Source organism: Mustela nivalis, assembly GCF_964662115.1.
Source record: "Mustela nivalis genome assembly, chromosome: 9".
NCBI classification, from domain to species: domain Eukaryota; kingdom Metazoa; phylum Chordata; class Mammalia; order Carnivora; family Mustelidae; genus Mustela; species Mustela nivalis.
Window position 1 is genome coordinate 110,414,976 of NC_139028.1, and position 138,356 is coordinate 110,553,331.

Below are 138,356 nucleotides of genomic sequence, written 5' to 3' on the forward strand. Positions count from 1 at the left end.
CCCCCAGCGGCTTTGCTGACCTTCCTGGAGCCAGCAGGGGTCAGTGAAAGGCCTGCCTCATCTCTCCCGGTAGCAGGCAGTTCAGGGGGCGGTGGATACCTGCCCCACGCTGGCTGGGAAGAGGCTCTCCGGATGCCCATTACCTCCCTGCTGTGTCCTTGTGAAGCAGGCTAGAAGGGCGGCGGTCCCAGCCCGGGGTCCCCAGCACTGTGCCGGGCACACAGCCCCAGCTTCCCCTCCTGCCACGCCCAGGGAGCAGGCCAGGAAGCAGAGGCCACCGAAGTGACAGCGTGACAGCGTTCAGGCCCCAGGCCCTGAGGGTGAGTCCTCTGGGAAAGAAAGTGACACCAAACTCTGGAGTCCTGGGTCAAGCCAGCCAGGTCCCTGCTCTCTTGGAGCCTTTACCTACCCACGTACAAAGCGGGTCCTCTGGTCCTGCCCAGGGGTGAGCAGACAGAAGAAGGCTGATGCTTCTCAGCTGCCTGATGCGGTCACCCCTGTAGTGGGGGCCTGGGCTCCTCTCCCAGGCTTTCCTCATTTCCAGACTGTTGCCTGCAGCTTCCAGGCCCGTCCCCCCCCCAGGCCAGGGGAGAGGCAGGGGCTGCTGTGGTTTCTCCCAGGGAGCCCCGGCATGAAGGAGAAGGTGCAGCAGACAAGACCAGGAGCCCATAGGAATGGGGGCCTAGGCTCCCCCAGCCCTGTCGTGGGCTGATCAAGCAGGGCAAGGGCCCTGAGCTTGCCTAGGGAGGGGCCCCTGAACTGAGGGGGGCCAGCTGGAGGGGAGGAAACCCCTGGACTTGCTCTGTTCCCAGCGGATGAGAGACAGAGTCAGGAGCAGGAAATGGGCTTGTCCGATGGGCAGAGACGGGCGGGGACAGGGGTTGGGGGGGGTGGGGGGGCGGTTGGTGGAGCTTTACAGCCAGTGGTGGCAGCTTTAATCTTATTTAAAGGGCATTTCAGAGCCATAAGATGCTTTTGAGGAGGGGGTTGATTTCATTAAAACTGTTAACTGTAGCTAATGCCAGCAAGCACCTCCTCTGGGACGGCCCCTGCTCTCAGCACTGCCCAGCTGTGTCCTCACAGCAGCCCTGAGGAGGCACTGTGAGCACCGTCCCCGTTCACAAAGGAGGAAGCAGAGGCTTCTGTAGTTGATTTGTCCTGGCAAGTGGTCCCTGAAGGCCACAGCTCAGTGGACATCTGAGTGAGTGGAGGACAAAAGCACGTCTCGCCCTTCCCTCCATCCAGGGGCAGAGGACCTTCTGAGCCCCTGCCCCTTCCTGGAGGCCCCAGAGGTAGCTGGGGCTTGGGTCCAGCTCTGTCATGCCATGGGAGCAGGGAGGGGTGTCTGCCAGGGAGCCAGTCAGCTGCAGGTCCCAGTCAGAGCTCCTGCCGCCGTTTTTCCTGTGACCCCCTTTTGCTCTCAGGGCTCAGGCCAGGCGGACTCTCGTTTGGGCTCCTGCCTGGAGCCCCAAGACCCTCTCCTTGGCGTTCTACATCCCAACCAGGTAGAATTCCAAAAGTCAAGGCCAGAGAGGACCTGAGAGATCATCCTCTCCATTGCCTCTTGAATGTTTTTAAGCACCGAGACTGTTTTGTTCCAATAAAATGTTACGGGGAACCCCCACATGTAAAGCAGCTAACATCAACTCCGACTGACACAGCACGTCAGCCCCAGGAAGCCCCAGCCCTGCCTGTTTGGCCACTTCCCCTTATCTGGGGGTCCCTGAGGGTTTCCAGAGCCCCCCTTGGAATAGTATGGACATCCCTTCATTGGACACAGGAGTGGAGGGCCCCCTAGGGGTGGGCCCAGGCCTGGGCCTCTATGCTGTTGAAAGCCCCCCCACCCTGACCCTGCCATCCAGGTTCTTTGGGGCAGAAGACGTTGGCTCTTGCTGTCACATACGGGAACCCTGCAGATATCCTCCCCCGGGAAGGAGCTAGTATTACGTTGTCACTCGATGCCCGCCTGCTTCCTTGATGCCCAGGGAATGGTAGAAGTGAAACCCAATCACCCAGATGGCTGTCCTGTGCCCTAGATGGCCATGCCGCCCACAGAGGCGGCCCCGCCGTGGACCCATGGCCCGTGCAGACTCTGGGAGGCCTTGCCCCTAGCGCAGCCCCGACCCCAAGACCCAGCCCACAGCCTGAGGAGGCACAACAGGACGGTGCCACTTGGGGTTCGCTGGGCGTGGGGCAAGCTGTCGGGCTGGGTGTGGCCCACTGAGCAGTCTTATTAGCAGCCTCACAGGGGGCCTCTAATGAATTAGAAGGTGCTAATTCCTCTCAGAGGTGTTGCCAGCACCCGGGACAGGGAATCTCCTCTCTGTGAAGCTCTGAGAAGCCAGACCCGGGCATTGTGCTGAACTGTCGGGTAGAGGGTACGGTGGGGGGCGGGGGGCTCCCAGCAAGGGGCTTTCACGCAGGCTCTGTGGGAGACCAGACAGGGAGGGGCAGGGGGTGGCCGAGTGGGATGCTGCACTGAGCAGGGGGCCATGAAGAGTGGGCCTCTGCCCCTTGGGGTGTCCTGAGTTTGAGCAGTGGGACGTCCTGAAACCGCAGAGCTGCAGGGAGTTCTAGCAAGAGCACACAAGCACATCCTTGGCTCAGCCCCGTGGTACAAGCTGATGGGATGGTGAGTCCCACCTCCCAGGCTCGTTTCCGGTTAAAGGAGGCGGGACCAGGGAAGCCTCAGGGGGAGCAGGTGGAGGTCGCAGGAGAGGGAGGCCAGGGCAGCACGGAGGCTGGCAAGGGTGAGGGAGATGTGGGTCAGCCTGGGAGCCAGGGATAGAGCTGGGCCCCCTCTGTTTAGGGGGGTCGTCTTAGATGGCAGAGAAATTAGCACCCCTGCCCCACCTCAAGGGGCAGGGGCTCAGTGCAGGGAGGAAAAGGTCTGAGCACTCAGGAGACATGATGGATAGAGGACACGATGGCAACTGGCGCTGTCTAGGAGCGAGTGCTTTGTGTGTAGTCCGTCACTTCCTCCTTGCGACCCGCTCCCGACGCAGGCCACCTGCACCATCCCGTTCTGCAGATGGGAAGTCTGAGGCTCAGAGAAGTGACAGTCACAGACACCTGGAATTAGGATTCACTGCAGGGCTGGAGGGAAGGCAGCCGTGGGCTCGTTGGGGGACCATCCCCCTCCAGGTCCGAGCACTGGAGGGAGGGAGGGCTCCAGGGAAGCCGGGAAAAGGCCTGTTCCAGCATGCGGGAGGACCACGGGGCAGTCGGGAAAGGCCTCCCACTGGGTGGAAACGAAGCCTGCCAGCCTGAGCCATCCCCCACCCCAGACACCCCAGTTCCCAGGAGGAACTGGCCCGGGGCTTGGAGACAGCCAGGCAGCGCCATCAGAAGGTGCAACCTGGGCCCCTCCAGGGTACCTTTGTGCCAGGCATAAGAATGAGTGTGGAACAAGGGCCCTTTCCTAATTTCAGTAAAATAAATAGCCTGAAGAAGAACTGAGAAACAGAACCTGGCCTAGCCAGAACCTGGAGGACCCCTTTCATTACTGGAAACGGGTCCTTTGGGCCCTGGCTTCACCTCTGGGAAGGAGCAGGGGGAGGGCCGTGGGGTGAGAGGAGGGCCCGGGCCCTCCCTCCTCATTCCTCAGCAGCTAGTTCCCTCCCTGAGCAACTAGCAGGAGACCAAAGGCCCCAATTGATTCCCAGGGAGCCGGCTGGTGTCAGTGACAGGGCCGGTGGCAGATGGCAAGTCCTGTTTGTTGCAGAAGAGCAGAAAATAATTAGCGTCAGGATGAGAGCTGGAGCCTCTGTGATAAATGGAGCCCTGAGGGGGCTCCTCAAGAGGCCTGGGAGCACAGCCTGTGGCTTCCTGGCCTGGCTCGGCCGCTTCCTGAGTGAAGTTGGGCAAGTTGCTTAACTTCTCTGGGCCTGGGCTCCCTCATCCTTAAAATGGGGTAACATGAGCACTTACCTCATGGGCGTGTTAGAAAGATGACTTTAAAGGAGGCAGTATTTGTGAACTCGCTGTCCTATCGGGCACGAATCAAGTGCTATATAAGGTTAAAAAAAAATAAACAGGTGTTGGGGCACATGGGTGACTCAGTCAGTTAAGTGTCCAACTCTTGGTTTCGGCTCAGGTCATGATCTCAGGATCCTCGCTCAGCTGGGCGTCTGCTTCAGAGCCTCTGCTCTCCCTCCTGGCCACCTCCACCACTCACATGCTCTCTCTCTCTCTCTGAAATAAATAAATCTTTAAGACAAACAAGCAAGTGTTAAAATACTTGTCGGGGCCACTTCTGGGCCCAGCCCAGGATGCCTAGCAGTCAAGGCCCCCAGCAGCGAGGGCTCCTCCTCTTCATCCTCCTCTCTGAGCCCTGTGCCCAGCCCCAGACCGCTTCTCCGTGGGAAGGGCTGTGGTCAGCAAGCAGGCGGATGCGGCTCAAAGCCTTACTTGGCCCCCGACTCCATGGATTATGTAATCTTCCTGAGGCTCCGTCTCCCCTCAGGTGACAGAACAGTCGCGCGCACCTGCAGAGCTGTAGTGCGGGGCAGAGGAGGCCATCCTGGTGGGGAGGGACGGGGAGGTGTTTGTTAGTCAAAGACTCTGGGGACAGAAGGGACGGGGCAGGGGCGTGCCCCTCCTGCGCCCCACCACACTAGGCACGCCGTGTTAGTCCCCGGGCCCATCGTGTGCTGAAACCCAGCCCCAGCCCTGGGCAGACTCGGCTCTGCCTTCTGCTCGGGCACAGCTGAGGCGTGAAAAGCAACAGCTTTTGGGCCCCTAACTTGGGTAGCACACACCCGGGCCCAGGCTGGTGGCGCACGCGGCCCCCAGCCCACGCGTGCTTTCTCTCTGTCGCCTCCTTTGGCTTCCTCCCCCTTCCCATGCCTTCCAGAGCCCTGCCTCCATGTGGGGCCGCAGACACGGCCAGGAGAAGGGGCATGGGGGGCATGGAAGGACTGTGCAGGTCTCTGTGTCTGTGCATGGGAATAAGAAGTCGGACAGAAGGAGGAGGAGTTTTTTTTTTTTTTTTTTTTCCTTTCAAGTAACTCAAGGAGACTGCTTGAAATCCCAACTCCTTGTTGTGGGATCTTTGGGCAAATGTTGCACGTCCCCGAACCGTGGTTTCTTCATCTGTGAGGCTGGGGTAACAGCCTGGTGAGGCTGGAATGAGGCCACATTTACAGCGTTCACGCTGTGCTCTCTCCCGGCCCCACAGCCTGCTCACCTCCAGACAGGCCGTGGGGGCCCCCTGGGCTCACGCTGCCACGTCTGCACGGTCGGCCAATACCCACTCTCCCACGCGGTGGTGGGACCGTGAGTCTGCAGCCACACAGGGACCTGGAGACTGCTCTGTGGTTTCCAGGGCCCTGCCACCTCACTCTGTGAGGGGGAGGTTGGAAGCCAGCTTGTGGGTTCAGAAGTGGGCATGTAGTCGAGGCCTGCTCCCCAGAAGCAGCATGGCATGGTTAAGACTGGGCCCTGGAATTAGGCTGTGTGACCCTGGGCAAGTCACTTCACCTCATCCGTAAACCACAGGTAGCAGCAGTACCCGCCTCCCAGAGTTGTTCTGAGGACTGAGTTATGGGTATGAAGGGCTTAGACCAGGCCCAAGACGTGGTAGGCTACTGACAAATGCTAGAGGAAGTGAACCAACTGGTTCCCCACCTTACGGGTAGGCCGTCTCCTCCCCATCAGCCTGATACACGGGAACCGGCCTGCAGATTCAGGAAATCAGAACCAGGTTACTGTGTGTCGACCCCCTGCCTCTGCAGGTGCTCTCGAGGATGCCACATGAGTGAGCAGGAAGGTTAACTAGCTCTCTGACTAGCCACAGAGCTGATAAGGTGGCAGGGTTGGGGTCTGACCACCACCGAAGCCCATGCTCTGGTCACTGCTAAAGAGGGCTTGGGCCATTGTGCCAGCACAGTTTGGCAAGGCGGTGGCCCATTAGTGAGCCCGTCCCAGCCAGTATGGAGCCTCTCGGGGCCTCCAGTCACCTGGCATGGAAGGACCAGGTCAGTCCTCCCCAGGTCAGACACCCTCCCCCACCAAGACTAGAAGAGCTTCAGCCTCCAATTCCGGAACAATCTGAATCGGACCCAGAGAGCCTGGAAGGCAGCAGGTGCCTGTCCCTCTCCCATTTGGAAGCACCTTCCCGTTTCAAAGCCCTTTCAAATGGGGAATCCCATTCATTGTTGGGTAGGGAGGGAGTCCTGGGCCCTCCCCTCAGGGAACCAAGGATCAACACACCCGGCAGAGCTCAAAGAGACCTTACAGACTACCCAGTTTCCTTTTTCTCTTCGGCCACCTGGAAGCATGGCTGGTGTCTAGTACTAGTTTTACACATGATTTCTATGAGACCCTTTATGTCTTCTTAGCTGTGTGCAACCAATTCCCCCCACCTTCTGTTTTAATTGCCTTAGTTTTTGTGCTGAAGTTGGTTTGTTCTTAAGTTCATACCCCACCTCTTCACTGTTCCTGGTTCCTCTAAGGCACACGCAGCCATTTATTGTGAAATCGAGTAAACACCAATCTAAGTACAAAACCACACCCTGCCTATTGATAGCCCAGGCTCCTCATTCTCCAGAAGAGGAAACTGAGGTCTGGGAGGGGGACAGTGACACTCTGGCCTGGAGACAGTGCTCTTGGTCAGAGCCTGGCAGCTCTAAACGTGGCTAGGCCTGGCCCCGTTGCCAGCCTCAGCAGGCAGGGGTAATTGGAGGGGCCCCAGGCAGGTGGGCTTGGGTCTGAGATCTCCTGTCTTTTGACTGTTGATTGGCAAGACTAGTGGGGCCCCTGCCACGGGAGGTGGAGAGGCAGCCATGGACGACTCTGTTTGAAACGGAACATGTGGGTGATGCCTTCTTGGGGACAGATCTCACGTGGACTGGCCAGCTTCCGACAGGGTCACGCGTCAGAGCGTGAAGGAGAGCTCTCTCGTGCGGAGCTGGAGTGGGCTGTACGTGAGGAAGAAGGGTGGGAGCCAGCTCCGGGAACCTGGGACTGTGTGTCCTCGTTGTGACACCATAGGGCAGGATGTATGGGGAAGTCGGGAACCCCAGGCGCCTTTCTGAACCTGCTTCCTCGCCCATGGAAGGGGGCGACAGGGCTGTTTCTGAACTCCTTCTACCTGACGTTGCTGCGCTGGATGTGAGTCGGGTGGCAGCAGGTATGGGCCTGTGCCTCTGGTGACAGGGCTCCTGCTCTTCAGGAGGTGGGGGGGTGGCCTCTGAGCCCAGGGCCTCCTTCTGGAGTAGTGCTGCTGGAGGAGTGCTGGCTGGCCACTTCCTGTGTGACCGCTGCTATCCTCAGCTCATCTAACCCTGTGACAGTTCTGAGATAAGTACTGTTCTTAGCCTGTCTTAGAAAGGAGGAGCCGAGGCACAGAGAGGTAAGTAACTTGTCTAAGGTCACACAGCCCGTCGATCCAGAGCCAGCACTCAGGCACAGTCTGTTTTTAGAGCCTGCGGACTGAGGGCCCTTGTCTTCCTGCCTCCCTGCCTCCCGGCCGTGAGGGTGAAAGGTCATTAGTCCTGAACTCAGGGCACAGGAGGTGCTCACATGATGGTGGGACCCATGGCCCAGACCTGCTGGTTGTCCCTTTCTTCCAGCCCGCACCGTGCATCCTGTCTCCTGTGGGGGCTGGGCTCAGCCTGGCTCCAGTGACCTGGCCCTGCTCCCGTCTCCCAGCAGCCCTGGGCCATCCGCAGGGTAGATACAGCAGCCGTGCCCTCCTCCCTGGGGGCTCTCGGCACCCTGCTGGTTAGTACCCCTGTGAAGGGGCTCTTCTCCCCAAAACATACTCCCAGGGCCACCCCCCCGGGGACCTTAGGATCAGAGGGTGCGGCCCAGCCTGAGGTGCTTTAGCCAACCAACCCCCAAGGCCTGGGGTGAGGGCAGGTGAGCCCGGCCAGGCTTAAACCTGTTCAGTCCAGCCCTTCCCACGAGCTGGAGCCAGCCGTGGGAATCAGCAGCACCTGGCCAGCCCCCAGCCCCCAGCCACAGAGCACCTTGCCAACAAGTCCCCAGAGAGCCCCCAGGAGCTCAACGATGACAGCCCCACGGATAGACTGTGTGACCCCAGGCAGTTCCCACTATGGCCCTCTGAGGGGGTGGTGTCATCCCCGGTTTGCAGACCAAGAAAGCAAAGCCCAGACTGTGAGATGGTGCTCAGGGGAGGCACTGGGGTGGGACATTTCCCCAAAAAGCCAAGCATATGTGGGAAGAGGTCTCTGGCCCTTGTGGCTGGAGGGGAGCTGTTGCAGTGGCTTCGTGGGGATAGAGCGGTGGTTTGGGGCTCGCAGCGGCTCAGGAGGAGAAGGGCTGGTTTGGACTAAGTTGTGTTCAAACCCAGGGGCACTGTCAGACAGCGCTGCAAGACCCAGGCCCATCGGGGCTCTGGTGGAGCCGGAGTGGGGATAGGCATTGAGGAATCAGCAAGGCTACTCTACGGCCCTGTGCCCAGGGCCACCTGGGATGAGCGGTCTGGGGGTCCTATAAGGGGCAGCCTGTTCCGCCTGAGAAGAGTGGGGGTTGGGGGTGGGTGCTGCCAGGGACAGTTTCAAAGAGGCCATGACTTGACTGGCCTGGAAGGATGAGTACGCAAGGCATGGAATCTTCCAGTGAGGGGTTTTCAGGGAGACAACAAGTTCTGGGGGGAGCTGGGAAGGGAAGGTGGGGCAACTGGAGAGGGGGCTAGAGTGCCGCTCTGGCCGGAAGGAGCTGCCTGGAGGCTGTTTCGACGTGCTTGTAGCCAACTGTGTCCTGAATCCCCAGGGGTTGGAGAGTATCTTTCTGGCCCAGGACTCAGAGGGGGCCAGGCGCCGCACACGGTTGCACAGCCTGCCAACCAGAGACTAAGACCCTTAGCCAGTGCCCAAGGGGCTTGGACTTTATCCCACAGGTTTGGGGAGCCATGGGAGGTTTCTAAAGTAGGAGATAGCTTGTGCATTTTTTTTTAAAAAAAGACTTTTGTATCTTTAGAGAGAGGAACTCCCCAAATGGCTAACATTTAACTTAGGGGCCTGAACCAGCAGCAGGGGGCAGAAGGGGACCCCCAAGGGCCACTCAAGTCAAACTATCTACGTGAGGAGGGTCTTGGTACCCCATTCAGACCTGCCTGAGTTGGGGTCTAGCTGGGGGATATGGGGAGCCCCCAGCAGTGTCCCTGTTCCCTTCTGCTAGAGGGGGTACTATGCCTGCCCTGGAGGTGCCCCCGGATGGGGGGAGGCCGTGTGCCCCACAAATGCATTTGTTGGGGGGGTGTCGACCCTGTGCCCCAGGGAGGAGAGCCAAAGGAGGTGCTTTGTGGCAGCCCCAGACCAGGAAGTAGCCTCTGCCTGCCCCCCCAACATTTCCTCCAGATGAAATCACATCCCAGCAGGGGAACAGGCCCCCATTGTGAAGGGCTGGGGTCTCAGAGAAAGGGCGCCTTTCAGGCCCTTAAAAATAGCAGCCCTGAGATGGATGAGTCCGCATGGAATGGAGTGGCCCATCCTCTCCCAGCAGCATGGGCCCTGTCACCCCCATCCCACGCACCCGTGACCTGTCGTTGACCAGCTGGAGCATCTACTGGCCCAGGCGGGGGAGGGGTGGCTGGTCCATGCGGCCGTCCCTGGCGTTATCCAGCACGTCTGGGGCCTCTGCAGACGGTGTCCCCTGCAGTCCGCTCCGGAATTTTAGCAGGCGGGGTCGAGTGACATTTTACAGATGAGGAAACTGAGGCAAAGATCGTAAGTCCCACGGCCAGCGGGTGGTGGGGCCCAGGTTCGAAGCCAGGCAGTGTGGGCACCCAGGCCTGTGCCTAGGATTCTGCAGTGGTGCGCTGGCTGCGGGGCTGGGGTTGGAGGAGCAGGGTGTGGTGCCCAGGCCTGAAGTGGGGCACCTGGTGGGGTCACATGATCTTGGTGGACACCAGCGCTAACTACGGCTGCTGGCCTCAGGCTGGTCGCCCCCCTGAGCCTGGTCAGAGGCTGCCACTGGCTGTAGCTCTCGGGCGTCTTGACCCGCCTCAAGCTGGGTCTGCAGGGCTGGGAGCCAGGCGCTCCCCACCTTCCCGCCAGGGACCAGAGAGGGCGGGGCCGTGTGTGCTTGCAGGTGTGGGCTAAGGAGCATTAGCCAGTCTGGACTCCCAGAAGTGAAGGGGCTGGGGGATGAGGGGGCGGGTGCCCATCCAGGGGATTGTGGACAAGATGTTCCAGGCAGGACCTCCAGCCCCCAGCCCCCAGCCTCTCTCAGGAAGGCACTCCCCTTCAGCCACCACCACCACTGCCACCACCGCAGGGGTCCTTCAGATTAGGGGTTTAGAAGGGATTGGAAGAGCTGCAACTGCTGGGACCTCCCCCACCCCCCCCACCTCTGCTGGCCTGACCTCTGGGTCACGTGAGGGGGCCCCCTGAGCCCAGCATTTTTCAGCAGAGCCACCTGGAGACAGGGAGGGGCTGTAGAGAGACGGGGACTGAAACACCAGCTGTTGGCAGCTCTGGCCTGCCCCAGCCAGGCTGCCACCGCACGGTGTCCTGGCTTTTTCGGTCCGGGGGTCGCTAGCGCTGGTCAGGGACCCTTGTCAGGGTTGCACCCTGCTGGAGCCCCACACCCCCGCCCCTGCCCGGCCACTCTACCACGCGGCTCTGGCTCTGGGCTCTTCATCCTTCTCCCCACTTCCCAGAATCCGCGCTCTGACTCCTCCTTGGAGAGAGTGGGATGACATCACTTCCTGAGGGGGGGAGGAGTAGGCACGACCCCGACAGCCTAGCCCGCCAGCTCGCCCGCCAGGCCGCCAGCTCACAGGGAGCAGCCTGGCAGCGGCTGGCTGAAGTGGCCGCACCAGAGAGAGCACGACAGAGGCGGGCCAGTCTGGACATGCCGGCTGGCCACCCGGCCCAATGGCCCCTCATCCAACCTGAGGGCCGTGCCCACCAGCCGGGGGATACTTGGTCACTTGCTTCCCAAGTGATGCTGGTCTCTGAGGACACTCGCTTTCCCCGGAGCCGTCACCGGGGAGAGGAGGACTTGCCACCCACCTCTGGACCAGGTGTCATGTAAGCCTCTGGGCCTGGGGGCAGCTGCCTAGCAGCGGGGCACACACCCCCACAGCAGGGGTTCCTCAGCACAGTCCAGCACAGGGCAGCCCTGGAGCCCCTCTCCAGGACCACCCCCTCCATCCCATGTGGGGAGCCTCCTGGCCTGCAGTGTTCCCTTTGCTCCTAGGGCTCTGGGGCATGGGGGTCCTAGACTCTTAGGTCCAAGCTCCACCCCGAGCTTGCCTGTGGCTGACTTGAATTCAGCTTTAGAGAGCTCTGAACTGGGCAGCAAAGCGTACGTGGCTCAGGGTAGACACGGGATATGTGGGTCCCAGGAGGATAGGGTACCCTGCAGGACTCACTGCCCTTCCAGCAGAGGGGCTGGGTAGCCCCAGTAGTGCCTCTGACCCTGGGTCCCGGCTGTGTCCCTGCCCACCAAGAGGCATAGCTGTGGCCGGGCATTCTGTCTGGTGAGTGCGAGATCCAGTGCCAGAGCACGGTCCCAGGGCTCCAGCAAAGCAAGAAACTGAAGACCTCATTCAGCACATCTTTCCTGAGCGCCTGCTATGTGCTGGGTGCGCTCTCCTGCCTCTGTACTTGCCAGATCCATGTGTACCCTTCCCCCCACCCTCCCCAAGTTCTTCAGCCCTCAACCTGTCTTGTTCAGTTTGTGCTGAGGGACAGGCTAGTGCTTGGTCTGGAAGGCTTCCCTCACACACCCCCACCCCGCCAAGGCTCCACACACTGGGCTGGATCTCCTGGAGAAGAGACAACAGGGGAGCTGGGGGATCCCCTGACCCCATGGAGGGGGAGGCAGGCGGGTAAGCCCAAGTCATTAATGGAACTAAGTAGTTACTATTGGAGAGCCAATCCCAAAGGGCCGGCACCAGGCTTGGGGGCAAGAGAGCCCTCGGGTGAGGCGGCAGCCCATCTCTGGCTGCTGAGTTCCTTTACAGTGGCTCTGAGCGGCGGATAGGGTTGCAGGTGGGTCCTGCCCAGGGATGGCTCAGCATTTGCAATGGTCTGGAAGCAGCTCGGCTGTGGGGCCTGGGAGAGATGCTTCTGTGCTGGGCACACCTGGCCAGGAGTGCAGTGGCCCCAGGTGCCCCAGCGGCAGCCACAGGGCCCTCCGCTGTCTTTCAGGAGGTGAGCACCAGGCCCGCTGATTCTCTGCAGAGCTGCCAGCCATGCCCGGGATCGTGGTGTTCCGGCGGCGCTGGTCTGTGGGCAGTGATGACCTCGTCCTGCCGGCCATCTTCCTCTTCCTCTTGCACACCACCTGGTGAGTCTTAGGGCCGTGCCACAGGCCTGGAGGAAGGCTTTCTAGCCGTCTGACCTGACCCTGTCGTGCTCCCGGCTCCTAGGAGTTGGTGTCTGGAGTACCCATCGCTTAGGGAAATACCCACGTGGAGCGCAGAGACCCTGCCCGGTCCCCTGCCGGACCGGGCACCATCACCGGGCAGGGCTGCCGCCGCTGTCCCCCCCATGGCCAACAGCTGGGCTCCCTGCCCTCATGTCCCTGTCCCTGGCCACCCATGTCCTCAGAGGCCAGGTGGATGGTGGTCCTGAGCCCGAAGCAGTGCAGCCCTCCACCTGCCGCGTCCTGCTGGCCAGGGTCCATGGAAGGCACCTGGACTCCCTGGCCCCCTGTGACACGTGCATCTCCCCAGGTTTGTGATCCTGTCTGTGGTGCTCTTCGGCCTGGTCTACAACCCGAACGAGGCCTGCTCCCTGAACCTGGTGGACCACGGCCGCGGCTACCTGGGCATCCTGCTGAGCTGCATGATCGCTGAGATGGCCATCATCTGGCTGAGCATGCGCGGGGGCATCCTCTACACAGAGCCCCGCGAGTCCATGCAGTATGTGCTCTACGTGCGCCTGGGTAAGGGCCGCCCCGGGGGGTGGGGGCTGCTCCCCACCCCCTTCCACCCCCCCCTCCTGCTCCATCACTCAGCCGGCCAGCATCTATGGGGCCCACCCGATGGGCCAGGCCCTGGGCCAGCACCAGCGGCCAGCTGAGAGCCAGCAGACTTACGGGGCTTGTGGTCTAGACCGGGGAGGGCAGACTGTAGCCCGAGGGCCACATCCAGCCTGCCGTCTGTTTGTGCAGATAAAGTTTTATTGGCACCCAGCCACACTCATTCATTGACGTACTCACTGGTTCTGCGGCAGAGCTGAGTAGTCAGGACAGAGATGAGGACCCACAAAGTCTAAAATATTTTCTCTGGCCCTTGCAGGGGAAGTTGTTGGCCCCTGTTCTAGGCCAAGTGCCTCTCTTCTGCTGCTTTGAAAGCCTCCACCAAAGAGTGCCCCCCCCTTCCCTGGAAACCCCTCAGGGATCCGGAGCCGCTCCCTAGAGGGCCTGCCTGTGTCCTTTTTCTGGGCTTGGAGTTCAGCTGCTAGTCCCATCTTTCTGAGCGAACATTTCTCTCCTGCTTTCGTGAACTGTGCTAAGCCCTTCCCCTTGTTAGCTGAGGGAGGAGCCATTACTGGTCTCCCTTTACAGATGAGGATTCTGGGCCACCCCCGCCCCAGCCCAGGGAGGTTAATTAGCGCCCTCAGGGTCACATGGCCAGTGTGCGTGTGTGCGTGTGCGTGTGTGCGCGTGTGTGTTTGTGTGTATGTGTGTGTGTGTGTGAGAGAGAGAAAGAGAGAGCGCGCGCGCGAGTTGAGATTAGAACCCAGGTTGTCTGTCTCCAAAGCCTGGACCTCAGCTGCCTCAGGTGCTGCCTGCGAAGCTGGGGCCTCAAAGGCTGCCTGTGCCCCCGGGGGCCCCCCTGGCCTGCTGGGGCTCCTCGCCTCCTGCCCTGAGTGCCGGAGCCTCCTCTGGGAAATAGCAGTCTCCGTGAGATGAACCGTCTCTCATCTCATTCTCCGCGCTCCTGTAACGCAGACGTTGTCACCCCATTTTACAGATGAGGAAGCGGAGGCCCAGGGAGATTAGGTAACTTGCCTAAGATACATCTGATACCAGAGTTCATGGACATAAGTCTAAAATCCCGAAAGAGCAGCGAAATGCCTCTTCATCCTCCGCCTTTCCAGTCCCCTCTCAGGGAGGCGTCGGGGCCTGAGGGTGCTTCAGCTAGAACAGGTGGTGGGTACGCTGTAGAAGGACAGACTGGTGGTGGGACAGCCACGCTCCCTGGGCCCTCTCTGCCCGAGGCCTGTGCTGGGGGGGGCGGGGGTCTGGTGCCCCTGCTGCAGAGGGGTCCTTCCGGGGCAGGCGGACTGGAGCGCCCTCCAGCCTGTTCCCTGCTCTCCCCGCAGCCATCCTGGTGATCGAGTTCATCTACGCCATCGTGGGCATCGTCTGGCTCACTCAGTACTACACCTCGTGCAACGACCTCACTGCCAAGAATGTCACCCTCGGTATGTCAGCCGTCTCTAGGGCCGGGAGGGACGGGGTCAGCTCGGAGAGGGGGAAGCTCAGGCACATCCCAAGGGAAGCGGTTGCCGGACAGACGCCAGGCGGGGTTGTGGCTGAGGCTGTGGGCTTCTTCCCAGGCCCGGCCTGCCCCCTTAGGGGCACCTGGTGTGGAGGAGGGGTGGGCAGCAGGGGAGGGCTCCTCGGCTCCTCACCGGGAGCCCCTAGATCTGCCTGCTCTGTGCTGAGGGTGGTCCTCGGGGTCGTGGCTCAGCATGGGACAATCAGGTGGCCAGAGGCCAGGGTTGGGGGCTGCTGGGCCTCGCTCTTGGGCCCCAGAAGCAGACTGATTGGGAGGCAACAGTGCCCCTGAGCCAGGGAGGCTCCCCCAGCACCCGACCTCTTGCTTCCCACTGCTGCCCCGCAGGGATGGTCGTCTGCAACTGGGTGGTCATCCTCAGTGTCTGCATCACCGTCCTCTGCGTCTTCGACCCCACGGGCCGCACCTTCGTCAAGCTCAGAGCCACCAAGAGGCGGCAGCGCAACCTGCGGACCTACAACCTCCGGTGAGCAGACAGGGTGGGCGGGCAGCCCCGCGGAGGGTCACGGAGGGGCGGCCGGGCTGGCCCTGTGCCTTCCGAACCGCGTGCCCGGCCGCATGCCGGCCTGCGGGAGCCGTGCACATGTGTTACAGTCCTAGCCTCTCCCAGCCTCAGTTTCCTGGTCTGTAGAGTGGGAATCACAACAGCTCCTGCCTCTGACGGCTGCCGTGAGATTTGAATGAGCACAAAGCAGTTGGTGCTGTGCTCACCATTTGGTATGTGCTCGGCCAGTGGGGCCGCTGTGACCATTGGCTCCACCTTCGGTGCTGCTAACGCCAGCGGTCATCATAGCAGGAAGCAGGCCTGAACCAGGCCAAGCAGCACGCACCCTCACTGACAGCAGCTCTGTGAGGGGGCTGTTAGCATCACCCCCTTAACACAGACAGAGGAGGAACACAGAGTTGTGTGACTTGCCCCAGTGACCCAGCTGGGAAATGGCGGTTCTAGGCCCCAGCCCAGGTGGTCTGGCTTTAGGGCCCTTGCTCCTAACCACTGGGCTGGGTGGTCTCTGGGATGAAGGGGGCTGGAGAAGGTTAATCAAGGAAGGCTTCCTGGAGGGGGTAGGTTTTGCACAGTGTTTCGAAGAAAGGGGAATGCTGTGCCATGGTAAAGAAAAAGAGGGAATCCAGGGTCATAGTAATTTCTGTTTAGTCAAAGAAAAAGATGGGTGGGGCACGGAGCTTCTCCTGTGTTGTAGGCCCTGCCCTGAGCCCTTTCCCACCATCAGTCCAATCAGTACTTTTGCAGACCCTAGTGCCCTTAGGAGACGGATTCTATGGACAAGGAGTCTGAGTTCCAGGCAGGGCAGGTCACTTGCCGCAGGTCACGCTGATGGGGAGCAGACAGGCACTCCATCCCCAGGACAGGGGATTTGGGGGACCTCGGTGGGCTGCCCAGGCCCCCAGGCCCAGTGGGAATTCTGCTTTGAGCTCCCCCTAGGCCCTCCACGTCAGCTCAGCGCAGCAGCCAGAGCCACACCCGTGCCTGGGCTGGCCACCTCCCAGCCCAAAATACCAGGTCTCGGAGCCAAGGCCCCAGAGCCCGTTCTCCCAACCAGCATAGCAGGCCATCACCACCCATCCCGTTTTGCTCATTCTGAGCATACGCCCCCACCTGACCTGGTTTCTGGGCTTCTGGGGCCCTGGGAAAAAAAAAATCTCCCCTGCCTGACTCTGGGTAATTGCCTTTGGGGCCAGGGAAGCTAATGCCTTTGCAGCTAGGGGCTGTCGTTTTAATTAGAAAGTTTTCCTGCGGTTTCGGGCCGTGTGGGGCTAAGTAAGAGGCCTCAGAGCTCACGGGCTCTGACCTGTTGCATTTTCTCCAGCTGTCTGCGGGGGCCGGGAGGGCAGCCTAGGCTGCGGCTGGGTTAATGTGGCTACCGCTCAGCCTGGTCTCCACGGGCCCTCCACTGACCCTCTGAAACCAGCAGTATTTCTAACAAGGACATTTTCACACCCGCCCGCCCTTCATCCACTTCCAGGTTTGGGGATGGATGCACGCCCCCACCCATGCTGCACTGACAGATTATTTTAGCATCTGGAAGTCAGGAACCTGTTTAAGTCCTGAGCCTTCTCTCCTTTCCGTGAAATCTGGTAGGGGTGGAGAGATGGGTTCTTCTCAGCACTGCTCACTGGGAGCCTTGACCTTGGATCTTTGCAGGGGTGTCTGCACTCCCACGGGGGTGCTGGGTCCATGAACTTGCTCTTCAGATTCACTCTCTCTCTGCCTAGTGTTCTTCTCTGCAGCCTAACTGATGCATCAGGCCAAACCTGGCCCTGGCTCCATCTTCCTCCTGGTGGGCGAATGGGGGAATGCAGGAAAGCCTACAGTCAGCACTGCCCTCAGCCAGAGGCCCAGCAGGAAATACTCTTTGAATGTTGAAAAGTGCCTTAGATTAATTAGAAAGGGTTAAAGAGTGTGATGCTCTGGGATCCCGGCCTGTGGCCTGTCAGCTCACTCTCCCTTCATCAAGCCCCTGGCAGGGGGATGTCGCTTTATGATAAGACTGCCCAAGTCCCTGAGAACTGGTAGATGCCAGAAGCACCAGTTCCCTTGTACCCTTCGTACCCTGTTCTAACCCCCTCTCTAGCTCTGGAAAGCCCTGTGGCCTTCCATAAGGAAGCAGCCCTTCGCTGCAGAGGGAAGCCAGAAGGCTCAGGAAGGAGGGCCTGGCCTGTCACTCCTGATGGATACTAAGTGCCTTGCAGGCATTTGAGGCCACCCATACCTTCCCCTCTGGACCACCAAGCAGCAGCAGCAGCAGCAGGGACCAGAGGGAGGGAGGGCACATGTCACAAAAGCTTGTTCAGTCTGGAAGCTTCCATATTTGATGTTGGTTCTCCTAAATTTATGCTCAGAACACACTGACTTCAGAGTACCGGGTGGCTCAGTCCATTAAGCGTCTGCCTTCAGCTCAGGTCATGATCTCAAGGTTCTGGGATCAAGCCCCACATCAGGCTCCCTGCTCAGCGGGGAGTCTGCTTCTCCCTCTTCCTCTCCCTCTGCCCCTGCTCATGTATGCGCGCGTTCTCTCTCTCTCTCTCTCAAATAAAAGTAAGTAAAATCTTTAAAAACAAAACAGACGAACACACCAACTTCTGGGCTCCCAGCACTGGAAGGACCTCGGAGGCTAACTGGCCAGCTGCTCCGCCTTCCAGTGCAGTGTCCTGGACACCCCGAACCCCCATCACAGCAGCTAGACACATTGAGGCTGGGGGTGGGAATGGACAGACGTCAGCCACGCAGATGACCGGTGTGGGTCCTTGTCCCCTCTAATGTAACAGATCCAAGGAGTCGGGAGATGCAGAGCCTCACGTGCCCATTAAACTTCCCCCCCAGTACAGAGAAGGTTGTGTATCTGAAATCCCTTCCAAGGGGAAGCAAGTCTGTCTGACAGGTCTGCTCCAGTGACTTGGCCAAGAGGCCCAGCACCCTGCTGCGGGGTCCCAGGGCTTTTAGTTTGAGGCATTGGACACCTGGGCGACAGAGTGGTCCCCAGTTTGGGCTCCTACCTATGAAGCCTCCCTGGGGCATGCTGGTGTTCAGTCAGCCAGAAGCTGGGAGTGTGGCCAACCACATGCCGTCGTAGGCCAGCAGGGGTCCCCCCCAGGGGACCTTGGCCAGGCCCAGGCCCAGTCCCTCCTAGACCCCCTGCTGGATAGCCCTTTGGTGGGATCCTCGAACAGGCTGCCCTGCTCCGGTTGCAGCTGGGTCGTGTCCCTTTTGGCCCCACCCCCTGACCTCACACATACCAGCTCTCTCCCCTTGCAGGCACCGCTTAGAGGAGGGCCAGGCCACCAGCTGGTCGCGCCGGCTCAAAGTGTTCCTCTGTTGCACTCGGACGAAGGACTCGCAGTCAGTAAGTACTGGGGGGATCGCCTCCCACCGGCTCGCGTCCTGCTGTCGGCCACTTAGGAGCCCTGGCTCCTTGGCAGAGCCAGGTGGAGCAGGGCAGCTAGAAGGGCCTGAGCTTGAAGCAGGAGTAGGGGGGGGGGACCTGGCACTCACTGGCCTACCGACTCCCTCCAGCACGGGGAATAGCCACTTCCTGGCTTGGTCAAGGGGATGGAAAGGTTTCAAGACCTTTCATCCACCCCCTTGGAACTTAGTTTAGGAGAGGAGATGCTAAAAAATCAGGGTGACCTGAAAGCAAAGAAAAGCAGTATGAACGTTCCCAGCCGCAGAGGCCTCTGGAAGGCCCGTCGGGGCGGTCAGGTGCTGAGCCCCAGAAGTGCACAGTCAGCCCTCCGTACCTGGTGCTTGGAGGAGGGCACGGAGGGGCCCAGTGCTGCTGGAGAAAAGCCAGCTCAGCGGAGGGTGGCCCCTGGGGGGAGGTAGGGCCCTTGGGGTCCTCGACGCAGACCCCCCATGCACCCTGGCAGGGCCCTTAGAGACCATCTAGTGTCCCCCCCGTCCCCTGCCCCTCATTTTTCAGATCAGACAGCTGAGGCCCAGAGAGGTGGTGTGACTTGCTCAGCGTCCCACAGCTAGTTAGTGGCAGAGCCAGTGAGGTCAGGAGACCACTCCTCCCTGAGCCAGACAGCAAGTGCCCTCCATGGAAGCCACCGGAAGCCTGAGTGGCTCCTTCCCTCCAGCAGCCCCTGGTGAACTGTAGAGTGAGTAATCAGGTATAAGAAAGTCCTCCGCTCCTCCGAGGTTCCCTGGTGGGCGGGGATCACCCCATGGGCCTCTCTGGGGGGTGGTCTAGGGGAACATACCCACCCCCTCCTGGGCACGTGGCAGACTTGGGGCTGATGTCAGAGTGCTGCAGGGTGGGGTGGCCCAGGACCCGGGTCCCATCAAGCGCTGGGGGTCAGGTGCAGTGCAGAGCACGTTTTGATCACTCTGTGCTCTGTGGCTTAAAATCTGAACTGAGTGCCCAAGTGACAAATCAGGCCCTTCGTGTACAGTTCCATATTTGTAGATGCAGCCGTATAGGCCCCTCGCAGGGCGGTCAGCGGAGCCCGGTGGTAGCTAGTGCTGTCTGGCCTCGTCAGGACTTTGAGTTTGCAACCCTGGAGTTTTGTTCTCTTAAAAGTGTCAGGCACTCACAGGTGAAACCCTGAGAGTGGGAATCACTGGCCATGAGTCTGCACCCAGCACAGCCTTTCCCAACAAGCTAGGTAAGAGGTTTCTGAGGCTGGGAGGAGGCCTGGCCCACTGACGGGCATGGTGGCCTCTGCACGCCTCCTGCCTCCTGCCCTCCTGCCCAAGGCCAGAGGGGCAGCCAGCCCAGTGTCACAGCCTTCTCCAGGCCCATCATGAGGGTCCCCGAGCCTAAAGCCGTGGGCAGGTGGGGGAGGGGGACTGCCACCCCAGAGGCTCCGCCCCGTAGGAGGCCTTTCAAGGTCACAGCTGGTGGGAGGTGGGAAGAAACTCAGTGTGGGGAGGCGGCAGCCAGGAGCTCAGTTTTGGCTTCTCTGCTAGAGAGACAGGCGGAGGAGAAACAAGCCGGGCCGAGCAGGCCTTGATTCCTAGTGGCTGGGGAAAGAACAGGAAATGGCTCACGTTGGCATCTGTGCATGGTAGGCGGTGATGGTGAGTGCCATAGGAGCTCTGAGGACAGAAGAGGGCCGGGAGGTGGAGGTTCGGTGGCTGTCGCACACAGCTCACTCTGCCCGGCCCAGAGCCTAGGCTAGGACCCTCGGGGTCACAGTTACAGAGGGCCCGGCTGGATTGGACCCAGCTGGGGCCGAGCAGGTGCCTGGGGCGAGCTGGCACTGAGCCTGGAGCAGAGCCCCAGCCCAGTGGGATTCACGTTGGGTCTCTTGCCCTCTCTCCGCTCCCCTGCCCCCACCTCCCCCCCCCACCCGCCCCCGGACCTCACAGGATGCCTACTCCGAAATCGCCTACCTCTTTGCTGAGTTTTTCCGAGACCTCGACATTGTGCCATCTGACATCATCGCCGGCCTGGTGCTGCTCCGGCAGCGGCAGCGGGCCAAGCGCAACGCCGTGCTGGACGAGGTGAGTGCCATCTCTCCTGCGGGCCTCTCCCTGCTGCCCTGCTGCTGCTATGCCCGCTCCCTGGGGTCCCTCTGGTCACCCCCTGATGCCCCCTCTCCTCCTGGCTCTGGCTTGAGGGTCTTCTCGCTGCTGGGCCAGCCACGGAGGCTTCTGACCACAGGGCCCTCGTGAACGATGCTTGGAGCCTCGGCCCTCCGCACTTGCCTCCGTCTGCCCCCTGACCCCCACTGGGGTCTCCCAGCATCCTCTCCAAAGCGCGGTACCCTCGGCCTGGGCAGGAATGTCCCTGGCGCGGGGTGGTAGGGGGTGTTTGATGCTTTCAGTGGAAAGGGAGCAACTAGACATGTGAGGAGACCTCGGATTTGGGGACAATGGCTGGGTCACGGAAGAGCTAGAAACCACACCCTCCTTTGGGTGTTCAGGCCCTTAGGAAGCAACAGAATCAGAGCCCGGGGGGACCTGGACCCCCTATCTCAGCCGTGCCTCCTGGACCTGGGACAGCCACCTTCACACCCTGGTTTTACAGGCGAATAATGACATTTTGACCTTCCTGTCTGGGATGCCAGTGACTAGAAACACCAAGTATCTCGACCTCAAGAACTCGGTGAGTCAGACCCCCCGCCCCCCCTCCCCACCCTGGCTCCTTTTCCCTCTGCGGGGCGGCCTGAGCAGACCCCCTGCCGGGCGCCCCACAGCATGGGGGGCTCCTGCAGCTCTCCGCCATCGCCTCCCTCCTCACCACCCCTTCGCCTCCCCTTCCTCCTGAGGACCGCCCCCGTCATGCTGGTCCCACGGTCAAAAGCCTGGAATCTGCTTCACCACCCTCCGAATGTCTGGCCCTGGCCTCTTAAGATCGTGAGGTTGGGGGGTGGCGGGGCGAGCTGCTCAGACGGTTGCAGCCGCCGTTGTCCTGGAAGGCAGCACGACACAACACACTAGTTTCGAGCTCTTTTGAGCGGTGGAACCTTTTCTCAGGCATCTGTACTAGAAACCCGCTGTTCACAGGTCAAGGTGGGACCTGCCCTGTGGCCAGGGGAGCTCTTCCCCACCACAAGGGCACTGTGCTGCCCAGGCTGAAACTGCAGCCGGCGTCCTCAGGAGCAAAGCGATTCACCCCTGTCACTGTGACCTTGAGCAAGGCCTCCGTCCCCTCGGAGCATGTTTCTGCATGGGTGATGGTGCTGGGCGCACCTTCCAGCCAGAGCTCCAGTGGGGAGGAAACGAACCATTCCGAGTCTGGCTCCCCAGTCGGGGACCTATCAGAAAGGATTCCTCCCTTGTATCTAAATTGCCTAGAAAACCCTCCAGTCTCCATTTGTCCCCACTGTCCAGAGTGGGTGTGCATGTCCCCTCCAATCACGGTGCCCGAAGCAGGTGCCCAGCCCAGCCTCGCTTACCCCAGGCACCCCGAGCGCTCTCACCATGTGAAGGGGGAGGTGGCACAGGCAGGCCACCGAGCCTTGAGGTGCTGGGCTCCCTGCCTGCCGGCGCCCCACCCTCCAGCTGGAGCCAGAGAGGATAATTACCTTCTCCAGATCATTCCTAAAGAGCAGATAGAGCTGGCCCGGCAATGGTTCCGCCCCTCTGGGCCCTTATTAAGGTGCTCCCTACTTCACTTCAGAAGATGACTAATCACCCACTTTAACTTTTACAAGGTGACTAATTCCCCCTAAGTGCAGGAGCCCTCCAGCGTCTGGCACACCCGGGACACAGGAAGCCGCTTTGCGGGGACACCTGTGCCTCCCACCTCCTTCCAGCCCATTGGGCTGATCACAGTAGCCACTGGCCTCAGACGCCAGGTGTCAGACTGGCGCCTTTCTCTGCAGAGATCCCGGTCTGCTCCAGACATCCCTGGGGAGCCTGTGACTTGGCCCATCAAACAAGAGTCTCCCCATATTTGCAGACAAAGAACTTGTGGGCCGAGAGGCTGTTGATGGCTTGTCAGGTCCCCCAGCATCTACAGCGCTGGCCCTGCTGCTCAAGGCCTGGACACCCCCAGCTGGAGGGCTTAGTGCCTCTCAGGGTTAAACTTTCCTTCCCAGGCCTGTGATGCCCTCTCACACCTCCCTCTCGCTTCCCTTCTCTGGAAATCGATCCAGGGCTCCGAGTGTTTTTCTGTCCCCAAATCATTAATTCTGACGTTGGAGCAGCAGGACGGGTCCCAGGAGGTTCCGTGCCCTGGTTGCATGGAGATAATTAGGGAAATGCAATTATCATCTGAGGGGAGCGGTCCTTCCTCCAAGGCGGGGGCGTGGGGGGCCTGCAGTCCCTGGGGAGGCCAGGAGGGCCGCTCCCTCCTCCATCCAGGGGAGCCTTTGGGCCTGGAGGCTGGAAGGGCAGCAGTGACCGCCTCCGCCTCCTTTCTTCCAGCAAGAGATGCTCCGCTACAAAGAGGTCTGCTACTACATGCTTTTCGCCCTGGCCGCCTACGGGTGGCCCATGTACCTGATGCGGAAGCCTGCCTGTGGGCTCTGCCAGCTGGCGCGGTCCTGCTCGTGAGTACCCCCGTCCCGTGCTTCGGCTGGCCAGCGTGTGCAGACAAGCAGAGGTCCTGAGGGCCAGCGTGTGGGAGACTCTCCCCGGACAGACTGTGCCTGCCCAGCCCCCCAGGGTCTGTGGCTTCCGTGGCTTCTCTTCCATGCCACCTCTGGGCCTCAGCCTCTCTACTGCTGCATTATCCTTAGGTGGGGAAGAGCACAGGCTTTGGAATCACACAGTGTTTGGTTTGAATCGAGATTTCGTCATTTGCAGCCAGAGGCAAGTTGGTCTACCTCTGCGAGACTCAGTTTCTTTGTCTGTAAAGTGGGGATGGCGATACGTATGTCCTTGTTCTGAGAGGATGGGATGCGGACTGGAGAGCGTCTGGCGTGCTAGCTGCCTTCCCCTCCCGTCCTCCACCCCGTCAACCACGCCACGCCCCTTCTACCTGTATCTTTCTCTCCAGCTGGTGTCCTGTGCTCAGCTTGCTGAAATAAGGGACATGCCTAGTACAGGCCCAGTTCATGGAGACCTCTGGAAGGGCATCAAGAAGGCCCTTGAGTGAAAGACTTTGACCCTCTTCCCAGGGATTTGGCAAGGCACCTGTCCCAGACCAGCCCACCCCCACCCCCTCTGGGTGCTGGGAGGACTCTCTGTCTCTCCTAACTGGGCCAGAGAAGGACAAAGCTCTGGAAGGGCCCCTTCCCCGTCCTTGGTGTCTCCACCCTCAGCCCGGCCCAGACAGAAAGAGGACAGCTCCCTGGCTCCCTGGTCTGGAAAGCCTGGCGTTCTGTCTGTGACGCCCCTGCCCTTGGGGCAGCCACACCCCTCCCACGGTGCCCTTCCTTTCTGCAGAGAGCCGTGTGGCTCTCTGGACCTTGTTCTCCCCACCCCCCCGTGATTTGCAGAGCGAGTGGCCGGGCCACCCTGTGCTCCCTCCCACAGCTGGCGTTCCTCGCAGCGTCCTTGGGAGTCACTGCGAGCATGTCAAAATGAGTCCCAGACCAGGAGTCTGGAGACCCGGGCTCTGACGGGCCCTGCTCTATTACTGGCAGGCTGGGGACGCCGTCGGTGCGAGCGGTGCCCTTCCTGCCTGCCTAGCGGGTATTTCAGAAGCCAGGCAATCGTGGGCAGGCAGGGCCCTCGGGGGATCTGCAGACAAGGGGTGGGGGGCCCAACTGCGGTTTGTCAGCTTCTCGAGACTTCGAGGAACAAGAGGACGGGTCCTCGAGCTCAGGTGTCCGTCCCTGAAGGCGGCACGGTGGCGGCCACATGCTGAGAGAGAAGAGGTAGCTGCCTGAGAGCAGGGGTCCGGCCTCCAGCCCCGGTCCGGCCCCCCACTTGGCCCTGCGGTGGTCACCCAGTCCAGGCCCCGTTGCTTCCCAGACTCAGCTGAACCCTGAGTTTTCCCAGAGGGGCCTCTCCTCATTGGGAAGTAGGTAACAGTCCCTTAGGTGCTGCTTAGGTGAGGACAAAGCTCGAGACATCCCTGAAATTCAGGATTCTTCTTAAAAATCTCAGCTGTCCTCTCAAGGTAGCAAGCCCAGCCGGGCCTTGAGTTCTGGCTGGGGGCTCCTCCACCCATCCGTTGGCCACGGGCTCCCTCTGGCGGCCTGAGGAGCAGCTGTTCATTTGGGGGAGGCCTGCTGTGGGCCCGGTGCCCGGACGTGTCTGTACCCCTGGCAGAGTAGACCCTGCCCTGGGACCCACTGCCTGGTGGGGGGGGGGGGTACAGACAGCACACAGACAAGGACACGGGGCCTGTAGGAGCAGAGGGACACTTGGGCGAAATAGAAACAGGTCGTGGTGTCAGGCTGGGAAACACAGGCAGGGGGCTGGTGGTGCTGGACGGGGTGTCCCGGGCGAACCTCCCCGTGACATACGTGTGAGCAGAGGCCTGAGGGAAGTGGGAAGTCCTGCCGTGCAATCTGGCCTGTGCATCCTTGCAAGGAGCCCAGCTCTTACACTGGGCAGGAAGGGCATCACTGCAGGGTTTCCAGTGAAGCGACATGGCTCGGCTTACGTCTTAGAGGGTTGCCCTGGCTGCCCATTGAGAATGTCGAGACCAGGAGTACATGGGGGAGACCGGGGCGGCCACCATGACGCTCCGAGGCAGAGATAATGGCGGAGGGGGTGGGTGGGTGCGGGGAAAGTGGCCGGAGTCTGTTCTGAATTGGAAGACAGAGTGAGCCGATGTGTTGACCGATCCACGGGCTGTGGGACGTGAAGTGGGGCGGGGACCTGAAGCCAGCTCCAAGGACAGGGCTGGACCATGAGCAGCAGGGCGCAGGGAACTCTGGGAGCACGCAGGGGTGGGCCGGTGGGGGGGTGGGTAATGGGCCCCTGAAACGTGGGAAGGGAGCATCTGGAGGTGGGAGCAGATCAGGCGGTTTGGTCACTCAGAGGGCGTAGCTATGACAGGAGGAGCCAGGGAGGCCCGGCAGTGAGGGAGGAGCAATCCAGGGGTGAGGCGGGGGGAGCACTGCAGGGAGAGAGCGAGGCCCACCAGGTCCTGTGCCGCCAGGAGGCCGAGTACCATGAGGGCTGTGGGACTTCTCCAGGGGGGTTCCGGAGAGGCTGACTGGAGCCGTTGCTCTCGGGGTCTCTGAGCCCCCTGCTCCCCTCCCCTTGCCAGGTGCTGCCTGTGCCCCACGCGGCCCCGCTTTGCCCCGGGAGTCACCATCGAGGAGGACAACTGCTGTGGCTGCAACGCCATTGCCATCCGGCGCCACTTCCTAGATGAGAACATGACCGCGGTGGACATCGTGTACACTTCCTGCCACGACGCGGTGAGCGGCCACGCCGGGCCTGTGGGCAGCGCTCCCTTACCCCGGCCTCTGTCCTCGGCGGGTCGCGGGGGTGCAGCTGGACCCCCTCCCCTCCTCACCCCCTCGGGGGCCAGGCAGTGGTCCCCGACCCCAGCCCCAGCCCCGGGGCTTCTCGGCCCAGCCGTCGGGGCAAGGGATGCAGGGACTCAGCAGCGAGGCCCTGGGAAGGGGGCAGCGGTCCCTCCAGACTCCACAGGCAGGACAGCAGCACTCAGGCGGCCTGAGCTGGAGGGAAGCCTAGAGGGAGCCCCAGCAGCCTTGCGGGGGCCCAGAGAGGAGCTGGCTCCTTGGCCAGGAGGCCTGCTTAGGTCACTCTCTGAGTCTAGGCCCATCCCAGGACCCCTTGACTCATGAGCCCCCCTTATCCTAGGTCTATGAGACCCCTTTCTATGTGGCAGTGGACCATGACAAGAAGAAGGTGGTGATCAGTATCCGGGGAACGCTTTCGCCCAAGGTATGCTGCCTGTGGCGCCCAGCCCAGCCCTCACAGCCCCTGAGGCCTGCCCGCCTTCCTCTTCCTGTCCTCACCCCAGCCCTCACCTGTCCTCTCTGTCCACAAGGATGCCCTGACGGACCTGACCGGGGACGCTGAGCGCCTCCCCGTGGAGGGGCACCACGGCACCTGGCTGGGACACAAGGTACTCCCCCTTCCGGGCCCCAGAGGCTCCTTGCCTCCTCTGCTACCCTGCCAGCGCGCACACCTGTCCTGCTGTCGGGGGGTGTCCTCCCTGCTTGCTAGGCCCCCAGGGAGAGGTGGGTCAGAGGAGCCTGCATTCATCTAGAAGGTCCGCTGTGGCCCAGCCACCGGGATCCCCACAGTCCTGCCTGGCTCAGGTCCTGTCCCAGAAGAGCCTAAAGAGGCAGACGGGAAAAGATTGGTTTCTGTGAGATGCACAACTCTCCTGAGCCTCAGTCTTGTCATCTGTGACATGGAAATGATATGATAAAGTGTGCACCAGCCCCCACAGCCAGGTTGTTAGGAGGGCCAAAGAGGAAATGGTTGGGACAGGATTGGTGAGTCTCCAGTCACCGTTTTTGCTGGTCCCTAAAAGGCTTCACTCCTGGGGCGCCTAGGCAGGGTGGTTGGTTAAGCCTCTGATTTTTATTTTTGATCTTTTTTTTTTTAAGATTTTATTTGTTTATTTGACAGGCAGAGATCATAAGGAGGCAGAGAGGCAGGCAGAGAGAGAGGGGGAAGCAGGCTCCCTGCTGAGCAGAGAGCCCGACCCGGGCCTCGATCCCAGGACCCTGAGATCATGACCTGAGCCGAAGGCAGAGCCTTTAACCCACTGAGCCACCCAGGCGCCCCATATAGAATCTTTTTAAAAAATTTATTTGAGAGAGAGAGAGAGAGAGAGAGCGCACACACACGAGCAGGGGGAGGGGCAGAGGGAGAACTGAAGGCAGATGCTTAACTGACTGAGCCACCAAGTGTCCCCAAGCGTCTGATTTTTGTTTTCAGCTCAGGGTTGTGAGACCAAGCCCAATGTCCAGCTCCATGCTCGGCACAGAGTCTGCTTAAAACTCTCTCTCCCTCTCCTTCTGCCCCTACACCCTGCGTGCACACCCTTGCTTCTCTCACACTCAAATAAGTAATAAATCTTTTCCAAAAAAAAAAAAAAGGCCTAAAAGATCTCCCTCTCTGTTCCTCCTTACCCAGGGGATGGTTCTCTCGGCTGAGTACATCAAGAAGAAGCTGGAGCAGGAGATGGTCTTGTCCCAGGCCTTTGGGCGAGACCTGGTGAGGCTTCCTCCCTGCCCCTGAGCCCTGGCTATGCCCACGATGCCGCCTCCAAGGCAACGCTGGGGGCAGGGTGTGTGCGTGGTGGTGCCTCCCCCCGCCACCCACAACGCCCCACAAGCCAGACCCCTACACTGTCCTTGGATGCCTGGCTTCCAGCCCCCTCCTCACCACTCGGTGACCCCTTCCTCTCTCTCGTACCAGCAGTTCTTGGGCTCCCCTGCCCAGCCCCAGCCAGGTATGACCCCCCTGCTCCATGCTGGGCACTGGAGGTACAGAGATGGTTCTGGGCAGGGGCTTCAAAATACAGAGCAGGCAACAAAGATAAGTAATTTCAGAGCCCAAAGGAAGGGTGTTGCTCTGGGTAGAGTGATGTGGATCCTACCACCGACCCAGTCTGCTCCCTGGACAGGCAGCCCCCATGGCAGCCACCCTTCCCAAAGCCAGGCGCTCCCTGGCCTCAGGAGACCCCAGTCTAGTTGTTGGGGCACAGAGATGGGGGCAGGTGAACCAACGATTGCTCTAGAGGATAATCTCCATAGTACGTACCCTATTACAGTAGAGTACAGTCAGCATGTATAAAGGTCTTCCTTGTGTATAGATACAAGCGTCTAGGAGGGAGTGGGCCTCTCCCAGAAAACCAGGAAGGTATCAGGAAGGCTGAGCAAGGTTTTGAAGGATGCATAGGAGTTTATTTGAAGAGTCTCCCCAAGAAGTTGCTCTGAGCGTGTCTAGCTTGGCTCTTCCCCTGCCCCAGGGACCACACAGCACAGATTCCGTGTCAGGACTCTGGGAAGACCCCTCTGTCCGACTGGTAGCAGCTAGTCCAGCGCATCCCTGGGGCTGGGCGCTCACCTGTCTCTCCGTTTCCAGGGCCGAGGAACCAAACATTATGGCCTGATTGTGGTGGGCCACTCCCTGGGTGCGGGCACCGCGGCCATCCTCTCCTTCCTGCTGCGCCCCCAGTACCCTACCCTCAAGTGCTTTGCCTACTCCCCACCAGGGGGCCTGTTGAGGTGAGCCGCCTGGGGTCTGGGAGCTGGCTGGGGTTGATGGGGGCCAAAGACTTGGGAGCTGGCCTGGGCAGTCTGACTTCCGGTGACATGGGGGCCTGGGAATGGCCTGGCAGGTGGAAGGAGGGGTGCTCCGTCAGAGGCCAGGCAGACCCCAGGATCTGTGCCCGGCAAAGCCCCTCACTGGCAGGAAAGGTGTGACTGGGAGCAGGCAGCCCAGCCTGGCCCCTGGGAGCTCCCCAGAGGGCCATGAATCCCAACACTAACCCTAGGAGTGCTAGAGCAGGGCTCCCTCACCGCCCCTGCCTCAGCACCCCCGGCTTCCTTTGCAGCGAGGACGCCATGGAGTACTCCAAGGAGTTCGTGACGGCTGTGGTTCTGGGCAAAGATCTTGTCCCCAGGCGAGTTGCAAGTCACAAGTCACTCCCTTTCACCACTGTCCCGGCTAGCTGTTCTTGCCTCCTCGGGGCCTTTCCCTCAGATGCCCATCTTCCCCAGGAATCCCAGAGCCCCTAGAGCCCCCAGAGGGAGAGGACAGGTGGTCCCACCCTGCCTGACCTCCCTTACCTGGCTAGGCCCTGCTAAACTGCGGACTCACCCCTGCCCACCCCTCCCACCCCATGACCCCAACGGCATGGCCTTTTCCCTTGTGTGGCTGCCGTGTGCCTGCCTATCTGCCCCCATACCCCACACACCTCCCAGTCCCTGGCCCAGCGAGGCTGACACCTGGCTTGCTTCCTTCCCCAGGATCGGCCTCTCCCAGCTGGAAGGCTTCCGCAGACAGCTCCTAGACGTCCTCCAGCGAAGCACCAAGCCCAAAGTGAGCCCCCGCCCCCTGTCCCCCTCCACCCTGCTTGGGCATGCTGGACTGTGGGCACTTGCCTGTCCCTTGGCACAAAGCACAAGAGGGCCCAGCCATGTGAGGCCAGGCCGCGTGTGGCTGGTGTCATGGGAACCCCGGCCCATCAAACTCTCAGCACCTCCAAACCCATCTCGTCTCCCTCACAGCCTATCCTCATACAGAGGGGGGCAGTCGAAGCCCAGAGTGGGTAAGGGACTTGCTTTTGCTCACACAAGCTGTCAGGACTGGGACCCAGGGCTCCTGAGTCCCGACCCCATCACCCAGTGCTGCCTAAGTTAGGAAAAAGCAGGCCCGAGGCTCAGTGCTTCGAGTTCATGACGGGAAGGCCGCTGCTAGGCCTGCTGTGGTTCTCCAGGCTCCACGAGTCCAGGTGCCCCTGCCGGAGGGAGTCTGGGTGCAGTTTGTTCTGAGGCTCTGCTGGGGCTAGAGACACGCCCAGCCCCGCCTCCTCTCCCATCAGGTCTTTGAGGACACTAGGGGTCTTCCTGTGCCGAGACGGCCTCAGTGTCCCAGGCGGGTGTGGGTGCTGTGGGCAGGTACCCTGAGGCAGGCAGGAAGGGGCCGCCCTGGAGCAGCATGTCCTCTCTGACCCCCGACTCCACCCCACCCATCATCTCTGCCCGGTTTGGGCTGTTCCCAGCCTTGGTGCCCATGACCTTCTGGCAGGCAGCGCCCTGGGCCTGACACCTGGTGGCAGGGGTGGGCAGGGCAGCAGAAACGTAGGGGCCCAGGTATGCCTGGAGGAGCCTGGTTCTGGGAGGCAGAGCTGCTCCTATCCGACCCAGGCTTGCACACTCATCAGGGCTGGGGGGTGGGTGGCCAGAGGCCACCCCAGATGCAGCCGGGCCTCGTAGGTGCAGCCGGAATGAACTTGGGGTCTGCTCTGTCTCTGACTCAGTGCATGACCTAGAACGAGCCCCTTCCTTTGCTGGACTGTTTCCCCGTCCTCTAGATGAAGAGGTGACTGGTCTTCCAGCCCCTTTCTAGCCCTGAAGTTCAACACTGTCCCGTCATCTGTCCTTGGCATCTTTCTGGCCATCGTGGCCACTGTATGCCTCGGCCACTGCCTCCGCAGGTGGGCACTGCTCTTCCCTCTGCCCCATGGCCATCCTGGCTCCCCCCAGGGACCTCTGAGCCCCCTTTCGAGGCCCCTCCTGCCGCTGCCCACTAGCCAGCCCTGCTCAACTCTTTCCCTGTCTCCCTCAACCCTGCCCCACACAGTGGCGAATTATCGTGGGGGCCACCAAATGCATCCCCAAGTCAGAGCTGCCTGAGGAGGTCGAGGTGGCCACCCTCGCCAGCACACGGCTCTGGACCCACCCCAGTGACCTGACCATCGCCCTGTCTGCCAGCACCCCTCTCTACCCTCCTGGCCGCATCATCCACGTGGTCCACAACCACCCAGCAGAGCAGTGCTGGTAGGTGCTGCTTCTGACCCTGACCAGGGGCATGGGGGATAGAGCTGGCCTTGCTTAGTGACCCCCCACCCCTCGGGGACTGGGGGCAGAGGCAGGGAGATGATGGCCCAGGATGCTCTGGGCCTGCATTGCGCTATCCTTGGGCTCTGCAGGTGAAACAAAAGACCCATCCAGAGCAGGACCCCACCCTTTGTACTCCGTGCCCTCCACCATCTCCTGGTGTCCCCCAGGGCAGTTCTCCCCACTTATGGCCCATGTGAAAGTGGATGCCCTTGGGGAGGTCACCCTGAGGCCCCAGCCAGCTCCCACCTCAGTTATGTGCCTTCCTCTCTGGGATTAGTCGGCAGCACTCGTGAGCAGGGGTGGGGATGAGAGGGGAGAGGGGAATGGGCCAGCAGTAGCAGGCTTCTCCCTCGTCCTGCTCTTGCAGGGGGCGGGGCTTGACTCCTCCCTCCCAGCCACAGAAGGCTTGTGAGCCAGGCCTTGCCCAGGGCCGGGCAGGTGTGGTCCAGGCCTCCAGCAGGTGGTAGGCTATGTAGGGACTGTGGCTGAGGTCCTGGTGAGGCCGAACAGGGAGCCCGGGGACCTGGGGGCTGGAGCCAGGCTAGGCTGCCACCCACCCTCAGCCTCCCTCCGGCCCCTGTGCCCCCCAGCTGCTGTGAGCAGGAGGAGCCCACGTACTTTGCCATCTGGGGCGACAACAAAGCCTTCAATGAAGTGATCATCTCGCCGGCCATGCTGCACGAGCACCTCCCCTATGTGGTCATGGAGGGGCTCAACAAGGTGAGCCCCCCGGGCAGCCTGGGCAGGGACGCCTCCTCAGAGCCCCACTGTGCTCTGTGGCCCGGAGCACCTGGGCTGTCCCCGAATGACAGGCAAGGATGCGGATGCTCAGAGAAGCGAGCCAGAACTCGTCCTCTGGTCCCTGCACCCCTGCTATCTCCATGGCTGTGTAGGCCCTGTGGTGGGAAGGGGTCGGGGAGACTCCCAGGTACCTGGCCTGACACACGCACAGCTAAGCAGGGGTGCCCTCCGCCATCACCTGGCCACGGAATGGTGACCGTAGTGGAGGAGCATGCCAGCTGTGGTGCCTAGTGTGATGGTGGGCCAGGCCCAGGCCTTCCTGGTGGAGCGCGGACCTAGGCCGGAGGGGGGCAGGCAGGAGCAGGGCCCAGCCGACCCAACGAGGCTCTGGCCTGGGAGGCCTGGCCTGCTGCCCCACCCCCACATGATTGTCACCCCTCCACCACCGCCACCAGCTTGCCCGACCTGTCCCCAGGTGCTGGAGAACTACAACAAGGGGAAGACGGCCCTGCTCTCCGCTGCTAAGGTCATGGTAAGCCCCACTGAGGTGGACTTGACTCCTGAGCTCATCTTCCAGCAGCAGCCGCTGCCAACGGGGCCGCCCATGCCTGCTGGCCTCGCCCTGGAGCTGCCCGCCGCAGACCATCGAAACAGCGTCAGGTGAGTCCTGCCTGCGCCGCCCCAGCCCGCCCCGAGGGTACGCACACCCCAGGGGTGTTCCAGGGCACAAAAGCTTGTGCGCATGTGGATCCCGCACCTGTCCTGGGCCGACAGGTGTCTACAAAGCTCTGCGCACAGGCATGTGAAGGTTGAACTTGACCCTCTGCTCAGGAGCTCTTGGGCTGCTCCCACGGCCCCCTGCTTGCCATCACTGAAGCCCCCAGGGGAGAGTGGTCGCCTGGGGATGCACCGAGCTGGGGCCACAGCCCACAGAAGCACTCACAGCCATCTAGCCCACACAGATGGACACCTGTGGACTTACAAACACGCAGAGAGGTGTGTTCGTGGTGATGCTTACACATGCATACACATACATGTTCAGAAACCGTAGCTCTGAGCATACGGAGCCCCACACACACGTGCTCGTGTAGAGGACATACAAGTCAGAGGCCGAGCTACATAGACCAAAGGGCCGCTAGGGTGGGCAGCCATGCACGTGAGCACAAGACTGCACCTGTGCCCAGACCGAGCCACACGGACACAGACAGACACCTGCACGCTACACACGTAACTCCGGGCCCCATGTGCCTGCTCCTGGACCTGCATGTGCTTTGATGGGGGCTGGCTCTGAGGTTGGGAATCATCCTGGTCCACCCCCTGTGGGGACCTTTCCAGGCCAGGTCACAGATGTGGCTGGGAGGCTGCTCCAAAGGGTGGTTGCCACCTCCAGGCCCTTGGTGGGGACACCTGGACATCTCTCCAGCCATTTGTATATTTCCTGTGGCGGCTTGACCATGTCTGCTCAGAGGTGCGGCATCCCCTTCCCCTGGCCCCGCCCCCTTCACTTCCCTGTCTGTCCAGCAGAGGGCACTAACCCATGGCGGAGGCAGGAAGTGACCTGGGCCACCCGCCCCTGCTCCAAGACACATCAAGGGGCACTGGCCCTAAGGGTGTGAGAACCAGTGGGGGCAGCTCTAGGCAGTGCTTTCTCCCTTTCTCCCTCCCTCTTCCTCTCTCTCCCCTTCCACCAACGCCTGGTAGTGACCTGGGTCAGCCAGTCTGGGCCCCAGGCTCCGGTGAGCGAGCGCAGTCTCGCAGCAGCGCTCCAGAGCTCTAGGCTCTCAGCGGGGCCTTAGACCTTCAGTGCCTCCACCCACAGCATCAGACCTTTTGCCTTCTGTCTTGGGCTCTCGTGAGGTGTTTTTTTAAAACAAGTTTCACACTGTTGAACACACTGTTAACCTCGTCCCTTCCCCAAGCTCCCTGCAGCCTGGGAGTGGGAGGGTCCCCCCAACCCCCGGGGTCTCTGCCCCAACTGAGTGTCACAGCCCTGCCCTGCCCTCCTTAGGAGCAAGTCCCAGTCCGAGATGAGCCTGGAGGGCTTTTCAGAGGGGCGGCTGCTGTCCCCAGTGGCGCCGGCGCCGGCGGCGGCGGCCCGCCAGGACCCCGTGGAGCTGCTACTGCTGTCCACCCAGGAGCGGCTGGCGGCGGAGCTGCAGGCCCGGCGGGCGCCCCTGGCCACCATGGAGAGCCTGTCGGACACTGAGTCCCTGTACAGCTTCGACTCCCGCCGCTCGTCTGGCTTCCGCAGCATCCGCGGCTCGCCCAGCCTCCACGCTGTGCTGGAGCGCGACGAGGGTCACCTCTTCTACATCGACCCCGCCATCCCGGAGGAGAACCCGTCCCTCAGCTCGCGCACCGAGCTGCTGGCGGCCGACAGCCTGTCCAAGCACTCCCAGGACACGCAGCCCCTGGAGGCAGCCCTGGGCAGCGGGGGCGTCACCCCCGAGCGGCCCCCCAGCGCGGCGGCCAATGAGGACGAGGAGGAGGGAGGCTGTGGCAGCCGAGGGGCGGCCCCCGGGGGAGAGCTGGCCCTGCACAACGGGCGCCTAGGGGACTCGCCCAGCCCTCAGGTGCTGGAGTTCGCTGAGTTCATCGACAGCCTCTTCAACCTCGACAGTAAGAGCAGCTCCTTCCAGGACCTCTACTGCATGGTGGTGCCCGAGAGCCCCACCAGCGACTATGCGGAGGGCCCCAAGTCCCCCAGCCAGCAAGAGATCCTGCTCCGCGCCCAGTTTGAGCCCAACCTGGTGCCCAAGCCCCCGAGGCTCTTCGCTGGCTCCGCAGACCCCTCCTCAGGCATCTCACTGTCGCCCTCCTTCCCACTCAGCTCCTCGGGCGAGCTCATGGACCTGACGTCCACGGGGCTCAGCAGCCAGGAGTGCCTGGCCCTGGACAAGGTCCGGACTCCGACCCCCACCAGCCACGGGGCCAGCCCCGCCAAGCGGGACGACCTGGTCATCTCGGCGCGCTAGCACCCCCGGCGTGGCTGCAGGCTGAGACCCTGGGCTGAGCAGGGGGCCCCTTGAGCTCCTGGTGGCTGCCCCCAGGGCCAGGCCGCTTTGAGGAGAGCCCCCCGCCCAGGGGCCAGTTTAGCCTCAGGCACGGGGCGCTGCTGCTGAGCTGGGGGTCTGCAGCCCTACCTCAGCTTAGGACCACCGGAAGGCCGGGATAAGGGTCCTTTAGATGGGGGAGGGATGGGAAGCAGGGAGGAGCCTAGGGCAGCCTGCCGGGTGGGCTGGGCAGCCCTCGGCCCTCTCAGCCTGCCTGTCCCCCACAGGACGGGCAGTGGGCATGCCGACTCCCCATCACTGCCCTCTGGCTGCCCTCCCAGGACCAAGATGGAGAGCAGCTCTCTCCCCACATACTCATATCTGTGGTCCAGGCTGGTGTCTGCCCTGGCCACCCCCCAGATCTGGTGCCTGCTGGCCAGCCCCCTGGGGTGACCCCACGCCAAGGTGGCCCGCAGTGCTGTGTATGTTTACAGATGTTGCTGGGCCGGACTGAAGAGGTTTCCTGGGCTTGCAAGTGCCCCCCCACCCTATGATGGGTTCTGAGCAGGGAGGGGAGGGGGCCTGTCCCCACGGAGCCCAAGGCAGCCACGGGGCCTGGAGGGGCCTGGAGCAGGGTGGGGTCAAGACTACCCCTTTTCTGCTTGGTGCCCCTCATGCTGATCCCTCTGGCACTGGGTCCTGGGCACCCGGGCCTGCCCCACCTGCCCATTACTTCCTGTCTTGCCTTCTACCCCAGGGGTCCTGGCTGCTCAAAGGGCAGAAGGCACAGGTACGACCACCGCTGGCTTCAGAGTTAGTGCCCTGGGCAGAAGGAGGACACCCAAGTCCCCCTTCCTTTGAGGGCCCCATGTAACCGCTCTGTAGCACCTCGCCCCTGCACCTAGGCAGCCTCAGGCCCTGGGGTCTGAAGCCAGACATGTCCCCACTGCCCTTGGGTCCCCCTCCTCACCGGCCTGAGCGCTGCCCCAGTGGAGCTCTCTTCCCCCCAACCCTCCACAACCCTCTACATCCGTCCTGTTGGCAGGAAGTGGAGAGGAGAGGAGGGCATTGCAGGATCTAGCTAAACGGGGAGCAGGAGGGCCAGGGGCTCCGGGGCTTTCCCCCCTTAGCTGGAGGCCTCCTGCTGGGCTGGGCACGCAAGGCGGAGGTGGTGCATGCCGGCGGGGGCCACGTGTGTGTGCATGTGCATGTGAACAGCTCCTGAGGAGGGGGCTGCGGGGGCTCCCACCCCACCTGCTTGCTGCCCCTCCCAGCCCACCAAGAACCTAGACTAGGATGGGGGCCTGGGCGGTGGGGGAGGGGTGCACAGGACGAGCTCAGTTCCATACATTGGCATCCTCCGTGTCCTACTGCTTCTTGGACCCTGGGTTTGGAAAACTGGTGTGTGCCCCAGCGCCGCCTGCTTGTGCCTTCGTCTCCCCGGAGGCAGACTCCCCCATGCTGCCCCACCCCATAGCCTCTCTGGAGCTGCTAGACTCCCCTGACCAAGATCCCCCCCCCCCACACAAATCTCATGATCACTGGTATCGGGGGCCTGTGTCCTGATCTCCATCCCACGAAGCTGGGACTGGCCTGGATGCTGCTCTGGGACCCCCCTGCCCACCGTGACAGATGGAGCCAGAGTCCGGGGAGCTGGGCCTCCCTCCCTCTCTGACACCCCCGTTCACAAGACTCCAGGATGCCCCTGCTGAGGGGCCCGCTGCTGGCAGAGCCTGGGCCCAGCAGAAGCAGGATGGAATCAGTGGCTCTTAGAGTTTAGAAAAAAACAAATCGTAAATCAGAGTAAAGTTCCAACAAGCACCTCAGCCAATGGCAGGGAGAGACTTGGTGTCTGGCCTTTTAATTCCTCCTCTGCCAGGGTGGCCCCCGGGACCTCTAAGGGGGCGTGGTAGCCGCCCATGCCCAGGACTGAGCCATCAGGGACAGACTCCCCACCCCCATGGCTGCAGCCACACATGGTTCCAGACCTGGGGCTGGGGCAGGCTTGGACTCAGCCCTGGAGGCCGCAGGGTCAGCCCACCCGGAACCTGCCCTCTCCCTGCCACACCCCCTGAAAGAATGGGCCTGCTGCGCCCCTCTCCCTTCCTCCCCATGCCACACTTGGGGGCCTCTGAGCCTAGGATGGCTCAGACACCCCCCCCCCCAAAGTCTGCTCCCAGAACGCAGCACAAACTCCCAGCCGTGAGCTGGCCTGTTCTCCCCAGGGTCTGGGTGACCTCCATATGCAATCGGCAGTGAGCAACTGGGCCCAGACACTCAGGCACTGTCCGTGCCATTCTCCCGCAACTTTTTGTACTTACTGTATGAAAGATCCACACTAATATTGCTGTAAAAAGGAGAGACAAATTAATATAGCTTATTCTATAAATATATCTGTATATAAAGGTTTCTGTATATTGTATAGAGCTGTGTATAAACTGCGTGTAGAAGCACGCTGGCTGCCTTGAGTGACCTCTCTTCCCAGCTCGGGGGGCAAGGGTTGGGGGGTCTGCTGCTGAGCTCAGGGGTAGGAGGGGCCCCTGAGACTGGCTCGTGCTGCTGTTGATGCCCTGGTCTAGGACCACACTCTGAGCCACAGTGAGGAACCAGAAGACCCTGAGAGCCCCACACAAATGGGGCAGTCCCTTGTTGAGCCTTGCCCATGTGGAAGGTGTACCGGGAGATCCATGTTCATGACCCCATCAGGGCCTTGAAAGATGGGACTTGTTAGTCCCTTTCTCCTCCCTGAGGGGTCTGGGGCACAGAGAGGGTAAGTAAGCTGCCCAAGACCACAGACCAGCATGTGGGGCGCTGATCTGACAGTTCCCACCCTTCTGCCCAATACCGAGAACCAGAGCAGAGGAGCAAGGACTCCCCTAACACCCCCCGGCAGGGTAGCACTGAAAGGCAGGGGCCACTGGAAACCTTTGCTGAGTGCTTCTTTAGAAGGGTGCAAAAGAGTTGACCGGGCCCACTCAGGGCACCCCAGGGACCCCAGCTCGTGCAGGCTCCAGGACAGTGAGGCCCAGGGGGCTGCTGCAGGCCTTGGGTGGGCGGGGAGCTTTTTGGGCCTCCTGCCCACACCAGGCCAGGCCCGCCCGCCCCCTTCATGCAGCAGGTGGCGCTGTTCCTCCAGCCCAGGGAGATGGCAGCTTGGGCCCAGACCCTGAGCCAGCCAATTTTTGACTTGACCTTGACCTTCCCCTTCCTCACACTGCCCACCCTCTTACCCCCTCGAGAGTCCCGAGGGACCCTACTTGGTGCAGGGGGAAGGCGACAGAGCAGTGCCTGGCCCCCAGTGCCCCCAGCCTCTTTGAACAGAAGAGGCTCAAAGAGGCCAAAGACCTGCTTAAGGTGACTCGGCCTGTGGGGACAGCTGCAGGACTAGAATCCGGGCTGCCTGGCTGAAGACTCTGGCACCCACCCTCACTTGATGGTTTTCCGAGGTTCTTCCTCAGAAACTCAGTCTCACCAAGTTTGCAAACCGTCCTGTCCAATTCGTGGTTCAGAAGCTGAAGAAACCGAGGGCCAGAGAGGTTGTGACTTGCCCAAGGTCACACAGAATGTGTGGGAAAAGGCTCTCACGAGAGCAATTCTGGGAAGGGCTGGAGCAGCGCTGTGCCTCCCAAACCCACGCAGGCCCTGTGGACAGGCCTGTCCACCTCAGCTGGGAGGGAGGTAGGAGGCGGGAGGGGGCTTATCCTGCAGGGCCCCCCCCCCAGCCCTCTCACCCAGGTCCGGGGAAGCAGCACCCCGCGCCCCCCCCCGCCCCCCTCCGCCTCACTGCCGCTGGGTTCCCACTCAGCACCCCATGGGCCTTCCTCCCTTCCTCTGCAAAAGGGGCGGCTGCCAGGGCTATGGGAGCCCATGGGGGGTCAGGGGTCCCACAACAGGGAGGCCTGGCCGTCCGGCTAGCTGATGAACCCCACCCTCTCCTGGCCTGGCCTCCAGGCTGGTACTCTGTGCCTCCAGTTACCCTCTGTCTCTGCCTCCCTCTCCCCAGTGCTGCCACCTGCTGGCCCTGCTGAGCGCCAGGAACGATCCTGGGATAGAAGAGCAGCACTTAGGATCACTGCCCTGCCATTTTACCTTCGCCAAGAAGCGGGATTAATAGGCTGACTTACAGAGGAGCCCTCCGAGGACGGGAGGGCAGGCCCTGGAGGATGGCTGAGATGACCACAGGACAGCTGCCCCTGCTCGGCCAGGAAGGAAGTCTTGGTTGTTCACTCCTTATGGCTTGGTGGGGACAGGGTGCAGATGGGGCTCCTCTCTGTGGATGGCTCCCTCAAAGTCCTGGTTATGCACAGTTCCCTTCGGCTCCCTTACCAGCTCTAGTTGCCGCCCTGTCCCAGACAGGCTTCCTTCTGGACTTTGAGGGTGGCAACCTCAGCTTCTGGCTGAGGCCCAGAGTCTGGGACTTTAGCCACTCCTCTCCCCCAACCCAGAGATGGGAACCCCTGGGGGAGTCCCTCCTTTGCTCAGTGGCCTAGTGGAATCAGGGGAGATGGTAGGGCCAGAACACCCTTAACCAGGCCAGCTCCCACCGGATGAACAGGAAGCTCCGTCCCACCCCATCTAAGCTCAAGGCCACCCCAGAGGCCTAATGATCCAACTTAAGGAGTTGGGGTGTTGGGGACAAAATATGCATGTCCCACTCCACACAGGGGCAATGCTTCGCTCATCACCATGGCCCTCAAATGGTGGGCATTTCGGCAACGTGTGGAACCATGGTGGAAAGACCTGTGGGTAGGTGAAGGCTTATAAAGGAGCTCGTTTTCCAGCTGGTTCTGGGCAACTCCTAAAATAAATTCATTAAAAGAAAAAAAATCACATGGCGTAGGCGGGTGTCTACTTTGTCCACTGGCAGGCCTGACGGGGTGGGGGAGGGGGCAGAGCAGAGAATAACAATTGTCTTAAGGGAGGCTGCGGAGGGCGAAAAAACCTCTGGGGTGTATCAGCAGAAAAAGAATAGGCGTCTCAGTGTGGCCCTCCCCCCCCTCGCGACCCGGCCCCTGCGGGGGGAGCACCGGCAGCACACACAGCTGGGGCCTCCAGCAAAATCCCATTCTATATATGGAGGAGCAACAGCGCGGAGAGCGGCCCCTGGAGGGACAGAACCTCATTGTGAGGCACCCGCCGGCCTGGGCACCCCCTCCCCCAGCCCCAGAACTGTTGTGGCATTGACCCTCCTCAGTGGGCCACCACCGGCCTGCTGACTGGGCCACATCTGGGGCTCAGGCACCGGCTGCCCCTCCCCCAGGGCTGGCCGCTGAGGAAGAGGAGGGCTGCCTGGGTGGGAGCAGCTTCACAGGCTCTCATCCCCGTGCCCACTGAGCAGCCCGGCTCACCCCCCATGCTCCTCTGGGGTGGGGGGGTACTGGCTGGGCAGTGTGGCCCCCTCCTGGCTGCCAGGGCTGCTATCTCGGTCAGCTGGGGGTCCTCCCGCCCCTCTGGGCCTTGCGGTCTCAGTCCCAGTCCTGTCGTCTGTCAAACAGGGGTCGGGTGGGATCAGTTTTCCAGCTCTGACTTGCTTATCCAAGGATCCTGGGAGGCGGTAGCAGCACCACTCCGCAGTGAGATGATTCGCTGGGTCCGAGATTCCAGAATTCTCTGCTTCCAAAGTTTCAGAGATCTAGGATTCTGCGGTGTGAAGACGCCATTGTCCGTTCCTTTCATGTGTATTTACTTAGAATGAACTGCGTTCCAGCTGGTGGTCTTGGTGTTGAAGCCAGGGCAATGACTAAGCCCGAAAACCCTCTTACCTTCCCAGAGCTTCCAATCTAAAGCCAGAAGGATAATCACAAGAACTGACTAAAAATCTTTTATGTGGTGAGGAAAAAGGGCAGGTAGGGGGAATTGCTTCAGAGACGTGATGAGTGAGAAGGAGCCAGTCATGCAGGGACAAGCATTTAGACAGATGGAACAGCATGTGGCAGATGTGCGTCTGGCATGTTTGAGTGAGAGCAGGGAGGCCTTGGGGGCTGTGACTTAGCAATGGAGAGAAAAGGAGGAGCTGAGGCCAGTGGTACGTTAGGGCAGGGGCAGAGCATAAAAGGCCTCAGAAACCAGGACAAGAGGTTTATATATTGTTTTGAACACGACAGGAAATTACTGGTTTTAGCAAAGGAATGACGTGATCTGATTGACATTTTAAAAAGAGTGATTTGAGGGGTGCCCGAGTGACTTAGCTGGTTAAGTATCCACCTTCAGCTCAGGTCATGATCTCAGGGTCTGGGACCGAGCCCCATATTGGGCTCCCTGCTCAGAGGGGAGTCTGCTTCTCTCTTTCCTTCTGTCTCTTTCTTCAGCTCGTGCTCTCTCTCTCAAATAAATAAAATCTTTTTTTTTAAAAAAGAGTGGTTTGGGAGGTTCTAGAGGCCATCACTGAGGACAGAGGCGGTTACAGAAGGGCCAAACAGACATGAGGAGGCGCTCCAGAGGTGGGGACAGACGGACAGGGGATGGTGGTTTTATCCTGGGCACACTAGGATAGGAGGTAGAACCTGTGGGCCTCCCACTACCATACAGGGAAACAGTGACCAAGAGGCTGTCTTTCCAGGTTTGGCCAAGATCTGGTTCCGAATGCACGCTTTGACCCCAATTACCTTGAAAGCCTCAGACCCGTGCCATCCAAGTCCAATACCGTAGCTGCCCATGTCTATTTACTCTTGAGCTACTGAAAATTAAATACAATTGAAAAGCCAGTTCCTCCGTCTTACCAGCCACATTTCAAGTGCTCGATCACCACATGCGGCTAGTGCGGCCCTACTGGATCAGCCGGTCACCCAGAGAAACATTCCCATCATCAGGCAGAGTCCTACCGGACAGCATAGGACTGCTCATTCCTGAGCCCGACCCCGTTTCCTCGTCGGCAAAATGCAGGCAATAGTATGTCCTCGGGGGGAGACCTGCCGACGGTCTGCTCACCAGATGTGTGGGGTCGGGGGCCAGGGGAGGAAATCGCGGGCGTCTTCTGAGAAGCTAAGAGTCAGAAGCCTGCTACCTTCCCGTGCCCAAGGGGAGGGCGAGGACTGCGGGGCGGGGACGAGGCCGCGGACCCCTACTCCGGCCAGGGAGGTCACCCAGCGCCCAGCGCCGCCTGGGGGAGCCGCGCGTGTCCTGCCCTCCCGGGGCCGCGGCGCCGGCCAGGCCGCCAGGGGGCGCTGGGCGCGGCGGGCGGGGCGCGGGGTGTGGAGGGGCGGGGGGCGGGCGGGGGCCGGGCCAGGGCCGCGCGAGGGGCGAGCGCGGCGGCGGGCCGGGCGGGACCGTGGCCGGAGCTGAGCCGGGACTGTCGCGCGGGCCGCGCCGGCGATGCCGCGCCCCCGGGCCGGGCTGTAGCGGGGCCGCGGCCGAGCGCGCGCGGGGCAGGCCGGCCATGGAGGTGGTGGACGAGACCGAGGCGCTGCAGCGCTTCTTCGAAGGTGAGGGACCGCGGGCCGGCCAGGGAGGGGGTGGAGGACGGCGACCCTCCTCGTGCTGGGAACCGCCAGCCGAGCTCCCCGGGGACTGGGAACCCCAACTCTGCTTCGACCACTTTGGGACTCCCCGGAATGCTTCCTCTGGGCTGGGGCGCTCCGGGCCGGCGGCTGCCTGCGGGGCTGGCTCCCAGGGCTGGGAGGTCCCCGGGAGGTTACTGCTCACCTCCGCTAAAGTTGGGCACCCCCTCCCGGTCCCCCCAGCACGCAGCTTCCTAGGATCCGTGTCCCCTCCTATGCTTGGTCCTTCTTCATGCCTTCCAGGACCTGCAGTGCCCCCTAAAACCTGACGCCTCCCACCCCTAGTGCACTTCCCGCGTTTGGGGACCCTCCACTGTGCTTCCCTGAACCTCATACAGACACAGACTCCCAGACCCCCTTTGAGGCTCAGCCCCCAGCATGCCTTCTAGGATCTTCCATGCCTTTTAGGCTGGCCCCGCAGCTCCCAGGCATGCCTTCCAGAGGTCGGGCCCCCTGCCTGAAGACTCAGGCCCCTGTGCCCTTTTGAGGTGGGCAGCCTTTGCCCAGCCTGACTCCTAGGAGCTGAGACCTCCCCACTGTGCTTGCCTGACACTAGGACCCCCTCCAAGCCCATCACCCACCTTCTGTAAGGCTTCTCCCTCCCCCAAGACTGAAATTCCCCTTGGAGCAGCCATCCCTCCCTTACTCTGGGCTTGGAACCCCTCCCCAGCATTCCTCCCTGGGCTGGATTCCCCCCAACCCTGAAATGCTTTCCCTGGGCTAGAACCTTCTCAAAGTCAGCATCCCCGATGCCAGCCCCCTCCACACTCTGAGACCCTCCCAAAGTGGTGAACTGCATCCTGCCAGCCCTCTGAGGCTACTTGGGGCTGTTCTACCCATACCAGTCCCTGGAGCTATGCTTCCTCTGGCTGATACCCCCATCCCAGGAGTGACCTCACCCCCTCACCTCGACCTGGATAGGACCCTCACTAGGACTGGGATCTAAACATCTACACACAATCTACAATGTTTTCTTCTACCCCTGTCCCCCCCATCCTCCAACACACACACACACACACACACTGTGGTTTTGGAGGTCAGCTCTTACATCTACCCAGACTCCTGTCGCCTTTACCTGGGTAGCCTCTGCCCCTCCTCTAGGCCTTTCCTCTTCCTCCGGGGTGCTGGACCCTGGAGGAATGGGACAGAATGTGGGAAGGGGAGGCAGAGAAGCAGGCTGCCGTGTCCCAGCCCACTTGGCTTCTCAGACCCTCCCTGGAACATCTCCGGCCCCTCTTGGGCTCCTCTCCACCAACTTGGGGAGCCAAGCCTCTGACCTCACCCTCTTGCCCCAGTCCCTAAGCCCACAGCCTAGTCCTCAGTGTGCACCTGCCCCCAGGGATGGGGTGGTCCATGGGGACATCGCTGGGCTGGGGCTGTTGGGCTACAGGGCGGTGGATCACAGCCCAAGTTTCCAGCCTAGGACCCAGATACGAGTCCAGGAGGGAGAGAGGAAGGCCTTCCTTTGCCTCAGTGGCTCCCTTTTTGTGCCTTGGGTGGGTCACTTTGTCCACTTCTGGTTGCTGAATAGGTAAGGCCATCTCCTAGCTTCAGGCCTCTTCACTTCAGGAGTCTGGACAGCCCAGAAGACCCAGACCCAAGAAATCAGCCTTGGACTCGATTAAATGGTTGATCCTGGGGTAGTTGGGCCATTTGAGGGTTCTAGGCTGTACCCCCCCATCAGTCCCAAGAGCTCTGGTTCTCCTTAGACACTGTTCATCCTTTATGAATCCTCAAGGGGCCTTGTGGGGGCTGGGGGCCCCTGAGAAGGAGGGAATGGGTGCTGTTTTGGGGGTGTCCTGAGCCCACTAGATTCCCAGGACGGTCCTGGACCAGGCCCCCTTGCTTCCTGCAGCTGTCCCCATGTGGCCTGCCCAGGACCCTGGAACCAGGCAGAGCTCAAGCTCCCCATCTCCTGAGCCAAACTTTCCCTCCTGGCTGTGGGTGGGGGGTGGGCGCTGACGCCACAGCTCAGCCATGCGGCTGGCCTGGTGGGGAGGCTGTGCAGCTCCCTCCAGAGAGATAAGAGGAGACTCAAGAATGTCTGTGGGGAGCAGGGCGGGGGTGTGGGGCTGCCTGCTGAGGCGGGTGGAGGGAGCTGGGGGCTGAAGAAGTGTTCCCAGAGCCCGAGATGAGCTGGAGGGTGCGCTGGTGCTGGGGCTCTAGGAGTCTCTGGGGCCATTTGGGGTGGGGGGCGGCTGGCAGGGAGCAGATCTGCCGTGGTGTGGGGGGGCCTCCGGCCAGACCTTGGTGTCTTCAGGACTGTTAGTGTGAAAGCCAGTGAATGTTGTGAATGTGGGTATGTTGTTCCAGAACTCTCGCCCTTGGGGCTGGGACCTGAGTTCTCATTCTGGTCCTCACTTGACCTTGGTCACTCCCCGTGGACGGTGAGGACAGGGGCAGGGTCTGTGCTTTCAGCTCTGGGCTGGAGATGAAAAAAAGCTTTGCTGAAGGGCAGGGGCCGAACCAGACCCCTTGTCTGCCATGGCGCACTCTCTCGGAACCCCAGGCCTGTGTCCTGGGTCCTGTCCCGTGCAGTGGGCCAGACTGTGCCCGACCCAGGGGTGGTGGGCTGGGGGCTAAGGCGCTTTGGGCCTCGGGTGGGAGGCTGGGACAGGGCGGCCCCCTCGAGGCTGGTACAGCCGGGCCCCCGTGATCGCCCTGCTAATCCCCTAGAAGGAGACTCCTGCCGCCCGGATCTGCGGGCACAGGGCCTGCAGAGAGGGGACCCTCCAGGCGCGATGCACTGGCTCCCGGCAGGTAATAGGGTCATGGTGGCTGGTCTACTCCTCAGCATCCTGACTGGCTGGGGCCTTGGATTCCTGGAGCCCGGTCAGGGACAGGGGCAAGACGGCATCAGAGGAGCCCTGTAGAAGCTTAGAGGTTCTGGTGCGGGCTCGGGCCCTGCCGCTGAGAGCTTTGTGACCCTATGCTGAGCTCCCACCCTCTCTGGACCCCTTTCCCTTACCTGCAAGACAGGAGGGGGTGACAAAGGTCTTGATGATGCCTTTGGATCTGATGAGCCTCGTCTCTCCCAGCCGTGGGAAGGAGGGCCGTGTTAGAACATGGAAGGGGGAGGGAGCTGACCCCTGGTTCCAGGGGCACCTGGGGCCTGGGTGAGCAGTGCCCTGCCCCCCAGAAGGCAGGTGCTGTGGAAGAAGACTTGGAGACCTAGGAGAACGGGGCTCCTAGCAGGTGCTAAAAAGGCCACTGAGAAGTGGGGGACCTCGACTTAGCCTCATGCCCCACCAGGGCATCCACTCCTTCCAGGCCTGATGGTGACTTCCCTACTTTGGCCTCATCTGCCCTCCCGGGGGTAGGCAGGAGGTTGGGACCAGACCAGGGCTTCCAATGAGGTTCTTTTTAGCCACCAAAGAAAGGCAAACTCATGGCCTCCTAATACACAGGGGGTGTGGGCGGCAGGGCTCCCCACAACCCCCAGAGCCCCGGCATCCTGATTTGAAAGCCACTGACGGAGGGGCTGGCACTGACCCGCTTTCCCAGGGGGCCAAGACTCCAAGGGAAGGGAGTTAGCCAGCATTAGCCAGAGCTGCCACCAAGCCCCCAGCTCTCTCTTCCGCCACCAGGGCCTTGGGGGAGGGAGGGTGGCCTTCGGTGGGGGCCAGCCTGTTGCCTCTAGAGAGCAGGAGGAGGCCGCACGGGGAGGGCACCCGATGATTTTGGGGAGAGGATGTCCTACCCTGGACAGGAGTCTGGGGCTGAGTTGGGGTGTGTGATCGCATGGCACTGGGCCCTACATCAGCCTGTCTGTCTGTCTGTGGTGCCCCAAGGAGTAGGTGGATGGGGGAGGCAGCTGGACCCCTGACTGGGGAGAAGATGAGATGGGGTGCCTTCGGGAGGAGTCCTGTCCCCCAGCCCGTCCTCCCTGGGTCCTGAGTCCAGCTGGAGGGGAAATAGTAGTGTGGGGTCTGACTCACCCCCATGTCCTGAACACGCAGCCCAGGGCACAGGGCGGCGTGGGGCTGGGGGGTGTGCAGGAAACGTTTGCAGGGTCAGCAGAGGCAACAGTGGCTCTGTGAACAAAGGCGGGGTGGGGGAGCTAGGGGAGAGGAGCGGGCTGTCTGTCTCCAACCTGCTTGCCGCGAGGCCTCTCCTGAGTCTGGGGGTCTTGGCAGGGTGCCCCTGGCAGGGGTCTTAGGCTGGGCCAAGCAGGGTATTTGGGGGATAGACAGGTGGGTTGCACTTGGCAGTCTGGCCTCCTCCTGGGGACCTGGCCCCCACTCTCTGATTCTCAAGGGCTTACAGGACTGGGGGGGCCCTGGCAGCTGCTGATTGGCTACTGCCCTTGGACTTTGCCCTCTGATAAGAACGGGGAGCAGAAATCATTAACTGGATCATTAACGGGGAGTTGGTCCTGCCCTACCCGCCTGTCTGCCCTTCCTTCCCACCTTCTTCCTCCTCACGGCCCACACCGCCCCCCGCCCCCCGCCTGCTTTTGGGCCTCAGTTTCCCTCACAGCCTGGCTGTGTGTATGGGGGGGTTCCTCTCCCCTGTGAAAGTCTTCAGCCCCTGCTGGGTGTGGGTAGCCCGTGGGCTGGGGATCAGGTAAGTCATGGCCTTATGTACTCCCCGGAGTGCTGCCCACAGTCCCTCTGCTGGGCCGATCTCTGCACTTCTTTGTGCCTCTACTTCCTCATCCTTAAAATGGGAATACAGCTGTAGCCCCTGTACCTGCTTCTCAGGGCTTCTGTGGAGGTTGGGTGAACTGGGTGTTCTGAGGCCTGCTAAGTGCCCGGTGCGGTAATGCCCCAGAAATGTCAGCCTGGACGGTGATTACTGTCCCTGGGGCCTGCCCCCCCACTTTGAGGATGTAGTGATCCGCGGGGTAGGTCAGTGCCCCACCCTGGGCTGGGGCCTGTGGCTGGTGCTGTGTGCTTTAGGAAATTCCCTCACCCTCTCTGGGCTGTTTGGGCCAAGGACTGGGGGGAACCAGCAGCCTTATGGGATGCACTCTGCAGGCAGGGCCCGAGGTTCCTGCAGGTCTGGCCCTGTGGGGCCCTGATGCCGGCTCCTGGTCCCTGATGCCTCCAGCTGGGGCCACCCTGCCCCTCAGCTCCATGGGGAGGCAGCAGGGGGGGGCAGGGCTGACAGTCCTTTGTCTTGTTTGCTGCATACACGGGCCAGAGGTTTTTACATAAGTTGCCTCCTGGGAGTCCCGGGACTCAGTGGAAGGCCAGGTGGTGTCTCATTTCCAGGAGAGAAGTGCTGAGGTCCGAGAAGTGGTGGGGCTCCTGTCACAGTTGGGTGTCCGCCTACAGCGGGAGGGGGCCTCTCCTCAAGTGCTGAGGGGTCCTGATCCACCACGGATGGCTGGGCTGGGTGACTTCCATTCAGTCCCGTGACCTCTCTGGACCTTGGAGCCCTCACTCAGATGGTCAAGGCTGTGTGCTGTGTGATGCCAAGTCCTGAGACCCCTGGAGTGCCAAGGCCTGGAGTGGGAGGGGACAGAAGGGCAAAACCCCGGCTTTGGGGGCGGGGGTTGAGTCCAGAGCCTCCACTGACCTGGCCTGCGGAAGTCCCAGGGCATCCTGTCCTCTGCCTGTCTCCAGGCCACCTCAGTGGGAGAGCACTGTCTGCGTCTGACCTGGGTCCCTCCAGCCCTCATAAGGTACAATGACAGGCTCAGCCCCTCTGAGGAGTTTGGGGACCCTTGCTCTCTTGGGGCCTTCCCTCACTCTCCTCTTGACCATCTCAGCCCCTGGGCTTTCTTCTCCCTCTGTGGTTCTTCCTTGTAGGGTCTGTAGCCTGGAGTAGGGGTAGCTGAAGGTCTGCAACGCTGAGTTGACTCCGATCTGGAGTGCTGTTGGCCTGGGCCTGCCCCTGGGCCAGTGAGCATTTGTGTGCACGATCGTTCGAGTCTGGGAGGTGTGCTGACATGAGAATAAGCTCAGAGACGCTCAAGCCTCAGGGCCTTTGCACTGGCTCCCACTCCCTGTGGGTATCAGGAGACCCTCCCCAACTGTCCTGTTGAAAACTGCAGCTCTTCCCTGCTCTCCTGCCCCACCTGCCTCCGCTCTCTGCTTGATTTTCTCCATAGTATTTGTTACCTTCTGAAATGCTATGGAATTTTACCTGCGGGTCTTGTCATCTGACTCTGCCTCCAGAACATCGGCTCCTCGTGGGCAGGAAGTTTGTTTTCTTCATTACCATAGCTCCAGAGCCAAGCATCATGCCCGACACATAGCATATGCTCAGTAATTGTTTGAATGAATGAATGAATGGGCACACGTGTGTGTCAGTGCGGGAGGGGTATGCCACTGTGTGTGTGGGTGTGTACACGATCATGTGTGTGTCAGGGGGAGTGTGCCCCTGTGTACACACATCTGTGGGGGACATGCTGGTGTGTGAATCCAGAGGGACATGGGTAACCCGTAGAGACGTGCCCGCGCCTCAAGCTGCAGGGTCTGTACTCCTCCCCTGTGCAGAGGCCTTCCCCAGCTTGTGCGAGAGGGATGGGGCCATCGGATGGGAGCTCGCTTGGCCGTGTAGCATCAGGGCTGGGGGCCCTCCAGAGCAAACTGAAGATCCCTGGGGACCAATGTGGGTCCCCACAGAACACGTTGCAGCTTCTGGGCTCAGTTCTGGCTTAGGAGCCTCTTGGGGCTCTAACTTCAGCCTTGGGTCGACCAGAGGACAGGGTGGCAGCTGTGTAGGGTCTAGGGGAGGACAGAGCTGTAGCCCAGGGGTGGCCGAAGATTCCAGGTCCCGTGGAGGAGACGGGGTACTTTTGCATTTTTGGCAAATAAAGGCAACCATGGCTCAGATTTAAGGACCTGATGGCAATGACCAAGGAGCCATATCCTTGTCATTCAGCTCCCAGCTACCTGGGGACATGATGCAGAGATGCAAAGGACAACTTGGCAAAGTCAAGCATCTGACCGGAAGGCATTTTGAGTGGGAAGTCTAGTCACAGGTCAAAGCCTGAAGAGGGCACGGCTAGCAGTTATTGCATTAATCACAAATCATATTAATAAAGATAGGAAGTTCAAGCCAAAGGAGGTGAGAGCCCACTGTGCCCTGTCCCAGAGTGAACTAGTTTGGAGCACGTCAGTTAGCTCAGGCCACATTGGGAAATAAGTGACATCACTGGGGACCCGCTGTGATTGAGGGGACCCAGGAGGGGTTGCCAGAGCAGGGGGGCAGCCATCAAGGGCTTATCCACCGGGGTAGGGGGTGGGGGCCTACAGCCAAGGCTCGGAGGCTGGACTTTGCTGTGGATGTGCCAGAATAACAGCCCGGTACAGGTACGCCCTCGCCCTCAGAGGCTCTCTGGGGCAGATCTGCAGTCAGGTGGAGAGACATGGGAGAGAAGGGTACAGCCTGGGCAGGGGAGGGGAGGGGAGCCCCCAGAGGATGAAAACAGTGATGACTGTTATTTGAGGGATGGCCTCTGGGGGTGAAGAGCTTTCCTGCCCTGGCGTTGAAGACTCAGGACCACTCCGTGAAGCAGGGATTCCTGCTGCACTTGACAGAGAAGGAAGCTGAGGCACAGAGAGGTCAGGTCACTTGCTAAGGGTTGCACAGCAATGAAGCAGGGCCCCACATTAGCGGCTTGGCCTCTTTGACCCTAGGGATCCCTGAGGGCATCATGGGGGGTGCTAGGGTGGGCTGTCCCCTGACCCCCACCATCCTGGCACCCAGCCGTGGCCTGGAGCCCTCAGGGTGCCCTCAGATTCGGACGCCTGGGGTGGGCACTCAGGGACAAATAGGGGGACAGACTTGGGTCTGAGCCCCGTCAGCCCCAGGTTCTGATCAGCGAGGCCTGGCCAGCATCCTTCGGCCCTGGCCTCCCCTGCCCACAGCCACGTGGCCGACGGGATTTCCGCCATGTTTGGGACATGAATTGACAAGTGCCCCATTGACGGGTGGGGGGGAGGTGTGGGCAGGGCACAAGCCTCCCACTGTGCCGGGTCCCCACCCTCCCCCGTTCCCCGGGACAATGGCCCAGACTCAGCCAGTGGCCACAGCTGGTGGGGGGGTGGTCATAAGCATGAGGAGGGGGAAGGGAGGGGTCCAGGGTGGAGGACCACCTGGGCCCCCACCCGCCTTCATCCTGCGCCTGGCTTACATCCCTTCGGTTCTCCTCCTGCCCAGCTGGGTGGCCTTAAATCGAGGAGGAGAGAAGAGGGGAGGGGGCTTCCTCTCCATAGCCCCTATCCCATCCTGTCTGGGACAGGGCAGTGTCTGGCTCCTGTTAAAAGCAGGTAATAGAGGCCCTAATTAATCCTCAAGGAGCAGCTGGGGCGCAGAGCTCAGCAGGACGGGGCGGTACCTGGAGGGGCCCGGCCTAGCCCCGGGCTCTGTCCCTAACATGGCTGGCTGGAGGTCCCCAGACCCAGGAAGGCCTGGTTCTAGTGTCCCGTGTGCCACTTTGCTCATTCATTCCATGAACATTTATTGCGTGCCTACTGTATGCTTAGATACTTATACCCCAGAGAGACAGAGCAGGGCTGGCCTCATATCCCAGGTCCCGCACCTGTAAAATTTGGGTAAGGCCTGTATCCATTCTGAGCCAGCCTCGTCATCTGTAAAATGGAGAGCACGAAAGCCATCTCTCCTGGAGGGTTGTTACAGGAGTGAAATATGAGCCATGTAGAGTAGCGGCACAGAGTGGCTACTTGGAGAGTGAGCTGTGGGCAGCGGGTGAGCAGTGGACAGACCCTCCACCCTCCTGTGAGGTCTGTGCTAGCAGCCGAGTGAGGAGCCGGATGAGAAGGAGGCCGCCAGTCACGAGAATGGGAGTCAGAGGGCGCCTCTCAGAGAAACTTACATGCAAGCCCAGTGAATGGGAACGGGCTTCCTCCAGCAGAGGAAACAGCACGTGCAAAGGCCCCAGGACAGGGAGAGTTGCAGGGAACTGGTTAGGAGAGGAGGCTGGAGGGAGCAGGCCGCAGGCCACCGTGGATCTCCGGGAGGGCTCTTGTTATCCTGAGCAGTGGAAATTTGTGGAAGGGTTTGAGGAGAGGGCGGGCTGGGAAGCCGGTTTGTGACCTGGTGGTGCCACTTTCTGACTGTGGGACCTTGGGCAGCCTCCCCACCTCCCAGGGAGATCTTGAGGCTCAGCAGGAGCCACACTTAGCTTCCTGCCTGGCAGGTATCTGTTGTTGTCTCCAGAATGTTGCAGAGCTCTTTCCGGGAGCAGTCAAGGACAGGGGACCCCCAAAAGTGTGCTGATGCCTTCCTCCTGGGTTTCTGGGGGCTCTTCTCCGACTCAGGAACCTCTGGGTTCCAGCAAGCCCCCACCCTCACCCTGCCCTCCCAAATGTCTGATTAGAAGTTTCCAGTATGGTTTTGGGGGCAGCCTGGGGCCCAGATCCTTTAGGCTGAGCCGTGTGGGGAGAACACCAGGCAGGCCTTGTGGGGTCCCAGAGAACGACAAGATGTGGGCTCAGTGTTCTTCAGGAGGCCCACCAACTCCCCCAACCTGAGACTTCTCCCCCACCCAGTCCCAGTGGTTTTCTCCTCCCTCTTTTGTCCTCCCGGCCTCCCGGCCCCTGGCACGGGAGGGACTCTCCTCCCCTCGACCACATCTGGTTCTCGTTAGGGTCTCCCAGGATGCCTCTGCCTGAGGCCCCCCCATCCCAAGGGAGGTGGGCAAGAGGATTAGGGGTGATTAGGAGCGCTCCTGGCCAGGGGAGGGGGAGGACGGGAGGAGGGGGCCTGGCGTATTATAAATAGCAACACCAGGATTCTGTCACCCCATCATTCACTGTAGATTCCAGGTTCAGTCTTGAAAACCTGCAGCTTCAGCAGCCAGGGCCGGGGTAATGCTCCAATGCTCCCTCCTTCCCTAGCCCCTGAGGGGAAACCCCCCCTCCCAACACACACACACCAGCCCATAACATGGGGCAGCCCAGAATGGCCAGGAAGTCTCATCCACCACCAACCACCCCGTCCCCCTTGGAGTCGGGCCCCTGTGCCTGGGTTTGAATCCTCCTGGCTGTGTTGCCTCGGGCAAGAGACTTGGCCTCTCTGAATAAAAGGGATGGTGTTAATGATGTAAAGCACTGAGAATAGTGCCGGGACCTGGTAGGCAGGCTCTCAGTCCTGCAGACAGAGCCGCTGTCACTATCCGTGTCCTCTTATCATCGCCATTCAGGACAGGGAGGATTAAGTGTCACACTGCACATGAAGAACCCACGGGATGCCTTGCATGTAATAAACTCCTATGGTTGTTAATGTCTTTGGTTCCCGAAGTGCCTGGCATACAGTAGGCATTTAATAAATGGGATCTTCGGGTAACAGGGAAGGATGGGATGGGGACCAGATTGTAGACGGGAATCTAGAACCTTGATGAGCAGACCGGTCATTCCCAGCTTGAGAAGCTTCTCTCGCCTGGGCCACGCTGCTCCCTGGATGGCCACTGGCAGTGCTCGGTGGGTGTCCCTGGTTCCTGGCCGGGTGAGCCAGGGGTGGGGGCCAGCAGGAGGGCCTGTCGCGGGCAGCGCGTGACTCCTAGGAGGGCTTAGCCACTCATTAATCACCTAAGCGGGGCTCAGCATTCTTGAAATGCCGGCTGGGGCCAGGGAGGGGCCTGGGCCAGGGGCTTGTGGGGACCCCAGGGCTCTGGGTCTGTGAAGTGAGGACAGGCATTCTGTTTGCTGAGCACTCATTGTGCGCCGGGCACCTTACATACCTTAACTTGTTTCACAGTCAGCCCTGTAAAGTATTAGCTGTTCATGTCCCCATTTTACTAAAGAGGAGACTGAGGCTCAGAGAGGGTATGTGACCAGCTTAAGGTCACACAGCAGGGAGGACACAACCCAGGATTTGTTCCTGGATCTTCCCGAGCTGTTCCCAGGGCTCCCCCGGGAGAAGGCATGAGGTGCAGCCCCCACGATCATGGCTCCAGGGGCCTGTGGGAGGGGTATCTCCTGCCTCAGTGGGGCTGGTCAGCCCAGGTCAGCAGTGTGGGTGGGGCCGTCCTCCATTATCGGGGCTGACGCATCTCCTACGTCAGCCCCCTTATCACCCCGCCCTCCTGCTCCCCCCTGCAAGGTGACCCTGGGAGGGGAAAGGCCAGCGCCTCCCCCTCTCCTCCCCTGCTTATGCCCAAGAGTCCTGGGTGCCTTTTCTGTGAGTTCCTCCCCTTCTCGGGGCTGGGGCCAGCAGGGAGGGCCCAGGAGAGGGCGGTGGAGGAGCGGAGCTCGGGCCACTATCGTTTCTTGCTGTGAAGCCAGGCAAAGCCCTTACCTCTCTGGGCCCGTTTCATCCTTTGGAATACCAGGGCTGGACACCCTAGGCCCTGTTAATGGGGGTGACGAGCTCTGCCGGAGGCTGAGCCAGACACTTCTGGTTCTAGTCCCCACTCCCTCTCCATCTGCATTTGGGGCCTGGGTGCAGGAGGCTCCCTGGCCGTATGCCCCCGCCCCCCACGGACATGTGATTCAGGCCAGCCTGGCGTCATGTTCCTGGGGACCTGGCAGCTGGGCTCTCTGGAAGGAGGCAGGGCGGGACAGAGTCACTGAGTTGCCCACCGGGCACTCCGTTCCGTAAAGTTCCTCAGTTACTCCTCGCGGCTCCCCATAAGACTTGGGAATAATGACCCCATTTTACAGACAAGAGGGAGGACTTGCTCACGTCACAGGAAATGGCCTGTCTGTCCCCGATCTGTGTTCTGGGTTCCTCCCCTCCTCAGAGACACTGGGCAGCCTGGGGGCCAGGGAAGCATCCTTGTGATGCCTCCTGGAGGGCGTCAGGTGATGGGCACTGCCGGACTCTCCCCGGACATGGATGTGCAGGTGGGGAGGAGCCTGGGGGCATATGTGCTGGAGGCCCCGGCCTGGGGAGAGGGATAGGGCAGGGCCCAGAGACCTAGGGGTGCTCACATCTGGCCATCCCCTGCAGGCCACGACATCAATGGGGCCCTGGAACCCTCCAACATAGACACCAGCATCCTGGAGGAGTACATCAGCAAGGAGGACGCCTCTGACCTGTGAGTGGCCCCGCCCCCATTCCCCTCGGCCTCCGCCCTTCACCTGGGGGGTGTGCTCCGGCCCTGGGTCCGCAAGCTACTGGGGTCCTGGCTGGCAATGAGCTGCTTCCTTTCTCCACAGCTGCTTCCCTGACATCTCTGCTCCAGCCGGTGCAGCCTCCTACCCCCACGGGCCGCCTGCGATCCCCGGCTCCAGCGGGGGCCACCACCTGAGCCCCCCTGGGGGCGGACCGTCCCCAGGACGCCACGGCTCCCTCCCCGCCCCGAGCTACAGCGCCCCGCTCAACTGCAACAACAATGCTATGGCTAGCGCTCCCAAGCCCTTCCTGGGGGGCTCTGGGCCCCCCATCAAGGCAGAGCCCAAGGCTCCCTATGCCCCAGGGTGAGTGAGGGCGGGGAGGGTGGGAGGCAGGTGTGCGATGGGAGGGGGGCAGGGTCTATGGGCTGAGGAGGTGCTGGCGGTGCCCCGGCCAGCCGTGGTGACCTGGCTGCCTTGTGGGTAGGTAGGGGCAGCTGGGGAGGGGCTCATGGCTTTGTTCCGAGGCTGTGGGCAGCCCCAGAGGATTCTGAGCAGGGGAGTGATGAGGGCTGATGTAAGCACTCGAAAATTCTCTGACAGCTCTGTAAAGGGGATGGGAGGAGGCTAGCCTAGAGACACGGCTGCTTACCTACATGGATACACGCAGGCACGCACATGTGCACACACACAGGGCACGCAAGGTCCCCTCACCACCCCGGGCCATCCACTCCTGCGTCTAGCTACTATTTGCTGGGGCTGCGGGCACCGGCCCGACGGCACAGGTGTGGTACCTAAAGCTCCCCCTGCCCGAGCCAGCCTCCCAGGCCCCTTCTTTCCTCTCTCCGAGGAGTCCACACTGGGGACCCGGTTGTGACCACAGGATGGTGGCGGTCAGCAGCCCAGCCAGACTCCAGGGCCGCCCACAGACCTGTGCTCGTGAGGACAGGCAGGAACATGGGTCTGCTGGGTTCTGCAGCGGGGCTCGAAGAGGGTTCTGGGTTCCCCAGCGTGGGGCAGGAGCAGGGGACCCTGTAGGGTTAGCTCCAAGTGCTTCCCCTCTGGGAGTATTTCCACAATCCCAGAGGGGAAGTACCGGAGGGGCGGGGGACACCGGACCTGTCGCCTGGCTTGCTGGGGGAGGGCTGCGGAGGTGAGCTGGGGTGTTAGGGGTGAGCTTTTGCTGCCCAGGGCAGACATCCAGCCGAGGGACTGTCCCTGAGCCCAGACCCCAAAGGGCAAAGACGGGAGGGAAGAGAACGAACGTGTGAGAAACACCTGCTGGATGTCTACTGCTGTCCCCGCTGTCCCCTATCGCTGTCCCTGCTGTGGCTCTGTTTGTGTAAGCTCATTGAGCCTCTCAAGTAACCAGCTCCCGGGGGGACCCCGGAACCAGCTGGCCTGTGAGTGATGCTGTGCTGCCCCCCGGCAGGATCCCAGCGGCACACTGAGGCCATTTCTAAGGGACAGAAGGGGCTTGCCCACAACTGCGCAGAGACCGTGTGCCCCCTGGGAGGGACCCAGGGCCCTGCACCACCCCTGCACCTGCCAGGGTCTGTCCCTCCTGCGGAGGATCGTGCAGGCCTGTTGGGGAGGGACTTATTAATCAATAAATCACCACATTGAGGACGATTGAGCAGCACGAGGAGTTGTGGGGAAGCAACACGAGGTCCCACCGACTTGAGACGTTTCACAGCAGGGACCTTTCCACACCGGAAAACCCGATGGCCACTGTGCAGGGAGCAGACAGGAGATGCTGGGCGCAGGGCAGAGGCCCCAGGCAGCCCTTGGGGGCTGCTTTTCTGTCATTCTTGCACAGCCCAAGGGGCTGGGCCTGTGGCTCATCCAGGCAGGCGTGAGGGCCCTGGAATCAGCGCAGGGGTGTGTCGGCGAGGACGCGGCTGCCTGGGCATGGAGGTGGGCAGTCTCTCCAGACGTGCGACCAGGACAGTCAGAGAGTGGGGTTCCCGCCGGGCCGCAGCCTCCCCTCACTGGGCGAACGCAGGGTGTTAATCTCTCATGGTTGAGTTTTTCTTTTGCCTGAACCGCTGATAAAAACCTGAAGAAAAAAATACACCCAGACCTGGTGAGGCTGGCTCCCTGCCCAGCCTGTACCTGCCCCTGGGGCGGGGGGTGGGGGGTGGCGGCGGCGGCCCAGCTCCTTAGAGCCCCAGAGAGCTCTCCCCTAGAGTTTCTAGAAAGTGGGGCTTCAGTGGGTGTGGGAAGAGAGCAGCGGGCCTGACCCTTGCTCCTTGAATCCCTGTGCCGTGCTTGTGTCCTTGAATCCTGTTCCATCATCAGGGACACTGGTTCCTGGTCCCCAAGTGCCCGGGAGGTCTGAGGGGATACAGGTCAGGAGCCCAAAGACCCTACCCCAGACCCTGCCTGGCACCCCAAGATGGCTCGTGCAGAAAAATTCCCCTGGAGGTGGGCAGTGAGGGGACCTCAGGCCTCCAGCGTCTGGGGTCTCAGGGACCCGGCCCCTGCCCAATGGCGCCTTCCTCCCCCTGCAGCACGCTGCCGGATTCTCCCCCAGACTCGGGCTCCGAGGCCTACTCCCCCCAGCAGGTGAATGGTGAGTCCAGCGGGCACCGCCCTCCCCCTCTGGGGTTTGGGCGAGTGGTTGGGGCGGCCTTATCGGGGAGGGAGGGAGCAAGGGAGGGAGGGGGCCAGCGGCCGCCCAACAGGCCCAGATTATCGCTGGTCAAATACTCCCCGGCGCTGGCTATTGTCTCCCCACTGGCGGGTGGGGGGCCTGGCTCGGCCTCTGAGAACCTGTCCCTGCCGGCGATGCCACCCGCCTGCCCGCCTGCGCCATCATGGACGCACCCTTCGGTGGTAAGTGGACGGCCGGGGAAGGCCGTGGGTACAGCCCGAGTGCAGGCCTGGCTGACCTCCTGGGCCCACCTCCCTTGGTGGGGGAGGGTGCCAGGGGTGCTGCGGCCCCCAGGTGGCCAAAAGCAGAAGGATCTCGGGCAGCCATCTCCCCACAGCCCAGAAAGGGGTCAAGAGTTCTGTTTATCTTACCAAAAACATTTCTGGAATGCCTCCTGGGGAACAAAGGGAGCTGGGGGGCTGGCCCCTGGGAGCCCGCTAGAGGGGCTGCCGGATGGAGAAAGGCTGCTGCAGGACTGTGCTGGGGGCCCCCCGAGACTCCTTCCTGAGGCCCAGAGGAGGATCGGGACTGAGAGGGGCCAGGGAAGGACGCTGGGCAGCCAGGCTTGGGGGGAAGGAGCCAGTTAGGACGGCCGGGGGCGGTGGGGTGGGGGGCGGGGTGAGCAGAAGCTAAAGCTGCCCATCCGGCCCCTGGACAGGGGCTTGTCTCCCTGCCGGGGCTTCTAGTGGCCAGCCTCAGGCTGCCTAGCCCGCCTCCCTCCTGGGGCTGGTCTCAGGAGAGGGTGGGAAACCCTGTGCCCAGGGACCTGAGTGACGTAGGTCCCTGATGCCCACCCTCCACCATCTCTCCTGCAGACTCCCATCTCCTGCGCACCATAACCCCTGAGACCCTGTGCCACGTGGGCGTGCCTCCTCGCCTGGAGCACCCGCCTCCACCTCCAGCCCACCTCCCAGGCCCCCCGCCGCCCCCGCCCCCTCCACCTCACTACCCTGTCCTGCCGCGGGACCTGTACATGAAGGCCGAGCCCCCGATGCCTGCCTATGCTGCCATGGGGCAGGGGCTCGTGCCCAGCGATCTGCACCACACTCAGCAGTCCCAGATGCTACACCAGCTGCTGCAGCAGCACGGAGCTGAGTAAGCCTGGGGCAGGTGGGTTTGGGGGGTGGGGACCCGGGCGGGGCAGAGATGGCACTGGGGCCTGGGGGGAGCTCTGCCCCCACGAGATGGGGGTAAGCGTGTGCCTATGGAGGTGCCCGCTCAGCAGCTCTGTAGCTACGGCCACGTGCTTCTGACGACCTTATTTGGTGAGTGTGGCCACCCCCATTGCCCAGACAGGTAAACTGAGGCTCCCAGGGGGAGGAAATGCTTGTCGGGGGCACGGAACTAGGATGGGACAGAGCCAGGACGAACCTCGGGCTGTGCCTTTCCCCAGACACCAGTGACTATCCAACCTACTCCGGGAGTCCGGGGCCTCCTGCTCTGACCCCAAACAGTGGAATTGTCCTTTTATCTGTTTGTTTGAGACATCCAGATGTCATGGAAGGTTTAGTTCAGGACAAGGCTCCATAGCCTCCTCCCCAAGAAACTCTCCTTCCCAGCCTTGGCGGCCCGCGCCCCCTCGGGCTTGTTTCCAGCCTCGGAGGCTGCTCTCTGTGGAGTCCCCACTCTCAAGGGTGGCCCTGAGGATGACACCCCAGGGAAGGGACTGGCTTGTTCATTCCACAAACTATTGGGGGACTCTGTGCACCAGGCCCACAGCTGGGCCTGACGGGGACACACAGACAAGTCAGGTGTGGCTTCTGCCCTCCTGGTTCCATGATCCAGGGGGTAGAGAGGAGTGACAGAAGCAGGGAATGACCTTACAGAGCGATGCGGGAGCACTGAGGAGGTAAAGCCCAGGGGCTTTTTTGGAGGGGCGTCCTCTGGATTGGGCATATCTTGCTGAAATGGGGTGAAGAGGGGAAGGGGCTACTGCCCGGGGGAGGGGAAGGGGCTCAGGAGCGAGCCAGCCCCCCATGGCATGCCTCTGTGTTGTCCCCAGGCTCCCCGCACACCCCTCCAAGAAGAGGAAGCACTCCGAATCACCTTCCAACACCCTCAATGCCCAGATGCTGAATGGAATGATCAAACAGGAGCCCGGGACCGCAGCGACACTGCCGCCACACCCAGCTCGAGCCCCATCCCCACCCTGGCCTCCCCAGGGCCCCCTCTCACCAGGGCCCGGCTCCTTGCCCCTCAGCATCGCCCGGGTCCAGACACCACCTTGGCACCCACCAGGGGCACCCTCACCAGGTATGTGCCTGGCCTGCTTGAGCTCACAGTGGGCCAGCTCCCCTTGAGGTAGGGGCATGGGGCACAGAGCCCACATGGTTGCTCCCTCCCTCCAGGTCTCCTGCAGGACAGTGATAGCCTCAGTGGCTCCTACCTGGACCCCAATTACCAGTCCATCAAGTGGCAACCGCACCAGCAGAACAAGTGGGCCACGCTGTATGACGCAAACTACAAGGAGCTGTGAGTGCCCTGCCCCCTCTGCTGCCACCACATCGGGGCATTCCCCACCCCCCACCCCCCAGTGTCAAGGCCCCAGACAGGACCTGGGAGCACACTGGGCACCACATGGGCCCTGGTTACGGGAGAGCAGCAGGCTCAGGGCAGAGCTAGGACAGGCCCTCGGGGTTTCGGACTTGTGGGCCTACCCACGGCCTCCTTAAGGAGGTGGTGTCTGTCAGGGAGGGGCCAGTGGGAGCCTAGGGAGGGAGAAGGGGGTGGATGGGTGTTTTCTGGCTCCTCCTCCCCCACTCCTTCTGCATTCCAGGAAGGTAGCAGGAAGCTGTGTTGGCAGGGCCCTTCTAGCAGCCCCCTCCCTGGGACAGAGGGCGGAGCAGGTGGGGGAGGACAGGCTGTCCGGGCGGGCATTCCGAGCTCTCTGTACCCACCCATGCTGGATTCAGCTTCCTGGGACCAGGCCAGCAGCACTGTGGGACCACTCCCCTCACTGCTGCAGAGGTCCCGTGGGGGTGAGGGGCAAGGCCCTTTGGACACTGCCAGGCCTGGGCAGGGTGGCTGAGAGCAGCCTCCTGGAGCTGGGCGCCCCAGGCTGTGTGGGCAAGAAGCCAGAAGCCCTTGGGGCTGGGTGGGTGATCCAGCCGCTGTCGTGGTTGAAGGCTCCCTGGAGGTCCTGTCAGGATGGGGGGGAGAGGTCTTCAGAGATCCCACCCTTATGGCCTGGGGAGGACCCCCCCACTCTTCCCACCATGCTTCCCAGGCCAGCCCTGCCATCTCAGGCCCTAAGGCCAGGAAGCTGGCAGCTGGGGCCCCCAGTGTACTTCCTGGGTGTTCCCCTACGCTGGCAGGTGGGTGGAGCTCCAGGTCTTCTGCAGATGTTAGCCAAGCCCCCAAGGCTCCTCCCCCGAGTTTGGAATCATTTTCTGCCCATCTTCCTTCCGGGGGACCCTGGGCATCAGGAGCACTGCTTGTGCCTAGGGACCTGGGTGAGGATGGGCCAATAGTTGCCCCCTTTCCTGCCACCTGGAGGGCCCCCCCAGAGAATCCATGCTTGGCATCCTTGCCTAGCGACAGATGGGTAGACTGAAGCTGAGTCTCTGTTGCCCAGAGTGCCCCTGTCCTCACCTGGGCAGCTGGAGAAGTCAGGGTGAGGACTTCGGGGGCTTGAGCAAGCCAGTGGGCTGGGGCTGGGCCAGTGCCGAGCCGGCGCCTGGTCCCACCGTTTCCATGGCAACCAGCTGTCAGGCCCGTGAAGCTCTGCAGACCATCCCCTCTCACCCGGTCTCCTGCGAGGGAGGGGGCTTTAGGCAGCATTCTGGGAAGGAGCCAAGTGTGATGAGGGGCCGCGAAGCCCCCTCCTCAGGAGTTCACTCCCCTTGGGTGGGCCTCAGGGGTCTTGCCCCATGTGCCCCATCACCAGGGTGGGCTGGGCTCAGCCACACAGAGGAAAGAATATTAGCCCAAGAGTTGGCAAACCTGAGCTCGGATCCCTCTGGGGACTCAGTTTCCACTTCTGAGAGGTGGGGGGCAGCCCCATGCCTGGTCTGAGGATCCGGGGGATGGCTACCGGATAGGAAACCGCTCTGGAAGGCAGACACTGGAGAGGGACATTCCACGCTTGGCTTTGGCGGGGGGAGCCTCTGGCAAGTACCCTCCCCTGCTCCTAGGCCCATGCTCACCTACCGCGTAGACGCCGACAAGGGCTTCAACTTCTCGGTGGGCGATGACGCATTCGTGTGCCAGAAGAAGAACCACTTCCAGGTCACGGTGTACATCGGCCTGCTGGGCGAGCCCAAGTACGTCAAGACACCCGAAGGCCTCAAGCCCCTTGACTGCTTCTACCTGAAACTGCACGGAGTGAAGGCAGGTTTGGGGGCTCAGCGAGGATGGGAGGGGAGTGGGGGGAGCCAGGAGTCCTTGGGGGGAGTTGAAAGACCCCAAAGCAAAGCCCCCTTCCCAGCTGTGCTTCCTGATTCCTTCTCTGCCCAGTGATCCCAAGGCTACACCCCCAGCCCAGACCTTGGGATCATGACCTGAGCTTTAACCCACTGAGCACCCCAGGCGCCCCTGACACTTGCCATTCTTCCAGAGCACCTGCTGCCTTCCCAGCAAAGCCCTGACTTCTGAGCTTAGCCCACAAAGGCCTTTGGGACGAGCCCTTCCCTGCAGCTCTGCCATCGCTTGTGCCCCAGACCTGTTGTGCCCATTCACCACCCCTGCTCTCCTGAGGCAGCTCCCCTTCTCTGGGACACACGGAGACTGCCCATTCCACCCCTCCTCTCCGGGCAGACTGCTCCTTGGCCTTTCTGTTCTCTCTGCTGCAGTCCTTAGTCCTTGGGGACAACTGTCCTGAGGCTCCTTCCCTGGGGTCTTTCTAGCGCCCCTCCCCCAGGAGTGGTTGATTTGGAGCCCATGAGCTCCCTGGGGGAACACGGCTGCCTGTGTTTCCTTCAGGGCAGGGATCCAGGCCGGACCTGGCCTTGGCGCAGCTCAGCCATCATTCATGGAGGGGCTGCAGGGACGTGGGTGTGGGAGAGGGTCTGGGGAGTGTGGGGGTTTGGGTGGGAGCGGGTATTGATGGAGGTCAGCTTGGGGGACGTGTGTGGAGGTGGGGGCCGTGTGTCCGTGGAAGGCGTGAGTGGGTGCGTGCGGAGCTGGGAGAGCAGGGTGACTGTCTGTGCCCTCACTGAGGGGAGGGCCATGCTTCCACTTCTGGGGGAGCTCCGGCTGGGCCAGGCCTGGGCTGAGCAGCTAAAGGGAGGCAGAACCAGGCGGGGACCCTGGCCCAGATGGGTCACCGGCCTCGGCTTCTCCTGCAGCTGGAGGCCCTGAATCAGTCGATCAATATCGAGCAGTCCCAGTCGGACCGGAGCAAGCGGCCCTTTAACCCTGTCACGTGAGTATCTGACCTTGGGGGTTGGGTGGTGGTTCTAGATGGACTGGCCAGCCCTGGAGCTGGCCTGGGAGCCTAGGGGGCCATGGTACCTGCCTCCTACGCATTCCTGACTGCGGGCCTGGCTCTTCGAAGCCCCCTCCCCGCCTCCTGAGTCCCCGCTACTCCTCTGCAGGGTCAACCTACCCCCTGAGCAGGTCACGAAGGTGACCGTGGGGCGCCTGCACTTCAGCGAGACCACGGCCAACAACATGCGTAAGAAGGGCAAACCCAACCCCGACCAGAGGTGAGTGGGCTGCGCCCGGCCCCGCCAGGCCCTCCAGATCTAAGCAGGAGGGGCAGGAAGACGCCGCCCACTGTCACAGTGTCCCGCACACTGACCCATTGTACAGAAGAGACACCTGAGCCTCAAACCTAAGGCTAATGGACTTAACAGCTCCCTGGGGTTCTAGCAGCGGGTCTTGGGGAGCTTCTGACTTTAGTGGGGACTCGGGTTCTTCCACTGGAGGCTAAGGTGTTAATGCCCTCTTCCCACGGGGGAGGGGTGCTGGGAGCCTGGGCACTGTACCCCAGACATGGGATGGGGGCAGGTGGGGCAGGACCCTGGGTGCCTCTAAACCCCTGTGCACCCCAGGTACTTCATGCTGGTGGTGGCCCTCCAGGCCCACGCACAGAACCAGAACTACACGCTGGCTGCCCAGATCTCAGAACGCATCATCGTGAGGGTGAGGGCTCCCTCCTCCCAGGGGATCAAGAGCTGGGAAAAGCAGCACCCAGGAAAAGTACCGGGGTTCTGGGGAGACGGGAGCTAGAGTGCTGATGCTGCTGGGCCCTAGCTGGGTGACTTTGGGCAAGTTCCCATCCTCTGAGCCACAGTGTCTCCTTCACAAGGGTGGAGGTGGACAAGGCCTGGGTAGCCTTCTGAGATCTTGCAAGGGACTGAAAGGTGCCATAGTGCCAGGGGCAGTTTAATTTGGGTGTGATGGGGTGAGGATCCTGGCCTGGAGCTAGAGGGGTGGCTGCATGGTTTCCCCTTTTGCCAGGTCACTGCAGGTCCCCCGTCCCCTGGGACTGATCCAACCCCACCCCCAATTTGTGGTAGGCCTCCAACCCCGGCCAGTTTGAGAGTGACAGCGACGTGCTGTGGCAGCGGGCGCAGGTGCCCGACACTGTCTTCCACCATGGTCGTGTGGGCATCAACACGGACAGGCCTGATGAGGCGCTGGTCGTGCACGGCAACGTCAAGGTCATGGGCTCTCTCATGCACCCGTCGGACCTGCGGGCCAAGGAGCACGTGCAGGAGGTGGGGGCGGGGCTGTGGATGAGGGGCAGGACCATGGGGGCAGGGAGAGCTGCGTTCCCGCAGGAGGGGCGGTTGGCTTGTGGGGGCGGGGCCCATGGAGGGGCGGGGCTAGGTGGAAGGGCATGTTGGTGAGGGAGGCAGGTCCTAGATTTCTGCAGTCACTGGACCCTGGTGCTGCAAGGTCTCCGCCGCACTGCGGAGCCGAGGCTGCTTCCGTCTTGAGCTGGGGGCCCACGTTGGCTGGGGAGGGGTTCAGTCTCGGTCCTGGTTCCCGCGCAGGTGGACACCACTGAGCAGCTGAAGAGGATCTCGCGCATGCGCCTGGTGCACTACAGATACAAGCCGGAGTTCGCCGCCACGGCGGGCATCGAGGCCACCGCGCCAGAGACGGGTAGGGACCGGCCTGCGCGGACTGGGGCTGGAGTCCAGGACCCGGCAACCTCGGTCCCCAGTCACCCTGCCCACTGTTGACCCCACTCCCAGGAACCCCTCCCCCTGACTCCCTGGAATTCCTACCCAGGGAATCCTTCCCTCTAGAAACCCGGCCCTCAGCCCTTGGAAAATTGGGCCCCCCGGGTGGCTACCCACCTTGACACCGGAAGTTTCAGAATCCTAGTCCCGGGATCCTGGGCTCCTTAGGTGAATCCTGCCTTCATCTCTGCCCACTTCCACTGGGATCCTTCCTCCCAGGAGTCCACCATTACTCCAGTTCGGGGAACCCCACACCGGAACTGGGGAACAGAGCCCCCTGCTCCAGAGCACCTTGGATCCCAAATCTCTGGTCCCCAGAATTTGGCCCTCCTCAAACTGGGCCCCCTCCTTACATGCTGGTTCTGTGGGTGTTCTCCACCCTTCCCCCCCCCACCCCCCAGGTGTCATCGCCCAGGAAGTGAAGGAGATCTTGCCGGAGGCCGTGAAGGACACTGGGGATATTGTCTTTGCCAATGGGAAAACCATAGAGAACTTCTTGGTGGTGAACAAGGTGTGTGGGGGTGGGAGGATGGGGGGGTGCGGGCAAGGGCCGGGGTGGGGTCGGCTGGAGGGCGTTCCAACTCCAGCTTCGTTCAACTCCCGCGCAGAGGGTGAGGGCAACCCGGTCTTCACTCACGGTGTGTCCAGAGCCTCCTCCCCACCCCTCACGGAAGGGGGTGAGCGTGAGCGTTCCAGGGCCCGGGGACTGGCGACACTCTGCTTGTGTGGTCCACAGCAAGAGGAAGCTCCCTGGGGGGTTATTTTCCTCCCCTTGGAAAGGAGGTTAAAGATGGTCACTGCCTAGGGCTTCCCAGGTGGCTGTCGCAAAGCTTAAATGTGGCTTATGGTGAGGATGAAGTCCTGTGCTTTGGCTTGGGCTGAATAGTGAGGAGCCCAAGCCTGAGACCCCACGTTCCTGAGATCGGAGAGGCCGGCACCTCCGAGTGACAGTGTTCTGACGGGGGTTAGGGGTGGGAAGCACAGTTCTGATGGGCCAGATGGCCCAAGCAACAGGGCAGAGGTGGGGGTGCCACTTGGAGGCAGACAGGGGGAGGCGGGGGCACTGGGGCTGGCCTGGGTAGGAAAGCGTGGAGGGCACCCCCCCCACTCCCCGTCGCCCAGGGCTCCCGGGCACTGACCTTGCCCGTGGCCCCCGGCAGGAGCGCATCTTCATGGAGAACGTGGGGGCTGTGAAGGAGCTGTGCAAGCTCACCGACAACCTGGAGACGCGCATTGATGAGCTGGAGCGCTGGAGCCACAGGCTGGCCAGACTGCGGCGGCTGGACAGCCTCAAGTCCACCGGCAGCTCGGGCGCCTTCAGGTGCGGGCGTGGGCCAGGCAAGGGGACACCCCCTTCCCGGAGGCACCTCTGACCTTGGCCCTCTTGCTGCAGCCATGCGGGAAGCCAGTTCAGCCGAGCGGGCAGTGTCCCCCACAAGAAGAGGCCCCCCAAGGTGGCCAGCAAGGTGAGGCTGGTGCAGGGGGTAGGCAGGTTGGGCTGGGCCCTCCCTCTCCAGGCTTGCCGGCCTCGAGGGCTCCTCTCTTCCAGCTCTGGAGCTCTCTGGCCCTGTTTCTCCCTCCTCTCCCTTCCTCTCCCCAGCCCCCACCCCCCACTGTAGGAGTCAGTCGGCCTTAGCACCCCCACCCCCAGCAGAGCCCACACCAAGTGACATCATGGGCTCCCTAAGTCTGGGCCTTTTCTGCTTCTTCCCCCTTTCCTCTCGGTCCTCAGCCATCTTCTGTGGTCCCAGACCAGGCCTGCATCAGCCAGCGCTTTCTGCAGGGAACCATCATCGCCCTGGTGGTGGTCATGGCCTTCAGGTGACTTGTGCTCTGGGCTCCAGGGGTGGCTGGCTGGGGGACTTGAGCTGCCCTTGAGGCCAGGCCTGGAGGAAGAGGAAGATGTGGCTGGGAGACGAGACCTGCCTGAGGTTTCAGGGAGGGGAGAGGGCCGCCTCTTTCTGTCCTGTGGCCCTGGGACTGGGGAGACCCGTGGAGAGACATCACTCATTCCTGAGCCCAGCCCCTGGAGCCAAGGACCACAGACCCTGCCCAAGGGAGAGGGCCAGGACCGTGGCTCCGGCTCTAACCGTGGACCTTTTTTGTGGCTCCCAGCGTGGTGTCCATGTCCACACTGTATGTGCTGAGCCTGCGCACCGAGGAGGACCTGGTAGAAACCGATGGGTATGTCCCTGGAGGCCTGGCTGCCGGCCAAGCTGCCAGGACAGGAGGGCTTTGGTGGGCAGCCTGGGGGTAGAGGAGCCGTGGAAGCTGTCTTCTCTGATAGGGACGGCACCTTGGCTCTCAGCCTGCTGGGGCTTGCAGGGGTGGGTGGGAAGGTCTCCCTGGAGGAGGGGCAGCCACGGTCCCCGCTGAAGCCAACTTTTCTACTCAGTGCTCCTCGAGGTAGCTGGGCCTCTGCGAGTCAGGGGGCATCTGAGGGGCCCAGGTTGGAAGGGGGAGTCGGCGGGGATGGAAGGCCAGGGCGGGACCCTGGGCTCTGTCTGCGCACTTCCACCTCAGCTCCAGGGCTCTCTCTGACCGTGTCTTTTCTCTCTCCTCCCCTGCACCTGTCCCCCTCTTTTTCCTCTCTGCCGCCCCTTAGCTCTTTTGCCGTGTCCACTTCCTGTCTTCTGGCCCTGCTCCGGCCCCAGCACCCTGGGGGGAGCGAGGCCATGTGCCCATGGTACGTGTCTGGACCAAGTGCCCTCCCTCCTTACCTCTGGCTCCTGGCTCCCTGCCTCTTTTCCGCCATCCCTGTCCACCTCTCTGGGACTCCCAGGGCTCCCCGTCCAGGCTCTTGCAGTCCCTCTGAGCTCAGCCCACCCCTCCCCAGCAGGTCCAGCCAGAGCTTCGGGACTACCCAGCTCCGACAGTCCCCTGTGACCACTGGGGTGCCAGGCAAACCACCCTCTCTGCTGCTGGGTGCGTGCCTGCCGTGGGTCTGGAGGGTGGGGATGGGGGCAGGGAGCTGTGTTCTGGGAGGGGGCTCAGCTGCCCACCTCTGGCTCATATAGCCTCTGGCTTCCTCAGTTACCACTGGCCTGACCAGCTCGGCCCCGGGTCCGGTCATCCCCACCTTGGACCTGTGCTCCAGCCACCCTTGCCCGGTCGTCTGCTGCTCCTCAGCCACTCGTAGCCCTACCGCAGCCCCTAGTCTTGGCCCCAGCTTTAAACCTGGCCACGGCCTCAGGCCCAGTCCCAGCCCCTCCACCAACAGCTCAGGTATGGCTCTCTCGGCTCCGGGGTTTGCGCTGAAGGGATTTTATAGGAGTCCAGAGAAAGGCCCCAAAGACTCATTGGGGGGAGGGTAGCCTGGAGCCCAGAATGAGGCTCTGGAGAAAGGTCGGTGGGTCTCCCTGAAGGAATAAAGAGGCAGATGGGGGGTCACCCAGAATCTGGTGAAGTCCTGGAGAAAGCCAGACAGGAGGCAGCCAGGTCCCTCTTCTCAGCGTATCCCTCATTCTCCCCACAGGCCCCAGCCAGATGGCTTTGCTGCCCGTCACCAACATCAGAGCCAAGTCGTGGAGCCTGTCAGCCAATGGTATTGGCCACTCTAAGCATCCAAAGAGCTCAGAGCCTCTGGCCAGCCCTGCGGTCCCCTTCCCTGGAGGGCAGGGCAAAGCCAAGAACAGCCCCAGCCTTGGTCTCCACGGCCGGACCCGCCGAGGGGTCCCCCAGCCTGGCCTGAGCCCTGCTCAGCCCACTCAGGCCGGGGGCCAGCCAGGTACTTGCCCTACTCGTCCCCCCGCCACCGCCACCATGTCAGCTCAGCCGGTAAAGCTCACTGGTCTGGGCGCATCTCAGCCCGGTTGGCAGAAGGCCCGGCGCAGGACTGTCCACAGACATCTGCTGGGCATTGCAAAGTCCCGCCATCAGGCCAGGAGCCTATGTAGCTCTCCTCCTTCAGGGCTTACACATCCCTGCAAGGAAGGGATCATCCTCGTAGGTCAGAGGGGGAAACCGGAGCTGGGTCGTGTGGCCGGGCAGCAGCAGACCTGGACTCCCACTCCACGTCTGCCTGATGCCAGGGCCCCGGATGTCACAGAGGAGGCCAGGGGCCTCCTGGGCTTTAGCCCAGTGGCTCTGCTCTTGGTAATGGGCCTCTTTATCAGCTTTCATTTGGTGGTTTTTGTGGCTTAAAGAAAAAAAAAAAAGCTTTGAAACTGTGACTTGCTGAGATTAAAGTACAAAGTGATAGGTAAACCCCACCGGGGGCTGCTCACTGGGCCAACCATTTCCGGGGCCGCTGCTCTGTGGCTGGCTCTGTACAGGGTGCTTGGGGTGATGCAGACAGACATGCCCTGACCCCAGAAGGCTCAGACACCTGAGAACACAGTAGTGTACTAGCGTGACGGGGCACTGAGGGGATACGCTAGCAGCTTGGTGACTGGGGAGGGCACTTCATCCAGGCTGAGGTGGGGAGGTGATCAGGAAGGCCTCTCTGGAGGAGGTGACATTGGAGGTGAGTCTCTGAAGGACCACAGGAGTTTGCCCGGAAGAGAAATGAGAAGGGTACCTTCCATCTTGTCTTTATCTGGTATCTGTTGGTGATCCCAAGGGCATACTGGATCCTGCAGGATGGGGGTAGGGGTCTTCGCGTGCCTGGGTTGTGCCTCATGAAGCTGAAAATGTGTCAGGTCCAGCAGATGTTCTGTGGGCCCAGCTTCCCCTTCCTAGGTTGGGGGGGCGGGCGGGTCAGGCAGCAGCCAGACCGTAGATGACCAAGAAAGCCTTGTTTCCCTCACCTGCCACGTCACACCTCAGAACCCCCGGCTCAGCCCGCCCTCTGTGGGGCGTTCATCCACAGAAGGCCACAAACCCTCTGGAGTGGGGCACTGGGAGGTGTTTAACACTGGGCTCTTAGGGAAAGAGTCCTGATCTGTGGTGAATACTCCCACCGCGGCTAACTGCCGGCCACCAACGTCAAGCCGCCGAACTGAACATGGAGAGATGTGTTTGGGCTGTGTGCGGGCTCCCGTATGCCTCTGGCAAGGGATATGAAGACTCATCCCTGCTCCTGGGGTTTGGGTTCTGCTGAGGAGGCAGGCCTCAGGCTCAGGGGAAGTGGCTCTTTGTAGTGCTGCCAGGGAAAAGGGTGGCGTGACCCTGGCCATTGTGCGCGGTCCGGAAAGAAACTTAATTTATGCTAAGGTGTGAGTGACTGAATGCGAGCCTGGCAAGGACCGGCTTGGCTGCTGCTTATTCGTATCCCACCTTGTCACCCTCCTCCCTGCCCCCACAGCCTCTCTCCTTGCAGACCCAGTGCCCTCCCTGACCTCCATCCAGGTGCTGGAGACATCAATGCCCATCACTTCCCAGTACTGCGCTCCAGGGGATGCCTGCAGGTGGGCCTGGCTCCCTCCCTTCACCCCAAGGACAGATTCCCTCAGGTGACATGAGCCCAGGCAGTGTGGAGGAGGCCCGATGTCCTCCCCGTCTTGTCCCCCTCCCGTCCCCCTTCCCCACCCTGCCCCAAGGTGGGGCAGCCCCTTTCCATGGGCTCCAGTACAGACCGGGGGGCTGGAGTATCCAGGCAAGGGGCTCCAGCAGGGTAGCCTTGGTCTCAGGAGCCATGTTTGCCCCCGCAGGCCTGGAAACTTCACCTACCGCATCCCCGTCAGCAGCAGCACCCCGCTGCACCTCAGCCTGACTCTGCAGATGAAGTGAGTGCCAGCTTGGGGCCTTGGCCGCCCAGGGAAGGGGTCTGAGGAGGGATGCTGACTTTATCCTTTGCTCTGGCTGTGCGACCCTGGCAGTCCCTGGGCTCCTCATCTAGAAACTGCTGTTGCGCAGGGGTGTGAAGGCCGTGGGGGATGGTAGATGGGAAAGGGCGGTCTAGGGCCTGACCGGAAGGGCTCATTTTCAAGCTGTGTGAGGACTCAGTGGCTTGTTTCGGCAGGGCAGCGAAGGTGGCGAAGGTGGTGTGGGAGGGCTGGCTGGGGGCAGGGCAGGTTGAGGAACTTGGAACGCCACTTCCCTGCTAACCGGCCTTCCCCCAGCTCTTCGTCTCCCGTGTCTGTGGCGCTGTGCAGCCTGATGTCGAAGGAGGAGCCGTGCGAGGAGGGGGGCTTCCCACAGAGCCTGCACACCCACCAGGACACCCAGGTAGGAGGCACCTGGGAAGCTGTGGGCCAGGCAGGCCCCAGAGCTTCATCGTCCCTGCCACAACTGGGCCCCCAAACAGGTGAAGAGAAGGGGCCGGGAGGCAGAGTGATGGCATCTCCACAGGGGACCCTTTAGGCCATGGGCCTCGGGAGCAGAGCATCTCCCACTCCCTGCCCTGCCCTGCCCAGAGTCCCGGGGAAGAATACAGTTCCACCGGGGACTAACCTGGGATGAACGCAGTGGTGGCCATGGGGAGGGTGTTCTAGGGGTCCCTGGCAGGGAGAGCTAACCTTGTCTGTGCTCAGACAAGAAGAGCCGCCCCAAAGTCATGTTTAATGAAGACAACACCTGCAGCATGAGGTCACTGGGGTCAGCTGGAGAAAGAAAAGAGGCCAGTGTCACAGCAGAAGGGCATGTGCAGAGGTGGGGAGGCCCGGGAGAGTGTGGCCTTCGGGCAGAGGTAGACACGTGGCAGCCTGTCCCGCTAGGAGATGGGAAACAGGAGGAGCCCGGTCCTCAAGCTCAGGCTGGGCAGCGGCAAGGTTCAGTCCTCCCGTCCGGAAGACCCCTCAGGCTCCCTTGTGGAGGCCTGCCTCCTGCTCTGAGAACCAAATGCCCGTGACCCTTTCTTTATCCAGCTCCTCACTGGCCACATGACCCCCATGGGACCCAAAGTTGTGATTCTCCGCGCAAGTGAAGGGAATGTCTCCTCACCAGTTTATGTTGGTTCAACGAAAATGTGTTGGGGTCCCTCTGTCCCAGGCCCTGTGCTGGGCCCAGCTTCGGGGACAGCGCGGGAGGCAGGGGTGGACCCAGGCCTTGTCTTGGAAGAATGCACTCCCTAGCTGGGGAGAAAAGATGTGCAGAAAGTAACCTGAGGAGAGGCTGGGGGCGGGGGTGGTGGCAGCAGTGAGAGCGTCCCAAGAGTCCCAAGAGGCGCAGGCAGCCGCTGAAAGGGGGGGAGGCGAGCCCAGCCAGCCGCTCACACCATGTGCAGCTCAAGCCCAAGTCCATGTATGAGGAGGCCACGTCAAAGTCTCAGCTGGAACATAGGCAAGCCTCAGCTCCCCTGCAAGGGAGAGAGCACGACAGCGCAGGGACCGGTGTGTCAGTCCCCGCTCTGCCACCAGTGCCTGTGATTTCAAGCAATAGCTCAGCGTCCTCATCTGTACGCGGCGTCACCTTCTTGGGTTGGAAATACTTTGACCTGCCTGGAGTACAGCGGGGAGGGGAGGCAGTAAGAGATGAGGCAGGGCTGCTGTGTACCTGTGGGTGCCCCTCAAAAAGTCTGCATAAAGGGGCGCTGCCTCCGCTCCCCAGAGCAGAACGTGCTCCCTCCCCTCTCTCTTCCCAGCTCTGACTCCAGCCTCCCTAACACTTGCCTTGGCGCCCAGGGCTGCAGTGACCATGCTCAGGGCTGCTGGTCCGGATAGGGCCCTGGGGCTGTCTTCACCTCTCCCTCTCTCCTCTCTCCAGGGCACCTCCCACCAGTGGCCAGTAACGATCCTGTCTTTCCGAGAATTCACCTACCACTTCCGGGTGGCACTGCTGGTGAGTACAGGCATGCCCTCTGCCCCCAGAGGTCCGGGCTCCTGCATCTCAAGAGTGGGGCTCGGGGAAAGGATTCCCGGAGCACATGGCAAGACTTGGGGCGTGGTGACAGGTGATATGGCGGGGGCAGGGGATTGCTTCCTGCCCCGCGCCCCCAGAGCCACCTCACCTGTTCCTGCTGCCCTCACACCCAGGGTCAGGCCAACTGCAGCGCGGAGGCCCCGGTCCGGCCAGCCACAGACTACTACTTCCATTTCTACCGCCTGTGTGACTGAGCTGCCTTCCCCGAGGTGGCACCACAGCCGGGCCGGGGCCCCGTGCGCCCCTTCCACACTGGACGCGGCTGCGTTACCCGGGAGCCTGCCACCTGCCCAGCTCTCTGCTGTTCACTGGCACATCCCCTGGAGAGACTGATCTGGGTTTGGCCTTCCCCACGACTGGGGAAACTGGAAGTCCTCACACTGGAGTTGCTGGTCCTGCTGGTCGCCCCTCACGCGCTGCATGGGGAGCCAGAGAGACTCCTGGGGCCGGGACAGGACCAGTCTGTCTGTGTCTGTCCAGCTCTGGTGGTTGGAGGACTGGCTGCAGGGGCCTTGGAGGCAAGGGTAAGCCTGTGACTGTCCAGAGCCTACCCGCCTACTCTCCCCTCTTGAGACTGTGAGCTGCCCCTCTTCTGGAGGGGGGACCTGCTGCCTTTATCTTGGCCGGAGCCTGAAAAGACTTGGCTGGATCCGTGAGTCTGTGGAGAATATATAGCTCTTACCCTCGAAGCTGCTCCCTGGGGGGTGGCAAAGTGGTGGACTTTTTGGGGTTTGACTGTTACGCTGGACTTGGGACTGTGAAGCTTTAAGTGTGGCCCAGGAGGTCTCTTCTCCCTGGGAGCACTGGCTCCCGAGAGCTCCCAGGGCAACTGAAGCCAGCCCTGGATGGGCCGGAAAGACTGACCATGTGCCTTACGTATACTTAGTGCCTGGCTGAACCAGTGCGGGGGGCCAGGGGGCCCGGTTAGCCTTGGACCCTTGAACCTGGAGTATCCTGGAAGGGAAGTTCCCCGTGAGCCTCCCTCGCCCCCAATGAGTGTTGCAGCCCCACAGCCTGGGCTCCCAGGAGCTTCCAGAGCTTATAGTCACAGCTGGGACCCATCATTATCTCGGAGCAGAGGAGCAGGAATCCCTGCAAGGCAGCAGGCTGGGCTTGGCTGGTACGTGGGGTCAGATGGCGTTTGCTGTTATTGATGAAGTCATTACTAAGATGCACTTAAGCCGGGGCAGGAGTGGAAGGCTGGAGAAGGCAAGGCTGGAGAAGTACCGAGCTCTCGGGAGACACTTCGCCAGAGAGGCCCTGGCTCTGGTCCGTCCCAGGGAGGCTTCAGACACCCATCCTGCTCCCGACCACCCCGACTCTGGCTTCTCCCTCCTCTCTTGTCTGCTGGCGACCTTGTCTCCCTAGATCAAGGGCTCCCATGTTGGGCTCAACGAGCCCACGGCTGGCAGGAGACTCCCATCTCCGCCCTCACCCCCTGGAGGTGGAGCAGTGGGCTTGTGTTGGCCGAAGTCTTAACTCAAGTGCCAATGTTACAGGAACCGTCCTTAGTGGGAGCCTGGAGCGTTCTGAGGTCAAAGCCAGGCTCACGGAAGGAGTGTGGGAAGCATTTAGCCACATCTACGCAGGTTCAGTAAGGGGAACAGGAATCGCCGTCCCTGCCCCGCGGTATTCTGCCACCTCTTTGGGAACCAGGCCTTACCCCTCTCCGACCTCTCCTTCTCAGCTCTGAATGGGAGACCTTTCTGTGGGGAGTGGAAATCTTTGAGAAGCCTGTGAGGCACAGGCCCCCTTCGGCCACGGGTCTCAAAGCACTTATCCTCAGGGGAATTGGGGGATAGGGACACCCCACCTCCCAGCTCCCTCCCCAGTGTGGCTCCCTCGTTCTGACATAGGAACTGCATGGCTCCCCACACCATGCAGGGGGCCGGACCTTACTTAGGACTACTCTGTTCTCTATCCCTCCCAACCCCCGCACTGGGTGGCGGGGGTGACCCTCCTGAAATGCCTTAAAACTGGTGAGCCCCACCCTTTGTAATAGGATTCTGGGGCTTCCTTAGTGAGGGTGCCTGTCTGTGGACTGTGGCCCCTCAGTCCTTAACTGGAAAGTGACCCTCCACTGCCCCCTGGAGCCCTTCTGGACACAGCATAGCCCCAATCTGGTTAGCAGCTGGCTGTTTCCATGCCTGAGGAGGGATCCTCAGTGCGAGGATTGGGGCCAAGCTGGGGCTCCAAGCTGCTTGGGAGGTGGCGGGGGGAGGGGGGGGGTCAACCTTGGACCAAAGTTGCCTTAAGCCCATGAAGGTAAAAGGGCTTCAGGGAAGGGGAGTGGGTCACCTGCTGGAGGCTGACAGCTGCCCGGCTGGCACTGTTAAGTGGGAGTCTTGGCTCCCTTCCCTATGTGGGGTCCAGCAGCCAACCCTCCCTTCCTCTCTCCCTTTTGGCATTTATTCCTCTAGCCACTGGGCTAATCTCCCCCAAGCTTCAAGCTGTACATAGGGCCTCTGAATGCACGAGTCTCTCTGCCCGTATCGTATCCTCTCCCTCCACGAAGGCCTGCATGTGCATAGAGCGCCCCTCCCTCCCGGTTAACCCCCAGCCCCCGTCCCTGAGTGCTGACTCCTCTATTTATCGTGTACCAACTCTGACTCTGCAGTGGGCAGAAGGAAGCAGCCCTGGGCCTGCTTTCTTCCTGCTCCTGTTCTTTTCTTCCGAAGTAAATATACGTATATAAATAAATGTAAAAATATGGCTTTGTATCTGACCTTGCCTCCCCATCTCTTCTTGGGACTGTTGTGGTAGGAGACGGAGTCATCTGTGGGCTCAGACCAGCTGGACTCTCTGGGGCTCCTGGGCCAGACGGATGCCTTGTATCCCATTATCCTTCTTAGCTTCATGCTAGGCTTGGGAATAGGACTCAGCAGCCCCCTCCCCTAGCCACATCCCATGGACCTACTGCTGCCCCACCCGGGTTAAAGGAGCCATCCTAGGGTAAAACAACTCTGGGGACAAGCTGAGCCTTGGGAAGGTCCCCAGCACAGAGAAGGGTCGCAATATTTAGAGGATGAGATTGGCTCAGGGTAGACTTGATTGGTGCCAGTTCCCAGAGAAGTCTGCTCTAAAAACAGCAGAAAGGCCTGGCCTCTTCCTATCCATGGAGCTTTAAATTCCACGGACAGACACCCCTCGCATACCCGCCTCACCCCTCAGAGACAGAGAAAGCAGGGCTTCCCAGCAGCAGGAACCAACTGAAAGGCAGAAGAAAAACAGGAAGGGGTGGGACCGGGGAAGTCACCTGAGGCCTGGCACCACTCCACTGCCCTCCCACCTCTGCGGAAGGGGCACCAGACGGGGCGGTCACACATCTGCCTTTATTGGGAGCAGTGGATGGGACACTTTCAGCAACAGTAAAAAAATTAATTTACAAAAGCAGGAATGCAGTGAAGCCGCCTGGCTGGAACCTGAAAGAGGAGAAGAAGGTATCAACATGAGACCGATGACCTTTCTTTCCACCTCCTCTTCTCACTGGGCCCTGTGCTCCTGGGGCAAGGGCTGACAGGCCCACTGCTCCGAAGCTGGGCCACCAAAGCCGATTCTCTGTGACCTATTCAGTGGATTATCTGCAGCAAGGGTTTTGGGTTGTTTTTTTTTTTTTTTTAAATCACTTAGTCAAGATTTATTTTAATGACTGAAAACATTCAAACTGACCACAATGGCACTCCTTGCAGCCAGATTCTGACCCCCTTTAATCCATTCCCAAGCAGCCTCACCAGATCAGCGGTGTATGACATACAAGGAGGCAAATGTCTAACAGGGGAAGACTGCGCCCACAGCCCTACACAGTATATCCCAAAGCCCGATCAAGGCCCTGGGCAGTGTGCAGAACTTAGAATCACAACACAGGGCACAGATCCTCATTTGGGACAGGGAAAGAGGCACACATGCCTGGTATCCCTCTCCACTCTGCAGTCTGTCACCATTAACCAAAGTGTTGCACAGGCCTGAAGACCCCGCTAATGGGGATGTGGGAAACTTCTCTAGTGCCCACCCTGTCACAGCTCTTACCCTTGGGAGCTCATACGTAGATGCCAACCCAGAGCAGCAGGAAGAGGACTCCAAAACCCATGAAGAGCGAGGCCACCAAGGAGATGAGGAGCTCTTTGTAGATATCCCGAGTGTATTTGGTGGAGGTAACCTCATAACTGGCAGGGTGATTAAGGAGAAGCAAAGGGATGGACTGGGTAGGACAGGAAGCCTGGCCAGTGCAGCGCCAGGAAAAAGGTACACAGTGAGCCTTCCAGAAGGCTTGCCTGGCTCAGGGTAGCCAGGAAGTGGGGCCCGAGAGCTGACCTGACTCTGTTGCTTCATACCAGCCCTCAACCAGCCATGAAGAAAATCAGGCCCAGAGGGGTTAGGTCACTTGCCCCAGGTCACACAGCTAGTGGACAGTGGAACTGACACTAGTCTGCAGATCTCCTGCCACCTGAGCATTCCCTTCTTTTGCCACTTTTCCAACTTCAGATCCCCTATCCCCAACCTCCAGCCCAGCCAGGTCTTCTGTTCACTTTCCTGGAAATCTGAAGAGCAAAGTAAGCTCCCCTGAACTTGGGAAATAAGGCCAGCACCTGACCTTGGACATCAACAGCTTTTCTCCAACCTCCTTACTTTTCCCCTATTCCCACACCAGAGCAAAACCGGCAGCGTGCATGTACCCAGCACAGTTTCTCCCTCAGTTTCCCCCCATTGCTAGTTCTGGCCTCACTGGCTGCTCAGTAAAAGGATACACGAAGAACCAGGCCGTAAAGAACATGCCAATGGCCAACAGCACCACGGTCAGATGAGGGAAGACAGCAGGGTTCACTGGGCTGGTGTATCTGCTCATGGCCTCGAGCTCCTAGGGGACGGCATGAGATCAGAGCTATCAAAGAATCCCAGGGGGGCAGGGAGTATGAGGTCATCAAGGAGCCTCCTCCTTCTAGGACTGTTAAAGGTCTGTTCCTGCCTGGGAAATATAGAAGTCCTCCAGACCCAACATCAAGCAATTCCATTTGGAAATGATATCAATGGTATCTTCAACTAAAGGTGGAACTTTTGCTGTTTCAATATGAGAGAGGAATGGCAGCTCAGAGTCAGAGGCTGACACAGAAGGTGACTGATTGGCTATCCATCGGTGGTCCCTAACATTTTTTGAGACCACTGATGACTTTGAAAAAAATGTGATAAAAAGTATGGACCCTCACCCGGGGTAAACCACAAGCAAGAAAAAGTTTGCCTGTAATTTTAGAAACTCTATGGACCCATGTCTGTAGACACCAAGCTCAGAATTCTGCTGTAATTCAGAGCCTGGGCTGGGACCCAATCTCAACTTCTACACCTGTATTCTTCCCACTACGCTATTAATGGAATCTCAGGCTCTACTAGGAAAGACTTCAGTTAATAATCTGGCTCTACTGAATAACGCGAGTCTCAGTAAAACAGTTATAATAACACCACTCACAGAGTTGGTGTATGATTTAAGAAAGATGACAAACGTCAAAGCAACTAGCTCACTTCTTGGCATAGAGTAGTCGTTCAAAAAGTGTTTGTTTCCTTCCCAGGCTTACAGGGAAGCTTATGAGGTAATGCTTGTGCAGGAGGGCTGTAAACGGTAAAGTTCTGTACAAATGTTGACTTCCATTGTCACTCCCCAGCCAACGCTCCTAATGTCCAGAACATAACAACTCTAGAGAAATAAACTGACCCCATTGTTCTAGGAGACACTGGAATTCAATTCAGTAAACATTTATGGGCTCCCTCCCCCCCAAAATGATAAAGACAATCGCTGCCATTCATTGGGCTTCCAATTGCAGGCCCTGTGTTTGGCACTGGGAATACAAAGATGAATAGACATCATCCCAGAGCTAGAGGCACGTCAGATGGTGGTCACTAGGAGGCGTGGCAGATAACAAAGAAGTCCATGACATGCGGCAAGAGGTCTGTACGGAGGCTGTGGGAGCTCCCAGGAGAGAGCGGACAAATCGGCCGTCCACCACCAAGAAGGTTGAACATCTGCCCTGGGCCTCGTAGGATGAGTAGGAGTTCAACAGGAGGAAGAAGTTTCCACATAGAGATAACAGCTTAATCACAGGCGACAGAGATAAAAGCTCAAGGTATTAACAATGCACCTCACACGCCTCACCCCTTAAACGTCAAGAGATCAAAACCTCAGCCTAACGAATCCCAGGCAAGGGGCTTCCCTTCCCGCCCCTAAGCCCAAGCCGGAGAATACAGGAGCCTCCGGCTGTCTGGATCTCGGGCGTCTGAGGCCTTCGCGAGAGAAACCGAGTGTGGAACGGGCCCCAAGGGGTCCTCACAGCCCCGTCCAGAACGCCCCTCAACCCCCTCACCATCTTGCCAAGCACGGGGTCATCCGCCGCTCCGCCACCGGAATAACACGTCGGCAGGGGCAGGCGCACTGTCCTGCGGAAGAGGAAGTGCCTCTCCCGCGAGTGGCATTGTGGGATTTGTAGGCCTGTGGGTTAGGGCGTAGAGGGGACTACGGCCTGTGGGCGCCCGCTGTGGAGCTGGGGCAAGGGTACCCCCCGAGCCGCTGAGAGGGTTCGCTCTCCCCGGCGGGACTGTTTGGCCCAAGGGAAACTGGCCGAGGGGGTCGGGCCCGACCTCACACTTCCCAGGAGGCTGTGCGCGGCGGCGGTCACGTGACGGGAGCGCGGGCTTTGGAAGACGGCGGAGCGCGACAGGATCCGCGGCGGAGCTGAGGAGGGTGCGGGGCTGAGCCGCGTCCTGGGCAGCACGCGACCCAGCGCTACTGTCGAGGCCTCACGCTCCAAAGGCCAGGTAAGACCCCGTGGGAAGCGTGTCCGAGGGCGGCGGGGTCCCCCTCACTCTGGGTGTTGGGGCGGGGGCCGGGGGGCCGTCTGCCGCGCGCGGGGCGGAGACCAGAGCGCGGGCCCGCCACCTTCCCGCTCTGCGACTCGGACCGGTCGCCTAACCTCCCTTCATGTGTGGAAGGCGGGATAGCTTGCACTCTATGGGGCCGTTGGGTATTTTGACCAAGATCCTGGATGAGAAACATTTTGGAGACTTCACTGGTTTAGACCCCTTTCCCGCCTGCCGCTGTTGGGGGCTGCGGGGGGCTGGCCGGCCGGCAGGCACGGACCCCTCGGTAAGCCTTCTAGCAAAGCAGCCGGCCTGAGGCGGGACCCGACGGTCGAGTGGCTTCTGCGGGAGGCACGGTTCCGGGCACCCGTGGATGGCAGGAGCCCGAGGATGGCGGGAGGAGGGCACGGCTGAGCAGCAGTGAGACAGGGCAAGGCTTCTCCCGGACTGTGAAGGTAGGTTGAGAAGCAGAGCACGGAGGATCGTGACACCAGGTTGAGTGTTAGGACTTAAGTAGAAGCGGGGATTGTAGCTTTATGATGCTTTAGAAAGAATCCTGAAAAGTGGGAGCAGCGAAAAGGTCTGGTGTCATCTTTCTCGGAGTGTTGGACGCATGCCACCGGTGGACACACGATGGCTTTATTTATTTATTAAGATTTTATTTATTTATTTGAGAGAGAGAGAGAGCACGAGAGGGGAGAGGGTCCGAGGGAGTCTGCTGCGGGGGCTTGGGGGGCTCTGTCCGGGGACTCTGGGATCATGACCTGAGCTGAAGGCATTCGTTTAACCAACTGAGCCACTCAGGTGCCCCACACGATGACTTTAAATGGCATCCCAAAAATCCTTGTTAGCAGTCACACATTTGACACTTAAAATATAACTGATATGACACACGCATTACTGCTTAAGAGGAGTTCTCTTTTTCAACTTACCTTCGTTTTTAAAGCAATGACGTCCCTTTAAAGAAAATATTATGTGGATGAAAGTACAGGTTTCAGATGGGAGTGGCGAAAAAAATCTGTGAGGGTGGTTTGGGTCTGACCGAAGTTCGGGAAGCACTGCCCTAGGAAATACTTGTAAAGGGGCCTGAACCACAGAAGTGCCACGTGGGAATAAGCAGCTCCAGCTTTGCCAGCTTCCTAGATCCGGACCGAGGGTCAGGTAGGAGCCATGGAGTTCAAGCTTCAGACTTAGTGGTGGGGAGAAAATACAAAGGGAAAGAGTTAAAATTTCTGGCAACATCGTGGTAGGAGTAGAAACCAGGTGCAGTGCTGAGGGGACACTGAAGGGAGACTTGAGCCGTAATGTGTGAGAAAGCCACGTAACTCTTGTTCATGTATGTTCTTTGCCAGTACCCCTTAGGGCTGCTGTATCAGTCAGGATTTTCCAGAGAAATGATAAGGTATAGGATATGGACAAATGTAAGGAGATTTATTTTAAGGAATTGACTCAGGTGATTGTAGAGGTTGGCAAGGTTGAAAAGGATCGGGCTGGCACCTCATGCAGGAGTTGATGGTGCAGTCCTCAGGCAGAATTTCTTTTTTTTTTTTCTAAAGATTTTATTTATTTATTTATTTTTAAAGATTTTATTTATTTATTTGACAGAGAGAGATCACAAGTAGGCAGAGAGGCAGGCAGAGAGAGAGATAGGGAAGCAGGCTCCCGGCTGAGCAGAGAGCCCGATGCGGGACTCGATCCCAGGACCCTGAGATCATTGAGCCGAAGGCAGCGGCTTAACCCACTGAGCCACCCAGGCACCCTTTTATTTATTTATTTGACAGAGATCACAAGTAGGCAGAAAGGCAGGCAGAGAGAGAGGAGGAAGCAGGTTCCCTGCTGAGCAGAGAGCCCGATGCAGGGCTCGATCCCAGGACCCTGGGATCATGACTTGAGCCGAAGGCAGAGGCTTTAACCCACTGAGCCACCCAGGTGCCCCTCAGGCAGAATTTCTTTGGGAAACGTTATTGCTGCCAAGGCCTTGCGGCTGATTGAATGAGGCCCACCCATGCGATGGAGGATAATCTTCTTTGCTTAAAGTTAACTGATGATGTCACAAAATTACCTTCACAACAACACCTGGATTGGTGTTAGAGTAAATAACTGGGCGCTGCAGCCTAGCCAAGTGGGCACATAAAACTAACGGGCACCACTGCTAAGAGGCGGGGAGCCAGAGGAATGGGTTGGGGGTGTTCAGTGACTGGCATAAAGGTACAGAGGAGGAATGTATGAGTTGTCAGTGAATTGGCAAGAAGATATATAACTTCTGTTATTTGGCCACTGTGCACATTCAGCTTTGTATTATGGTTGCTTTTGTACTTGTGTCATCTCTGTTTAGCCAGTATTTGCTTGTCCTTTAGGGCTTGGTTCTGTCATTATGGTCCCTGGGTTCCTCAGGCCAGGGTAGGCACTGTCCTCCGGACTCGTGGGGTCCTCAATGCCCACACCAGTGGTAGCCCTTACTGCGTGCGAGCCCTATTGCTGCCTTATCCATGAAACCTTAAGTCCCTCAACACCAGCAGCATCTTATTCCTCTTAACACCCAGTTTTTTCCTCCGATAACCAGGAAGCCTTAATATTAATTGAGTGGCCTCACTTGCTAGAGGGTAAGTTTTTTTTGCTAATGGCAACCTTATCTCGTTCATCTTCTCATCTTCTGCGGTTCCATATTGGCGTCGTCCTTGTTGTGCTCAGTTTATTCGGTTGACACGAAGTTGGTGAGATACAGCAGCATGATCCTTTGCATCCTTTAAATTCCTCCTCTTCTCACTTTACGCCTTTCTTTTTCAGCTGTCCCTCCTCTGTATTGCTATGGGAATTCAAGGCCTGGCCAAACTGATTGCTGATGTGGCCCCCAGTGCCATCCGGGAGAATGACATCAAGAGCTACTTTGGCCGCAAGGTGGCTATTGATGCCTCTATGAGCATTTATCAGTTCCTGATTGCTGTTCGTCAGGGTGGGGACGTGCTGCAGAATGAGGAGGGTGAGACTACCAGCCACCTGATGGGCATGTTCTACCGCACCATCCGCATGATGGAGAACGGCATCAAGCCCGTGTATGTCTTCGACGGCAAGCCGCCGCAGCTCAAGTCGGGTGAGCTGGCCAAACGCAGCGAGCGGCGGGCGGAGGCGGAGAAGCAGCTGCAGCAGGCTCAGGCCGCGGGGGCCGAGGAGGAGGTGGAAAAGTTTACTAAGAGGCTGGTAAAGGTCACCAAGCAGCACAATGACGAGTGCAAGCACCTGCTGAGCCTCATGGGCGTCCCGTACCTTGATGCGCCCAGTGAGGCCGAGGCCAGCTGTGCCGCCCTCGTGAAGGCTGGCAAAGTCTACGCCGCGGCCACGGAGGACATGGATTGCCTGACTTTTGGCAGCCCCGTGCTAATGCGGCACCTGACTGCCAGCGAGGCCAAGAAGCTGCCCATCCAGGAATTCCACCTGAGCCGGATTCTGCAGGAGCTGGGCCTGAGCCAGGAGCAGTTTGTAGATCTGTGCATCTTGCTGGGCAGCGACTACTGCGAGAGCATCCGGGGCATCGGGCCCAGGCGGGCCGTGGGCCTCATCCAGAAGCACAAGAGCATCGAGGAGATTGTGCGGCAGCTTGACCCCAGCAAGTACCCGGTGCCGGAAAACTGGCTCCACAAGGAGGCCCAGCAGCTCTTCCTGGAGCCCGAGGTGCTTGACCCAGAGTCTGTGGAGCTGAAGTGGAGCGAGCCAAACGAAGAGGAGCTCGTCAAATTCATGTGTGGCGAAAAGCAGTTCTCTGAGGAGCGAATCCGCAGTGGCGTCCGGCGGCTGAGCAAGAGCCGCCAAGGCAGCACCCAGGGTCGCCTGGATGATTTCTTCAAGGTGACTGGCTCTCTCTCTTCAGCTAAGCGCAAGGAGCCAGAGCCCAAGGGATCTGCTAAGAAGAAGGCAAAGACTGGGGCAGCAGGGAAGCTCAAAAGGGGAAAATAAATGTGTTTCCCCTTCTAGCGCCTTGACCCCAGAATGTCTGCCTTCTCGTATCCTCGGGAGCTAGCGCTAGAGAGACCGCCGGGGGCGGGGAGGGGATTGCATTGCTTCTCTAGCTCTAGGCGTCTCAGTAGTGCTTTTCCCTTTTGTACTTGATCTGATGACAGGAACGCCACAGAGCGACTTTGTTTTCTTCTTTTTTAGCTCAGGAGAGTGTGTCCCGCTCAAAACAGCTCTCAGGCAATCTAAGGGACACTGAATCTATTGTTAATGAAGAGGGAGTGGGAGATAAACCATAGAGACAGCCGACTGGACAAAAGTGATTTCCTGGCTGGCCACCTGGTGGCTGACAGGAGTGGGTGGTGGCACCAGACTGCGCTCATCTCTGGTTCAGCCTTGACCCACCCTGTGGGACAGTCATCAGGAAGACTGAGCCTTAACAAGTTGGGGAGAGCTGCGGAGAACTAAGAAGGCAGGGAGAGCTGGAGTCCCTGGAGTTGGCAAGAAGGGTCCGATTACTGTGTGTCCTGGGGTGGGGGCAGAAACTTGAACTTGCTATGTAACTTGAGTCTTCACAGTGGTTATTTAGAGGCGCAAGATGGCGAAATTCTAATGTCCTCTCTGAGGCAGTCAGCAGAGTTGAGACTTCGGGATAAGATGCTATTTTCATGTGCTGTATTTGTTTTTGTTTTAAAGATACGAGAAAAGAGTCAATAAAATTATAAAATCAAACCAGAATGTCATGTTCTCTGACAACGTTTGAAAACATCTCAAGTGTCCCCAGGCTTCAGGCAGTATAATGTTCTTTTAGCGCTGTAGAGAACACTCCGGAAGTACCGGTACAAGAGGTTTGAGAGCGGCCACAAGGTGGCGCCACACCGCACAGAATGGCTAAGGCAGCTTTGGCTGTACTTAGGCCATTTGAGAAAGGCCTAGTTTAACTTAACCAGGAAAGAAATTTGAATAAATTGAATGGGTTTCTAGTTTCCCACCTACTGTGTGAGAGAAAGGAGCACCTTTGAGAAAGCCTCACAGTTTTGATCAGCTACTTCACAGCATCTAAGCATTTTCCTTACCAGTTTATAAATTGTGAAAAAACTACACTTCAGAGATTACTTTTGTGTTTCTTTTGTTGACATCAAATTCAGGTTGCTGTTTCCCATGGAGATGGAATGTTTTAACAGTTTTATAATCCTGATAAAACTTGGTGGGGAAGTTTCTAATTTTTTAGCATTCCTGTCACTACCATTTGAAGTTAACAGGCACACTTACGCAATCTGAAATTTAAACTGCCAATATTCTAACAGATTAAGCAGGTAGAAGACTAAAGACTGGTGGTCTTCAAAATTTCTTACGGGGCAACGTATTTTTCGAGTGCAATCTTCCGTGGAACCTCAGGATATGAGCTTTTCTGGTTGAAGTAGGAGTGGGACCTAGTCTCCCCAGCAGTACTCTCATAACTAGGGGACTCCCAAACCACTGGTGTAGATGGAAAGTTCTATTCTGAGGGCAGGGATCTTGGTTTTGGTTACTGCTGTATCCATTGTTGGATGGAATGGGTTTTCTGACTGGACCAAGCCACGCAACTTTTGGGAGCACCAAGTAGTCTAAGTCTGTGGTAATGATGATGGGGCCCAGGGGCGGATAAACTTTCTTAGGGAGTGAGTGATGGCCTCAGTGCTGTAGCTTTAGTTAAGGGCTTGTATCCTGTGGTAGTCAGACATGTAGAGTGGTATTCCTTTCTTCTTTCTCAGTTTTTTTAAGATTTTTATTTATTGGAGAGAGAGAGAAGGAGCACAATCAGGGGAAGCTGTAGCAGCAGAGGGAGAAGCAGGCCCCCCACTGAGCAGGGAGCTGGATGTGGGACTCCCATCATGACAGGAGTCGAAGGCAGACGCTTAACAGACTGAGCCACCCAAGTGCCCCATGGTGTTTTCTTTTTAAAAAGATTTATTTCAGGGCACCTGGGTGGCTCAGTTGGTTAAGCGACTGCCTTTGGCTCAGGTCATGATGCCAGAGTCCCAGGATCGAGTCCTGCATTGGGCTCCCATTCCAGCTCCACGGGGAGTCTGCTTCTCCCTCTGTGTTTCTCTCCTCTCATGCTGTCTCTCAAATAAATAAAATCTGTTTTAAAAAAGATTTATTTCAGACAGCGCATGTGTGCATGACCATGGTAGAGGAGGGCCAGAGGGAGAAGCAGACTGTTCACTGAGCAGGGAAGCTGATGGGGGGTGGGGGTTGATCCCAGGACTCAGTGATCATGACCTGAGCCAAAGACAGATGTTTAACCAGCCGAACCACCCAGATGCCCCTCCTCCTGTTTTTTCAAGTTCAGTTGTCTGGTCTTTTCTAGTTGATTAATTACTGCACACTGCAGGCAAGACTAGTTCTGCAAATTTTTACCTAGCATGTTCTAATGCTCTTGCTCAAAGGGAGCTGTCCTAACAAGACTGAGGTTAAAAAGGCATTGTAGGGGCACCTGGGTGGCTCAGTGGGTTAAGCCACTGCCTTCGGCTCGGGTTATGATCTCAGGGTCCTGGGATCGAGTTCCGTATTGGGCTCTCTGCTCAGCGGGGAGCCTGCTTCCCTCTCTCTCTCTCTCTGCCTGCCTCTCCATCTGCTTGTGATATCTCTCTGTCAAATAAATAAATAAAATCTTTAAAAAAAAAAAAAGGCATTGTAGTCCAGCTCTGAAGCACTGCACCTGCAGAGAAAGATTCAGGCAAAACAAGAGACTTTTAGGGACCCTCTGTATTGAGACTAGAAACAAGGGCAACAAGGGCAAAAGGGTGAGGGTGTTGTCTCATGAAAGGAGACACATGTGCCCCTGACTAGTGTTTGTGGGGAGTGAGCACTTGAACATAGGGGGGTCCTGAGAAGGGGCTGGCTTGCTATCTCCTTGCCATGGTCTACCTGTGCCTTGGTGTCCCTTCGGAGGGTCCTGCTGCTCCTCTGCCCAAAGGCCTCGTGCAAAGGAGAGTCCGTTTGGGAACTCCTGGTCGGAAAGTTCCAGCCACTGAGGTAGGTAGTAACTTACAGCACAGGCACAGGGAGTCCCATTGGCATGTGCAGAAGAAAATCGTGGATTACGACAAGTGAATAGAATAGCCTTCATTTGGTCAAAATTAACTTTATTTTTCAGCTTTACCTCATCTGGATGTGATAACAAAATTAGCACACACAAAAAGGATGCAGGTGTGGGGGCCAGCTAAAGAAAGTGCTTCCAGTAACGTGGCGGGAAGATGAGAGTAACAAAGATAAACATGGAGGTTCGAATTCTAAGACACGGAGTTCAGATGTTAGTTTTGCCACAATCTGTGACTGGAGGTGACTTGTCCTCTTTAAGCTTGTTTTCTCAGGTCACTGCTTGGATTTGAGATCACTCATAGCACTGTTAAAACAGCCTGAGGCTTTTTGTCGCTGGTGTGTCCCTCTGTGGCCGTGTAGACCACACTAGTCTAGGTTAAGGAGAGAAGGCCACAGTGGTTGAAACGCGTTGAGGACCTGGGCTTGGCTCAGAAGGCCGTGCTGGGTTTGCCCCGGCTGGCGGCCAGGTGGCCGGACAAGCTGGTGACAGGACTCCCTAAACCTTGGGAAGTAGCGACCAGAGGGATGGGGCAGGATCAGCACCTGTTCTCAGTGGGAGGAAGCCACTGAAAGTAGAACTTTTCAGTCCTGCTTCTAGTCTTTCTATCCAGGTTGTTTCAAACCAAGTCCTGCGCAAATGGGGAAGAGCTGAACTCTTCTGCACCCTGTCCTGCCCTCGTGTTGTCTCTTTAATCTGTGTTTTGACAAACCGCTGAAGTCGTCCCTGCAGCCTTTCCACGGGGGTGTTCGAACCCCACTGCAGCTCACTTTCAGATGACCTTTGTTCTCTCCCACAACTAAACGTGGGCTCAACTCAACTATGGCTCTGCTTTTTCCTTCTAGTTTGAGCTTCCTCCTTTCGGGATCCAAAATGCGCAATATGCTTAGAGTAGGTGCTGTCGGACAGGTAAACCACGCCCTCACCTGCAAGGCGAAGCTGTGACTGTGGGGCCGAGCAGCGGCTGTGAATGCAGAGGACAAGCCCTGGGGCTTAAGGCAAAGACTGTTGGGCACATTCTTTTGTTTGTTTGCTTTAGACACGGGTCGTTACCTTTTAAGAACCAGAAGGTTTTTGTAAAAGACTGTATTTCAGTATTAGGCGGGGAGGCTTTTTAAGAGATTATCTTAAATTCCTACCTGGTGTCCAGGTGAGAAGACGCTTGAAGAGTTCATAGTTCACAAACTGTTTTTATCTTCCTATCTCTGGTTTAGGACTGTGAAGTGATTATATTTAATTCACTGTTCCTACTCAGAAGCAATACATTGCTTCTTCTGAGAAATTTCTAAGAAATTAAAAAGAAATTGCTTCTTAATTTCTAATTAAGAAATTTAGAAAATTTCTTAGCAACACCTATATTCTTTAGGACTGAATTTTGTGGTTTCCTCCTGACTGATAATTTAGTCTCCCAATGTGGTCACTTGTGCTGACTACTTTATTAAACTTGGACTTACAGGTAGGAAGACAGAAGGAAACCACTGGGAACCTCCATTTGTTTCCAGGGAGGAGATGAAGTTGTCCCGTCTGTTCAGCTGTTTGTGGCTAAGAATCAAGAAATAGACTCTACATCCTAAAAGTGTGTTGCTCCTTGGGTGGTGATTATAAGAGGTGACCCCAAGGTGGAGAGGATTTTGAATGACCACTTAACTCTCCTTGCTATTTTGGCAAGACCTAGGACCTAATGCTCCCCGGGTGGAACATAAGCTCAAAATCAATGATGCCAGGAGCCTTCAAAGTCAGATGTCTCCAGCAACACAGTCCTGGCTTTGCTCTGCCTGCTTCTAGAAGTGGGAAAATTGCTTCTCCAGGAGCCTGAGGCAGACCTAGGTCCCACCTAGCTGAAGAGTGAGCTGAGCCTCCCAGGCAGCACACTACACCAGGCCTCAAATATAAGTCTTGCTCAGAAGGTTCAGCTGCTCTGTCTTCTCAGACAGTAGCGGGTGGGGAAGGCACTGAGAAGTGGACCAGTGAGATGGGCTCACCCCTTTCCTGGCTGGAATTTTAATGCTAAATCTCTTACTGATTTTTGGGCTTGGTAGGTCCCCCTATTCTTCCAACACCCTCGGACTCCCTCTTTGCTCACCAAGCATCAGTTTCTGCCAAACTGGAAAAAGGAAAGGAAACTTACATCTCTGCCCCAATAGCTCCACCCCTCCCTCCAGGGGCCGTGCATGTCTTTGGGTCTTAGGTCTGTGCCTGGAAGATAAAGGGGAGGGGTTTGAGTTGAACCTTTATCTCCTCAAGCCCACCCCCTCTGAATATTATAATTACAGTGGCATTTTCCCTCAAGCTCCCCTCCGCCTTGGTGCCAGAAAAACCATCTCCCAGATGGGCTTGTATTATCATTGAAGACCGGCATCTCTTCCAGATGAGGCAGCTGTTCTACTGGTGAAGATAGGCATCTAGCCAGAGCTGCCCAGACTCCTTCAGTGAGCTGTGGGGGCAAGATGGGAGCAGGAAGTGAAAGAGAGCAGAGCCAGAGCCGAAAGCCAAACCAACCACCCTAAAACATGGAGTAGTGAGGCTCTTATAGGGGAATGGAGGCCGATCTCCACGGCCTATGGCCCCTTTCGTACCCTTTGCTTCTGAGAAATAGCTTGGGCCATGGCACTGGGAACAAAGGCTTGCCTTGGCCACAGGACCAATAGAGCATCCCGCCTCTTGTCCATTCCAGAAGACTGGGAAACCTGCCTGTTGCTCCCACCCCACACATCACCCACCCCATTGCCTGCCCTCTTTCCACCCTACCAGCCATCTTCCCAGGCGCAGGTACTCACTAGACAATGTCGGCGAAGGCGGAGAGCAGGGGCTTGGACTGGTACTCTATGCCATGCTTGGCACACAGGGACTGCACCAGGGGAGCCACTTTATGGTAATTGTGTCGAGGCATTGTGGGGAAAAGACTTCAGGGAGAACGGGACAGTCAGTGGCTTCACTCCACTCTTTCAACCTCCCTGCTTTCCCCGCAGGGACCCTCCCAAGGACCCTGCTTCTCAGGTCTCCCTACTTACTGGTGCTCTATCTGGAAGTTGAGGTGGCCACTGAACCAGTCATTGAAGGCAGACTTGTGGACATTACACGTTGCACGGAGCTGGGGGAAGAGGGCAGGGGAGAGTGTGGCTCTGGGTACCAGATGGAAAGGCCGACGCAACCTTCTCCAGGCAAAGCCGGCTGAGAAGAGGGAGTGTGGGACCGTCCCTGGTCACGCCACGTGATGGCAGGAGTGAAGCTTCAAGCCAATGAGGCAGTGCTGTTTGGGGACTTTTGTTGTTAACTGCCCCAGCCCCTTGCCTGCATCGGGGCCCACTCACCCTTTTCATGAGTTGTGTCATCCCAGGTCTTCCAAGTGACCGTCCCTTACCTGGATGGAGACCCAGTCCATGTTCCGGTCGTGATCAATGTGCATGGGGATATGGTTCATCTGTGTGACCCACACAAACCAGTGGCTTTCCAGGAACCTGGTGGATACGGCACACAGACAAAGACAGTACACGTCAGACTTCTTTTCCCTCAGGTAACAGCTTTGGCCTGGACATCTTCCCAGGCCAACACCCGAGACACCCCTGGTGCCTAAAGCCCCAAGCGCGGCCCCCAGACCAGATTCGTTTTTCCCCACAGATCGGCTTTTCTTTGCCATGGCTCCTTCCCCAGCAAATAGTACCTGACCACGAAGAAAAGGCCCAGAACGCCTTTCAGTCCCAGGAACGGCCCGTAGGTCAGGAAGAGGCGGGCGTAGAAGGTGATCATCCAGGCCAAGTCCTGCAGGGAGAGGCAGACAGCGCGGTGACTGGCACGAAGCTCTTCCTCCTCTCCCTTTCGTTTCACCCGTTTGCCTGGTACAGCCCCTCGGCCAGGGACCCAGACTGGAACACTGTCCCCGGCAGCTTCTCTTCATGGACCCAGTCCTGCAGTATCTCGTGCCTTCCCTCCATTCCTTGCGGTGGCCTCCGGTCCGCCCTGCCTGTTTCCTTCCCAGGTGCCAAGGCCTCCAGCTCCTCCCAGCCCGTCAACGTTCTTTATGCCTTCACCAAGCTGCCAAATCAGTCTCCCCGCATGGCAGCTCGGTCTGGGCCGGTGCCCTGCGCCAGCACTCCTTCGGCATCACAGCTCTCCCCTGACACGAATCCACAACACGTCCAAGTGGTCCAGCTTCTCTGCTCAGAGCCCATCCTCCCCTGACCCCACGTCTGCCCACCCTCCAAGGCCAGCTGCAGAAGTGACTTCGCGAAGCCTTTTCCGAGGCCTCTCATCTAGCCAGGAGCGGGCAGGGCCATTTTAGAATCCCAGAACCTTCTGCATTTACCTCTTCCCCACCCGAAAGCCTGGCTCCTGGCTTTATGCCAAGCACAAGAACCCCAGGAGGCACCAGCTGAATGAAACAGGCCGTGGGGTTGCGGGGGGCTGCGCCTGGGGGGCTCAGTCAGCTGGGCACCGACTCTTGGTTTCGGCTCAGCTCATGATCTCAGGGGCGTGGGCCTGAGCCTGGAGCTCCGTGCTCAGCACCAAATCTACTCGAGAGATAATCTCCCTCTCCCTCTGCCCTTTCCCCTGCCTGTGCGTGCTCTCTCTCTCTCGCTCTCTCATGAATGAATGAATAAAATCTTTAAAAGAAAAAAAAAAAAAAAAGAATTAGGGGTTTGGGAGTTAGGCTGTCTGCTGAGTCCAGGTCGTACGCCTAGAGACAAGGAAGGTCTGTGTTCGGTTCTATTAACTTTGCTCTACGTTAGGCCTGGAGTAAATTTCTGTGAGCTTTCCTCTGGAGAGCCCCCAGCCCCTTCCCTCAGGATTCTGAACACAAAGGATGTGGAACTTGGGGGCCATGGATACTCACCACCCACTTCTTCCGCTGGATAACAAAATAGAAAATATACCACTGGAAGTAGAGAGGCAGCAAGGCTGGGGGCCCAACTGCGAAGGAAATGGAGACAGGGAGGGGGTGTGAGCAGCAGGAGGGCAGCTGAGCGCCAGAGGGGTGGCCTCTGGCCTGGGGCTGCCCCCTGCCACCTCTTCCTGCAGCCCCTTCCAGCTGCCTTGGCTTTCCTCGCTCCACTGCAACGGGCAGGCCCGGAAGGTGGGCAGAAATGCAAGTCTGAAGAAGCCAAGACCTCCCAAGAGGATGCCAGGAGAGTGAAGGTGGGAGGGACATTCTCTTCCAGGGGAAAGAGGCAGCTGGGGAAACTCGAGCTCCACGCACAGAACCCGCCCTGCTGCCTGTCCGCGCTCACCCGCCCTGTGTTCCCTGCTGCTCTGATGAGCCGGTAAAGAGCGGGGAGCAGGGGGCCCTGCTGAGGCTTCATGGGCTGAAAGCTGACTTCTTCGGACAAGGAAAATGAGCTGGCACTGCCCAACCCGAAGCCCTGGAGGGCAGGCCTGGGAAGGGGCAGACGGGCTTCTCAGAACGCTGGGAGTCGAAGAAGGGGTCCCCAACTAATGCTGTGCCATTTCCTTTTCCGTATCCCTTCTCGGCACGGTCCTCATGCTCCCTATAACCACCGCAGGACCGTGCTCACCTACGGCTCCTCTATCCTGATGGGCCACGGATTGTAAAATTCTTCCAGACGTTTCTGCTATACCGTTCTAGCCCAGCCCCCTTTCAACTAAAATCGGATCAGTGGAACCCTCCTTTCCCTTCTTTTAAAAATTTGAATTTTTATGGGAAACAGGAAACTCAAATTTTAGACATGATGAAGACTTTGAAAAGCAAGGAATATAGAGCATTCTTCAGAGAGAGCTTAAGACAACCACAGAAGTGTCCTCCTTTTCAGCTCTAACAGCCTCTCCACTTCCTTTTGAGGCCAGTCCTCCGACAGCCACGTCTGCCTTTGTCCCCCTGGGTGCTGGACTGCTCCACGGAGTCGTCTTGGCCCAAGTCTGTTTCTCAGGGTCTAAGGTTTACTCTAGATGGCTGCCCCGGACCACACAGTGTTCCTGTGGAAGAACTCCTTGGCCCTGGCTACACATGACCCTTGACCAAACATTAGCCTGGAAACTTCGCTCAGCTGAGATGGTAATCTGCTCCCGCGCAGAGAGGAACCCAGTCAGAGACAGGGTGCTTCCTCCAGTCTTTACTGGAAATACCATAATCCTTCAGAAAGTCATTTCTTCCTCACATCCCTTCAGCGACCCCATCCCGAGAGAGTCCCCTGTGCCGGATGCGCACTCAGGAAGAAGCACTCACTCAGGAAGAAGTACTTGTGCTGGTGGTTGTACGGCATGTACTTTCTCTTCTGCTTCCCAAGCTGTGAGGAAAAGTGCAAAGAAATCAGTAACCGCAGACCAGTCACCCCATTCCCCTCCCGCTGTGAGCCTGGCTTTTCCCTGCTCAGGAGTTTGGGCCTACTCCAGGGTGAGCTTGTGGCTGCTGTTAGACTGCTCCTGCAGGCCGGGCCTTGCCCCTAGCGCCCGGCGCGGGGAGGCCCTGGCCGGGATGGGCCAGGCGCACACACCATGGCCTATAGCTCCGTGGTTGCTGCCCACACGAGGCACGAGCACAACAGTCTGCAGGTCCTCAGGACACCTCATGTTCATCGAAACTTATGTCACAAGGTTTCCAGGCCTCTCCACATCCTCGCCCTTTCCCCATCTAGTACTTTCTTTTTTTTTTTTTTTTTAAGATTTGTTTACTTATTTTAAAGAGTGAGTGGGGAGCGGGGACGGGGAGAGAATCCCACTCCCCACCAAGCACAGAGCCTGACTGGGGGCTTGATCCCAGCACCCTGAGATCATGACCTGAGCCAAAATCAAGAGTTGGACACTTGGCCAACTGAGCTGACCATAGACAACCATTTATAACCCTACACAGGCCAGTATTCCCTCTACATCCATCCATCCAGACCCTCTTGTGGTTTCTTGACTACAACTTGAACTTTATAAAATCCCTTGCATGCTAAGCCAAGTTCGGCAAATATTCATGGAAAGGAACAGAACTTGACAATCTGAAGGTTCTGGCAAGGCTTTTCCCAAAGGGTAGTGATTTCTTGCAAGCCTGGCTGCTGTAGAGACGAGCTGGTGCAGTCAGGTCAGTCAGCCTGAACGCCTAGCATGGGCGCACAAAATCACGACAGCAAAGCTCTGCTGTCTCACTTGATGGCTCCTTCTGCCCCTCTTGTTCCAGTAAGTTCTGGCAACCGATGACCCAGAGCACAGGAGGCGCCGTACTCTTGAGTGCAATGCCAGCTCCTCTTTCTTCTGCGCAGGGACGTTGGGCTAGATGAAGCAGTCTCTCTGTATTAACTGATTGAATGCAACAAGTATTTACTGAGCACCTATTATGTTCCAGGCCCTGTTCTAGTGCTGAAGATACAGAGGTGAATAACACGAACGTTCTTACTCTCATGGAGCTTGTGATTTGAGGAGAGGAAGCTGGTGACCAGCGTGTGAACAGAACTCGAGGTAATTACAGATCACAAACAGGAAGACAGGACAAAGTGAGGGAGCGGCATCCTGGCTCCACTGGTCAGATATGGTCTCTCTGAGGTGTTGCCATCGGAACTGACCCCTGAATGATAAGGGGCCGGCAAAGCAGAAATTCAGGGCAAGAGCATTCAATGCAGGCGGAACAGCTAGCACAAAAGCGTGGGATGTTTAAGGGACAAGAGGGGCAGTGTGGCTGCAAACAGTAAGCAACAGGGGAGAAGGGCTGTAAGGCTGAAAAACGAGGGAAGGCCACTTCCCCATGGACCTTAGAAGGCCCTGGGAAGACCTTGGTAATGAGCCTGAGTTTTATTCCCATGGTGATGGGAAGCCACTGGAGGGCTTTCGACAGCTGTAGCATCATTGGCTTTGCACTTCGAAGGGCTCACTCTGCCTGTGGGAGCCACGAATGAACTGCAGGGAGGAGGTAGAGTTGCAGGGAGAGGAGTGAAGAGGCTGGAACAGGAATCAGGGTCCAAGATGGACAGGAGTGGAGCTGGGAAGCCGTGGAGCTGGGAGAAGTCAGTGCACTTGGTGTGTTTTGGAGACCGTATTAACAAGGCTTGCTGATAATCTGGATGTTGGGGAGAGGTTCACCCCATCCCTTAAGGGGAAAACTAGAAGAGGAGCCCCTGTCTTGTTTGTGGGGGTGAGTGGGAAGACCACTGGCCTGTTTTGGAACTGTTATGGAAGGGAGTCCTGTCTGCTGCTGCCTCCTTGAATGGCAGATGCTGTTATGATCCTGATAACTGCCCTGTCGTGTTTCAACTCTCGGACAGAGCCACAAAGTTTGTGCTTAGGGTGAGGCGTCCCCTGCATTTTCTTGTTCCCCCAGAGACTCGGGAGGCACTGGATGCCCTGGGGCCGGCCTGGGGATCAGCATCCGGAGGGGCCGAAGCAAAGGCCATGCAGCTCCAGCCAAGGCCCTTACTAATAGGCAGCCCATCCTCTGGCTCAGAACTAGACAGAAAAATGTCTGTTGATCCGACATCACTTAATATATTTAGTGTCTGCAAATGGGAGTTTCTTGAAAACCTTAGTACCCAGAAGCAATAAAGGCAGTAGTGTGAGAAGGTTCTTTTCCACTTAAATTCCCACTTTAAAAAAAAAAAAAAACCCTGTAGAGTGACAGTAGAAGTGCTACCAAGAGCTGATGCTCTAACGAATTCCCCACAAAGGGGGGTCCAGGGCCGGCTGACCAGCCTCGTAGTTGTTGACCACAACACAGTGTCGGACGTGTACAAACCAAGCCCTTGCTTAGAAGGTAGGACCATTAGGACATTATGGACAGGTGGGGCATAAGCCTCAAACAAGGGGCTCCTAGTGCCAGGACAGCCAGCCGACCCTGCACTCACTCGTGCCTGGAATGGAGCAGTCCTGAATGGCTGAATGTCTCATACAGCGGGGGAGCGGGGCCAAGTGGGACTCAGACCGCAGCCTAGAGCCTGGGCACAAAGGCTTTTAAAGTAACTTGAACCAACAACTCTGCTGGCCATTCAAAGCCTCCTGTTGCCTTCTGTTCACCGAAAGCTCTCCAGCTCTCTACCCTCAGGCATTCGTCCTTAAGTAGCTGCACTGCAGTTTTTGCTCATAACCCCAGGGAATAACTCAGACCTGACCCTGACCACCCTGCAAGTCAGGCTGGGGTCAGATGGGTGGGAAGAGTGAATGAATGTTCCAGGCACTGAGCATCAAAGAAGAGTAAGATGGTGGGTCCAGCCCTTGATGTGGAAGACTGCACACAGTAGGATATCAAAGTTGCAAGGGGCAGGGGTGGAGGGGTGGGGGTGACTACCCGGGATAGGAGTGTCTAAAAAGCATCCCCAAGGAGGACCACCCATTAGACTGGCAAGAGATTTGCATAGTAATCTGATCATTGTTTGGATCCTTTGCAGCACGAGGTGCCTTTATGCAATAACTGTTGGCTTGCACTCATCAGGGAGAACAGATGACTCTGTCCTGGGCAGCTTCTTTACTGCCTGCGGCTGCCCACAACTGCCTGGGAGCCAGCCTGGCCCCCGCGCCTCACCCCTCCTGACAGCATTGTGAGCATTTCTCTTCTGGCTGGCTGCCATTCTCCCAAGACCTTCCCACTGATATTTCTGCTCACCTCCACAGAGAGGATCTTCCCCAGGGCAAAGAAGAAGGGGTGCATGTTGATGTCCGGGTCTTTGCCGAAGCAGTTGGGTTTGGCGTGGTGCTGGAAGTGCATGTGGTTCCACCAACTGGCAGGAGCCCCCTACAGAAAAGCAGGGACATGAGTATGAACGCCTAGCATTCCCTCATCTCCCCAAGGTAACCCTTCATTGACTGGAGTTTCAAGAGCCCCTCCCCAGCCCATTGACCTTCAGGTGGCCAATCACGAAATGATGTAGCAGGTGGTTCCAGGTAGAGGTGCTGAAGACAGACAGGTGCCCAAAGTCATGCTGTAGCCAGCCGGCCTGGGCCTGAGTGAGAAAGGTTAGTGCTGAGAGCAGCCCACTAGCCCAGGCTCCCTCTCAAAGACCTCAGTGGCTCCTCTGCCTCCGCCCCTTCCTTTGTCCGCCTTAGCCCTGCGATTGCCACAGTACCTTGAGCATGTCGGGAAAGGAGTCAGGAAGCCTGGGTCCTAACTCTAGCTCTGCCACTAACTCATACGAGAGATGGGGCAAATCACTATGCTTTCCCTATTTTTCAGTTTCCCTAGAGGAGTTCGCATAGAACTCTCCGGGAGTCCTAGGACTTATGATGGAGTGAATACCCAGACTACAAAAAAGGACAAAGAGACAAACTCAGAGGCGAGTGGCAGGCTTGGCAAATGGGTTCTGATAATTAGGGCCCAAGTTTTATGAGAGTGTTGGGCAATGTCGTAATGAGGAAAAGCCAAGCTTTTTGAAAAATCAGAATTTTGACTCTTGGCACACTTGGGCTACCCTTGGGTGAGCAAAACGAGGGCGCACATGTGGCCAAGGAATGAATAAAAGGCACAGATGATAAGATGTCTTTGTGCACTAACTCTCCCCCACATCCTCAGCTGCTCTGGTCACAGGGCTGGGCTCCTTGGCCTTCTGAGGCACACAAGGAGCTTCCTTTCCCCAAGGATGCTGAGCACGCCTGTGCTCTTGACGAGCCAAGAGCTCTCACTTGAACTGTGCTGAGCAGCACTGCACAGAGGAGGAAAGGCACCAGGGATGTCCCAAAGACCCAAAGAGTGAGCCAGGCAGCTACATCCAGCAGCAGGATGTGCAAGAGGTTCAACAGGAAGAAGACATGGTTGGCCTTCATGAGCCCCATCCGCTCCACTGTGGACCGTAGCTCTCGGAACTCATCAATCAGCTCTTTCTGCAGAAGAGTAGAGAGGGAGGGGCTGTTATTCTTTCCGGATGTAACCCAGCACTGCTGGAGACAAGGGGCCTCTTTGGCTCCAGCACCCTCTACCCCCAGATAGCTATGGCAAGTCCATAATCCTAAGTAAAGCTACCAGGACACGGAGGAAAGAGGACAGGTGCTGTGGGGTCAGGTCTAAGAGCACATGGTCTTTGGAGTTCAAGACTTGCTTCAGATCCCTGCTCCACCGTTTACTAACACTGTGATTCTTGGCCACATGGCTCACCCTCCCTGAGCCCCAGTTTTCTCATCCGTAAATGTGTGCGGGTTATACGGGGTTACAGCGGACACGGAGTTAAGTGTTTGATGGGTCTTGATGAGGGTAGTGGTGGTACTCTTGTGAGAGCCACGCATTTCAAAGCCCTGCTCCCTTAGACCTGTGTCCCAGTGACTGGGAGAAGCAGGTACCTCAAAATTTCACAAGAACTGCTGACTGTGGGGGTGCGTGGGTGGCTCAGGAGGTTAAGCATCCGCCTTCAGCTCAGGTCTTGGTCCCTGAGTCCCAGGATCGGGCCCTGCATCAGGCTCCCTGCTCAGTGGGGAATCTCCTCTCTCTGCCCCTCATCCCACTCCTGCTCTCTCTCTCAAATAAAATAAATCTTAAAAAACAAAACAAAACAACACTACAGACTGTGATCAACTGTGATCTTATCTAGGCTTCCCTTCTCCCTACCCTTCAACAACCAAAGTGTCTCCAAACAGCAGAGTCTCACATTTTTAGTGGGCTCAAAGCTGGGCTGCTCTGGAGACAGTTCTCCAATCAGGAGAGAGTTCATATACTTCCTCACAAGGCCCTTGTCGATGTGGAACGCCACAAAGGGATCCTGCAAAGATAGGAGAAGACACAGCGGTTAGGAAGCCGGCCGGGGGCTCCCTGGGATCCTGGAGGGCTCACACCAGAGGCCATCCTCCTAATTTAGCAAGGAGGCTGTATCGGGGTTCAAAGAGTCAGCACTTCCCTCCAGTCAGCTGTCCTTTGAGGGTGCTTAAGACCTGTCCCAGGTGTGCACAGCTCAGGAACACCCAGCATGTGTTCTAGTGAAAAGGGCACCACAGCAGGGAATAGGAAGTGTGGGTAGGGGGACCACAGAAAGACCTCTCTGGGCTGCCCTGTCCTCTAGGAGTGTCTATGAACAGCTTTTGCACAAGATTTTAAGATCTAGGTGAGAAATAACGAGAAGGGGTGGGTGGGGCTAGACTTCTGTTTTTACCTATGGGACTTTTAACAGACCTTCTCTGAGCGAGCGTTCTTCATAAAATGTGATTAGGAAGACTCCCTACCTCCGAACTGGGACTTTCTGCATTTCTCCTCTTTCTCTCTGCCGCTGTACCTTGTAGGGTTCCATATTTCCCCTAAGACTCCGATCCCCCGCTGCCCCAGAGTGGCTCATTTTGGTTCTGTGAGGTGGGCTAGGTCCGGCGGCCCCAGGCCTTAGAGACGCGTGGGCTGCACTAGAGACCGGAGCCGGGGCGGAGCCGGTGGCCGGTGGCACCACACATCTGGACCAATCGCTATCCGGGTTGCGGCCGGGCCCCAGCCCCCGCCCCAAATCACACGGCGCGAGGACCCCGCGTCCGTGCCTCCCTCATTTGCGCATGCGTTAGCCCACGTCCTCCCCCCACTCGGCAGTCCCGGCTTCCGAGCGGTCACTCGGGGTGACCGCTATAAGCTCTGGCGTTGCCCGTCCCCCGCCTCCGCCCGGCCGCCGCGCAGGGAGGTTTGCGGGCCCTCAGGCCAATACGTCTATGCTCCGTTGCGACATAACGGGGACTCTGGTGGGCCCAGGCACTCTCCCGGATGGCAAAGGCAGAGGGTAGGGACAGCGGAAGTGGTCATGCCGCCGGGCTGGGGAACGATATAGGGGGAGGGGACGCGGCGCAGCAAAGTCTCTACAGGGTCCCACGAGGTGATCGCCTGCTCTCCAACCACGGCAGAAGAAGCCAGTTGCCTTACGTCCGAGAGCAGGTGGTCTAGAAAGGGAAGAGCAAGACTGGGTCTGGATGGCGCGCTGACCCCCATAGTGAGGCCAGAAAGGATGCGAACCACAGCCCGGGAGTGCAAACAGCTGTCCGCTGCGGCGAATAGCTGGAGACCCCGCTGGTCTGCGGCCGAGTGACCTTCCACCATGATTCGGGTTTTCGAATTCGGGAGCTGACGCAGGCTCCCCCACCTTCTGCACGCCGCTCCCTGACCCACTGTGCACCAGCAGTGGTTAGTCCTCTCCGGGCGGTGAGGCCCCTCCTTCACCCTGTACGGGGGTTCCCACCGCAGCGGGCACCTGGCGGCTTCCCGCCTCGGCCCGGTCCCCGAGAACGCTTCCCTCCCGCTTCCCTTCGCAAGCGGGCACGCGCAGCCCAGGCGCCCGCTGCGCTTCCTTCCCACCCGCCGAGACAGGTCGAGACTCGCTCTTCCCGCCGCTGACCCCTCTCCTCCCTCGGCCTCAGCCGCGCCGCCGTTCCCGGCTCCCTGCATGCTGCCTTTCCTCCCTGCTTGTCCTGCTCTGGGGTCTGCCTACGTCTGGCGACCAAGGACGCGGCCAGAGACCGAACGCACGCGCGCGGGCGGCGCAGTCCTTTGTGTGGGCACGTTGCCGGCCTCCAAGCCCCACGGTCCTGATTCTGGCCCGTTTCCGCCGCTATTCTCCTGCCCTTGCATCCCGTGCTAAGTCGTGGCCAACGGGTATGCTGGGCGCCTGCTGGCTCTTCCCCGAATGAGTTGTGAGCTCGTCCCTGGGTGCCAAACTTCCTGCCTCGCGCACTGGACCTCCGGCGGCAGCCGCCCGGCCCCGCCCACTCCCGTGTCGCGGTCCGGCAGCGCTCACCGTTGCATCCTGTCCCGCGTAGTGGCTGATGACCCGGGAGCCCCCGGGGTGCCGGCGGGAGAACTCGCTGATGTTGTACACCTTCCGGTCGATCACGAGCCACCGCTCCTTCTCGCGCCCGGAGCGCTGCGCCACCTCGTCCCACGTGAAGTAGCGCGGGGCCGGCGCCTGGGTGGGGGTCTCGGAGTCCATCGGGGCAGGGGCGGTCAGGCGCGCGCTGCAGGCCGGTGCGGTAGCACGCGCCGGCTTCGCGTGCGCGGGGATCCGACCGGCCTGCGCGCGCCGGGTTTTCAGCACCCGCGGCGCGGACCACGGAGCCCTGCTGCGCGCGCTCCCATTGGTCGAGCGGCGTGGCGCGGGGAGCGAGCCCCCGCCTTCCCGCCCGGCCCGCGGGGTAGGATGGGGGCGGGCGCGCCCACTCGCGGGCTCGGTGGGGTTTTCGCGGCTGGGTTCAGTTTCCCGACTCGCGGCTATGGCTCCCGGGGGCCCCGCGGGCTGGATCGCAGTCTCTGCGGCGCGTGGGTGCGTGAGGGGGTGGGGTGGGGCGGGGCTGTCGAGGTTGCCCGGGAGGACTGCTCCGTAGGCCCCTGGAGCGCCCTTGCTAGTCCATCTGTTAAACCACCGAGGCGCTCCTGGTTGTGGGCCCGGAAACAACAGTGTGAGAACCCTTGGCGGTTATAATTATGGTTAATTGGGTTTGGGGCATGTTAATGCTTTATTTTGCTCAAAATAACGTTGAAAATGCCCCCACAATTTTACCTTTTTACCTTTGTTTTTACCTCTGTTTACCTTTTTTGTTTTAATTTTTGGTCTGTTCTGAATTAACTGGGATCCTTAAATAAAAGGATGTCTTCAGCATCTCCTGACTTCAGGGAGGTTGTGTGTGGAAAACCTGGGTCTTCAAGCCGAGGCATTCCTACTTTGTCCTGGAAACACCATAGGAGAAGCCGTGGAACAAGGTCATTTATATTTTTCTTTAATACTTTCTGAATTTTTTATTATGAGCATGTGTTTGCCTTCAGGAAAAAATGTTTATTGTTTTAAAATGCCACTTGCAGGATGATTCTTTGATTAAACCCACCTTCCTAAAATCCCTTTTAAGTAGAGGGATTTGGGGTTCAGACCTCTGGGCTTTAGGAAGGAGTGAGGAAGCAGCCAGAGTTTACTGCTAAATTCTCCATGTTGCAGTATGGAGAGACCCAGAGTTTACTGCTAAATTTTCTCTTATTTATTCAACAAGCACACTATAAATCACTTACTATGTGCCAGGCACTGTTAGTGTCTTACAAACAAGACTTCATGTAATTCTCAAAACAACCCACTGCGGTAGAAACTAGTACTAGCCTTACAGACACAGGAGACCTCGTGTGGTTTGTCACACAGCTAGCAAGGGGCAAGGCGGAAATTCAAACCAGCCTGCACTTTGAACCCCTAAGCTCTGCTGTCTGTCCTCTGAAGACACTAGTATTTGGGTCTCTGATGGGATTCTGCAGCCAAGAGAAAGAAAGCAGAGCCTTATCCCATGAACTGAGATTCCAGGAGTCAGGGAAAAGTATGACTGGATTTCTGGTAGAAAAGGACCTTAATCCATTCAATCCAAATATCTCTTTTTATAGATAAGAGAGCTAAGTTTCCGGGGAAGGGACTTCCCAAGTGCCCGTGAGGAAGCTCAGATGTCCTGGCTTCTGGTTAAAATTCCGGGGCTCTGCACCTTGTTCAAGAATGATAGACAGTTGCCCCTCTGTTCATCAGTTTTCCTTTTTATAAAACAAATCTTGCCCAGCAGCTTGGCAGTTTGTAACCAAAGGTATATAATGATTTGTACTCTTCAATCAAGTAATTTCGCTCTTGGGAAAGTGAGGAGTGGGAAACTATGAAGGTGTTTATTGCTAATTTAGCAGTAAAGATTGGAAACAACTATAAATTTCTGATTTGTAGAAAAGTAAGAAAACCTTCATGGGGCGCCTGGGTGGCTCAGTGGGTTAAGCCTCTGCCTCTGCCTCATGGCTCAGGTCATGATCCTGGGATCGAGCCCTGAATCTGGCTCTCTGCTCAGCAGGGAGCCTGCTTCCCCCCCCCCCCCAAGCCCTTTCTCTGCCTGCCTCTCTGCTGCTTGTGATCTCTCTCTCTCTCTGTCAAATAAATGAATAAAATCTTAAAAAAAAGAAAAGAAAACCCTCAGGCTCACTGGGATATATTGGCACAATGAGGAATTACAGCACAATGAGGAATTACAAAGTGCTTGGGTGGCTCAGTGAGTTGAGCCCTTGCCTTTGGCTCAGGTCATGATATAGGGGTCCTTGGGTCGAGCCCCACATCGGTCTCTCTGCTCAGTGGGAGCTGCTTCCCCCACTCTCTCTGCCTACTTGTGATCTCTCTCTGTCTCTGTTGAATAAATAAATAAAATCTTGAAAAAAAAAATGACCATGATGTGAACTATGTTTATAGGTAGAAAGTACTTTGCAGTGAAAAGAGCAGAACCCAGAGTAGTGTATACTCACTAATTAAAGTTATGTAACAATCCCATGGGTATTAAACAACAGAGGAGAAGAATCTGCCAAAGGTGAAAACATTTCCTAATTTAACATTCTTTGTTTTTCTGTAAAGTTGCTTAATCTCACTGAAGAAGAAGGAAGACCTTGTTATAACCATTAGTCCTGTAGTGAAGTCTCATATACTTCTAGTGGGAATGTAAATTGATGAAACTTTCTGGAGAACTAGTTTGGCAGCTTTATTTAGTACCTTAAAAGTATTTCCAGTAATTTCATGTTTAGGGATATAGCCAAAGGGAATATTTCCCTTATGCTGTGTCTTTTATTCCCATGACCTATTCATTGCATAACTGGAAGCCTGTCTACCCACTTGCCCTCACCAATTTTACCCCCCATCCCCAGCCTCCTCCCCTCTGGCCATTACCAGTTGCTCTCTATATTTATAGATCAGATTCTGCTTTAAGGACATCTTTTGGGGAGAAATATTTATAACCAAAAATATCCATTGAAGCAGTATTTATGACGGCAAAAAATGGCAACCACCTATATGCCTGTCAGTGGAATATGAAGCAGACGTTAAAAGTAATGCAATGAAATTTTACTGGCTGAGGAGATAATCATCACTCTAGAAAAAGACTAGTAGGAAATGATAATAGTAACTATTTCTGGATGAGTGGAACAAAGTCATTGATATTTTCTTTAATACTTTATATATTTTTATTATGAGCAAGTATTACTTTTGCCTTCAGAAAAAAAATGTTTATTGTTTTAAAATGCCACTTTTAGGGTAATTCTTTGATGAAACCCAGCTTCCTAAAACCATTCATCAAGTGTTTCGTTAACATTTGTGGAGTATCTGCTCTTTGTCAGTTATTTGAATAGGTACTGGGAATATAAAGTCCAGTATCATGCCTAGTTTAAGGCCACTGGAGAAGAAAGACAAATTAGGGATTAGCAGTCAAGAGGATAGATGCAAATTGCTCCTTTTCCTAATTCTCAACATTAAGAAGTTTATATGATCTAGATTTGCCTTCGTGTTTCTTTCCTTTGCAAGTGTTCTTACGTTAGTGTCCTGTATTTTGGCTACTTCTTTAACTAGATTCTAATCCGGGGCAGGGACTATGAACTCTGTTTCAGGCTACCTGGTATATTCAAAGTACCGTAGTTTGGGGTTCTGTGTGGAATCAATACATTTGTTAAAATAACTGATTGTCTTCGCCTGAAAAAAATAACAGGTTAGCAGGCATATAAACCAGCAGGCGGATACCCTATTGCCCTCTCTTTTGCCTGTGCTCCTAATCCTACATACAAGACCACGGAGATTGTAAAAAATCCATTCCCAGGCCTGACCCAGGGGCTAACTGGACAAATCCTTTGCCTACTGGCATCTGCTGATCCCATTAACTTGCTTTATCCAGGAAATGAATCATATGTGTATTTCCAGATTGGGACTTGGGAGTACTTCTCTAACCATCTGGCTAAAATGACTAAGGAAATAGAGAAATCAGCTGAAGGCCCTAAGGCCAGTTCCCATCAGACCATGTTTCAGTAACATGACTGCGAAAGGCCATTGGAACCGCCTAAGGTGTGTGTTCAGATTTTGCCATGTTTTGTCAAGAGTCACAAATGTCATAGACAGTGGACTGAATGCTTCACAAAATCAACAAGTGGAGGAGAAAGTGTGTCGGCTGTGCTTGGCTCCTCTGCAGCCTTTTGTCCATTGACATTGCCTCAGACCTTTAACGATGAAAGCCATCTTCTTAGTGGTTGGGTTGCTGGGAAATTAGGTAATTTTGGGCAAACGCAGTGAACAATACCTTACGTAGATGCTAATTAAGTGAACTGAATCAGTCCTTGTGTTACGAAAAATCATTTGTAATAGCTAACTTATATCAAATACTACATCAGTAAAACATCATGATGTATACTGCTTGAACCAAAGAGAAAGAGTCCCAAGATCACATTTTCTTTTTTTTAAAGATTTTATTTATTTATTTGACACAGAGAGAGGGATCACAAGTAGGTAGAGAGTCAGGCAGAGACAGAGAAAGGGGGAAGCAGGCTCCCCGCTGAGCAGAGAATCTGATGTGGGGCTCAATCCCAGGACCCTGAGATCATGACCTGAGCCGAAGGCAAGGCTTAACCCACTGAGCCACCCAGGTGCTCCGAGATCACACTTTTCTTAAAGGCACAGGGATGTCTAGAAAGAATATTCTTTCAGTTTACCGCATTCTAAGAACATGGGAGTGGGGTTGGGGGGCCAGGGACCCACGGAGGATGAACTCATGGAATTTTCCAAGTGGATCTTGTGACTGTCTAGAGTATAAGCACCTGACAGATAGATACATTAAACCCACTCTTAAATAGGTAAGGCTACTGAGATCCAAAGAGCTGCAGTCACACATAGAAAAATTGGAGATCTGGAGCTGGATTGTACCCTTAGACCTAATTATAACTTTAGTTCCTAGATGGTAGGTTCAATGAATGTGTGTGATATAAGGCCATCCGGGTTCAGAGAAGACGTGGCGGGGTCAGCGGGGTTGTCCTTCCTTGTCTGGAGTGCCTTCTTCCTCACAGGCCCTCTGGCTTGCCTTTGTGAAAAGGTAGGTCCCAGAGCTTCAGATTCCCCCCAGGGAATTGATCTACACTGCCCCTGAGCATCCAAGTCAGCTTTTTGCTGGTCTTTTAATGCCATGCTTTACAGTACAAAGGATCTCTATTTTGGGGTGTCTGGGTGGCTCAGTCGGTGAAGCATTTGGCTTCAGCTCAGGTCACGGTTCCAGGTTCCTGGGATGGAGCCCCGCATCGGGCTCCCTGCTCAGCAGGGGGCCTGTTTCTTCCTCTGCTGCTTCTGTTGCTGTCTCTCTCTCTCTCTCTCTGTCAAATAAATAAAATCTTAAAAAACAAAATAAAATCAAAGAGAAAGACTAAGCCTAGAGTCATGATGACAAGATTGTTTGTGTCAGCGTAGCAAGCCATCATATGCATACACCCTAATATATATAGTCTTTTCCCTGTTGTTGGACATTAATTTAGAAGTTGTATATTAATTTAGAAGTGGCTTGTATAAATATGCCAGTGATGAACTTTTGTTTGAAATCCAAACATATTCGTTTATATTATGAGCATCAGGATAACTTCTGTGCAATTAGGAGATCAAATGATAAAGAACATTTTAAGGCCCTTTTTAAAAAATTAATTAATTAATTAATTAATTTGACAGACAGAGATCACAAGCAGGCAGAGAGGCAGGCAGAGAGAGAGGAAGGGAAGCAGGCTCCCCACTGAGCAGAGAGCCCAACGTGGGACTTGATCCCAGGACCCTGGGATCATGACCTGAGCCGAAGGCAGAGGCCTAACCCACTGAGCCACCCAGGCGCCCCTTAAGGCCCTTTTTATTGTGAGATAGTTTGTCATCAAAGTCTCTGTATGGAGAACTTACTATGTGTTCTTCGATTCCGCTGCAGCTGTTGTCTGTAGAACAGGAGAGGAGCTGCTCTCAGACTAGCTGCCTCCCCACCAATCCTGTGAGCTTCTCACGTACAGGAATGAAGCATGACAAGCCTGGTCTCTCCTAGGAGTCTCCCGGTCCCCTCGCCATCTATCCCAATAATGGTGATCCCCGATTACAGTCAAATTCTATCCTAATGCCTTTCCGACTTAGACAATAATCCATCAAGTTCCAATAAGATGTAGCCAGGAAGGGAGGCAATGGTAGAATAGAAAAGATAAAGACAGGGGTTTGAAAGACCTTGGACCCTGTCCTCTACTCATGTACTGCTGTGTAATGTTGGTCATCAGGTCAACTACTGCGGCTTCAAGAGTCCTTGTCTAAGGTGAAGAAGCCAGTTGCCTTCCGGCTCTAGGAGTCTAGGCTTTTTTGATGGAAGTTTTACTCAAGACACCGTATCTCTGGTATTCCCCTAAAGACAACGCCTTTGATAATAACTCTGTTTCTTACATGGAGTCCCCAGAGAGTCACATAAGGCAACCAAGTCGGACAGCCTTATCATCCTACCATTTTTTGTGGTCGAAATTATTGAATGTTTTCAAAAACAGTTATGACTCTCACCACAAGTTAATAAATTGTTATCCAGTGAGCTTGGTTCAAGTAGTTTGGCCTGACTGATACTGTTCACTAAGATAATAGGTGTATGGCATTTTTACACGCCATATGTCCTCTGACCCTCATTATTTTTTATTTTAATTAGTTGATTTATGTATGTATGTAGGTATGTATTTCTGAGGGCTTTTCTGCCCACCATTGCCCAACACTGCAAAGCAATGTTTATTGAGCAATAGCAAGGTAATAGTACAAAGCTCCTGAGGAAGGAGGGGACCCGAGAGGATTGCCCTGAGCCTCATTATTGAAATAAATAAATAAAATAAAATAAAATGAGGCAGATCAGACAGAAATCTCCATTTTATCACATGAGGAAACCATGGTTCAGAACAGCCATGAGACCCAGCAGCCTGCAAGGAAGTGATGGGCTACAAATACTAACATGCACTATGGTTGCTTTTGATTTGTGACTCCCCACAGGAAGGAACACAGCCTGCTCTCTACAGCCTGGGTCCAGGGCTGGATCTGTGACCTAGGCTGGCCAACCGACTCATTCCCCTGACAGCAGTCCTTAGCCCAAGGGTTGGACATGTGACCTGCAGCCCATGAGAGTTGTTCCCTGGGATTAATTCATGGGAGCAGGGGTTGGGGGAGCATTCTTTCTGCTAGGGTTGCTCGCAGGCACAGCCACATGGAGATCTTTCTACAGTGAGAGAGAATCCGGGTAACAGGGAAAGTAGAGCAGAGACGTTGAATTGCTGTCTCCAGAAGCCATGCTTTCTGGAGCTGGTTAATTCTGTGACCTGTCTGGCTAGTCTTCCAGGCTAGGTGAGCCAATACATTTCTTCTTTTTTTTTTTTTTCTTGTGTACTAGTATAAGGAATAAGGAAATGAACCCAAAACCTCTGGCTCTCAGGCCAGGGTCCTTTTTCTAATGTTAATCCTAGCAGTGAGTCATTGAGTTGAATGCTTAAAATGTGCTCAACACTTCTTCTTCTTTTTTTTTTTAAAGATTTTATTTATTTATTTGACAGACAGAGATTACAAGTAGGCAGAGAGGCAGGCAGAGAGAGAGAGAGAAGGAAGCAGGCTCCCTGCAGAACAGAGAGCCAGATTTGGGGCTCGATCCCAGGACTCTGGGATCGCGACCTGAGCCAAAGGCAGAGGCTTTAACCCACTGAGCCACCCATATGCCCCCAACACTTTATTTTATTTACTGAACCAAAACAAAAGCTTTCATCCCAAAAGGCTAACTATGGAAACCCAGAGAGCACAAGCAGAGTGAACAGCAGAGGTGACTGGAGAAGCAGGCTCTTTACTGAATAGAGAGCCGGATGTGGGATTCAAGCCCAAGACTCTGGGATCATGACCTGAGCTGAAGGCTGACCCTCAATTGACTGAGCCACACAAACACCCCATGGAGAGCATTTCTCATTAAATTTATATGTGTTCAGCACCTGAGTGGCTCCGTCGGGTAAGCGTCTGCCTTCCGCTCAGGTCATGATCTCAAGGTCCTGAGCCCTCATTGGGCTTCTTGCTTAGTGGAGAGCCTGCTTCTCCCTCTGCCTCTCCCTGTCTCTGGGAAATAAAGAAAATCTTTGAAATGAAATGAAATGAAATGAAATGAAATGAAATAAATTTATATGTGTAGCCCAGAGTACTTTTTGGAGCTTCTACTCATATATCCAATGTCTTCTTTCCACTTCCCCTGGGATGTCCTAGCATCATATCCAGATTAAGATGTCTGGGTCCAAACTTTCCATTTCCCACTGCACCTCCCAAACCTGTCTTTCCAATCACTGTAAAAGCTCTTTTCACTCAGTGAACAAGGTAAAGACCTGGGACTCATTTTTGAACCTTCACTCCCCATGAGTCCCCATGGTTGATCCATCCCAAGTCCTGCCGGCTGTACCTCCAGTAATATCACAGATCTCCTCCCTTTCCTCAATCTCCAGGGTCTCCACTTTATCCAAGCTATTGTCACTTGTTCGGATTTCTGTAATAGTCTCCTAACTAGCCTTCCTGCTTTATCCACGTTTGACTCCCTCCCATCCATTCACTGCATAGCTTGAAGGATCTTTAAGAATTTAAGATCATGTCAGTTTCCTACTTAGAACCTGCCATTGGTTTCCCATAGCCCTTGCCCTGTGGCCCCTTGCCTATCTCTCCAGTCCCATCCGATGGCTTTCTTCCCTCACCAAGTCCTCTACAGCCATAGTGACCTTTCTCTTTCTGAAACATGCTAAGTGCATTCCTTCATTAGAGCTTTTGCATATGGCTATGCCTTCTGCCTGTAGTGGGACCCCCCCCCCACCCCCACTGTTCCTCACTTGTTTGTCTCCTCAACCATCTGTTCCCAATATCAATTTCATTTCTCCAAATGCACCTTTCATGATTCCCACTCTTTCTAAAGGAGGTGGTTTCCCCATTCTGCCTATTGCTGCTTTCTCATGATTTTAACATCATCTGTTTTCTTCTCATACGGCTTGTAATTTTTTAATTTAATTTTAAAATAATTTATTTAAATTTGTATAATTTATTATAATATTTATTTGAGAGAGAGAGTGTTTGAGAGAGGAGGGGGAGGGGCAGAGGGAGAAAGAGAGAATCTCAAGCAGACTTCATGCTGAGCAGGGCTTGATCCCAGGACCCCAGGGTCACCACATGAGCCAAGGGCTGACACTTAACTGACTGAGCCACCTAGGTGCCCCTAATTTATTTAATTTTTAAAAAAATGTTTATTTATTTCATTATTTTAGAGAGAGAGAACTGGGGAGGTGAGCCAGGGAGGGCAGAGGGAGAGAATCTTTAAGCAGACTCCATGCTGATCTTGGAGCCCAGCTTGGAGCTAGATCCCATGACCCTAGGGGCTAGATCAGGACCCAAGGTGAAACCAAGACCTAAGCTGAAGTCAAGAGTTGGACGCCCAACCAAATGAGCCACCCAGGTGCTCCCAGATTTGCAATTATTTTATTCTATTTTTTGCCAATTTTCTATCTCCCTGACTGTATTATAAACTTCATGAGGGAGAGGCTTTGTCTTGCTCACTGTGGTATCCCTAATATGTACTCAATACAATTAGTTGGGTGAATGAATAAAATCAGTAAGAAAAAAATAAACCAAAATGAGTGACACCAACAGGTGGTCATAAAAAAATGTATAGAGAGTCAATAAACATGAAAGGGTACTCTGTCCCGTAATTAAAAGAAGGGGTGCACTTGTATCAGATTGGCAAAATTTAGAGGTTTGGCTTATCTCTAAGACTTGGCTAGAGTTAGAAAAAAACATAAGATGGTAAATTAGTGCAGTGTTGTTGTTTTTTAAAGATTTATTTATTTATTTATTTATTTGACAGAGTGAGAGAGATTACAAGCAGGCAGAGAGGCAGGCAGAGAGAGAGGGGGAAGTAGGCTCCCTGCTGAGCAGAGAGCCCGATGTGGGGCTCGATCCCAGAACCCTGGGATCATGACCTGAGCTGAAGGCAGAGTCTTTAACCTACTGAGCCACCCAGGCACCCCTAGTGCAATGTTTTTAAAAAGCATTTGGCAGATATCTATCAAGTCGTGAAGGTATATATCCATTGACCTAGGAATAATAGAGATAGACTTGCATAGAATGCAAATAAAATGTTAGAGTATTCATTGTAGCCATTTTTTTAAATAAAGCTTTATTTATTTATTTGTTTGTTTATTTGAGAGAGAGACAGTGAGAGAGAACATGAGCGAGGAGAAGGTCAGAGGGAGAAGCAGACTCCCCATGAAGCTAGGAGCTCAATGTGGGACTCGATCCCGGGACTCCAGGATCATGACCTGAGCCGAAGGCAGTCGACCAACCAACTGAGCCACCCAGGCGCCCCTGTAGCCATTTTTTTGTAATAGTAAGAATAGGGTATAATTATAACTTTATAATTAATTATATAATTATATTAATTATGTAACTATATTAATTGTAATTTTTTAGTACTTGCTGTGTTCCAGGAACTGTTCTAAGCATCTCACATATAGTATTTCATATAACTCCATGAAGTGGTTGTTTTCATTATATCACATTTTTTAAAAAGATTTTTTTATTTATTCATTTAACAGACAAAGGTCACAAATAGGCAGAGAGGCGGGAGGAAGCAGGCTCCCTGGTGAGCAGAGAGCCCGATGCGGGGCTCGATCCCAGGACTCTGAGATCATGACCTGAGCTGAAGGCAGAGGCTTAACCCACTGAGCCACCCAGGTGCCCCTATATCCCATTTTTTAAGTGAGGAAATCAGCTGGTAAATTCCCCCAAGGAGCAACAGCCAGTAAATGCACAAGTAGGAGTTTAACCTAGAGCTGCACATTTAATCATTAATGCTACACTACCATTTCAAACAACCTAAATGTCTATCAAAGTAGGGAACAAGTTACATAAATATGGCATTTGAAATTCTACACTGTATGGCCCTCTCACCATAAACAGCCATAAAGCTGGACAAAATATATGAAGTGATTGTATTTGGACATTGTACAATAGGCAGTGCAAGGTTGTGATGCCCAAGAGAAAAGAGATATACAAAGGGGACCCCACTGTCTCTCTGGCTTTCTGCCTGATGATACTTTCTGGTGCTGTAGTGAGGTGGAATCCAAGCAGAACACAGCAAAGATTTATTTTAACATTTGAAACATGAGACAGCTGGGGCTTGTGGGTCATGCTATTAGAGAATTCAGAAATCTGCATATGGGTCTTAAGTTTTTAGGCAAATACTAAAGACTTAATGTACAGGGTGAGACTTCACAAGTCTGACAGAGAACAGCTACTTGGTCTCATAGTACAGGGGGACATAGGAGTTCCTACTAGCCAGAGTCAAGAGACCTCCCTAAATATTCTGTGCATTCAGCTGAGGACCCAGAAAGGCCATGCTTTAGGAGTAGCAGTACTTTGCCCTAAGCTATGTCATTCTAGACCTTTCCAACAAAGTTGTTTTTTAAAGATTTTGTGTATTTATTTGAGAGAGAGAGAGAGGTCATAGAGGAAGAGGCAGAGGTAGAAGCTGACTTGCTGCTGAGCAGAGAACCCACTGCAGGGCTCAATTCCAGGACCACAAGACCACGACTCAAACTGAAAGCAGACGCTCAACTAACTGAGCCACCTAAGTGCCTCTCCAATAAAGTTTAAAAATAAGCCCCCAAAGAATCAGGTTTTCCTGCCAGTAAATTAACTATTGATTAGGAGATGATATAACAAGGGTGCCTAGCTGGCTCTTTCAGTAGAACATGGGACTCTTTGTGAGTTCAAGCCCTGACTTGGGCATGGAGCCTACTTTAAAAAAAAAAAATTACAAAAAGAGCATCTTTTAAAGGAAGGCAACTAAATCCTGACACTAAACATAATTTAGCATTCACAAAGTTCAACATAAAATTGAAAATTTCTGTACATGAAAAAATCAGAAAAATGTGACCCACAACCAGGTTTTTTTTTTTTTTAATGGAAAATAGAAACAGACCCATAGATGACAAATGTTGTAAATAGAAGACAAGAACTTTTAAACAGCTACTATAAATATACTTAAGGGCTTAAAGGAAAAGATTCCCATACTGGGTAAACTGATGGAAAAGCTTACTAAAGAAATAGAAACAATAATAAAAAAAAAAAAGAAATAGAAATTTGGGAACTGAGAAATATAGTTTCTGAAATATAAATTCAAGAGGGAGAATTAATAGCAGATAGAAACTACAGAAGGAAAAATCAGTGAGATTGAAGATAGAAACATAGGAACTATCCAGAGTGATGCTCACAGAGGGGAAAAATAAACAGGAGAACAAAAAAAGCAATAATCATTAGACAGTATCAAATGGTCTAACATATATAAAGCAGTCCTACAATAAGAGGAGGAAAAGATTAAGGTAGAAGAAAATAGTTAAAGAAATAATGACTGAAATGTTTCCAAATTCGAAGAAAAATAACAATTCACAGATCCTACAAGCTCAGTGAACACCAAGCAGGAAAAGGTACAAAGAAAATGACACCCAGACAAAAACACAGTCAAATTCCTAAAAGTAAAAAAATAAAATCCTGAAGGTACCTAGAGGAGAAAGTATGCATTACAGATAGGAGAACAATAATATGAATTATCACTGATTTTTCACCAGAAATAATGCTACCCAGAGGACATTGGCAAAAATACTGTTAACCTAGGAATCTATACCCAGTGAAAATATTTTTTTAATTAACATATAATGTATTATTAGCCCCAGGGGTACAGGTCTATGAATTGCCAGGTTTACATACTTCACAGCACTCACCATAGCACATATCCTCCCCAATGTCCATAACTCAACCACTCTCTCCCTACACTCCTCCCCCGGCAGCAACTCTCAGTTTGTTTTGTGAGATTAAGAGTCTCTTATGGTTTGTCTCCCTCCCAATCCCATCTTGTTTCATTTATTCTTTTCTTACCCTCCAAACCCCCCAGATTGCATCTCCACTTCCTCATATCAGGGAGATCATATGATAGTTGTTTTTCTCCAATTGACTTATTTCACTAAGCACAATACCCTCTAGTTCCATCCATGTTGTCGCAAATGGCAAGATTTCATTTCTTTTGATGGCTGCATAGTATTCCATTGTATATTTATACCACCTTTCTTTATCCATTCATCTGTTGATGGACATCTAGGTTCTTTCCATAGTATGGCTCTTGTGGACATTGCTGCTATAAACATTCGGGTGCACGTGGCCCTTCGGATCACTACATTTGTATCTTTAGGGTAAATACCCAGTAGTGCAATTGCTGAGTCGTAAGGTAGCTCTATTTTCAACTTTTCGAGGAACTTCCATGCTGTTTTCCAGAGTGGTTGCCCCAGCTTGCATTCCCACCAAGAGCGTAGGAGGGTTCCCCTTTCTCCACATCCTTGCCAGCATCTGTCATTTCCTGACTTGTTGATTTTAGCCACTCTGAATGGCAAAAGGTCATATCTCATTGTGGTTTTGATTTGTATTTTCCTGAAGCCAAGTGATGTGGAGCACTTTTTCATGTGTCTGTTGGCCATCCGGATGTCTTTTTTGCAGAAATGTCTGTTCATGTCTTCTGCCTATTTCCTGATTGGATTATTTGTTCTTTGGGTGTTGAGTTTGATAAGCTCTTTATAGATTTTGGATACTGGACGTTTATCTGATATGTCATTTACAAATATCTTCTTCCATTTTGTCAGTTGTCTTTTGGTTTTGTTAACTGTTTCCTTTGCTGTGCAAAAACTTTTGATCTTGATGAAGTCCCAATAGTTCATTTCTACCCTTGCTTCCCTTGCCTTTGGCAATATTCCTAGAAAGAAGTTGCTGTGGCTGAGATCAAAGAAGTTGCTGCCTGTGTTCTCCTCAAGGATTTTGATGGATTCCTTTCTTACATTGAGGTCCTTCATCCATTTTAAATCTATTTTCATGTGTGGTGTAAGGAAATGGTCCAGTTTCATTTTTCAGCATGTGGCTGTCCAATTTTCCCAACACCATTTGTTGAAAAGACTGTCTTAATTCCATTGGGCATTCTTTCCTGCTTTGTCGAAGATTAGTTGACCATAGAGTTGAGGGTCTATTTCTGGGCTCTCTATTCTGTTCCATTGATCTATATGTCTGTTTTTGTGCCAGTACCATACTGTCTTGATGATGACAGCTTTGTAATAGAGCTAGAAGTCTGGAATTCTTTGGCTTTCTATTTCAATATTCCTCTGGCTATTCGAGGTCTTTTCTGGTGCCATACAAATTTTAGGATTATTTGTTCCATTTCTTTGAAAAAATGGATGGGATTTTGATAAGGATTGCATTAAATGTATAGATTGCTTAGGTAGCATAGACATTTTTACAAAATTTGTTCTTCCAATTCATGAACATGGAACATTTTTCCATTTGTTTGTGTCTTCCTTAATTTCTTTCATGAATACTTCATAGTTTTCTAAGTACAGATTCTTCGCTTCTTTGGTTAGTTTTATTCCTAGGTATCTTACGGTTTTGGGTGCAATTGTAAATGGGATTGACTCTTTAATTTCTCTTTCTTCTGTCTTGTTGTTGGTATAAAGAAATGCAAGTGATTTCTGTGCATTGATTTTATATCCTGACACTTTACTGAATTCCTGTATAAGTTCTAGCAGTTTTGGAGTAGAGTCTTTTGGGTTTTCCACATATAATATCATATCATCTGCAAAGAGTGATAGTTTGACTTCTTCTTGGTCGATTTGGATGACTTTCATTTCTTTTTGTTGTCTGATTGCTGAGGCTAGGACTTCTAGTACTATGTTGAATAGCAGTGGTGATAATGGACATCCCTGCTGTGTGCCTGACCTCAGCGGAAAAGCTCTCAGTATTTCTCCATTGAAAATGATATTTGTGGTGGGTTTTTCATAGATGGCTTTTATGATAGTGAGGATGTATCCTCTATCCTACACTTTGCAGAGTTTTGATCAGGAAAGGAAGCTGTACTTTGTCAAATGCTTTTTTGGCATCTATTGAGAGTATCATATGGTTCTTGTTCTTTCTTTTATTAATGTATTGTATCACATTGATTGATTTGTGGATGTTGAACCAACCTTGCAGCCCTAAAATAAATCCCACGTGGTCATGATTAATAATCTTTTTAATGTACTGTTGGATCCTATTGGCTAGTATTTTGGTGAGAATTTTTGCATCTGTGTTCATCAAGGATATTGGTCTGTAGTTCTCTTTTTTGATGGGATCCTTGTCTGGGTTTGGGATCAAGATAATATTGGCCTCATAAAATGAGTTTGGAAGTTTTCCTTCCATTTCTATCTTTTGGAACAGTTTCAGGAGAATAGGAATTAGTTCTTCTTTCAATGTTTGGTAGAATTCCCCTGGGAAGTCATCTGGCTCTGGGCTCTTGTTTGTTGGGAGATTTTTGATGACTGCTTCAATTTCCCTTCAATTTTACTGGTTATGGGTCTGTTCAGGTTTTCTATTTCTTCCTGGTTCAGTTGTGGTAGTTTACATGTCTCTAGGAATGCGTCCATTTCTTCCAGATTGTCAAATTTGTTGGCGTAGAATTGCTCATAATATGTTCTTATGATTGTTTGTATTTCTTTGGTGTTGGTTGTGATCTCTCCTCTTTCATTCATGATTTTATTAATTTGGGTCCTTTCTCTTTTCTTTTTGATAAGGCTGACCAGGGATTTATCAATCTGATTAATTCTTTCAAAGAACCAGCTCCAGTTTTGTTGATTTGTTGGTTTTTTTTTTTTCTATTTCATTGAGTTCTGATCTGATCTTTATTATTTCTCTTCTCCTGCTGGGTTTAGGCTTTCTTTGTTGTTCTTTCTCCAGCTCCTTTAAGTGTAGGGTTAGGTCATGTATTTGAGACCTTTCTTGTTTCTTGAGAAAGGCTTGTTCTATTATATATTTTCCTCTCAGGACTGCCTCAGCTGTGTCTCACAGATTTTGAGTAGTTGTGTTTTCATTACCATTTGTTTCCATGAATTTTTTCAATTCTTCTTTAATTTCCTGGTTGACCCATTCATTCGTAAGAAGGATGTTCTTTAGTCTCCATGTATTTGGATTCTTTTCCAAATTTCCTCTTGTGATTGAGTTTTAGCTTCAGAGCATTGTGGTCTGAAAATACGATCAGGGAATGATCCCAATCTTTTGATACCAGTTGAGACCTGATTTATGACCCAGGATGTGATCTATTCTGAAGAGTGTTCCATGTGCACTAAAGAATGATGTGTATTCTGTTGCGTTGGGATGGAATGTTCTGTATATATCTGTGGCATCCATCTGGTCCAGTGTGTCATTTAAGGCCTTTATTTCCTTGTTGATTTTTTGCTTGGATAATCTGTTCTTTTCAGTGAGGGGGGTGTTAAAGTCCCCTACTATTATTGTATTATTGTTGATGTGTTTCTTTGATTTTGTTATTAATTGGTTTATATAGTTGACTGCTCCCATGTTAGGGGCATGGATATTTAAAATTGTTAGATCTTCTTGTTTGACAGACCCTTTGAGTATGATATAGTGTCCTTCCTCATCTCTTATAGTCTTTGGCTTAAAATCTAATTTATCTGATATAAGGATTGCCACCCCAGCTTTCTTTTGATGTCCATTATCATGGTAAATTGTTTTCCACCCCCTCACTTTAAATCTGGAGGTGTCTTTGGGTCTAAAACGAGTTTCTTGTAGACAGCATATTGATGGGTTTTGTTTTTTTAATCCATTCTGATACCCTGTGTCTTTTGATTGGGGCGCTTAGCCCATTTACATCAGGGTAACTATTGAGAGATATGAATTTGGTGCCATTGTATTGCCCTTAGGGTGACTGTTACTGGATATTTTCTCTGTTCCTTTCTGGTCTACTACTTTTAGGCTCTCTCTTTGCTTAGAGGACCCCTTTCAATATTTCCTGTAGAGTTGGTTTGGTGTTTACAAATTCTTTTAGTTTTTGTTTGTCTTGGAAGCTTTTACCTCTCCTTCTGTTTTCAATGATAACCTAGCTGGTTATAGTATTCTTGGCTGCATATTTTTCTTGTTTAGTGCTCTGAATATATCATGCCAGTTCTTTCTGGCCTGCCAGGTCTCTGTGGATAAGTCTGTTGCCAATCTAATATTTTTACCATTGTATGTTATAGTCTTCTTGTCCTGGGCTGCTGTTAGGATTTTCTCTTTGTTGCTAAGACTTGTAAATTTTACTATTAGATGATGGGGTGTGGACCTATTTTTATTGATTTTGAGGGGGGTTCTCTGTGCCTCCTGGATTTTGATGCTTGTTCCCTTTGCTGTATTAGGGAAATTCTCTACTATAATTCTCTCCAATATACCTTCTGCTCCCCACTCTCTTTCTTCTTCTTCTGGAATCCCAATTATTCTAATGTTGTTTCATCTTATGGTATCACTTATCTCTCGAATTCTCCCCTTGTGGTCCAGTAGTTGTTTGTCTCTCTTTTGCTCAGCTTCATTATTCTCTGTCATTTGGTCTTCTTTATCACTAATTCTCTCTTCTGCCTCATTTATTCTAGCAGTGAGAGCCTCCACTTTTTATTGTACCTCGTTAATAGCTTTTTTAAAATTTTCAACTTGGTTAGATTTTAGTTCTTTTATTTCTCCATATGGTTTCTCTAATATCTTCCATACCTTTTTCAAGCCCAGCTAGAGCCTTGAGAATTGACTTTCGGAACTCTAGATCTGACATATTACCAATGTCCATATTGGTTAGGTTCCTGGCCTTCATGAAGTACTGCCTCTTGTGCTTTTTTTTGTGGTGAGTTTTTCTGCCTTGTTGTTTTATCCAGATAAGAATATATGAAGGAATGAATGAAATACTAAAAGGGTGGCAAAGACCCCAGTAAAATGTGCTTTAACAAAAAGAGAGAGAGAGAGAGAGAGAGAGAGAGAGAGACACCCCAAATCGTGGGGGGAAGAAAGGGGTAAAAAGAAGTTCAGAAAAAAATTAAAAATAAAAGAAAAAAATATATATATATATTAGACTGGTGAATAGAACAGGGTCACCCACTTAATTTTGGGAGTGTTTTGATCTCTTAGAAGAAACTACCTCCTAAAATTTTAAAGAATGAAAAACATATATAAGAGTAAACATGATGAAGGAATGGAATATGACTATAAAGATTAAAAATGCTTTTTTAAAATTTCTAAAAATGGAGTTGATAAGATACGTTGGTTGGGAGAATAAAAAAAAAGAAAGTGGAGAGAATTTGCTCAGGCTGGAGACTAGAACATAGCCCTGTGCTAGATTTAGGGTATATTTTGATCTATTAGAAGAAGTTGTATCCCAAATTTTTTTTAGAAAAAAAAAAAACACTGTGTGTGTACAAAAAATAAAGTGAGATAGAATAAAGAATAAAATATGACTATAATAATGAAGGTTCAAAAAAATTTTTTGAAAGGTATTGTTAAGATAAACTAGTTTAAAAACATTAAAAGAGGAAAGGGTAAAAGTTTAAAAAAAAATTTAGCAGAAGAAAAAATAAAATAAAATAAAATAATTAACTTTGCAAAACTAAAGAATCATGGAGAGAACGCCATGAATTCCATGCTTTGCTTTCTCCTCCTCTGGAATTCTGCTGTTCTCCTTGGTAAGTAAACTTGGTCATGGCTGGTTTCTTGCTGATCTTCTTGGGAAGGGGCCTGTTGCAGTGATTCTCAAGTGTCTTTGCCTGAGGTGGAATTGCACCGCCTTATCAGTGGCCAGGCTAAGTAATCTGCTCAGGTTCGCTTTCGGGAGCTTTTGTTCCCTGAACACTTTCTGTAGAGTTCTGAAGGACAGGAATGAAAATGGCAGCCAAGAGGAGCTGAGAGCTGGGGGCCCCACTCCTCAGTGCACCTTCAGAGAAAAGCGCTCAATCACTCCCATCTCCCTGGCCTCCGGCCGCGCTCCATGCTCACCCCGCCTTAGACCAAGTGTTTGTCTCTGGCACACAGCCCTGCCTGGTGTCTCTGAACCCCACAGATCCCTGCACTCTTCCAGGGGATTCTCCCTGGGTCTTGTGGGTCCCCGCTCACAGAGCAGTGGCCTATGCCATGGGTCAAAATTTAAGATAACCCCTAGTTGAGAGCTCACTCCTTGGCTCTGTCTCTGTAGCTGGTTTCCCCACTCTAATACCTGTGAGCTCTGTGACCCCCAATCCTTCTGTGACCCCACAGGACCTGAGACCACGCTGTCCCCACATGGGCTTCACTCTGGCTTAGCTTCTGGAGCAATGTCCCTCTGTAGAGCAGACTTTTAAAAGTTCTGATTTTGTGCTCCATTGCTCCGCTGCTTGCCGGGAGCCAGCCCTTCCCCTCGTGGTTTATCTTCCCATTGTTTTGGATTCACTTCTTGACCAGTCCTACCTTTCAGAAAGTGGTTGATTTTTTGTTTCTAGAATTGCTACTCTTCTTCTCTTTGATCTCCTGTTGGATTTGTAGGTGTTCGGAATGGTTTGATAAGCTATCTAGCTGATCTCCTGCTACCTGATGTCATCTCAGCCTGCTACTTCTCTGCCATCTTGACTCCTCCCTGACCCAGTGAAAATATTTCTGAAAAACGAAGACCAATAGTGGTGGTGGTTGTGGGAGTGTTTAAGGGATATAAAGGAACTCTTTATTTTTTACTCAATTTTGCTGTGAACCTAAAACAACAAGTAATCTATTAAAAAAAATGAAGACAAAATAAAAATATTTTCAGACAAAAAGGCTGAGGGAATTCACCAGTAGGATTTCATTACCAAAAAAAAAAAAAAAAAATAGTAAAGCAGGTTCTTCAGGTTGAGAGAAAAGGATGCAAGATGGAAATGGGAATGTAAAGCACCAGAAATGGTGCCTGTGTGGGTAGATAAAAATTTTTTCTCATTTATTAAGTTTCTATCAAAAGATAACTGTTTAAAGAAAAAAATATAATACCGTGTTGTAAGGTTTATGACAATGTAAGATTATTGCACTACATGTGAAGAGATACAATATTAATTAATGATAGACTGCTAAGCTATGGATGTATATTGTATTTCTTTACACAACCTTTAAAACAGAGTATATCTAAAAACCTAGTGGAAGAGATAAAATGAAATACAAAAAGAAAAAAAGCAAGAAAAGGATAAAGGAACAAAATATAGAAGAGACAAAGAGAAAACAAATAATGAAAGGGTAGACTTAACTCAGTCATATCAATAATTACACTATATATAAATGGACCATATATTCCAGATCATCAAACTGAACAAAAGAGCAAGACTCAGTTCTGTACAAGAGTGCATTTTGAATATACTAACACAGATAAGTAAAAGAATGGATAAAGATATGCCATGCAAATTCTAATCATAAGAAAGCTGGAGTGGCTATATTAATCGATAGCAGATAAAATAAATTGTGAAATTAAGAGTGCTGCTAGAGGGATTTTATTAATAAACAATTCATCAAGAAGAAATAAAAATCCAAAAATTATATATATAAATATATATTTTATGTATTTTTATATATACACACTTAATAATACATGTAATAATGTAAATGTCTAATAAGTATTTCAAACTGAGTGTTAGAAATGGAATTTGGGGGGCACCTGGGTGGTTCAGTCTGCTGAGCATCCAACTCTTTATTTTGACTCAGGTCATGATCTCAGGGTCATAAATTTAAGCCCCAAGTTGAACCCTGCATTGGGCTCTGCACTCAATGGGGAGTCTTCTCGAGATTCTCTCTCTCCCTCTCCTCAGACCCTCCCCCTTAAAATAAATAAATAAATATTTTTGAAAATGGAATTATTTTTTCAAACCTACAGCTGCTCCACTGCCCCATCTCAGTAAATGGTGTCATTATCTACCTAGTTCTTAAGCCAAAGTCCACAAGTTTTCTTTAATTTCTCTTACTCCTTCACCACCACCACCACTTCCCTGGTACATCCAATTCATTCGTAGGTCTTAATTGTACCTCCAGAAGATTTTGAATTTATCCACTTCCCTACATCTTTATCCCTTCTGTCCTTATTAAAGCCACTTCTGTCTTCTGCCTGGAGTTCTCCAGTACTCTCCAAATCTGGCATTATGTTTCCAATCTTCCCACTTTACAATCCATTCTTTAAACATAGGCCAAATTAATTGTCTTAAAAAATGTCAGATCATTCCTCTCCCCTGCTTGATATCCTCCAGTCATTTCTCAGTGTACTTGAAATATAAACACTTGCCAAAACTTTTAAGATCTTGAGTGCTCTGGGGACTGCTCCCCTCTCAAACCCCATTTACATCTGGTTCTCATGCAGTTACTATATATTCTGGCCACACGGTTCCTTTTGTAGCCTAGATGCTCCAAATTCACCACCCTTTTGTTCTCTCTTCTTGGAATGCTCTCCCCTCAACATCTTATAATGTGGCTCCTTCTTACTCAGTTCTTAGCTTAAATAAATGTGCTTACCTCAAAAAGGTCTTCCTGACCTTCCTGCAATGTTCCAGATTAGATAAGAGACTGGCAAAAAGAGAACACACATGCACACACATTCAGAGACATACAGTTCTACTTTAAATTCCTAATTTATGTAGCCTATGATACAGGATTTGTAGGAAATGATGTAGATGTAGAGTGGAGACCCCATCTGTCTCAACTTTTCACTTGTTCCCCGATCCCACTGCACAAGGAAGGTCCTGCCAGAATTGAGAAGAAAACCAGATTCTTGCCACATCACTGCTTTTTTAAACTCAGGCTTACGTCACCAGGTGGGAAGGCTACACTAACAATCTATGTGCTTCCATTTAAGGGCATCTTTATACACACTGGTCTGCTAGTTCCTAACCATATTCTGCACCAGCAAGATTGCATCCTCCTCTAGGGGATGAACCACATCTTTGCTTCCAGCTCTCTAATACTGCACATAACCTGTCTCCCTTTGGCACCCTATCTCTTCCTACCCTCTGTCAGTTGCTCTCTGTTACCTGGTTTTTGTTTCTTCATAGCACTTTTTTCTCTCTGAAGTTAGTTCTTTGTTATCTGTCTCCCTAACTAAAATATAAAGAACACAAGAGTGAAGACTTTTTTCTTTCTTGTACACAGCTCTGCTTTCAACATGTAGAACAGTACTCGCTATATAGTAGGTATTCAATAAATATTTGTGGAATGAAGGGGGGTTACCTCCTACATCCCATCTTCCCACTCTCTAATTTCCTTTTTCCCATGGCCAGTCAACCTCCTGGCTGTTCACTGCCTTGAGATAAAGCCTAACTCCTTAACATAACTTGCAAAGCCCTTTGTGAGCTATTCCTTCTTGCCCTTTAAGCCCCATTTCTCTCTCTCCTTGCCTGAAATTCTCCCTTCCATTCCTCCAGCCCTTGACTAGTCTCTGTGTTCCAGACCTACTGAACTTCTTTCAGATCCTCATAACTGCCAAGTTCTCTCTCACTTCTGTGCCTTCAGCAGTCTCTTCTCACTTCCAGAAACATTTTGCTATCATACCTCAATCCCTTTTCATCTACCTTTGTGGCTCTCAGGTCAGTCTAGAACCTATTATCTCCTTATAAACTCACTATCTTGTGACTATTGTGTAGTGCTGTGTCTCCTCCATACTGGGATCTCCATGAGACTAGGGCTATTCCATTTAATTATACATGTGTTTATACACACACACATGTATCTTGAGGAAAGCTCACAGTGCCACTAAAGGAGGTTGCTTCTAGGTGGACAGGATAAGCTTTTTTTAAAAAATGTTTTAAAATGCTTGTCTTTAAAAATTGTTTATCTATATTTTCTGATTTTTAAGATGAAGATTTCTTGTAATACTATTATAAATAACATAATTTCAAGATATAACTATAAAGCTACACTAATTATAACAGTGTAGCATTGGCAAAATAATAGACAAATTAGATCAATGGAACACAATAGAGTCTAGAAATAGACCCACACAAATACAGTCACTGGCTTTTGACAGAGAATCAAAGGAATACAGTGGAGAAAAGATAGTTCTCAAACAAATGATGTTGGTACAACTGGACATCAATATACCAAAAAAAAAAAAAATTCTAGACACAGACCTTAGACCCTTAACAAAAAATAACTTAAAATGGATAATAGACTTAAATGTAAAATACAAAACTATAAAAATCCTAGAAAATAAAATAAAATAATAAAATATCAATCCTAGAAAATAACAGGAGAAAATCTCGATGACTTTAGGTTTGGTGATGGAATTTATATCACCAAAGGCATGATCCATGAAAGGAATAACTGATAAAGTGGACTTTATTAAAATTAAAAAGTTATGCTCTGTAGAGGACACTGTCAAGAAAATGAGAAGACAAGCCACAGACTGGGAGAAATTGTTTACAAAAGACATATCTGACAGAGGACTATTATCAGAGGACTATTATCTAAAATATCCAGAGGGGCACTTGGCTCAGTCAGTTAAGAGTCTGACTCTTAATTTTGGCTCAGGTCATAATCTTGGGGTCGTGAAATGGAGCCCTGCATCAGTTTCTACACACAGCACAGAGTCTGCTTGTCCCTCTCCCTCTATTCCTGCCCCAGTTCATGGATGCGTGAGCACTCTCTATCTCTAAAACCAATCGTTCTTTTTAAAAAAATAAAATATACAGAGAACTCTTACAATTAAAAAATTAAAAAATGAATGGGAGAAAATATTTGTATTTATGTATTACCATATATATGATAAGGGGTTATTATCCAAAATATGTAAGGAACTCATACAGCTCAAGAGCAAAAAACCACATAACCCAATTTAAAAATGGGTAAGGACCTGAATAAACATTCTTCCAAAGAAGATATACCAATGGCCAACAGGTATGTGAACAGGTGCACAACATCACTAGTCATCAGGGAAATGCAAATCAAAACCACAATGAGATACTACTTCACCTGTTGGATGTCTGTTATCAAAAAGATAAGACATAACAAGGGTTGTTGAGGATGTGGAGAAAGAGGAACCCTTGTGCTCTGTTGGTGGGAATGTAAGTTGGTACAGCCACTATGGGAACCAATATGGAGGTTTTTTAAAAAATTAAAAATAAAACTGCTATTTGACTCAGCAGTTCCACTTTGGGTATATGTTCAGAGGAAATGAAATCACTATCTTAAAGAGACAATCTGCACACCAATGTTCATTGCAGCATTATTCACAATAGCCAAGATACGGAAATAAACCAAGTGTGTATTGATGGATGAATGGATAAAAAATGTGGTATATGCAATATAATATTATTCAGCCACAAAAAGGAAATCTTGCCATTTGCAACTTTATGGATGGACCTTGAGGGCATTATTCTAAGTTAAATAAGACAGAGGAAGAAAAAAAGAGAAAGAAGTCAGAGAAAGGCAAATGTTGTACAAGTTCACTTATATGTGGAATCTAAAAAACCAAACTCACAGAAACAGAAAGTAGATTGGTGGGAAGATGGGGATAATGGGTAATTGTAGTCAAAAGTAAGAAATTCATCCAGTTGTAAGGTAAATAAGTTTAGGGGCTCTTATGTACAGCATAGTGACTATAGTCAACAATACTGTATTGTATCCTAAGAGTTGCTGAGAAAGTAGATCTTAAATGTCCTTACCATACATACACACAAAAAGGTAAATATATGAGATGATGGATGTATTAACCAACCTTATTCTAGTAATCATTTTGCAGTATATATGTATATCAAATCATCAATATGTACTGAACTTATACAACATCATATGTCAAACCTATCCCATGAAGCTGGAAAAAAATAAGAAAACAACTTGATTTAAAAATGGGCAAAAGACTTTACCAGACACCAGAGAAGATCTACGGATGGCAAGTTAGCATATGAAAAGATGCTCAACATTGTATGATGTTGCAATTAGAGAATTTCAAATTAAAACAACAATGAGATATCATTTCACACCTATTAGAATGGCAAAAATCCAAAACACTGATAGTACAAAAATGCTGGCAATGATGCAGAGCTACAGGAATTCCTATTCATTGCTTGGTGGAAATGCAAAATGGTATAGCCACTTTGAAAGACAGTTTGGCAGTCTTTTACAAAACTAAACATAGTCTTACCACACAATCCAAGCATTGCACTCGTAGGTATTTACTCAACTGGGTTGAAAACTTATGTCTACACAAAAATCTGCAACCAGTGTTTACAGTGCTAAAACAAATGCTTGGGGGCGCCTGGGTGGCTCAGTAGGTTAAGCCTCTGCCTTTGGATCACGTCATGATCTCAGGGTCCTGGGATCGAGCCCCGCATTGGGCTCTCTGCTCAGCAGGGAGCCTGCTTCCCTGTCTCTCTCTCTGCCTGCCTCTCTGCCTACTTGTGATCTCTGTCTGTCAAATAAGTAAATAAAAGTCTTTAAAAAAAATGTTTGGCTTTATTCATAATTACCAAAACCTGAAAGTGACTGAGATGTCCTTCATTAGGTGAATGGACAAACCAATCATAGTTCATCCAGACAATGGATTTCTTTCTTTCTTTCTTTTTAAGTATTAAAAAGAATGAGGTTCAAGCCACAAAAAGACATGGAGGAAACTTAAATGTATATTGCCAAGTGAAAGAACCAGTCTTAGTCTCTTCAGGCTAATATAACAGAAATACCACAGACTGGGTATCTTTTAAATAACAGAAATTTATTTCTCATATGGAGGCTGGGAAGTCCAAGATCAAAGTGCTAACAGAGTGGGTATCTAGTGAGGGGCCCACTTCCTAGATGCTGTCTTTTTGCTTTCACCTCCATGGCAGTAGGGTGGAGTGTTTCTTTTAGAGGGTCCCATTCATTTTTCTATCCCATTTATGAAGGGTGCACCCTTATGACTCATGACCTTATCACCTCCCAAAGGCCTCATCTCCAAATACTATCACATTGGGGATTTAGGTCCAACATAATGAATTTTGAGGGAGACACAAGGATTCAGTTCATTGCATAAAAGGTATATGATTCCAATTATATGACATGATGGAAAAGGCAAAATTATGGATTTTTTCCCTGAAATATCAGTGGTTTCCAGGGCTTTAGTGGGGGCAGTGAGGGATGAACAGGTGGAGCACAGAGGATTTTTAGGGAATGAAACAATTCTGTATGATAGCATCATGGTAGATACATGTCATTACACATTTGTCCAAACCATAGAATGTACAGCCCTTAGAGTGAAACCTAAACTATGGACTTTGGGTGATAATGATGTGTCAATACAGGTTAATCAGTTGTAACAAATGTACCACTGGTGGGGGATGTTGATAGTGGGAGAAGCTGTGTGCATGTAGGGACAGGGGTTATGTGGGAACTCTCTGTACTTTCTGCTTAATTTGTTGTGTGCCTGAAACTGCTCTGAAGAATAAAGTCTATTTAAAAAAAGAAAGAACTTAAAAATAAAAAACCATCTGTTCCATAGCAGAGGTAATACCATTAGGGGGTCCAACCTGGACTATCTCCGTAGTATCCACTTTTTTTTCTTTTCAAATTTTTGCTTAAACTCTAGTTAGGTAACATACAGTGCAATATTAGTTTCAGGAATAGAACTCAGTGATTCATCACTTGCATAGAACACCCAGTGCTCATCACAAATGCCCTCCATAATTCTTTCCACTATAATATAGTGCTGTCTCCTTCCTGGGACAGAAACCCATCCCCCACCCAGCTTCCTCCATCAGCCCTCAGTTTGTTCTCTATAGTTAAAAGTCTCTTTTGGTTTGTTTCCTTCTCTGTCTCTTTACCCCCCACCATAGTACCCACTTTTTTTTTTTTTTTTTTTTTAAGATTTATTTATTTCAGAGAGAGAGCGAGAGCCAGTGTCAGTGGTAGGAGGGGCAGAGGAGGAGAAAGAAGGAGAATAAGTATCCCAAGCAGACTGCACACCCAGCTTGGAGCCCGACAAGGGGCCTGATCCCACAACCACAAGATCATGAAGTGAGCTGAAATCAAGAGTTGGATGCTTAACTGACGGAGCCACCCAGGGACCCCTGTAGTACCCACTTCTTAACTCTAGGGCTTTGAGCAAGTCATGGAACTGCTCGAGGGCTTTGTTTCGGACTTGAAAATGAAGAAATGATTGAGATCTGTTCCTGAGCTTTTGATTTTTTCATCAAGAAGTAACTTTAAAACAGAAATCAATGTCGGGTTATCAACTTTTCATTTTGTCAAATACATTTTTGAACACTCTATCTACTGTTACCATTTCATTATTAAAAAACCAGTACAAAAAAAATTAGGGCTTAATTTTTACTTATTTTTTACCTTTTTAGGATGTAACTTTTAAACAAAAGGTAATTATTTAAGTTGAATACCTTTAGTTTTTTGGAGAACTCTATATTTTCCTTTATTTTTCTGAGTTTTCCATTAATTGTTGCAAACTTTATCATATCTGGTACCAGTTTCTGGACCAGCACTTGGACTGACTACATATCATCCAACCCTAATAATCTGTGACTTTATACACAAGTAGATTTTGTGTTGCAGAGATGTTCACAGTAGATATCTTCAGTGTGGGTCCTAAGCTAGACAGTGAAGAATAATTGTCAGCATGGAAACCTGCTCCCTAGACATATTAATGCTTATATTTAAAACAACCCTATATTGGGGCGCCTGGGAGGCTCAATGGGTTAAAGCCTCTGCCTTCAGCTCAGGTCATAATCCCAGGTCCTGGGATTGAGACCCGCATCGGGCTCTCTGCTCAGCAGGGAGCCTGCTTCTTCCTCTCTCTCTCTCTCTCTCTCTCTGCCTGCTTCTCTGCCTACTTGTAATCTCTGTCTGTCAAATAAATCAATAAAATCTTTAAAAAAATAAATAAAACAGCCCTATAGGGTAGATATTATAGGTGACAAAACTGAGACTCAGAAAGTGGCAACACCACTTTTAAAAAATGGCTCCTTCCATCATTACTTGAGATCAATCTCCAGGCCAAAGTAGATTCATGTAAGATTCATGCATCATTCATGCATGATTCCTTGGAACTTGATCCAAAGAGTGCCAGCCACTCTTATGCTTTTGTTTACAAAACTCAGTGATAATGATAAGATTAGAAGGCATTGCAATTCAATGCGGCAAACCGTAAGATCTAAGACCTGGTGGTTTACAGCACTCTGTCCACCAGAAACTGGTCTTCAAGGAGAGAAAATGACATGACACCAATAAGAAACAGGAGGGGGAAAACTGGAACCTTCAAGTCTCTAGATCCATTTGTTCCTGAGGTCTCCCTCCACCCCCACCTTTTCCATAGATTGTTCCACCTTTCCTTTGAATTTCGTGAGGCAACACATTCCTCCTTTTTTCCTGAACCAATTCAAGTTTTGTCACACACAATCAACATAGCATAGATCCCAGAACTCTCATCTTTCTGCCCCAGGAAGGAGATAGCATGATATTACAGTGGAAAGAATGTGAACTTAAGAGAAAGATCCTTGGAAAGATGAGGACAGAACAGTGCTTCATAGTGAGAGCTTTGGAAACTGTTGGATGCACTTATATTAAAGCCACCACAGAAAGGACAAGAGACTGGGCTGTTGTTTCAAACATCAGTTAGTACATTTAGACTGTTGTGCTGGAGGACAAAGGTCTTAAAACTATTTGAGAAAGGAAAACAAAACAAGCTCATTTTCAGTTGTATGTTTATTTTCAGTTAAGTTACTTTTAAAGAAAGATTTTATTTATTTATTTGACAGAGAGAGAGAGAGTAAGGGGAATGGCAGGCAGAGGGAGAGGGAGAAGTAGGCTCCCTGTTCTGACTTGGGGCTTGATCCCAGGACCCCAGGATCATGACCTGAGTTGAAGGCAGATGCTTAATTGACTGAGACTCCCAGAAACCCCCAGTTCAGTTACTTTTGAAGTAATAACAAAAAGTACATTTTATGAAATGACACTCTCTTCTCCATCAGTCATGTTTTATAATTTTAACATTTTATAATTCCATTTATTTTTAAAGGACATATTATGTATATTCATATGGTTCAAAATTCAAAAGGTCCCAAAAGGAATACAGTGAAATTCTCCCTCTCATCCCTGTACCTGATCCAGTCCTCCCTATCCCCAAGGCAACCAGTGTAACCTGTAAAGAAATCTTTCCAGAGATGCCCCATGTACACATATGCTGCATATATAGCAAAAGAGTCACTTCAAAACTTAACAGCTTAAAACAACAAGCATTTGTATTCACTCAAGATTCTATGGGCCACTGCACAGTGTATGACCTCTTTTTAATATAGCATTACTCTGAGGTGTAGGAAACAACAAGTTTTTGTAACACATAAAAGATAGAAACTTAGCTAAAATGACAAGATGGAAGAATTCTCCTCCCAAAAGTCAGAAAGATATCACAGCTAGGGAATTGTTCAAAACAGATATAAAAAATATATCTGAAAAAGAATTGAGATGAACAGTCATAAGACTACTAGCCTGACTTGAAAAAAGCATAGAAGACACCAGAGAAACCCGTGCTGCAGACATAAAAGACCTAAGAATTAATCAGGCTGAAATAAAAAGTGCTATAACTGAGATGCAAAACCGATTGGATATAATCACAACAAGGATTGAAGAATCAGAGGAGAGACTAGGTGATTAGAAGATAAAATTATGGAAAATAATGAAGCTGAAAAGAAGAGGGATGGAGAGCTATTAGATCATGAAGATAGACTTGGGCAACTCAGTTTCCAATAAAATGAAATAATATCTGTATCATAGGAGTCCCAGAAGAAGAAGAGTGGGGAAAATGGGGTGGAAGGTTTAGTTGAACAAATTATAGCCAAGAACTTCCCTAATCTAGGGAATAGGCATTCCAGTCCAAGAGTTCCCCTGAAAATCAACAAAAACAGGCCAACACCAGTACATATTAGAGTGAAATTTGCAAACATACAAAGATAAAGAGAGAATCCTGAAAGCAGCTTGGGAAAAGTCCTTTACAAGGGTAGCCACATAAGGCTAGCAACATACCTGTCCATAGGGACCTGGCAGACCAAAAAGGACTGGCATGATATATCCAATGTGCTAAATGGGAAAAATATGCAGCCAAGAATACTTTATCTAGCAAGGCTGTCATTTAGAATAAGAGAGATAGAGTTTCCAAGATAAACAAAAACTAAAGAAGTTTGTGAACACTAAACCAGCTCTGCAAGAAGTATTAAAGGGGACCCTTTAAGTGGGAAAGAAAAACCAAAAGTAACAGAGACTAGAAATGAACAGAGACAATCAACAGGCACAGTGACTTTACAGGTAACACAATGGCACTAAGCTCATATCTTTCAACATTTACTCTAAATGTAAATGGACTAAATGCTCCAATCAAAAGACACAGGATATCAGAACGGATGAAAAACAAGACTCATCAATATGCTGTTTACAGGAGACTTACTTTTGACCCGAAGTCACTTCCAGATTGAAAATGATGGGGTGGAGAACCATTTGTCACTAATGGACATCAAAAGAAAGCTGGAGTAGCCATACTTATATCAGACAAACTAGATTTTAAACCAAAGACTGTAATAAAAGATGAAGAAGGACACTATAACATAATAAAGGGGTCTATCTAGCAAGAAGATCTTACAATTGTAAATATTTATGCCCCTAACTTGGGAGCAACCAAATATATAAACCAGTCAATAATGAACTTAAAAATACTCATTAATAATACAATAATTATAGGGGACTCTAACACCCCATTCACAGCAATGGACAGATCATCTAAGCTTATCAACAGGGAAGCAAGGGTTTTAAATGACTCACTGGACCAGATGGATTTAACAGTTATATTCAGAGCATTTTACCCTAAAGCAGCAGAATACACATTCTTTTCGAGTGCACATGGAACATTATCCAGAATAGATTACATTCTGGGTCACAAATCAGGCCTCAACTGGTACAAAAAGATTGAGATCATACCATGCATGTTTTCAGACCACAATGTTATGAAATTAGAAGTCAACTACAAGAAAAAATTTGGAAAGACCAGAAATACATGGAGATTAAAGAATATCCTAGTAAAGAATGAATGGGTCAAAAAAAAAAAAAAAAAGAACAAATGGGTCAATCAGGAAATTAAAGAAGAATTAAAAAATACTTGGAAGCAAATGAAAATGAAAACATGACAGTCCAAAGCCTTTGAGATGCAGCAAAGGCAGTCCTAAGAGGGATATAGCAATACAGTCCTTTCTCAAGAAGCAAGAAAAGTCTCAAATACACAATCTAACCTTACACCTAAAGGAGTTGGGAAAAGAATAGAGTATAAATCCATCAGGATAAAGGAAATAATGAATATTTTAGTAGAAATCAATGACACAAATTTTTAAAAAACCCAGTAGAACAGATCAATGAAACTAAAAGCTGGTTCTTTGAGAGAATTAACAAAATTGATAAACACCTAGCCAGCCTTATAACAAGAAAAGAGAAAGGACCCAAATAAATCAAATCATGAATGAAAGAGGACAGATCACAACCAACACTGCAGAAATACAAACAATTATAAGAGAATATTGTGAGCAATTATATGGCAACAAATTAGGCAATCTGGAAAAAATGGATGCATTCCTAGAAACATATAAACTACCAAAACTGAAACAGGAAGAAATAGGAAATCTGAACAGACCCAGAAGCAGCAAAGAAATTGAATCAATAATCAAAAATCTCCCAACAAACAAGAGTCCAGGGCCAGATGGCTTCCCAGAGGAATTCTACCAAACCCTTAAAAAATAATTAATACCTATTCTCCTAAACTGTTCCAAAAGATAGAAATGGAAGGAAAACTTTCAGACTCATTCTATGAGGCCAGCATTACCTTGATCCCAAAACTAGACAAAGACTCCACTAACTAGGAGAAGTGCAGGCTAATATCCCTGATGAACATGGATGCAAAAATTCTCACCAAGATACTAGCTAATTGGATCCAACAGTACATTAAAAGGATTATTTGCCACAATCAGGTGGGATTCATTCCTGGAATGTAGGGGTGGTTCAAAATCTGCAAATCAATCAATGTGAAACACCACATTAATAAAAGAAAGGATAAGAATCATGATCCTGTCAATAGATGCAGAAAAGGCAAATGCAGTATGCTTTCTTGATAAAAAAAAAAAAAAAACCCTCAAGAAGTAGGGTTAGAAGGAACATACCTCAATATCATAAAGGCCACATAGGAAAGACCCACAGCAAATTTCATTCTCACTGGAGAAAAACTGATTTTCCCCTAAGGTCAGGGACATGACAGGGATGTCTACTCTCACCACTGTTGTTCAACTTAGTACTGGAATTCCTACCCTCAGCAATCAGACAACAAAAATAAGTAAAAAGCATCCTATTTGGAAAGGAAGAAGTCAAACTTATACTCTTCTCGGACAACATGATATTCTATATAGAAAACCCAAAAGACTCCACCAAAAAATTGCTAGAACTATTACAGGAATTCAGCAAAGTTGCAGGATATAAAATCAATGCACAGAAGTCTGTTGCATTTCTCTACACCAATAATGAAGCATCTGAAAGAGAAATCAAGGAACTGACCCCATCCACAATTGCACCAACACCCAAGAGATACTTAGGAATAAATCTAACCAAAGAGGTAAGAGATCTGTATCTAGAAAACTATAGAACACTTATGAAAGAAATTGAGGAAGAAATGGAAAAACATTCCATGCTCATGGATTGGAAGGACAAATACTCTTAAAATGTCTATACTACCCAAAGCAATATACACATTCAAGGCAATCATTATCAAAATAACAGCATTTTTCACAGAGCTGGAACAAACAATTCTTAAACAATATATTTTTAAAGGCTTTTATTTATTTATTTCTCAGAGAGAGAGAGAGAGAGAGTATAAACAGGGGGAGCATCAGAGCGAGAGGAAGAAGCAGACTCCTCTGTTGAGCAAGGAGCCCAATGTGGGACTCCATCCCAGGACTCTGAGATCATGACCTGAACCAAAGGCAGATGCTTAACCCACTGAGCAACCCAGTTGTCCCTGGAACAAAAATTCTAAAATTTGTATGGAACCAGAAAAGATCCTGAATAGCCAAAGTAATGTGAAAAAGAAAACCAAAACAGGTAGCATCACAATTCTGGACATCAAGCTGTATTAAAAAGCTGTGGTCACCAAGACAGCATGGTATTGGCACAAAAGCAGATACATAGATCAGTGGAATAGAATAGAGAACCCAGACATGGACCCCCAACTCTATGGTCAAATGACCTTCAACAAAGCAGGAAAGAATATCCAATGGAAAAAAAGACAGTCTCTTCAATAAGTGGTGCTGGGAATATTGGACAGCCACATGTAGAAGAATGAAACTAGAGCATTCCCTTTACACCATACACAAAGATAAACTCAAAATGGGTGAAATACCTCAATGTGAGACAGAAATCCATCAAAATCCTGGAGGAGAATACAGGCAGAAACCTCTTTGACCTCTGCCATAGCAACTTCTTACCAGACATGTCTCCAGAAGCAGGGGAAAGAAAAGCAAAAATTAACTATTGGGACTTCAAGATAAAAAGCTTCTGCACAGCAAAGGAAACAGTCAACAAAGCTAAAAGACAACTGACAGAATGGGAAAAGATATTTGCAAATGACATATCAGATAAAGGGCTAGTATCTAAAATCTATAAAGAACTTAGCAAACTTAACACCCCAAAACCAAATTTCAGTTAAGAAATGGGCAGAAGACCTGAATAGACATTTCTCCAAAGAAGACATCCAGATGGCTAACAGACATGTGAGAAAAATGCTCTACATCAGTCATCATCAGGGAAATACAAATCAAAACCGAACTGAGATACCACCTCACACCAGTCAGAATGGCTAAAATTAACAAATTAGGCCATGACAGATGTTGGCGAGGATGTGGAGAATGGGAAACCCTCCTACACTGTTGGTGGGAATACAAAGTGTTGCAGTCACTCTGGAAAACAATACGGAGGGTCTTCAAAAAGTTAAAAATAGAGGTTCCTGGGTGGCACAGCTGGTTAAGTGTCTGCCTTCAGCTCAGGTCATGATCCCAGGGCCCTGGGATTGAGCCCTGTGTGGGGCTCCCTGCTCAGCTTCTCCCTCTCCCTCTCCCTCTGCCCCTCCCCCCAACTTGTGCTCTGTCTCACTTGCATGCTATCTCTCTCTCTATCAAATAAATAAAATCTTGAAAATAGAGCTACACTACCACCCAATAATTGCTGTATGAGGTATTTATCTACAGAATATAAAAATAGTGATTTGAAGGAGCATATGCACCCTAATGTTTATAGCAGCAATGTCCACAATAGCCAAACAATGGGAAGAGCCCAGATATCCACTGACAGATGAATGGATTAAAAAAGACGTGAGATATTATATATAATATATATATTATATTATATATAATATCTCACGTCATATATATATAATAGAATATATATATTCTATTATAATAGAATATTATATTCCTTCTATTATATATATAATATCTCAATATATATTTTATATATATATATTTTTCTTATATATTCTTTATCCATTTTATATCCGTTATATACATATATATATCCATATGGATATATGGATATATATATATCCATTGGATATAGATATAGATACAGACACAGATATAGATATATCTATTGGATATATCCTATATATATATATATATATATATATATAAAATATATCACGTCTTTTTTATCCATTCATCTGTCAGTGGATATATATATAAATAAATATATATTTATATATATAAAATATATATGTGTGAGAATATATATATATTGAAATATTACTCAGCCATCAAAAAGAATGAAACTGGGACGCCTGGGTGGCTCAGTTGGTTAAGCAGCTGCCTTCGGCTCAGGTCGTGATCCCAGCGTCCTGGGATCGAGTCCCACATCAGGCTCCTTGCTCCGCAGGGAGCCTGCTTCTCCCTCTGACTCTGCCTTCCACTCTGTCTGCCTGTGCTCGCTCTCGCTCGCTCTCTCTGACAAATAAATAAAATCTTAAAAAAAAAAAAAAGAATGAAACGCTGCCATTTGCAATGATGTGGATGGAACTAGAGTAGACTATGCTAAGTGAAATAAGTCAGTCAGAGAAAGACAAACACCATATGATTTTACTCTTATGGAGAATTTAAGAATCAAAACAGATGAACGTAGGGGAAGGAAAGGAAAAATAAAATAAGATAAAAACAGAGAGGGAGGCAAAGCACAAGATACTCTTAACTCTAGAGAATAGACTGAGGGCTGCTAGAGAGGAGGTGGGTGGGGAGGTGGTGTTCCTGGGGGATGGGCATTAGGAGGGCACAAGATGTCAGGAACACTGGATGGCATATGCAACTGATGAATCACTAAATTGTACCCCTGAATTTAATAATACACTATATGTTAACTAATTTGGGTTGAAATAAAATCTAAAAAAAAAAGAAAGAAAATATTCTATGGGCCAACAAGGCAGCTCTCATCCAGGATTGCTCAGTGGAGTGAAAGTCTAGAATGGCCCTGGTGACATGCCTGGCAGTTGGCAGGCTGTTTGGATGAGGGAATCTTCACATATCTGGAAGTCGGCTCACTGCCAAGTGGCAGGACAGCCTCATACTTCCCATCATGCAGGTACACATGTGATGACAGAAGAGCTCCCAGCAGTGAAAAAAGGTACAACCCAATGCAACCTCTGCCTTCATTTGTTTGCTAATGGCCGATGAAACTCTGACCAAAGTAAATTAAATCAAAGAAAATGGCTAAGATTGGACTTAAGGGGTCTGAAAAAGTAGACTCCACATCTTGAAGGAAAGAGCCATAAAGTCACATTGTAACAGGGTATATGTTCACGTATGAGAAGGGTTAGCAGTGTTCCATAGGTATGTTTGTGGATATTAGTGCCTGTGTGTATGTGTTTGCTTTTTACTATTTTTTACATAAATGGTAGTATACTGATATATGGCTTTTTACAAATATTTAAAACCTGTTTTACAAACCTTGTTGTCTATCAAAACAGAAGTTTATATTTTAGGTGGTAAAGCCAGAATGTAGTCAAACAATTTGACAAGAGGAGTGCCTGGCTGGCTCAGTCAGAAGAGCATCACTCTTGATCTCAGGGTCATGAGTTTGAGCCCCAGGTTGGGCGTAGAGATCATGTAAACAAACAAACAAACAAACAAACACAACCGGTTTGACAGGAGAGTTGTTCTTTCTTTATGTCAAATAGTAGGAAGCTCAAATGGAAGGATTTGTAACCTACAGCAGAGGACAGAACAGATGGAACTGTAGCTTTATATGCCACTTTTGCCTGAGCTGATTTGTCAGCTAATCAAGGATCCTACTATAGCTCTCTGAGATTGGAAAGTCATCTCACAGAAGTACCCAGAGAGTGTCTGAATAATCAATCAAAGCACTTTCTGGTCCAAGGATTTCCTTCAGGGTGTCCAGTTCATTAATGCTGATTTCCTCTCAAAAGAACACTCATTTACTCATTTTTAAAAAGTTATCCTTTATCTAAGAGGGGGCTTGTATTGTTCTTTGGGTCCCACATGACACCTTCTTCAGAAGGCCTTCCCACCTGTTTTAAAGGAGTACTCCATTTCAACTTCTAGCTCCTCCCCCTTTCTAGTTTTCTTCTTCTAGGTAACACAATCTCCACCCAATATACTATATTTTCATCTCTTTGTCCTCCACCTATACCTAGTCTAGGAGGGCAGGGATTTTCTCCTGTTTAAGCCTGTGCCCCTGGTCAGTGACACATAGAAAGCCCTTGATAAATATTTATTGAATAAGTGAAAAAGAGTAACTATTTCCAAATATTGGTTGCCTTTCCAAGTCCCAATTGCCTTGTATTTAAGATGAAAGTTTTCAGCACCTCCATCATTAGATTTCCATGTGGAGTAAACAAGTTCTGTATGGACAATAGTTTGTGAATGTTGACATCCAGAAAGACCTCCGTTGCTCTTGCCTTCACATACACGAGGGCATAAATGTTTCTAACAGTGAGTAGCACTTCTCTTGGGACATCTGAACTTTGATGTGAATTAAAACCTTGCAAAACAAGGCTTGCCTTTTGTGAGGTTACTCTGGACATCCATTGCAACATAGTGAACTGAATACATGTCTATCTCCACACACTCCTCATCCCCATCTTGATATTCCATTAACGTTAGAAAAATAAACAGAAAGTTAAACTCAGAAAACTGAGGAGAATAGGATGGGCTTTCAGCAGACAGGGGATTTCATGAATTTCTGGAAGATATAAAGTAGCTAGAAATGTCCTGATGGATGAAATGGAGCCAAGAATAAGCATAACCTATAACCCAAAGCGTAACCATTCATCCCAAAGCAACACAGGCAAACCAACAAGCCCTACCAGGGTACACAGATGGACTAGTCAGGAGAGAGGCTTTGTGGGGGAAGAGGAAATTACCCACTGGCTACTAGGATAATCAACTTTGCCCTCATTAATAAATGTAAAGTGTCAATTAAGGAAGAAGACAACGAGCATGGAAAAGAAAGACAAACCATTCCTGCACAGAGACCAAAACTAGGTCATTCACTCAGTCCTGGGACAGACTTCTTAGAGGGGGAAAGAAGATGGACAACAGGGAAAGAGGAAATAACGGAATGAGAGGAAACACTTTATTAAGCACATATGTCTCCTCTTGGGGAACAGAGAAATGGCCGACAATCTACTGGTACAGGAGTAGGGCTGGAGGGAGAGGGTTCAGGATGGCTGACGGGCTTTCATTAGTCTTTGATGCACCTTCCCATGTTGCTCCCAGCCTCATTCATACTTGCAGGGATGGGGGAAGGCTTCCCAGAGGGTGTTTGACAGGTTCTTAGATGGTTAATTTTATGTATCAATTTGTCTGTGCCATGGTGTCCAGATATTTGGTTAAACGCTATTTTGGATGTTTTTGTGAGATTGTATGTGGGGTGAGCTTAACATTTAAATTAGTGGACTTGAAGTGAGGCACATTGCTCTCCATAATGTGGGTGGGTCTCATCCAATCAGTTGAAGGCTTTAATGAAACAAAAGACTGACTTCCCCTAAGCAAAAGGGAATTCTGCCCAAAGGGGGCCTTCAGGCTTGAACTGCAACATTGGCTCTTCTATGGGTCTCCAACCTGCCCACTCTGCAGATTCTGGAGGTACCAGCCTTCAGTATCACATGAAATAATTCTTTTAAATAATCTCTTTCTATATATGTATATACACACCCATTCTGTTCTGTTTCTTTGGAGAGTTCTGATTCATCCAGTGAGTATGTCTGCCCCTCTCCAAGGGCTCTCCTGGCCCATTTTACTTATAGAAAGGATGGGCCTTTGCTGGTAGATACTAGAGGGGCAACCATGGACTAAGTTGAGATAGTTATTCTATGCCAAGGAGGAAGCAATCAAGCCAGAGAATTGTTCATCACAACAGAGATAGTTTGAGAACAAGATGAAGGTAAGCACTGAAGTCTCATCTCCGCCACTTTCTAACTTAAGGCCTGAGGCACTGCACTAGCCTGAGCATTGGGGATGTTGTGATGAGCACAACTCTAAGGAAGAAAGCATTAAAGATTAAAGTCATAGCTGATTTATCTTTTTTTAATATATTTTTTTAAATTTTAAAAGATTTTTATTTATTTATTTTACAGAGATCACAAGTAGGCAGAGAGGCAGGCAGAGAGGGAGAGAGGAGGAAGCAGGCTCTCTTCTCCTAGGACCCTGAGATCATGACCTGAGCTGAAGGCAGAGGTTTAACCCACTGAGCCATCCAGGTGACCCTTAACTGATTTATCTTAAGTGTGCAAAATGCTGTCAAGGAGCGGTGTGGGTGCTCAGGGTGCTGAGGGCACTGTGACCCGTTGGGAGGTCAGGGAGGCTTTCTCTGAGGATGTGATATTTAGCTGTGATTCAAAGGAGGGGTAGGAGTCAGTTGGGAGTGGGAAGAACCTTCCAGGCAGAGAGAACAGTATGTAGAAAAGCCCAGGCTGGGAGGAAGTTTGCAGAGCTGAGAAGTCCTGCACGGTTGGAGGGAAGTAGGTGAAGGAGAGGTTGATGGAGCTAACTAACATTGGAGAAGTGGGCAGGGGAGATGAGTAGAATCTTTTGTAAGGCAACATAAGGAATGTGGGCACTACATTAAGGTACATGGAAAATGACCACGCAGTGTTCACTAGGAGAGTGACCTGATTATGCTTTCAGCTACCTTTTCTGTCTCTCCTTCCACAACTCCAATAACATGTATGTGAGAATGGTTGATATTTCCACAGGTAACACATGTAACCACAGGTAACCACAGGTTCTACTCATGTTTTGTCAGTCTTTTTTCTCTCCTTCCTCATTTTGGACAACTTCTATGGCTATGTCTTCAAGTTCACTGACCTTTTCTTCTGCAGTGTCCAATCGACTGTCCCATCCAGAGTGGTTTTTGACTTAGATATTGTAGTTGTCATCTC

The 138,356-nt window shown here is 53.8% G+C and overlaps 5 protein-coding genes across 21 annotated transcripts; 3 read left to right on the top strand and 2 right to left on the bottom strand.

Annotated features, from left to right (window-relative positions):
- The first annotated feature begins 6,590 nt into the window (after window positions 1-6,590).
- DAGLA (diacylglycerol lipase alpha) lies at window positions 6,591-37,004 on the top strand. Of its 5 annotated transcripts, none has more exons than XM_082684408.1 (20): window positions 6,591-7,132; window positions 12,129-12,267; window positions 12,656-12,867; window positions 14,253-14,354; window positions 14,777-14,915; window positions 18,222-18,309; window positions 20,280-20,414; window positions 20,941-21,018; window positions 22,785-22,909; window positions 25,528-25,681; window positions 26,091-26,174; window positions 26,281-26,358; window positions 27,381-27,461; window positions 28,335-28,477; window positions 28,807-28,875; window positions 29,222-29,294; window positions 30,558-30,754; window positions 31,408-31,537; window positions 32,034-32,218; window positions 33,567-37,004. In XM_082684408.1, the coding sequence occupies exons 2-20, from the start codon at window positions 12,173-12,175 to the stop codon at window positions 34,531-34,533; spliced, it is 3,135 nt and encodes a 1,044-aa protein (XP_082540534.1). In that variant the 5' UTR covers window positions 6,591-7,132; window positions 12,129-12,172; the 3' UTR covers window positions 34,534-37,004. The 5 variants fall into 5 exon arrangements, with proteins under 5 accessions (XP_082540534.1, XP_082540537.1, XP_082540535.1 ...); XM_082684411.1 differs by having other exon boundaries at window positions 6,615-7,354; window positions 18,206-18,309; XM_082684409.1 differs by having other exon boundaries at window positions 6,615-7,354.
- A 4,809-nt stretch (window positions 37,005-41,813) lies between these two features.
- Window positions 41,814-74,273, top strand: MYRF (myelin regulatory factor). 9 transcript variants are annotated; one of them, XM_082748064.1, is made up of 27 exons: window positions 41,814-41,972; window positions 53,916-54,003; window positions 54,125-54,385; window positions 56,533-56,594; window positions 57,491-57,770; window positions 58,678-58,928; window positions 59,024-59,147; window positions 60,809-61,004; window positions 61,961-62,037; window positions 62,210-62,320; window positions 62,669-62,759; window positions 63,137-63,337; window positions 63,617-63,728; window positions 64,210-64,319; window positions 64,969-65,129; window positions 65,202-65,274; window positions 65,541-65,629; window positions 65,924-65,992; window positions 66,414-66,494; window positions 66,645-66,733; window positions 66,842-67,033; window positions 67,284-67,535; window positions 69,054-69,156; window positions 69,400-69,474; window positions 69,811-69,916; window positions 71,393-71,467; window positions 71,662-74,273. In XM_082748064.1, the coding sequence occupies exons 1-27, from the start codon at window positions 41,927-41,929 to the stop codon at window positions 71,740-71,742; spliced, it is 3,456 nt and encodes a 1,151-aa protein (XP_082604190.1). In that variant the 5' UTR covers window positions 41,814-41,926; the 3' UTR covers window positions 71,743-74,273. The 9 variants fall into 9 exon arrangements, with proteins under 9 accessions (XP_082604190.1, XP_082604191.1, XP_082604192.1 ...); XM_082748065.1 differs by having other exon boundaries at window positions 66,648-66,733; XM_082748060.1 differs by lacking the exon at window positions 41,814-41,972 and adding an exon at window positions 53,644-53,809.
- Window positions 74,274-74,860: 587 nt separating this feature from the next.
- On the bottom strand, window positions 74,861-78,011 carry TMEM258 (transmembrane protein 258). The gene is made up of 4 exons (XM_082748070.1): window positions 77,896-78,011; window positions 76,294-76,403; window positions 75,575-75,711; window positions 74,861-74,970 (listed from the first exon to the last, which is right to left on the bottom strand). The coding sequence occupies exons 1-3, from the start codon at window positions 77,896-77,898 to the stop codon at window positions 75,585-75,587; spliced, it is 240 nt and encodes a 79-aa protein (XP_082604196.1). The 5' UTR covers window positions 77,899-78,011; the 3' UTR covers window positions 74,861-74,970; window positions 75,575-75,584.
- Window positions 78,012-78,215: 204 nt separating this feature from the next.
- FEN1 (flap structure-specific endonuclease 1) lies at window positions 78,216-83,068 on the top strand. Its single transcript, XM_082748069.1, has 2 exons — window positions 78,216-78,346; window positions 81,176-83,068. The coding sequence occupies exon 2, from the start codon at window positions 81,197-81,199 to the stop codon at window positions 82,337-82,339; it is 1,143 nt and encodes a 380-aa protein (XP_082604195.1). The 5' UTR covers window positions 78,216-78,346; window positions 81,176-81,196; the 3' UTR covers window positions 82,340-83,068.
- A 2,382-nt stretch (window positions 83,069-85,450) lies between these two features.
- Window positions 85,451-99,632, bottom strand: FADS1 (fatty acid desaturase 1). 5 transcript variants are annotated; one of them, XM_082748075.1, is made up of 12 exons: window positions 99,023-99,632; window positions 96,914-97,024; window positions 95,958-96,155; window positions 95,180-95,281; window positions 94,945-95,073; window positions 91,600-91,660; window positions 90,253-90,329; window positions 89,083-89,180; window positions 88,783-88,879; window positions 88,433-88,512; window positions 88,199-88,324; window positions 85,451-87,855 (listed from the first exon to the last, which is right to left on the bottom strand). In XM_082748075.1, exons 1-12 carry the CDS (start codon window positions 99,212-99,214, stop codon window positions 87,804-87,806), a joined length of 1,323 nt encoding a protein of 440 aa, XP_082604201.1. In that variant the 5' UTR covers window positions 99,215-99,632; the 3' UTR covers window positions 85,451-87,803. The 5 variants fall into 5 exon arrangements, with proteins under 5 accessions (XP_082604201.1, XP_082604203.1, XP_082604204.1 ...); XM_082748077.1 differs by lacking the exon at window positions 99,023-99,632 and adding an exon at window positions 98,810-98,977; XM_082748078.1 differs by lacking the exon at window positions 99,023-99,632 and adding an exon at window positions 98,624-98,966.
- Window positions 99,633-138,356: the final 38,724 nt, after the last annotated feature.

Coding starts and splice junctions, on each gene's coding strand:
- DAGLA (XM_082684408.1), top strand. CDS start 12,173: ATGCCCGGGATCGTGGTGTTCCGGCGGCGCTGGTCTGTGGGCAGTGAT. Junction 20,415..20,940: donor GCAACGCCGTGCTGGACGAG/GTGAGTGCCATC, acceptor CTGGTTTTACAG/GCGAATAATGACATTTTGAC. Junction 25,682..26,090: donor ACACTTCCTGCCACGACGCG/GTGAGCGGCCAC, acceptor CCCTTATCCTAG/GTCTATGAGACCCCTTTCTA.
- MYRF (XM_082748060.1), top strand. CDS start 53,659: ATGGCCTGTCTGTCCCCGATCTGTGTTCTGGGTTCCTCCCCTCCTCAG. Junction 54,004..54,124: donor AAGGAGGACGCCTCTGACCT/GTGAGTGGCCCC, acceptor CTTTCTCCACAG/CTGCTTCCCTGACATCTCTG. Junction 65,130..65,201: donor GGCAGCTCGGGCGCCTTCAG/GTGCGGGCGTGG, acceptor CTCTTGCTGCAG/CCATGCGGGAAGCCAGTTCA.
- TMEM258 (XM_082748070.1), bottom strand. Junction 75,712..76,293: donor TTTACGGCCTGGTTCTTCGT/GTATCCTTTTAC, acceptor TCACCCTGCCAG/TTATGAGGTTACCTCCACCA.
- FEN1 (XM_082748069.1), top strand. CDS start 81,197: ATGGGAATTCAAGGCCTGGCCAAACTGATTGCTGATGTGGCCCCCAGT.
- FADS1 (XM_082748075.1), bottom strand. CDS start 99,214: ATGGACTCCGAGACCCCCACCCAGGCGCCGGCCCCGCGCTACTTCACG. Junction 91,661..94,944: donor GGAAGATCCTCTCTGTGGAG/GTGAGCAGAAAT, acceptor TTTTCCTCACAG/CTTGGGAAGCAGAAGAGAAA. Junction 87,856..88,198: donor GCCTTCGCCGACATTGTCTA/GTGAGTACCTGC, acceptor TTGCCCCCACAG/CTCACTGAAGGAGTCTGGGC.